Genomic DNA, 138,158 nt, shown 5'->3' with positions numbered 1-138,158 from the left:
CTTAGATAGATAGTTCTAGTTATAACTAGAACGTTTATATATAATTAGTAGGTTACTACTAAAATACGCTATAGCTTGTTATATTATATAGTAAGTATCTATACCTAGATAGCTACTAACTCTAACTCTAATATATTACTTTATATTATAACACTTTTAACTCTATAACTAACTTACTAATAAATATACTTATTCTATACGCTTATAATATAATTTCTTATAACTAAACTATTCTTCTTATACTTAGTAATTCTATAGACACTATCTACGTAATTATTATTATAAAGAATATATTCTAGATAGTATAGATACTTTCGCGCAAGGTATATAACTTACTAATAGATATAATATATAGACTAGTAAGTAATAGAGTTACGTACGCTATCTTATAACTAATACGTTAACTTATCTAAAATAGCTATATAGTAGTTAAGAATAAACTTAGTTTTTCTATTATTAACGCTGCTTTAATAGCATTTGTAAATCTAATAGAATATTTATAGCTAATAAGTAATAAGCTTCTATTCTTAGTTCTTAGCCTAGATATAGTCTATTACTAGAGTACTAAAGTACCTCTAGTTATAGTAAAGAATAATGTAGAAAACCTAACGTATTTAGAAGTAATTTTATAACTATAGAGCGCTTATAGACTAGCTAAAAGCTTTAAAATTAAAATATAATAAAAGCGTATTAATAAGCTATCTCTAGATAAAAGGCCTAAGTATATTAAGGTAGATTTAAATAGCGTAATAAGTAGTAAAGAAACTAGTTTAGATTATATAAAGAGAGATAATAGTAATAGAAAGAAGAATATTAATAAAGTAGATTAGAGTATAAAGCTATAATTAGAGAATAGTAACACTCTTATATTAGGTAAAGTAAAAGTTAGTACTAGTTAAGCGCGTAGTGTTAACATAGCTATAGATATTAATAAGATAAATAATATAGTATTAAATAGTAGAAGTGTAGTAGGTAAGATAAATAGAAAGAATAATAAAATAGATCTAAGAGATAAATATAAAGTTATAGAGGCGCTAGTCTAGCTTAGATATTAGTAAGCTACTATTAGTAGATAGTAGTGTAATAGATAGAGTAAGCTAAGACCTATTACAAATAGGCTCTTTAACTATAACTATTACTTATACTAGAAACTAAGCATTTATAAAATACTTACTAAATTTTATTATATAAAATAAGAATAGAAAATATAGGCTTAGTAGCTTAGCTCTAAGCCTCTTACTATTTATAATCTACTTAAGTAATTATAAGTAGGCTATAAAGGCCTTATATCTTATACCTAGATACTTATTCTATATATATATATATATATATACTATTACTTATAATACTAAATCTATAAAATTAAATATATAAAATCTAAATAGAAGATAATATTATTATAGGTTTATTACGCCTAGCTTCTAAGGTTAGTAGATAAACTATTATAGGCCTTACTACTAAAATGTAAAATAAAACCTATACTATATTATAGATCTTTATATATCTAAATAACGTCTACTTTAAGTAATTAAAAGTAAGATACTATTCTAGGCTATGCAAGCTATAGAATACTATAGTAAGAAAGTTAGTAATCTTTAAGATAATAACTAATAGTAATAACTACTATAGAATAGCTATAATAATATTAATAGAAACTTAGAGATATTAGGTAAATTATAGTAGTGTTAATAGTACTCTTATAAATACTAATATCTAGAGAATCTCTTATATACGTAAACGTATTCTAGCTATTATAGTAAATTAGTAAAGTTAAAGTATTTTTTAGAAAACTAGATAAACGTAGCTATATATATAGGTTAAGAATTCTTAGTACTTATACTATATAACCTTATATAGAAGATTCTAGTTTATAAGATTATACTTATATATATCTAGGTAGATAATATAATCTTATAGCTTTTACTACTTTATAGTTATTAAAGCTAGAGATAATTAATAATTAGAGATAATTAAGTATATTATAATTAATCTACTATAAAAGAAAGTTAGAATAAAATCTCTAGCTATATACCTAAGAGCTAAGCAATTACGTGTCTACAATTAAGTAATTACAACTACTCTCTAACTTTAATATACTCTCTAAGGTAGCAAGAGTATTAATCTACTCTACTAAAACTAATTCTATTAAATCTACTATAATTAGTATACTCTAGTAAAGTCTAGGCTTAAGAATCTAAAGCGTAGTAGTAGGTTACAGCCTAACTAAGCGTTTAATTATGCTTAATACTAATAGTAGTAAGCTCTTGCTTATTTAAATAAGGCCTAATAGCCTAAGAATTAACTCTATTAGTTTAGAAATTACCTTATAATAGCTTAGAATGCAGCTAATAGCTATAGAAATCTAGATATCTAACTAGTAAGAGACAATTCTAATAGCAAGATCTAGGCTTCTAATCTCTTTTAGGTAAAGTTTATAGCGTAATTAAGAGCTTAATAAGCTAAGCTAGCTACCTACGTAGATACGCGCTTAAGCTAGAATTAGAGACTTTATAATAATAAGTCCTCTAATTCTTCTCTTCTCTACTATAATTATCTACTTCTATATTATTAAGATACTTAAGCTAACTAGCTAATAAGCTACCTATCTAATTAACTCTTCTACTTAAGATTCTTAGCTCTTAAGTCTTAGCGCTCTTAAGCTTTGCGCTTAATTCTCTACTCTACTTAATATACTACTCTACTTACTTCTCTATTCTCTCTATTACTATAGTAAGTTCTTACTCTTATACCTAAATTAATAGCTAACTATTATAATTTAGTCTAATAATCTAACTTCTAACTCTAACTCTAGCTATAAGCGCTAGCGCTTTAGCTTCTAACACTACAGCGTTCTACGCTCTAATTATAATACCTCTAGTAGTAGTAATTATAATACGTAAGCTAGCACTTAGCGTAATAGCGCTTAGCGTAATAGCGCTCTACTTAATAGCGCTCTATAGTTAAGCGCTTAACCTCTCTACTGCGCTTAACTTAAAGACGCTACTACTTAAATTCTACCTCTTTCTTCTAGAATAATAGTAGCTAATAGCCTATTTTTTAGTAGCTTTATATAAAATACTTAGGCTTCTAATACTTAACTATCTTAGAGCTTTATAAATTCTAATAATTAACTAGGTTAGAGCTTTAAGGTAACTAGTAGTTTTAGTAATAATAACCTCTATAAGAATTGTAAGTAATTAAGGTTATACGCTAAGCGTACCTACTTAGGTTATAAGGCCTTTTAGTTTAATAACCTTAATAACTAGAATGTCTAAGAGACTATTAAGTCTATTTCTAAGAGTAGTATCTTTATTACTAATAATACTTTCTAAACTTAGAATTTAGGCCTTTAGTAATCTAACTATATTAAGAACTAAGGCGCTTAAGATTAAGAGAAGTAAGCGTCTCTAAGTAATAGTTATAGTTATAGTTACTCTTATAAGAAGTCTAAGAGTAAGGCTTCTACGCCTAAGACTCTTCTAGATTATCTATACCTAATATATACTAGTTATTAGCGTAAGTAAGTTAGAGTGTTACCTAACTATAACACTTCTTAACTTTTTAAGTATAAGTGTTATATTTATTAGCAGCTTCTTAATAATATTTAGAAGACTAATTATTTTAAGTAACTCTATTAAGTTACGTATTATTTGTTCTATAACTTTTATAACTACTATACTACTAATTAAGATCTACATAATTACTTTATAAGCTTAGTAGATTACTATAGTTCTAAAGTAAGTTTATAATTCTTTTCTCTTTAGTTTTTTTAATCTTTTACTAACTTAATAATAGCGCTAGAGCTCTAAGAACGCTATTAAGTATTGCAAGTAGCTCTACTAAGATCTCTATACTTATAAGAAGTAGAAGAAAGAAGCTAAGAGTAGTTCTAAGACTCTAGCTAAATTATTAAATAGAACTTTTAAGTTCTTAGGCAAGAAGAGCTTAAAGAGTACTCTACTTATAACTCTTTAAGACTCTAATTAATATAGTACTTATAGTAAGTTTATAATACTAAGTAAGAGAATAAGAGAAATTAATATAGGTAGTAGTTAGATACCTCTACCTATAATTTCTACTTAGAGTTATCTATCTATAGCCTTTAATCTAATACTATAATACTTAGGCTATTATTATTAGAGCTTATTCTAGTAGCTACTACTACTAACTTTCTAGCTATAGGCTTCTTAATTTAGAAATTAGCTACTACAGAATTAGCAGTAGAATTAGTATAGTTATTATTAGTTTTAGTAGCGCAACTACTAGTCTTAGCAGCGTAATTATTAGTTTTAGCTACGCAATAATTATTTTTATTATTATAATTCTTAGCTATATAGTTACTAGTCTAATAGCTCTATATCTAGTATTACAAGTAATAGATTCTATTACTATACTTAGCGTTAGCTAGCTAAGGCTAAGCACGTAGAGGCGCTACTACGTACTAAGTATAATTAGATATAGCTTAAGATTTATATATAGACTTAAGCTACTAAAACTACTTATCTATAAGCTTAGGTTAAGAACTTTAAGAATAGCTAGAATAGTAAGCTAGCCTTTAATAAGAGTAACTATAAGAGTTATAATTAGAGAGATTAGCGCTATAGTAGTTAGTAAGTAGATAGCTATATAGATTAGTCTAGTAGAAAAGTTTAGTAATTTATCTACTTTATGCTTGCGTTAATTGTTAATAATTACTTCTTTATAACTAGGCGCTAGTTAGAGTAACTAAGATCTAGCTTAGGTATAATTAATCTTTGTAGTAGTAGTCTAAATAAAGATCTCTCTACTCTATCTACTTCTTAAGAATTAAATATTATAAATCTTATAAGTTAAGCAGCTATTTAAACTTCTTAAACTATTATTAGATAAGTAATTTAGTTAATCTATCTACAGGCATAATTGTAGTCTCTAAATACTTAACCTTAAATAATTCTTTAGCATATTTCTGCTATAGCTATATATTCTAGATATTAATATACCTAAGCTAAGTGTTAATACGCTTATTCTTTCTAATAACTAGCCTAATTATCTACTAATTATTATACTAGATAGTCTAGAGTTTTCTAAGATTAAGCGCTAGCTTCTTAAGAAAGCGTTTAAGCGCTATAGCTTTCTTAGTAGTATACTTAAGAGTAATTAGCTTTACTTCTATAGTAGAGGTAGTAACTATACTCTATCTTATAGCTTTCTAGAAGATTACGCCTTTATATAATATAGTAATATATCTATAAGATAATTAGCAGGTCTCTAGGTTATTAGTAAAGAATACGTCTTTAGTAATTATTAGATTAGGCCTATTATAGTTACTATACTAGATTATATTAAAGTAAGTGTAGTAGAGATATATAATTACTTACTCTATAGCCTTCTTATACTTATTACTTAGGTTTATAAGAAAGTGTAAGAGCTTTAAGGTAGTATACGCTATATCTAGTTAGAGTATAATTACTATATAAAGTATAAAGCTAACTATTTTCTAGTATCTCTTAATTTTAGGCTTAGTTACTTCTCTAGTATTCTTAATTAGCTTCTTTAATAGTAGAGGCGTTAGAGAGAAAGATCTATCTCTAAGCTTAAACTTCTTAAGTATTTTATTTATATACGTATTATAAATAAGTGTAATTATCTTTAGATATTAGTCTCTAATTACATAAATACTAAGAAACTATTCTATATCTCTCTAATCTTAGATCTTGTATTTACTAGAGATCTTAGCCTATATAGCTATTACTTATTACTTTATATTCTTATAATAGAGTAATAAAATATTATTAACGTAGAAGAGAATAAGAATCTTACGTTCTTAATTAAAGAAGAAGTAGAGCTCTTTTTAAGAAGCTATTATACTAATAGCTCTTAGCGTTTCTAAGAACTTCTTATACTATAATAGTAGAAAGTCTTATAATCTATAGAGCGCGTAGTTAAGCTATACACATAATTCTAGCTTTCTAAAGCTATCTAGCATCTTATAAATTACTAGGTTCTTTACTATAATCTTTGCGTTAAGAAACACTTCTACTACATTAAACTATTTAATCTCTAGATTACTCTAGGTAGTAATTACTATTATAGCGCAGAAGAACTTTATAGTAAGTATTACTATATAAGTTATATTAATTAAGTTTTTCTTTTAGAGATTACTATAAACTATAATTTAAGCTTTGCATTTAAGAAGATAGCTATTCTAATTATACTTATAAGTCTATATCTATTTTAATAGAAGTAGCTAATCTTAGGCTTTTAATTTATAGATTTCTGTCTAGGTTCTCTTCTTACTTAGCTAATTAATCTCTCTCTTAGAGGCATCTTTAAAGAGCGTATGTATTAGATACTAGATTAGTTATTTCTATAATCTAGGCAGCTCTTAGAGATTATTATAGTATTAGTAAGTAGTCTTTAGCTTATACTTGCTAAGCGCAGTAGCTATAATAATAGAGTTTATAGTCTTATAGCTAGCTTAATTATTCTAGTCTTCTTAAAGACTAGAGAGGTAGGTCTTATAAAAGTTAATCTAGGCTTACTTATTAACTAAGCCTATAATTACTATATTTACGCTATCTACGCTATTACTCTCTAGTTAATTACTAGGCTAAGTAGGCTATTTACTCTTGCCTTTTAGGCGTTTTAATAGTTAATAGATATTTATAAAAAGAGAGCGCTTAGGCTCTTTGCCTACAACTTTTCTACTATAGTAAGTTCTAGAAAATTTAGCTACTAGCTAATTCTGTAGCTACGTTAATTATTAAAAGAAGGCTACTAATTTAGGTAGCTTACCTCTTAGTCTCTTTAGCGCTTACTCTAGTTAAGCTAGTTTTTTATCTATTTCTATAGAACTAGAGTCTATTATAATAAGCTTAATAGATAGAGTTAGATCTTCTAATCTATGTATAGAAGGCTCTCTACCTCTAGGCTCTAATAGGTTAGCTCTCTTAGGCGTGTATACTACTCTTTAACTATTAGAAACTCTATAATTACTTTAATTGCCTATCTCTAAAATCTTACACTTAGGCGTAGGTTTTAAGGTAGTAAGTCTAGTAGAAAGCTACTAATTATTAGAAATTTCTAATAAAACACTAGCCTTGTATTCTATTTCTATTAAATTAATAGAGCCTTAATTATATTTAATAGATAGGCTAATCTTATTACTTTAATTATAGCTTATATTACTTTTAAGATCTTGCTTAGTAGTTAACAGCTCTACTATGCTTACTATTTAATTAATAGAAAGAATATTAAACTTCTTTATAGAATTAATAAGCTTACTATTATTAAGTATTTTAATCTACTTAATTACTTAATCTCTAGTTAGCTTCTCTTTATACTTACCTTAATAGAACTTCTACTTATTAAAAGTAACGTTATAAGTTGTAATTATCTAATTAATTGCTAGTACTTATATATAATATATATTAGAAGCTTAATAGCTAATAAGATATTCTATATAGCTATAAGGCTTAACTTTAAAGTCTTAATAGTGCTTTCTAGCTACGTAATTACTATTAAGTAGATACACTTAATAGCTATAAGCATAGATTCTACTCTAATCTAGGCAAAGATTAGTAGCCTAGTGCCTAATCTTAGGTAGCTAATAATATTAGAAATACTTTCTAAACTATTTATATAATACCTAATCTAGAGATTAATAGCTATAAAGCTATAATAGACTTATTCTATAGAGTTAGGCTGCTACGTTTATAATTACTAGCTAGAGTCTAGCTAGAAGATTAGTGCTTATACGTATCTTAATTAACTTAGTAATAAGCTCTTAGCTAGCTCTCTCTACTAAGCTATTAGGCTTATAGGTATATAGTAGAGGCGTTATAATTATAATTCTCTTCTCTTTAGCTTATTTCTTATATCTTAAGTACTCTCTCTAAGGTAATATTATAGTATTATTATTTTAATAGATTTCTATAATCTTCTACTAATAGCAGCGCTTAACTATAGCTACAAAAATTGTAATAACTTCTATTATAGAGTCTAGCGTCTTATTCTTTAGATTATAATTATATAGCTTACCTAAATAATTCTTTTTAATAATTAGAGCTTATTTATTAAGTGTGTAGCTTATAGAGAAGTTAAATAGGTTCTATAATACTCTAAAGAAAGAACGTAGTAATAGCTTATAAGAATAATAAGAGATTCTTTAAGATGTATAAGTAGTAGCGTAATTATTGTATTTACTATAACGTATGTCTATAATCTCTATATTCTAGGCAGCTTTTATAAGAGCTTTAAGAGCTCTCTTACCTAGATAGCTAGATCTTTAGTACTAAAGATTAGCGTTGCTAGTGCGTAATTATAGAACTTATAAGTAAGTAATAGTATTTATAATAATAGAATTAGAAGAATAGATAGAAGAGTTATATTTAATAAATAAGAAGTTAAATCTATACTTAAGAGTTATAAGAATAATAGACGCCTTTAGCGTGCCTATTCTAATTATATAATTATAGCCTATATACTATATACTACTATTTCTAAGAAGCTTCTCTAAGATAATATTAGTATAGAAACTAGAGATAATTTTAACGCTAGTAAGTGTAAGATTAGCTTTTCTAGGTTCTTTAGAGGTGCTAAGAATAAGATAAAGTACGCGATTACTAATACTAATTACTAAAAGAATCTAGCTACTTGTCTTAACTATTTCTTTATTAGTCTTAATAAAGAAATTAGGCTTAATTAAAGCTTTATTATAGACTAAGTAGACTATAGCTCTACTATTAAGAATTATACTAGCTAAGAGCGCGTAAGGCTTAAAGCCTGTACTAAAGATAGAAGGTCTAAACTTAGTAATTAGCTTCTTTAGGCAAATAATTATTAAGACTATATTATCTAGATACTTAGAAGCTAGAGCGCTTATCTTCTAGCTAAATTACTTAACCTTTTTACGTAGGCTGCTTTACTTCTCTTTATAATAGCGCTTCTAGATCTTTTACTTATCTTAAGCTAAGAGTTCTATTAGTAAAATACCTAGTAGCTTAGATCTAGTAATTATAGTCTATAATTAGTAATATAAGATAGGCTTCTACTTATACTTTACGTTAGGTTTATAGAGGTAAAGCTTAGATAGTAAGCTTAACTACTTCTTACTTAACTTAGTAGAAGTAGAGAGTTAATCTATAATAGCGTTAAAGATTATATTAGCTTTTCTCTTTCTAGTAGTAATTAACATCTTCTAGAGAATAACGCTAAATACCTTACTAAGATTATTAAGGCTTAATGTATTCTTTCTAAGAGCTATAGTAAATAATTAATTATATTACTACTAGTAGGCCTACTTAAGGTTAAACTTCTTAATTATAGTAAGAAAGTTAGTAATTATAAGAAGTTCTTTAACCTTTAAGAGCTTAAAAATCTTTACTTTCTAATAGAGTATTAACTAGTTAGTAAACTACTTCTTAGTAGTACTTCTCTAGGTTTTCTTAAGATAAGTATAATACTTTACGTAAACTATGTATTACGTAGTTTAATTAGTAGAAGTAAGTATAGTCTTAAGAGTCTTTATAAGAGACTAGACTATTCTTCTATTATTACTTATAGTTATAAGTAATAAGTAATTTAGCGTAATAGTGTATATAATTTAGTTCTTAATATTATTAATCTTCTTACTCTTTCTTAACTACTACTTAGACTTATAGTTCTAGTAGGCTATAAGTGTAGTACTATTCTTAGTCTTGTAATTATAATCTTATAAGAGAGTATTATACTTATAAGTAGCTTTATTATACTTATTCTTTTAATTCTTAGTTAGCTCTATAGAGAGAGAAGCTAGAGCTATAAACTCTAGAACTAAAAGGTTAGAGAACTTAGGCTTCTAAGTATCTATGTATTTAATATCTAGAAAATTAGAATTAATCTCTTTCTAGATGCTCTTCTTATTATAGTATTACTTAAGAAGCGTAAACTAGGTGTTCTAGTTAGATTACTTCTTAAGAAGTACACCTATAGCTATAATAGCTATATTATAATTACTTATATTTATAGAGTTAGAGCGTAGAATTAATATAGTAATGTAGAGAAGTAGGCAGTAAGTAAGTAATTATGTAGAAAAGGTTTTAATTGTAGAACGTTTAGAGAGAGTAGAGTAGAAATAAGATTAACTAATCTGTCTTTTAGTAAGCTTTAATACGCAGTAGAAATTAGTTCTATAATTAAGTAGCTAGGCTTATAACTATTAAAGCTAGAGATAATTAATAATTAGAGATAATTAAGTATATTATAATTAATTTACTATAAAAGAAAGTTAGAATAAAATCTCTAGCTATATACTTAAGAGCTAAGTAATTACGTGTCTGTAATTAAGTAATTACAACTACTCTCTAACTTTAATAATAGTTAACTATTACTTTCTTTTACGTAAGTAACTTTAATATAGCTAAGAATAAACTCTATATATTTATACGTATACTACCTAGATAGTAAAGGTACCTAAGTAGTTAACCTTAGAACCTTTATACTAACTACTTATTCTACGCACTACTTCTATAAACCTTAGTATCTATTATTATACTTTCTACTTAAGGCTATATTAGGTGTATCTTATATAAGAAAAAGTAATACTTATAATATAAATACTTATAAAAATATCTATTCTAAGTATAGTAAGCTCTTATATTATCTTTAAGAAGCTGTTAGGTAGTGCACTAGATAAAGCTTTCTAACTTCTAGAAAATAGCTATACGCTATAGTATATAAAAGTTAGTATAATATAGAATAGCTCTATAAGTAGACTACTAATCTAGATATCTTATATAACGTAATATACTATCTAGATAGTTATCTTACTTCTTTAATAAAGTACTTTTTAAATCTAAGCTTTATACTACCTATAAAGATAGAGACTAAATTAATATAGCTATAACCTAAGAAGATATATATAGCTATAGTAAAGTTTCTTATAAATTAAAAGATTACTTTAGAATAGATAGTAGAGTAGACTAAGAATAATAAAAAGTTGTACGCTAAGGTTAAAGTCTAGTATACCTAGATACTATAAATAATTTCTTAGGTAGATAGATTACGTAAGTAGTATAAGTAAGCTAGTTTAAATATATTTATAGAACTACTAGGTTTATCTTATACGCTTTACCTTTATTCTTATAATATAATTAGCTTATATATTACTTATATAGATATCTAGCTATATAACTAAAGCTTATAGTTTTACACTAAATAAGATAGACGCTAGAGAAAAGTATATATAGAAAAAAGTTAAGATAACTAATTAGTTCTATACATTTAGACTCTAGCTAGATCTAATAAATAACTACGTTCGCGCTTTAGTATTAGTTAACGCTAGATATAGCTCTAAGGTATATTTCTAATTATCTCTAATATATAACACTAATAGTTATTACGCATATATAGTATTAATATAGAAAGAATAGTATACGTAGAAAGAGTTAGATAAGAGTAATATAACTACTTAACACCTCTAAGTCTTTACTATATATTCTAATACTAGTATAGTAGATATAGAGAAAATAGAAGCTTAAGTTCTAAGAATCTTAAGTAAAGCTAGAGAGATGTAGGCGTTTAAATGTAATAGTAATTATATTAATAATACTTAATTATTAATAGTAGAAATTTACTATCTAGAAGTAGAAGTGTAGTAGTTAAGAGCGTAGGTTATAGAATTAGAACAGCTAGTTAAAGTTAAAGTAACTAGAAAGAGAAAGTAAAGTAGTCTAGAATAAGCGTAAAGCTCTTTATATATCTATATAATAATAAGATATAAGTAAAGCTATTAATTTAGTACCTAGATACTATAAACTATACTTTTCTCTCTTAGATAAGTAGTAATTAAAATAGTATAAAAAAGAGTATATTAGATTAGTAGTGTACTATTATATATAATAGTCTCTCTAAATATTCTAAGATCTTTCTAAAGTTAGCTATTACTTTCTTTAAACTACCTATATCTCTATTCTACGCCTATAACTAATCTTCTAGTTATTACTCTAGCCTACTATTATATATTACCTATAATTCTTTTAAATTCTCTATACTTTCTTTACTAGATACTATTTAACTTAACCTAATCTATAGATAGTAGCTATCTACTTAGAGCTACGTAAGCTCTAAAAGTGTTTAACTTAATATTATTAAGTAGGTCTTATATAACTATTCTTATTATAGTAATACTAATAAGCTTTAGACTTAGTATAGATATCTCTTTCTATAGCTAATTATTAGAGGTAGATACTAACTACTACTATTTAGTAACCTTATACTAAGTATTTTAAAGATAAAAGAGTATATAGTTAGTTTTATATATATTATTATATAACGTGTTAAGAAGTATATTAAGTAAAGTGTAATACTTCTCTAGTATATAGTAAGCAAAAACTATAGAAATCTTACTTATAAGGTACTTAGTTTTAGAGTTACTACTAGAGTTAATAAATTCTAATATTACCTAGAGCTATAATCTATAACGTAGAGCTAAATCTATAGAAGAGTTCTAAGTAAAGTAGTTCTCTAGCTTATATATAAGCTTTTTAACATTAACTAAGAAGTTATAATAGATATTAGTAGAGTAATAGGTAAAGTAGTAGTAGTGTAATAATTAGAGTAGAAATAGCTAGTATAATATCTAGTTAATAGTTAGTATATTCTAGTAATCTATATTAGCTATATACACTTATCTAAGAAACTTTATCTAGAAGACTACCTATAAGAAGCTATAGAAGTAACTAAATATTAAGATTATAGTATATTACGTTAGACACTAGCGTTCTTATAGTTAGAATATCTACCTTTCTAAATAGAGCGTAACTATATTATATACTATCTTAGTATTATTATACTCTAGCTATAATTAATAACCTAAGTAGAGCTAATATCTATAGAATAGATAGCTAACGTAGATATCTAAGGTATTAGATATAATACAGGTCTTATATAACTTCTAGAGTTCTTAGATATATAGAATTTATATTAGATATAGTAAAAGGTTAAGCTATAGAAATAATAGAGATTAAGTAAGTAGAGTAAAGAAGAAAATAAGAAGAAAATTCTTAGAATACTTAGTATATTATAGCTAAAATAGAGAAGCAACGTTAAGGCTTAGAAGTAGTAAGATATATTAAGTACTAATATAGAATCTTATAGTTTTTTATAATTACTATATATCTTAGTATTAAATTATACTTATACTAAAGACGTGCGTAATACAAAGCACTAGAGTAATATAGCTAAATACTAAAATACATTATAAGCTAGTTTAGAACTTTTAATTAGCTTAAGAACGCACTATTAATATATTATTATAATAACACTACGTATATATCTCTCTAGCTTTATTTTCTATATTATATCTATATACTATATAAGAAAAAACTATAATATCTAAAGTTAGCTTACACTTAATAACATAGCTATACTATAGACTTACTAATACTTTATAAATAAGCTAACGTAAAAATCTATCTATAAAGTACTAAATCTAAGCTAGGTAATAACTAATAATAGCAATAAAGTTAGTTATAATAATAACTATAGCAAGTACATAGATTTCTTTACTTAGAAGAATTACTTATATACTAGCTTTATATTATATAAAACTAAAAGAAATAGCTAAGATAAAGTATAGATAATTACTAATATAGTAAAGTACTAGAGTAACTTTATAGACTTTATATAAAAGGTCTTTAGTATTCTTAAAGAATAAAGTAATACTACTAGTAGTAGAATCTCTAATCTAAGAAGCTATAGATTACTTAGTGTATTATATAAGTTACTATATTACATTAGTAATACTTAGAAGAAAGAAGATTATTAGAATACGCATAGAAAGTCTAAACTAGAAAATAATATTATATATTAGTATAGCCTTATACTCTTCTACAAACACTAACTTAACTATATAGAAAGCTATACTAATATAGTAATCTACTTAGTTTAAAAGCTCTATAAAGTAGATAATAGTATCTATAGGTCTATATCTTACTATAAGTAGATTAATAATATTATTTCTAAAAAAGAGGAGTAAAAAAGTAGTAATAATATAGTAGTAAGTAATTATTATAACTATAATAGGCTAGAAGAGATAGTTTAATAAAAGGTAATATAATAGTAGTAGAGTTTAATTTATAGTATCTAGTAAAAGTAAACCTAAGTAGTTTTTTACAATTCTTATAAAACCTAATTACTTATCTTTTATTACCTTTATCTAAATACTAGTAACTTAGTCTTACATAGCTATAAGTATTAGAGTATCTAGATAAGCTTAGGTATATATATCTAATAGATTTAACTATTTACCTATATTACTTAAAAGTAAATTAAGTCTCTTATAAGTTCTATTCTACTTCTATAGCTTAGACCTAAGAAAGCTTATAGCGTTATTAGTAGATATTTCTATAGTAATAAGTAATTATTATATAGTAGTAAGAGCTTTAGTTAAGCCTTAATTATCTTTTATTATAGAACTTAGTAGCTATTATATAATAATACTCTATAACGTTTCTATAAGTAGGTTACTTCTTTACTAATTATAGACCTTTACTACTATATAGAGGTTAGATCTAGCTACTTTAGTAGAAGTAAGGCTATAGTCTATTATACGCAAGATAGTAACGTATATATCTAATACTTAGAATAGACGTTAATAAATTAGATATATTATTAAGTATAGTAGAGTTTTATAGCCTTTAGCTAACTAGTTAAGCTAAGGCGTAAGGTTACTTAATTTCTATAAAAGAATAGCTATATATAGCTTTATATCTATAATATAAATAATAGCTTTATCTAGAGAAGTATATATAACTATAGTAAGAGGTACGTTATAGACGCTCTAAATATAGAATTTAGTAGCGCGTATATACTCTATTATAGTCTCTAGTTAGCTAAAGCTAATAGTTAGAGTACTTAGGCTAGATAGTATACTATAGTAATAAAAAATAAGTCTACAAACTATAGTAAATACTATTAACACTACCTAGAGTTTCTAGCTATAATAGAATAGCGTTGTAAATACCTATAGTTATAGTAGTCTATAGAGTATAGTAACCTACTTAGTAGAGAATAGAGAGGTTAGTAGCTCTTATAACGTAGCTATAGCTAGTTAATCTATCTAAAGCGTAGATAACTAGAGATATAGTTATTATTACTTAATTTTAGATAGTTATAGTCTAAATTAGTTCTTATACAGAATACTATTAATAAGCTTATAGCCTAGTAGTAGATAGTTTCTAGATACTTATAATATAGTGTAGAATTAGCGTAGCTTCTAGAGAGGCTTATACACTAACTTATTTAAATCTTTAACCTTATATAGTTTTCTTAATATCTTTTATTTTCTACTTACTACTATCTCTACTTTCTTTTAGGCAAATAGGTATTCTCTTTTATACCTTACTACCTAGATTAATTACTATACTACTACTATACTACTATAGAAACTATATAAACTAGCTTCTATAAAATATAACTAGTTAAGGTAGATATCTAAGAATTCTAATATAGATAAATAAAGACTTTACGCGCTAGCTTCTTATTTAAGCAATACTATATAATAATATATTATCTAGACGTAGAAGCTAATATAATAGAGCTCTACTACGCTAGATACTAATTTAATAGAATTTATTACTTATTAGAAAGAAAGGTTTAAAAGTAAGCTATAACTAAAAGCTCTAAGCTAAGAAGAAGTAAATAAAAAAGCTAAGCGTACTATAGAGAGTAGAGAGTAGGCTAATATCTATATATAGTAGTAAAATAACTACATATAACTACTTAGCTTTACTTTCTTTTCTCTTAATTAGACTATATATTAGTACGTATTCTTATCTTATCTAATACTTTACCTTCTTAGTTATCTTTTACACTATATTAGCTCTAAGTAAAAAGACTTATATTATTCTTATATTAATTATAACTATATTAGTAGCTATAATAGCTACTTATTCTAGTAAGGTTAAGCTAGCACTTAGGCGACCTTATTAGACTATATATAAGAATTTCTTATTTCTAGTAGATATAGTTATAGATATATTAGCTATAGGTTTTAGCTATAGTTCTACTTTTTATACCTAGTATAGCGTAAATATCTATTAGGTAACTATTACATAGACTATAGTAAGATATAAGAATATTCTAGACTTAGTGCTATATATTAAAGTAAGTATCTATACTCTAGATATTAATTAATCTATAATAGCTAAAATATATTAGTAATACCTTTATTAGGTAGCTCTACGCTACTTATTAACTAGAGCTCTAGTCTACGCCTATATAGCTATTAAATTAGTAGTCTAAGCTATAGAGGCTGCGCTTATTCTTATTCTAGCTTTAGCTATTACTACTCTCTATTCTTAGTAGTTTATTAGTTACTTCTATATCTATAATCTTAAGGCCTATAGTTATATAGCTAATATACGCTTCTTTCTAGTATACATCTCTATCTACGCACTACTACTTATTCTTATCTAGCTTATTCTTTACTCTATATATAAGCTTATTTATATAAATAGTTAGTTTAAATTATCTATAGACTTCTAGAAAATAAAAGTAGTAATCTAAGTAATAGATAGGTAGAAGGCTTATATAAGAGGTTCTACTAGTTTAGAGTTTATATAAGCTTTAAATAAGTTTATTATTATTTATTACTAATTTTCTATAAAATTAGACTACTTTATACACTAAACTCTTTATACTCTAATAAAAGGTTCTATTATATATACACGTACTTACTCTACTAGCTTACTAGTTCTACTTACTCTAATAGCCTCTCTAAGTCTAAGTTTATCTAGTCTTACTATAGTAGTAGTGTATCTCTTTCTACTTATAGTGTATTTATTATCTAAGCTATAAGAGGTCTATATTATTAAATAATAGAGTTAGTTAAATACTAGATACATAATATTAGACTATAATTAGGTATATTATTCTAAAAAGACTAGAGATAAATTACTTCTAAGCTATAATAGTAATTCTAAAGTATTTATAGCTAATACTAAGTTAGCCTAAGCTCTTTAGAGCTAGAACTTAATATTATTCTCTCTCTTAGAGTAAATTACTTTTAATCTACTTCTAAGGTTATTTAATAAGCTAGATAAGGCAACTATAGCCTATAATAGGCTATTTTAGCCTATAATAGTCTATTCTAAGCTAGCGTAGGCATATTATATTTATAGAAAGGTAGAAATCTATTATAAAAAGTAGTAGTTCTAGAAAATTACGTATAGACGCGCGCGTAAGGCTGCTGCTTATACTAGTAGAGCTAGCGTAGGCCTATACGCTTTAGGTATTTCTAGCTAGTTAGATTTTTCTTTTCTATTTTCTACTTTCTTATTACTTTATAATAGTAAGTATTAGCTCTTTTTACTTATTATTTCTAGAATTCTAAGAAGGTCTAAAGCAACTTATTATAGCTTATTTTAGAGTATAATAGAGTAGTTTAGTCTAAATTAGAGGTTTCTAGTATAAATTATACTAAATTACTACTAACTAGCCTCTAGTACTCTAACTAAGACTATTAACGCGCACTTTATACTAATTTACTCTCTTTCTACTTATATCTACTTCTTATACTTTATATTACTTTATTTTAAGCCTTAATAGCTTTTTTTACCTTAACTTAACTATAGTTAGTAATAATTAAATTACTATAAGCTACTTCTACGTATCTAGGCTTCTTAAGATTAGTTACGCGCTATATACTAGTTACTTATAGTTATAAAAGCTTAATAAGCCTTATATATTTAACTACTATAGCTATACTTTTTTAGTTCTTAAGACTAAGAAAGAGTATGCTATCTTTACTAGTATAATTAGAAAGGTTACTAGCGCACTATCTAGAGATACTATTACCTAAACTATTTTATATAGCTAGTATTAGGCTATAAATAAGTAGTACTTTGCTATAAGTACTTATTTTACTCTCTTCTAGCTACTATTACTCTTTATTAGCCTTTATAAAGCTAATATATAGTAAATAGCTTTAGAATAGATAGTTTTAGTTTATTTTAGTCTATTTTAGACTTTTTTACGCTAATACTAACTAATATAGCTTCTAGAGAATTTTATTAACTTAGAAGCTATATTTAAGATTATCTACTAATTATTATCTAACTAGAAGCTTATTAGTAAGAGGCTTATTATTTTATATTCTTAAGCTTCTAATAATATTTTAATAACTACTCTACTAGCTATAGAGAACTTTAAGCGTAGTAACTTACGCTACTTAAAGATAGACTTAGTAGAGAAGTGTAAGAGCGTTTATAATAATATTATTAAGTAAGTTTTAACCTATTTTAGTCTATTTTAGCCTAATCTAGTATTTTATAGACTTTTCTATTTTCTCTAGAGTTAGTAAAGCCTTTATAGAACTTAAAAGAGCTAGATTAGCTTATAATAGTTTATTTTAAACTCTTTTAACTAACTTTAGTAGTAACTACTTCTCTAATTAGAAGCACTTATAATTTTATTCTAGCGCACTCTATAGCTATACTACTACTAAATCTAGCGTATATTCTAATAATAAGACTAAAGCTAAGGCTATAGTTACTAGCTTTACTAATAGTACTTTCTGCGTATCTAAGAAGAGAGCTAATAAGGTTACTAGTGCGCTTAACGCTAAATTACTATTTAAGTAATTAGTAAGTTCTAAAATACTCTCTTCTAGGCTCTTATAGCTTTAATTAGCTTTTTATAAGTTACTAGTAGCTACTTTACTTCTATTTACTCTCTTTTAGCCTTTTATAGCCTATTTTAGCCTATACTAACTTCTTTTATAGTATTCTACTTTAAAGCTTACTAAGTAGGCTATTATTTCTATAGTTAAAAATCTATAAAACACTATTTAAGAACTTTAGATAGAGCTTACTTTCTAGCTAAAAAGTAATAAGGCTACTACTAAGAAGAGCTAGCTTAAGAAGTAGATTAAAGGTAAAAAAAATAAGATTAAGCGCTTTAGAGCTAGTATTCTCTAAGTTACTTTTAGATAACCTTTAATAGTCTCTTATAGTCTATTTTAGCCTATTCTAGAGTAGTATAGGCTCTTCTAGTATATTTAGGTAAAGTTTAATAAAGTTTACGTAAAATTAACTAGAGTTAAGAGGTATTAACTAAAACTAGCCTCTTTTAGCTCTATATAGGCTGTTACAGCTTAGTTTAGTCTAGATTAATATTTATAGATAGATCTATTCTTATAAATATAAAAAGATCTATATCTATAATTAAAGTTATTTATCTATATAAATTTACCTAAAGTATAATATTTAAATTCTTTAAAACTAATTATAAGATCTAAAAAACTATTAATTCTTACGCTAGAAAGTAAGTTAGAGTTAGATAGTTATAAGCTATTCTAGTCTAAGGCACTATTAAATACTCTAAAAAAACTCTATATAAAGAAAAAAAGTAAAGGTATACTCTAGTTTATACTAGAATAGCCTATTATAGCTTAATATAACTTATTTTCTTTCTTTATAAAGCTATTTATAGTATTACTTTATAAGCTATATCTTTAAAAACTTTCTACACTACTAAATACCTTTCTTATTCTAAAACTTCTATAGCGTATTAGCTAAGATATTTAGATCTAGTTTCTATAAGTTTTCTTTTTCTAGGTACCTAACTTATTTAATTAAGTACTTCTATTAGTTATTCTTATTATACTATCTTTTAATAATATATTTTACTTTATATATATTATTACTAAATTCTCTTAAAGTATTCTATTTAGGCGTCTTAAAGTATAAAATAGTACCTTTTAAGTTAAAAGACTCTAAAAGTAACGCATAGAATACTAGATAGATACTATTAAGTTCTAGAAGGCTAACCTAAAAGGCTAAGAGGCTAATCTAGTCTATAATCTTTCTAGGTCTAAGAAACTTCTAATCTAACTTTTTCTTTAGGTAAGTACTTCTAATATATTAGTTAAAGACTAGAACTTAGTCTTTTACTTTAAAGAGTATTAGCGCGTAGTGCTTATTAGCGTACTCTTTCTAGTAAGTATTTACTACTTTAATTTTTTTATAGCACTTCTACTATAGTTTAATTACTTATTTAGTAAGGCTAGCCTTTATAGAGCTTTCTCTCTTACTAAGAGCTAAATTAGACTAATCTACTCTATAAGAGTGTCTTTTATAGTAGACTTAGAAGAGAGTAATTCTAGTAGTAGAGTAGATACTATTATTATACGTAAACTCTCTAATAGATATCTAGCGCGCTTAATTATTCTATTCTAAAAAGTAATAGTAGTAAAAGTACTACTCTAAAGTCTAGTTCTATCTTTTAGTCTAGCTATTAGTCTAAGAATAAAAAGTAGAAGTAAGAACTCTTTTAGTATTTAGGTAGTAAAGAAAAGAATTCTAATGCTTAGAGTTTATTAAAGAGCCTTAATCTAAGATAATATACTTTAGTATACTATAAAGCTAGATAACTTTGCGTATCTAAGCCTATACTAAGTTAGTACTATTCTAATTAGCTTATACTAGTACGTAATAAACTATTTTAGTTAATCTATTTATAATAACTAGTATAGTGTTATACTTTATACTAGAAACTATACTAGGTAGTAGTTCTATAATAAAGTCTATTATTACTTTTTTCTAAGAGTAGTTAAATATTAAAAGAGGCTATAGTAGGCTATAAAGCTTATATCTTATAAAAGTAGACTTTCTATATATAAAGTAATTCTTATAGTATTACTCTATATTCTTACGTATACTCTTTTAAAAGTAGCGCCTTTATAGCTTTTCTAAAGTATATCTTACTCTAAAGTAGCCTACTAGAGAGTTATTATAATATTTTTAAAGAGCTTATAACTTCTCTTTAGTAGTTACTAGTGTTCTTACTATATAATAGCGCGTTTTAGCTTTATCTAGGCTAGACTAGTTAACTTTAGACTTAGACTTATCTAAAGTACCTAAAAAGGCGTAATCTATCTTATTATACTTCTCTAAAGTCTAAAGCTCTAGTATAGTATATCTACTAGCCTAGTTAAAGCTTTCTAAACTCTTAGTAAGGTCTTATTATTTCTTAGTGCGCTTAGTAAAGCACGTCTACACTATAGCTACTAAAAGAGAGGTTTTATTACTATTAGTTATAAAATCTCTTATAGGCTAGATAAAAGCTTTATTATACTTCTAGGTAGATTTCTAGGCTTCTACTATATAGTTAGAGTAGTAAAAAGGCCTATCTATAAAGTTAGTAGACTCTACCTTATAGTAGATATTAAAATTAAACCTAGATAGTATAATATAAGATCTAATCTATTAATAGTTAAGAGTTTTAGTTTTTATAAACTATTTTAAGTTTTAATAGTTAGTCTAGAAGTTAAAGTGTATACTCTTTAGATATTAGTACTAATACTTTAGGCTCTTAACTATTATAAGTAGCTTCTAGTTATACGTATTATAATTATACTCTACTATAATAAGCTTACGTAAAAAGAAGTTAACTAGATACTATTAGTACTTTCTAGCTCTATTTAGTATATATTAGCTTAATATACTTATAATTACGCTACCTAAGGCGTTTACCTTAGCTTTAGTCTTTTTATCTTACTTAAAGTAAGTTAAGATAGAAATACTTAGAAAAGAATCTTTTAGCTTCTAGAAAGTCTCTTTAGCTTTCTTATTAAGGTTAAGAACCTAACTCTTCTCTTTTTACTAGGCGCAGCTACTCTTAGCTACTTCTAGCTTCTTCTAAGTTAGTTTAGTTAATAGTAAAGTAAGTTAGAAGAATCTAGTAATAAACTACCTATAGTAGTTTATAAAGCTAATAAATATTTAAATTTTACGCACTATACGTAGTTTAGGCTATTCTTAGATTATTTTAATTCTATTCTTATTAATTTATATTCTCTTAGAGAAAACTACGTACTTAAGGTACTTAGTGTACTAGGTATACTACTTACACTTTAGAAGCTTTAAAAATAGCTTTATATTACGTAATCTATATAAGACTTCTTTAATATAGCTTTTATACTTCTCTTTAGTATTAGAGAAAATAAGAATATTATCTAAGTATATAATATAAGTTATATTAATTAATTTTATAAGAACTTAATAAATATAAGTCTAGAACTATATAGAAGCGTTTATAAAGCTAAAAGATATTATAGTATACTTAAAACTACTATATCTTATATAAAAAGTAGTTTTCTACTTATTACTCTTCTTAATATATACTCTATAGTAAGCCTCTTTTATATTAAGTTTAGTATAGAATTTAGCGCTAGCTAATCTTTCTAAAGACTTTATAATAAGTAGTAAAAAGTGCTAATTCTTAATAGTAACCTTATTAAGGCCTCTATAGTTAACGTATAAATATATACTACTATCTTTCTTTTTAGTAAAGAGTATAAGCGCCTCTACTAGAGACTTACTATACCTAATCTACTTTTATACTAAGTATTTATCTAAATACTTACGTAAGAGCTCTAACTCTATCTTAAAGAGATTATATAATAGCTAGTAAAGCGCTATAGTTCTAGATAGTAAATTAATAGCTAAGTTTTATAAACTATAGTTAGTAAGAACTCTTAAGTTATCTTCTAACCTAAGGTATATAAACTTAGCATATTATAGAGGTAAACTACTCTCTTTAGCCTCTTCTAGGCTAGACTAGAGTGTTAAAGTAATAAGATAGCTATATATATCTACTATAGAATTATATATAGTTTTCTTAAACTTCTTAGCTTCTTCTAGCGTAATCTTTTTATAAATAGTTTTTTTTTTAAACTTAGTACTCTAAAAAAGCAGCCTTTATATAGAGTAGCTAATCTTTAGATAATACGCGTTTATCTAAAGCAGACCTAAGTATACCTAATACTTATAGACTTCTATAATAATATATAGAATATTCTAAGTCTCTTATTTTCTATAAGAATCTACTATCTTTATAGTTACTATAGTAGTACTATAAATCTTTAATTCTTTACTATTTACTCTATCTACTAATAGCTTAGGTAGAAAGTAAACTAGTAAGCTTTACTCTATAGTAAGTAACGCTAAAATAAAGTTTAACTAAAAACTTTTATCTACTAGAGCCTTAATAGGCTCTAATTAGCTAAGTAATACTTTTACTATTAGTAGCTTTACTAGCTTAGAGTAAAGCGTATTATAAAGAAGTTCTAAGTTCTAGAATACTAGGTCTAGAGTAATATAGGTAGCTAAGAAGAACTCTAGCTTCTCTACCTACTACCTTTTTCTAATCTCTAACTAGATAAGCTCTTAGAGTTTCTTTTAGACTTTAGATAGTTTCTTTAGAAGTATCTAGTCTTATTATACCTCTAATAAGTTATATTAGAGTTTTTTAAACTATTTTAGTTTAATTTAGCTAGTTATAAGTTAGATTTTACTAAACTAGTCTTTTTAGCCTTTTTCTAGGTCTAAAAAGGCTCTAAAAAAGAGTTCTAAGTCTAATAGCTATAGAATTTATTCTTATAAGCTAGATACTTAGAAAGCGTAGTAATATACTTTATCTTACTTTAATAGTAGTAAGCTAAGATATTAAGCTTAAAAACTATATTATAGTTTTCTAGGTCTTAAAGTAAGAGTTCTTTCTAAATATTAGAAAGAAGAGTACTTATAAAGTTTATATAGTACTACTTTTTAGCGTAGTTATCTAGTTTACTTTAAAGTATATTAAGGTAGACTAAAAGAGAGTTAGAATTCTAATCTAGCTTCTATTTAGCCTATTTAAGTCTATTATAAGCTATAAAGCGTTATAATAACTTAGAACTAAGTGTATTAAGTATAACTATTTTAAGTTTCTTCTAAGTAAATATCTAAAACGCCTTAAGTCTTATATAGTTCTAGAAGTAGGCGTTTTAAGTAAAGTAAGTAGTTTTATCTAGAAATCTTATAGTAAAGTCTACTTTCTAGGTACTTATAAAGAAGATAGAGAGTACTTCTCTAAAAATAGCCTTATAATTACGTACTTAGTAGTTATACTATAAGTAGTTACGCGTAGTAAATATCTCTAAGTTCTTAAAGTGTAGAGCTTCTAAGTTTAACTAGAGCTTACCTTTTAAGGCTAAGACGTAGTAGATAACGTTCTCTTTAAGAGCTAAGTAGTTACTTATAAATACTTTATACTTTAATTCTCTAAGATAAACTATATCTTAATAAGTATACTTTAATTATTTCTACTTATATAACTTCTTAAGTTTGTAGGTTAAGGTAGCCTATTTATTTTTACTTTTAGTAGTAGTAGCCTATAAGAGCCTAGTTAGCTTTAAAATAGGCTCTAATAGCGCGTTACTATTTTTAATAATTAAGGCTAAGTTAGTAATACCTAAAGAGGCTCTTAATAGGTCTATAAGTTTCTTAGTAGGTAGTGTTACTACCTCTAGAAATATAAAAGCTAATTTCTTCTAGTTATTATCTATTACGCGTAAAAATAGTATAGCTTACTTACTACTATATTATATTATACTAGAGAAACCTACTTTAGAGCTTATTATGTCTAAACAGCGTATATAAGAGTATTATAAAGTAGAGTAATTTAAATATTAAATAATAGAGTTAGTTAAATACTAAATATATAATATTAGACTATAATTAAGTGTATTATTTTAAAAAGACTAGAGACAAATTACTTCTAAGCTATAATAGCAATTCTAAGGTATTTATAGCTAATACTAAGTTAGCCTAAGCTCTTTAGAGCTAGAATCTAATATATATTAGTATTTATATTATAGTTATAGTTATAAATAATCTATAAGTTATCTAAGAGCTCTTAGTAGAGAAATAAAACTACACTATTTCTATAACGCTTATACATCTAATTAACTTTTCTCTTCTATATACTCTATACTTTTACTCTATAAGTAACCTTAGATAGTACTAGATTAGATTCTAGTGTAATTCTATTAATAATATTAGTAATCTTCTTTACTATTTTAGTCTCTACGTAACTACTACTCTTAGAGTAAAGAATTTAGATAAAGTTAAACTAGAAGAAATAACTAAAGAGAGTAAATATATAGCTAGCTTTATACTAATTAACTCTCTATACTATCTAGTTATATTAAGTTATAAGAATATTACCTATCTATTTATAGAGAAACTCTAGAAAGTAATAAGTATAACTTCTTAAATTAAGAAATATTATAGTATTATTACTAAACTTACTAGTAATACTAGTTACTAAGATAGCTTACGCTAAGAGATTCTAAAGAGTAATAATACGTTTTTATTAACCTTTACTTTAAGTAATTATCTATTTCTTCTCTTTTTTATTACTATTATTAACTTTACTCTCTTCTAACTTATTCTATATATATCTCTTTCTACCTTTTTCTCTTATAGTATAAGTTTTCTTAAGTAAAGTGTATACTTATATAAGAGTCTATAAGTCTTCTATTTTAAAAAGTAGATTCTTAAGAGGCTAACGTCTAGTGTTAGCGTATAGCTTTTATTATAATAATAGGTTAAAGTATATCTATAGAAGCTTCTTAATAAAGACTTTTACCTAATCTATTAGTTATCTAAATTCTTCTAATAACTTAATTAGTAAGAGTAATACTACTATTAGCTTAGATAGATACTAAGAATAGTAGAGTATAGCTATAATAATATCTAGACTACTAGTTATTTAAAGTTATAAATTAAGGTATTAAGATAATATTATATTATAGCTAACTACTAGTAAGGTAATATAATAGATAAGTAAGAGTATAGTAAAGAAGGCTACTTACTTTAAAGTAGTAAAGACAAATGTAATAATATACTAAATATTATTAGATCTAACTAATAGTAAGACTTTATAAGTATAGCTACTTATATTTATAATATATTTACTTTAGATACTAGTAAGCCTAAGCTTAGATATTAAATCTAATAGTAGACTATTATAGTATCTTCTAGCTTAGGCAAATAGCGTCTAAAACATACTATTTATAGACTTATCTTATTTACTTATAACTATTTACTAATATCTACTACTTTCTAACTATAAGTTTTAGTATATAATAACTATAGTTATACCTATAATCTTTATACTCTACGTATATTACATAATAATAGCTAGATTATAAAAGATATCTCTTAGGCGTATCTTTAAGCTTTTACTTATACCTTTACTTTTAATAAAAGAAATAGATATCTTACTCTTAATTAGTGTCTACTATACTAGAATTCTAACTTTAGAGATAATATACTTACTAAATTAATATAGTAGGTTAGCTCTTAGTAGTTTATACTTACTAATAGTTACTATAGAGATCGCGAGGTTTATAGATATCTAATTCTACTTACTATAAATACTATTACTAATAATAATAGGCCTAGAATACTATTATTACGTTCTATATTAACTTTTAGATTAACTACGCTAGCGTCTTTTCTTACTACTTTTATTTAATTTCTTTTCTTCTAGCTATAGTTTAAGTTATAAGTCTTTCGCTAAGATAAAGTAGTACTCTAGAACTTAGCTCTCTCTCTTAATATAGATAGCTTACTTTACTAATATATAACTATTATTATTAAGAATATAGTATCTTTAGCTTATATAGATTCTATATTACTAGATTCTCTAATAAGTATTAGAGGTATATATTAAGATAAAGAGCTAGTTCTATATATATAAAGACAAATAGACCTAGTTATTAATATATATAATTTCTACCTCTATATTATAAATTTACCTTATATAATTACTAACGCAGCTTCTTTCTTAAATATTAAAGCTAATAAAATAACACTTTTAGACACTATTATATAAGATTATACTATAAATTAAGATTTATTAGCGTTAACCTTCTATATATAGAAGAAACTAGATCTACTTAGTGCTATAAGTAATTTAGCTAAGAGCTTTACTTATCTACGTTAATATATAGTAAAGTGTATTAACTTACATAACTCTAAACTCTTAATAAATAGTTTATAGAAACTTAGAGTGCGTAAAAATAGAATAACTATAGTAGCGCGTATAATATTTATAAAGAAAGAATTATTATTAGAACACTAATCTATTTATACTATATAAAGCGCGTAAATATATATAAGTATAACTATAGTATTAGATATATATATATTTAACTTTAATTATATACTTAATATTAATACTACTAATATATATATTAATATCTTATTTTAACTAGTGTATAATGCGTTTCTTAAGTACTCTAGAATATACTTAAGCATTACACTAGATAGTTATAGTAACTATAGTAAGTTCTATACAATAATAGATAAAGAATACTTAATTATTTCTAGTGTAGCTTATTCTATCTTTACTAGAGTCTAGTCTAAAATCTAAGTTATATTTACTAGAATTAAGCTATACTAAGAAAGTATTAAAAGCAAGAGGTTTTAAAGCCTAGAACTAAAAGAGAATAGATAATATATTTCTAGAGTCTAAAAGTGTATAATAACTTTTAGCGAAATCTTTTTAGAAGCTATATAATATATTACGTTAACTTTAGAAGTGCTTATACACCTTATTAAACGTTTTAAAAAAATACGTATCTAGAAGCTAACTTATAATAATAGACTATTATCTTATAGTTATATTATCTATATCTTTACTATAAAATATAATAGCTATATACTATCTAGCCTCTTTGTTAGTAACCTTACTAGTAATAAAAGAAAAGATAAGAATAAAAAAACTTCTAATATAGATATTAAAGCTAAAGAATAGACTATTAACAAGAGTTAGTTAGCTATTAATAGATTAATACTAGAGATTTAGAAAGGTTTACAACTATTATATAGAGAGTCTAAGGTAGACTAGTACTATTTCTTTAGAAATTTATAAGACTAACTACCTCTAGTATATAAGTATTCTTAAGCCTTTCTTTTTAGAATATAGTATAGTATTAGGTATCTAATTAGCTTATATATTAATAAGTTACGCTAGTATATATAGTCTATATCTAGAATAGAGTCTAAAAACGTTAGAAGCTAGAGATAAGATTTATAGAAAGAGAAGTAAGAAACTTATAGATCTAGTGTTTTCTAGAAATAAAGACTAACTATATATATAAAAAGTATAGAATCTATAGTAATATTACTAGTATTTATTAGTACTTAAGTTATTATAAACGTATCTAAAACGCTTATATTCTAGCTTTACACTAAAAGTTACACTTATCTCTATCTATAGTATCTTAAAACTTTTTATTATCTATCTTATTATACTCTATCTTATTACTATATATATTATTATTATCTATCTTATTACTATTTATCTTCTTATTTTTCTCTAGATTAAGTACTATAATCTAAGTTAAGTTATCTTCTACTTTATTATCTTCTACTTTATTATCTTCTACTTTATTATCTTCTACTTTATTATCTTCTACTTTATTATCTTTACTTTCTATAAAGAGAGCTAAAAGCTATCTAAGAGAGAAAGAGTAAAAACTCTTTCTAATAGCTAAGCTAGTAATATTAGATATATTTCTCTAGCCTTTACTAATATACTAAAAGCTAGCTATTATTATAGGTATATTAAAAACATCTATTATAAATCTATTAAGTCTAGATATAGAGTAAATAGTCTAGTAATCTAGTAGTAGTAAGTTATAGTAGAGCTAAGAATTTATAAAATATATATTAAGTTTATATATAAAACTAGCCTTAGTGTTTCTATATTAGAGCTTTTTAAATATCTTCTTTACCTTTTTTAAGATTATTCTCTTCTTTTTACTATATATCTTCTTAATCTAAGCTATATAAACGTAAGAATTAAGAACTATAGCTACTAAGTATATAGATTTTATCTTTATATTACTTTATATATTTAACACTAGTTAAAAGCTTATATAGATATCTTTCTTAGTTATTCTTTACTATCTAGAGTCTAAGCTAGTATTCTAAAGACTTTAGATAATTTTAGTATATCTTATAAGAGTAGGTAACACTACCTAAATAGATAATCTAACTATAGTATCTAAGCTTTCTACTTTTTAGTAAATATAGATAATAGCTTACGCTATTACCTAGAGCACTTTCTAGTTATTAACTAATAAGAAGTTAGACCTAATAACTCTCTTAATCTATAGAAGTAGTAGATTTTAAGAGCTATTTACTATATCTATAGCTCTTTACTCTTAACTAAGTATAAGTACTTCTAATTAAAGAAAGAATATATAAGCCTTAGGTAAGTTTATAACTAGCGTTAAGATATTATATATTTTAGTCTATCTAGTATAAGAATTAGCTAGATAATAACTTTAAAGTTAGAAGAAACTTACGTAGAATTATTATTCTAACTTATAATTATAGATAGATCTTTATATAATATAATCTTCTTAGAGTTTATAAACTCTAGAAATATACTAAGCTAAGATTTTAATCTTAATAGCTAATCTATACTACTACTATAGATAAATAGTATTAGTAGCTATACCTAGCTAAATAAACTAAGCCTCTTCTATAAGCTTATAAGTTCTATATAGTCTAAAACTTTAGTAAGATTAGATAGTCTATTATAATTAAAGCTATATAAGAGCTAATCTATAAAGTTATTAATAGTATAGCTAGAACAGCGTAGATAGTAATCTTTACTATCTAATAGATATAGTAGATACTTTATTATAATAGTAGATAAAGTAGTTTAGAAGAGAAGATAACTAATATACTAGTCTTTAAAGTTACTAAGAAAGTAGTTTAGAATAGCTAAGTTAACTACTTTAAAGACTTTTAATAGATACTTAGTAGTATTCTTAATAGATAGTATAGCGCAGCTACTATAAATAGAAGGCGTTCTACTAGTATAGTAGTTAAAGTCTATAAAATAATCTATAATAATTAATATATACACTATATATAGAAATAAACATTCTAGAATTATAAAGTATATAAGTAATAGAGTTTTATAGAATATATACTATCTAGCGTATTTACTAAGCGCTTTCTTAACTAAAGTAATAGAATTATTAGATTATTAGATAGATATAATATAAAAAGTAGAAAGAAAATTAGTTCTTCTTAAATGCGTATTTATATACTATATAGATAAAAAATAGTAAACTATAATTACTTATTAATTAGAATATACTAAGTTTTTATAGATTTTATAACTACTAAGTCTAAACTAGTTATCTTAAAGGTAGACACTATAATATAGTATAGAGACCTAAGAAGCGTAGTAACTAACTCTCTAATCTTCTATAGTATTATACTACTACTATATCTATATATATACTATCTTCTCTATTTAGATCTATACTACCTAGATTCTATATTAAGAATATACTATTTAGAAAATAGAAAAGTCTATATTTCTAGGCACTATGTATCTAAGCCTTTGTATACGCGTTTAAAGGCTTCTATATTCTTCTTAGATAGTTTTATCTCTTTTACTTTACGTACTTCTTCTATATTAAAAGTTCTTAAACTACTTATACTATTATACTAGAATCTCTAAGTATATAGCTTACGTAGTTCTAAGTTACTAACTTAATTAATACTAGTTCTTTACTAAGAGGTAAAGAACTTATTTCTCTATAGCTATACCTACTAGCTATATAGATTATATTTATAAAATAAGAATAAACGCGCCTTATTAGTATAGAAAGAGTAAATAAAACATAGTTATAGTAGATAGTTATAAGTAAGTTATAGATTACGCTAGGCCTAGCCTAGAGAGTAGAAATAATATTTAGGTAACTTATTAGCTATATATAGATAATATATAGTTAACTTATAGTAAGAATTAAGTATTATAGTAAGGCTAGCGTTAAGAGCGTTATAGATACTATAGTAGAGTAAATAGTTAGAGCTAAGTAGTAGTAATCTATTAGGTATAGAGTAAACTATTAGTATATATAGAAACTTATATCTAGTTAGACTTTTAAAAGCTTACTTACTATATTATAGAATCTTATTATTTACGCTCTTAGCTCTACTAGACGCTAAGATAGAAAAGAGTATACTAAGGCTATTTTCTTAGTAAAGCTAGTTATAATCTATATACTAGCACTTTATAAAGGCCTTATATATACCTCTTAGCACTCTCTAAGAGAGTATAGTATTATTAAACTACTTTTTATATTCTAGTAGAATTATATTAGATATATTACTATATAGCTAATTTATAGAGTATTTACTAAACTAGCCTTAAAGAATTAGTAGCTCTAGAGTTATTATATAACACTAGATACCTAATAGTATATAGACGCTAAAATATATAATACTATATACTAAGTAGTTTTAAAGCGTTTAAAGAAGTATATACACTACTTATAGAGGTCTCTACACTATACTATAAGGCAGCGTCTAAAAAGAAAGAAAAGAAAAAGTTAGTAGACTTTACTACTATACTTTATCTAGAGGTAAAGACTAAGCGTGTGTAGCTTAGATAGGTAAGTAGAATAGAAGTTAGTATTATAACTAAGATTAGAGGCGTAGTAACTTAGTAGTAGAGTTTATTAATGCTAGGTTATTATTTTAGTAGATAATATTATTAAACTTACCTTTACAAAACTTATAGTAGAGCTCTTTCTAGATTATATCTTTATATAGTATAGCTATTCTACGCAAGAAATTTAGTAGATACTTTAGATATTCTATTAAATAAGTAGAAATACAAATATAGATAAGATATAGTATAGATAAAATAGTTATATATAGTGTTATAAAGATATTACCTTTAAAGTCTATAAGTTAAGAGAGCTTTTCTATATTCTTTTAAAACTTACTTAAGAATATATAGATACTAGTTAAATAACTTTACTTATAAGTGCTATCTAGTGCTAGCTCTTACTATTATACTTATTTCTAGCCTATAGCTTATATATTATATATAGTATAGTATACCTACTATATAGATACCTAACACTAACCTATATATACCTATTAATAGTAATATCTTTCTTATTCTTATAAATTAAACGTTATAATTAAATAGTATTATAGTAATATATATAATAATCTATAAAGCGCTTACAGCCTCTATTAAGTGTAGAATATAGAATAACTAGCTTACTAAAGAGCTATCTAAGTTCTATCTTATACACTATAAAGCTATAAGCTAGACCTAAGCTATATAAACTTAGCTATACACTTAGATTAAAAACTAGAAACTATTTAAAAAAGTAACTATAAATAGTATAGTTTACGCGTGCGCTACTATTAATAAATCTATATTCTCTAAAACTAAATTTATAGCTTATCTATAAGAGCTTAGACTATACTATAGCCTATAAGATAATAAGAGGTATATTATATTATATAGAGTTACACTTATTATAGTTAATTATATTATAACTCTCTCTAGACGCGCTTCTAGTATAGTAGAGAAATATACGTAACTCTATAGTACTTTAGGTTATATACTATAGACTACTATACTTATATCTAATATAATAGATTCTATAGAATAGTTATAAGTCTATATAGATATAAATTCTATATCTTATCTTATATAGAATAAATTAATTACGTAATATAGCACTAAAAATTAGTAAAAGATAATAAGTCTTATTTTAAAAAAGCTAGCTAACTACTTTATATATACTCTTAAAGATTACTACTATATTTATTATATAGAATATTTGCTTAAGTAGAAATATAAGAACTTCTAACTATTTTAGTTAAGCTATTAATATAATATACCTGTATAATATACTAATATATTACTTCTTAGTTCTTAAGTTATTAACCTATTACTATAGAAAAGCTTTAAGTTTATTTCTAGCTATACTAGCAAGCTACTATAACGTAGTATTATTAGCTATAGTAAGAGTAGAGATAATAGTATTATTTCTAGTGTTTAATACCTTTACTAGTTTAGAGTAATATAGAATAAAGTACGTTTAGTCTCTCTTTAGAATAAATAAGTATATAGTTTAGAATAAAGCTTTAGTATTAAGATATTACGTGTATTATATATACTAAAATTAAGCTAAATATTATTATATAGCGCGTGTTACCTTCTACCTCTATAACTTACTTAACGTCTAGACTACACGTCTAAAACTTAATAAAGCTAACTATAATAGTATCTCTCTAGAAAATTACCTTACACTATAGATTTTATAACTTATTACTCTTAATATCTAAGATACGTATCTATTCTTATAGGCGTTAGGCGTATATATTATACTACTACTAATACTAGAAATATATAAATCTTCTACTATAGGTATTACTAAGAACTTCTATCTAGAAGATAAGAAGTAGAAGTATATAGTAGTTCTACTACAAACTTTAGAAAGCTTATATTAACTATAGTAATAGAATATACTTATTTTAAGCTATATTAATTAAGAAGCTATTCTATTTAAGACTAATCTTATAGAGATTTATAAAACTCTAAATATATATATTAGTTATAGATAACTACTACTCTAGAAAAAGAGTAGAGAGTAGCTAGACAGCTACTATAACTTATTAACCTAGTAATATTATCTTACTCTACACTCTTTCTAAGAATATAGAACACTAGAAGTATACCTATTAGAAGATATAGACTAAAAGAGTAGAATTATTACTATTAGTATCTTACGTCTTATAGCTAATAGACTTATAAAGACTAGAATAATTAAGACTACCTCTAGTCTATTATAGAAGAATATCTTCTAAGGTTACGTAAAAGAGAGGTAAAGGCTACGTAAGCTATATAATAGATTATTAGCTAAAGCTAATTACTAGCTAGTCTATAACAAATAGGCTACTATAAAAGTAGATAGTTATAAGCCTTTTACAAAAATAAATACTTATAAGCCTTATCTATACTTCTATATATAACTAGTAGATATCTTACTTTTTATTATTATAGCTATTATAGTAGCTATTACGCTATTACTAAGATATTATATAAAGTCTTAGTAGAATTAGATATAAGAATAATACTAAATTAATATATAAGTTAGTGTTTATTTACTAAGTTAATATAGTAAGTATATAAAGTACTTATTATATTACTAAGAATAATTATTATAATAGATAGAATATATTTATATTATATAAGCAAAAGCTACACTACCTATAGCTACTTATAAATACTTACTCTAACTCTATAGTATATACTAGTTACAACAGAGCATACCTCTATCTAGTTCTTTACTAGTCTTTATTATTATTATTAAGTAAATAGTAGAGTATATTACCTAATAGTGCATATTTCTTTACAATATACTTATAGATAGAATTATTAAATTATTACTTTCTATTTATAGAGATCTTAGTAATAGATTCTAGGCTAATAGATTATATATAGACGTAAAGATAGTAGAAGTCTATAGTAGCGTTTAGTACTATTTAAAATTTAAATTACTCTTATTATCTAAATATAAACTTAATAGTTCTATTATTAGTATAGTAGATTTCTACACTATAGCTAGATATATTCTTTAGGCACTATTTCTAGTTTATGTTAAGGTAAACGCAGACGTAGTAGTAATAAATATTACTTAAAGTAGAAAGGTAAAGATTATAGAAAACTAAGAAGCTAATAGAAAAATATTTATAACTAAGTATAGTAGTTAAGGTAATAATAGTAACGCGTTCTCTAGGTTATAAGAAAGAAGATAGTAGAGTATTTAATAGATATATAAGTAAGTATAAGGTATATAAGTTATAGAGAAGTGTAATAGCCTTTTAAGTATTATTAGATAGTAGAATATAAACTATAAAGAAGTCTTAAATATAAAATAGCGTAAGATCTATAAGTAGTAATTACTAAAGACTAAGAACGCTTTATACTACAAGTGTTAGATAAGCTTTAATAAGATATATCTTAGTTATACACTTCTACTTCTATAGTAGCCTTATTACTAGATAAAGAAGATAAAAATACTATTAGTAGAACTCTAAGTAATACTTCTACCTTAGAATATAATAGCTATAGTAGAGCCTACTAAACTTTATTTACTATACTTATAGGTGCTATATAAATAGCCTAATATACTTTAATAATAGTATTATATAGTACCTATAAGCTTCTATAACTATATTAGAAAAGTATTAATACTTTCTCTAAGCTATTACTTATCTATAGTTCTAGTATAGTGTTAAGCTATAGATACCTATTAACTCTTACTAATATCTATCTTAGTTTACACTTTATAATATCTTTAAGAGCTTAGTTCTATAGTAGATATATTTATCTTTTACTTTAGAGAATAATTACTAAGAGTATTAGAGTTCTAAAGATCTAGGCGTTCTTATATATAGCTACCTAAAAGTAATATATAGATATTATAATATCTAGTAGATTAGTAAGAAAGTTTAATAAAATATACTATGTTTAATAAGGTTAGGTAAAGTAGTTACAGCGTTCTTATTCGCTCTAGGTATTACGTATATATAGTATCTCTAGGTATAATACACTATAATAGTTATAAGTAGCTTATAATATAGGTAGAAAAGAGTATATACCTATATTTCTTCTTTAGCGGCTAATAGCTTACTAGCTTAACTTTCTACCTACTAGCGTAATTATAGTTTAGAAAGTAATAAAAGTAGTCTTAGCTATAGTCTACTATAAGTTTATTAAGAGCTATAATAAGTACTTTATTTTCTAGAAGCTTCTAGTTATTTATAGTATTAGTAGTTTTATTATATATTATTAGAGCAATATAGTTAGTGTAGGCTCTACCTAGTTAGTAGAAGAAATATAGAGAATCTAAAATATCTCTAAGAAGAAGAGGTAAATCTAATATTACTATTACGTTTCTAGAATAGTGTAAATAGATACGTAGGTGTGCTTTTACGTTAAGATAAAAGTTAGAAATAGATAGCTACTAACGCACTAACTATAATAGTAATCTCTAGGCTTCTTTTAGTATTTACCTACCTTTTCTATTATCTATAATCTATCTATTCTCTTTAGAATTTACTATTTTACAGCGCGCCTCTATTAAACTCTATCTAGATACTAACGTTTTACTCTACTCTTACTTAACTAGAACTAACTCTAAAGTAGTCTATATATAATAATACTTTCTCTTCTCTAAGTCTACTAGAAAAATTAAGCCTACTTTATAGTTAACTAAGAGAAAGTAATTACCTTCTAACTTATAAGGCTTTAGTAATCTACCTTACTAGACTATATTCTAAAGCGTAATAGTAACTAGTAGTTTCTTCTACTAAGGTATACTTTCTCTTAGCCTTAACTCTAATCTTTTAATATATTAGACTTACTATTAGATCTCTAAAGGCTATAATACTCTACTTCTAGATATAGAGTATAACTATAGAAGATATATATTATAGTTTAGAAACTTATAAAAGCTAATTCTCTTACTACTTAAGAATACGTAGATAAGTTTATTACTCTTCTATAAGATAATACTAATATTCTTCTTATAGTGCTTATAATACCTAAATTTAGAATAAGTATACTATATAATAATGTTCTTAGATAAAGAGTTCTTTAATATATTAACTATCTACGCCTATATAAAGCTTAATATACCTAGATAAATATTTTATATATAGAAGAGAGATTAGTTTTATAGAAGTTATACTACTATTAATTATATATACTTACTAAGAGATCTAAGCGCTAATATTAGTATATATAAAAGATAATATAAATAATAAAAGTATTATAGTATATTATATATTTATAAATATAAATCTACTCTTCTCTTTAACCTATATTATTACTAGAAACTAGACTTCTATATACTAAGCCTTACTACTCTTCTATATTTTTTAATAGCTATACCTACTTCTTTACCTTCTTCTAGAGCTAAACCTAGAGCTAATTAATATTATTATTATTCTCTAGTTACGTTATTACTTTATACAACTCTTTTACTATTAGATAGTAAAGTATTACTAATATATTTAGGTGTGTCTACAAACTTAAAATTAGAAAAATAGCTTAGCTAAAGAGTTTTTATAATATAGAGACTAGTATTAGCTCTAGCTTTATATTACTAGTATAGATAGATACTCTTTAGAGTAGTAGAAAGAAATAGCTATTATTAGGCGTTCTCTATATCTACTATATTTAACTATATATAGACTAATTCTATAAAGAATATAATCTTAGCTTAAGCTATCTAAGAAGACTAGACTTAAAAAACTATAATAGAGTTTATTCTAGAAATATTTCTAGTTCTATTATATAACTTAATACTTACTAAACCTACTAGAAGTAATTATATTACTAATATAAACTTACTCTAGTTATCTATACGCTTTAAGTAAGTGCTAGTATTATAGACTATATTTATAGTATTAATATAATAAAGACTATTAATAAGTTTTTACTATACTTTTAGACTACTATTATACCTAATTATTATCTTAGTCTACACTAATATTAAACCTAGTATTATCTTCTATACCTATTCTTAACGCTAGATACTATATTTATAGAACTTATAAAACGTAGTATATAATATCTACTAAAAGATATATTAGAGAAAAAAGAAAAAGTAAGTAGTATAATAATTATATATACTATAGGTATATAGTATCTCTAAAGAACTTTCTAAGCTATTTAATTTTATCTAAAGAAGAAAAGCTACGCTAAAAGAATAAGCTTAAACTTTAAAGTATTAAGTAATAGTAGCTTACTACTCTTACTACTAAGTAAAAGAGTCTACTACTATATAACTAAAGCACTATTAGAGGTTTTTCTTTTAGCATGCTAGGCTCTAACCTCTCTTACGTAATCTATCTTATACACTAGAACACTATTATAAAAAGACTTAGAGATATCTATTCTTTAGAGTAGCTTTTTTAGAATTTTAAAATACTTATTAATTATTATAAGACTAATATAACTACTATTACTCTATCTAGACTTCTTACTATATCTCTAAACAACTATACTAACTATAGTTAGTAATTTTATAAGTTTAACTTTCTTCTCTAATTTATCTACTAAAGTATATAGTTAAAGTTACTTAGCTCTAAGTTAAAGAGTACCTAGTTACTAGAGATAGCAAGGCTAAATCTACACTCTTTCTTACTTTTAAGATATAGTTACTATTAGAGAATAATTAGTAGACTAATACTATACTATTATAATAATTAAAAAGATACTTAGCATAGAAAAGCTATATCTAGCTAAGGTAAGTTATAATAGCTACTTAGAATTCTTAACTAATCTTAACTTTAGTTCTAGAATAATATAAATTCTATATACTAAGATTACTTTATATTTATTTAGCTTTAGTAGAAGTACTAGAGGTAGCGTGCCTAAATATCTACGTAACTACCTCTTATAGACGTATAAAACCTATAATCTTAAAAGTATTAAGTAGCCTAGTAAACTAATTTATCTAAGTAATCTCTAGAATCTATCTAGCTTTTAGTATAATACTAGTGCTAAGCTTCTTATTACTCTTAGATAAGTATTTTATTATTATTCTTTAAGTGTAGAGTAGTATATTCTAGAATAATAAACTATTAAAAAGATATATAAGTTAAGAAAACTCTTAGTAAAGCTTTATAAAAAGTTTTAAAAGCTATTAACTACTTCTAGAGAAAAACGTTATAGCCTAGAGACTAGTAGGTCTAAATTATAAGTATCTTAGAGATAGAGTTAAGAATATAATTATATCTACTCTAGTAGAATAGAAGTCTATTAAGAAGTAGTTAGGTCTCTAGGTAAGATAAATATTAGATTAAATATGCTCTTTATTATACTTAGGTAAGATCTAAGAAGCGTAGGCTAGTAATTAAATAGTAATAAATTTACATTAACTATAGATATAATAATATAGGTATTCTAACTAATATAATAATAGTAATATATAAGCGCTTAGGTATATAGTTAGTAGTTAGGTTTATAGCTACTTCTTTCTAATATATACTAATCTACTAAAAGTACCTTTTCTCTTCTTAGTCTTATTATTACTCTCTTTCTACTCTTCTATTTCTATAACTATTATTTTACCTTCTTCTAAACTTTTGCTTATATAACTATAAATATTTCTCTTTTCTATAATAATAATATTTTATAGCTTATATAGAGTTTTCTTTAGTTAAAGTAGTAGATAGTTAGACTACGTCTGTTCTCTATTAATAGATATAATAGTTTTATTTCTTTTATAATTATCTTATTACTAGACTTTATTAGTAATAGTATTAATAAGTAGACTAAGTATCTTATTCTATATAATCTATTAAATTGCAAGAAACGTATATCTAGAAAGATTACTCTTAGTAGACGTTACCTTCTAAGTATTATCTTTAGCTAGTAGAATACAGTCTTTTCTTCTAATAGTAATAGATACTTTATTAATAACTAGAGCTATAGTTAAACTTATTAGCTTTATAGTTTTAATAATAGTTAACTAGTATTACCTTAGCCTATAATTATTAGAAGGTAGTTTAAGTAGCGTCTAGTCTAGTAAATCTACTCTTTTATATAGTTTCTTATATTATACGTAAATATTAGCTCTTTAGAGCTAGTCTCTAGCTACCTATACTTACTTAAAACTATTCTTAGTACTAGGTCTTAACTCTAGAATAATGTCTTAGAACTATAAAAGATTCTTTCTCTCTATCTAGTAAAGGCTAAGTTTATTAAGAATAGCTTCTAAGAAAGGTTAGTATTCTAAGAACCTTAGAAGCGTTAGCTACTTCTAGCTATCTAAAGTAACTAGAAAGCTTTCTTATTTCTATAGAGAAGGTAGAATAGTAATAGAGAATATAGCTATAGATAGTAACTCTTAGACTTACTAGCTTTTATTAGAGCTTAGAGCTTACTAACTATAACTAAAAGAAAATATTTAAAATAAGGTATAGAGTAGAGTCTAGTTCTAAATCTATATAGAGATTAGTAAGTTAAAGTAATAGTAGAAAGAATATAGTACTATAGAAGTTTATTTACTAGTATAGTATCTATAGTAAAGACTTCTCTATCTTCTATTCTTCTACTAGTCTTTCTCTAGATCTTTTACAAACTTATATCTATAGAATAGATCTAGATATACCTCTAGTCTATTAGTGTTTCTAGTAGATAATAATAAATTAGTAAAGCTATTATTAGAGAGTTTAAGATTACTATTATACGTATATAATAAGTGTACTTAACTTATACTAAGAAGAGATTCTCTAGTAAAACTACAGAGTTTAGAGAGTATTAGTAATATAAGGTAAATAGAGTTACTAGAGTAAATTAAAGAACTAATAAATTCTTATAGACAGAAACACGTATTTATCTATTATTTATTAGAAAGTTAGAGTTTATAGTAGTAATTAATTAGAACTAACGTATTATCTATACGTTAGAGTATAATAGATAACTCTATATACCTAGATAAGTAGATAGTCTATTCTTTCTCTAGCTAGCTTAATATTACTTACTCTCTTTTATATTAATAATTAGAGCTATAATAAGCTCTTATTACAAGTAGCGTGTTAATATAGAGTTAGTTAAGAATATTAAAGGTTATCTTCTACTTATTATAGAATAGATAGTAGAGTTTCTTACTTTCTAAAAGCTATATAGTATTCTTATAACTAACCTTAGTAAAAATAGAGTTAATATAGAACTTATTAGAGGTTTGTATATATTTTTATATCTCTTTATTATAGAAAATACCTTTAAGTAGTTTACTAATAAACTTTATCTAGATTCTAACTATGCTACTATAGATAGTAGGTTTATTATTAATCTATAACATAATTTTCTATATAAAGACTTAATATTAGCGCTAAGGTAGACTAAGAAATAGTTAAAATACCTAAAGCTAGAGCTACTTTAGATATACTAATTTAATGCGAAGATAGATATTATTAATCTAAAGCTAGGTTAATAGGCTCTATTCTTTATAGTAATAGTCTCTAAATTTCTAAAATATCTCTATATTATTCTACTACACTACTAAGTTAATCTTAATATAGTAAACTACTAATGTATAAGAACTAAGATACCTTCGCTATATACTAATTAAGAGATTATATTTAATAATCTTTTAGCGCTCTTTACTATATACAAAGATTAGGTTTATAATACTTTTACTTTTATTTTTTATACCTTATAGAGTAAGGTAATTTATATTAACCTAACTAATAGAGTTAAATTCTATAGCTAGTATATATCTAACTCTAATATAATAACGTATAATCTTCTTAAAGTTTATTTAAAATTATAGAATTTATTAAGAGATACTATTAACTAGTTATTAGATTTCTTAGAAAACGTATCTAATATACGTATTACCTTTAATTCTATAGAGCTACTAGTGTATAATATATTTCTTATTAACTAGAAGAAAAACGTATTATATAATATAGAGTATAAGTATACTATATAAAGAAGTAATATAAAGTTTAATAAAGAATAGATTAATTCTAAGTTTAACTAGCACTTTCTCTTCTACTAATCTAAAGATAACTTAGTTATCTATACTTACTATAATAAAAATAATTTAGACTTAATAGTTATAGACTCTTATATAATTAATATAACTAAACCTAGTAGTAGTTTATAATTTAATAACGCTATAAGAGCAAATAGTTATATAGTAATATTAAGACTTTATACTAAATAAAATAGTATTACTAACTATAATTCTATAGTACTAAAGAGCTTTAGTAATAAGAGTTCTAGTAACTACACTACTAGCGTCTCTATAGTAGAAACTTAGACTAGTTTCTTATTTCGCAATAAAATTAATAAGTAATATTATAAACTAAGCTACTATAGCTATATTATTTTATATAATTATCTATATAGTAATATAATAATAGTTAAATATACCTAGCTTACTAAGAAAGTAAAAAGATATAAGACTAGTAGTATACTCTCTATATCTTTAGTAGGTAGTACGTAGACTAAAAAGTATATTATAATAAGATTTCTCTCTTATTATGCGCTAGTAGACTCTAAGTTAGCTAATAAAAAGTTAATATTATAACTATTTAAGCCTACTATAACTATAAACTAGAATTCTTCTACCTATATAGTCTAAGACTTTGTCTATATTATAATAACTAGACGTATTTCTATTTTAGGCAAAATTTCTAGCTTAGACACTACTATTCTTTTTCTATCTACTAAAATAAGTATTTTACTAGACTTAAGAAATTATAAAGAATATAATATAAGAGATCTACTAAGGTAATAGACCTACTCTTAGCTTTAAGTATTTAGTAGAGATCTTTAAAATAGTAATCTCTAGTTATTACTACTTAATTACTCTTTCTTAAAGAATAGTATAAAGCCTCTAAGTAGGCTCTATAACTTTAATAATAGTTTAGTGTATTAATACTTTTGTAATCTCTTTAAGTAGAGTAATTCTAGTATACTTATAACTATTTATAAGCTATTAGGTATTCTATAGTAGTAATAGAATTATAGAAACCTATAATTAATAAACAACTTCTCTCTTTATTCTATATACTAGTAAGTTATAACTTAAATATTTCTCTTTATCTTTTACTAGAGCGTGTCTAGCTATAATCTAGATATTTTACTAACTCTTACTAGACTACTATAGCGTATTTTAGCTAGCTAGAGTTGTTTATATAGGCTCTAAATAAGCGCTTTTATTATTAAATACTAGAAGAAATTCTAGAAGAAGTATAATAAGATCTAATTAATAAGAAAAAGCTAGAAATATATTCTTCTTAAACGTCTTACTATATATTACCTTATAAATAAATCTAACTTTAGAATTACGCTATAAGATCTAATTATATTATCTAGTCTTACTATAGGCTTTAAGCTTTATTACAATTACTATCTAAGTAAAGAAAGCTATAGATTTCTCTATTCTAATCTTATATACGTATTATCTAATAAAAACTATAGTTATAAAGAGTGCTATAAACGCTAAGTAATAGACGTAAAGTTTATTTCTTATATAATTATATACTTTCTATATAAACTTATATAAAAACTCTACGCATTTACTACGTTCTAAGCTTATATTCTATATTATAAGTATTAGAAATCTAAAGAGATATATAATAATAAAATAGAATTATATAATAGATATAAAAAGATATAAGCTCTCTATAAGAGAGAAGCTTATACTACTTACTATAAGAATAGAAATAAATAGTTTTACTCTTAGAACTATAACTAGGTATATTATAATAATAGCTATACTAACGTTGTTTTCTATTCTAGAAGTAAAGAAAAGTATAACGTATAGTAGGTAGTATAGAAAGCTATTATTAAAAAGAATACGCGTATTGCTATATACGTTAAATATTAGCATAATATAGAAGATTATCTATATACTAATAATTAAGTTTATTCTCTTTATTAGCTATAAATTAATTAGAGTAAAAAGGTAGCATATAAATAGCTAAAATATAATAAGTTTATTATATACTCTTAGAAGAAGTGCACACTTACTTATACTACCTAAGCATTTAACGTAGAAAACCTAGACAGACAAGTCTTTTCTTAACTAAGAAGAGGCAGGTATATAGTTTCTTAGTTCCTATATAATTAGTAGTATTTAAATTTAACTTTTACTTTCTTAACTATTTACACACTTTGTACCGCCACCTTATAGTCCATGGTCTCCGTGGGAGGTCTGATACGCCCCAAGTGATGGTTCACTCATACTACGTTTGTGTATAACGCGCTGATGTGGTACAGCTGAGTTGGGTGATGGGAAGCTTGTGATAAGTTCGCTGCACTGGGTGAGTTAGACGCTGGGCTCTTAACACCGTCAGCGCGCACATACCGTAGCTGTCCGCGGTAAGACCAAGTTTGAAGAGGCCCCCGCACTCATGAGATCAGCTCCGGTTGCGTAGTCATCCTTATGCGCCACCTCATATAATGTTGCTGGTATGTCGAGTTCGCGTGAGTTTCTTGGTGCCATGAGGACGCGGTCCCGATCGCGCGAGGGAGCCAATGGGGAGATAGCAACCGGGGATCCTCCCAGGGCAGTCACAATATGACCTTCGTCTATAGCAGGCGAGATAACACTGGCGCCATCGAGCTCTGGTGTGATTGGCGGGAAATATGAGGGGATAGGTGTAGCTGTTGGCCTGGGAGAACATGCTTCAGATTCCAGATCGCTCGTCCGGCCGTAAGCTTCCATTTGCGCAGTGATCTTCTTCAGCTTTCGAATGTCGCTCTTGTAACCTTTGATGTCGAGCTTGAAGAGAATGATTTCCCTAACGTAGAAGTCGATCTCCTGTCGCAAGCTCTCCATCTGCACATCCGGAGTATCGGCAAGAGCCTTTCCCTTCTGTTTAGATTGCTCCCTCCTCAAGCGCTCGTGGAGCCTATCCATCCACCTATCGATGTCTTCCCGTCTTGCAATGGAGGCAAGCTCCGGCCAGCTGTCTTCCCCTTCCCCAGCCATGTGAAGCTTCATTGCCGCATGCCGTCTGATTTCAGCCTGCAACAAGAGTTTGTGATGCTCCAGCTGCCTTTCCACTGTACAAATGACCCTGTCCTTCTCCTCAATTACGGATTCGCGATTCAGGATTGCGGCTCGAAGTCTTTCCATATGCGTGTCTGGGTGGTGTGTGCCTGAACGACTGGCAGTTGTCTTGTGCTCCTGTTCTAGCTCGCTGTGTGCCCGTCGTAGCTGTTCTCGCTCTTTCTCCAGTTTCGCAATGCGATGATCTTTCTCCCTGACCTGGTCTTGCAGACGCTCAATGTGCGCAACAAAAGAAGCTAGCGTTGCGTTCTCTTGCGAGTCAAGCTCTGAACTGATCGGCGAAGCACTCGAGAAGACCGTACTCATACTCATACGTCCATCGGAAGTTGGGTGGCTCGTGCTAGGTGGTCCTTTTGAGATGAGGTCGAAGGGTGATTTCCCATTCACTAAATTCGAAAGTTGCTCTTCCGCGTCCAGTCGCTCAGTGTTGGCGATCTCGAGACGGCTCTCGAGATGATCAATAGTGTTTTGCAGAGCCTGCGTGGATTTGGCAAGCTTGTCAGCGTGCGCTGCCTTGTCCTCGAACTCAGCACATCTCATCTCGGTCAGTCCTAGTGTTGAACGAAGCTCTCTCTCGCTTTTCTTCGATTCGTTCAACTTCGCCATCAATGATTCGATCTGCTGTTGGAGAGCGACATTGTTTTGTCTGTACTGATTGAGCTCTGGGAGCAGGTTCCGAGTTGTCGTTTCTGGCCGACGTGTGGCGCTGAGCTTCCGCTTCAAGCTCTCCTGACAGTCCAAATTAGCAGTGGGTTTCAGAAGGAGAGCAGGTGTATCATTACCATCTCTGGGCTGCTTTCTGATCGCCGGTGTGAACGCTGTTTGCTTTCAAATTCGATCGGACAGACAAAGTCGGGGTCTTTCGTAATCGGCGGGGTTTCGCGAATCGACGTGTGTGGCGGCTCAGCGCTATCCGAGACAAACGAAGTATTATTCCTCGACGCTAGACACGTTTAGCATGCTGAACTGATAGCTGGTGTCACGGGTGCACAGCTCGAAAAGCCATACTGGTTGATCCAACACGTTGGAAGAGAGCGTCTTCACAAAGCAGTGAAGTGTAGTGGTGGACTGGACAAGGATACTTGGAACGATACTCACCCTGGTGCAGGCCGTGCTTGCTGTTCTGCTCTTGAAGCAACCGAATGTGATCTTTCAGAGATGCAACCTCCGCAGAGTGTGCGTCCACGAGGCTTGCAACTTGTGCTTCGTGCGACGATCTCAAGGCGGCGAACTGAGATTGTAGGACTGAGTTTTTCTGATTCTGTGTGGCAATGATCGCTTTTAGCTCGTCGATCTGGTTGCTACGCGTCGATGAATTGGTTGCAGTAGACGCCTGGGTATAGTTAGTATTTGGATGCAATACATGCTGGGCAACTAAAACGGCCCGAATTGGCCATTACGAGGCAGAGAAAGAGGCATGGCGATGAGACTAGTGGTGACGGTTTGTGTGCAAGTGCCGCCCGCGCAACGTGAGAATGTGAAACCTGACACCACCACTATTCGCCTGCCAGGCCTCCGATCCGCGGATACAACAATACATTGCCAGCGAGCAGCCAGAAGCCATGGCCTGACGGCAGAGAAGTACATCTAACTCAGGCACACATCGTCGCATCAGAGTTGGAGATGGTACACAAAGAAGTTCTGAAACTGTTTCGTTATGCAGTCTTCTTGTTTGTCCAGTAAATACGCCTCTATCAAGAAACAAACAGCACTCACTTCATTTTGACTGTTGCGTCGGCGCTTTTCGGTATCCCGATCACGTACTTTCTTCTCTTGGACCTGCCGCATCTGACTAGAACCATGCCTGCCACTTCTGTTTGTCGAAACCTTTCCGTCCATGGCAGAGAGCGCAGTAATCAGGTCCGGTCTCGAACGTCTCCGCATTCCGGTTTTGTTCAAACACTTGTCATCCAATGCCGCTGGTAGACCGGCTTGGGCCATAACACGTGAATCAAGTGCATCGCCGATAGGAACGTTTCTCATGATGCTATACCGCGAGCTTAGTTCTGGAACGCTTCTCGTATGATTCAATGGTGACGGGACCAAATCCAATGCATTCAAGCATGTACTCCCGTGGCTCAAGCGCTTGTCAGGTGGGTGACTCTCCCTTCGAAAGAGCTGGATTGTGGGTTGGACGGACACTGGAGTCGTACAGGATGGAAACCCTTGATTCTCTAAGAGAAGAGAACCAGGGAGCTCAGCGGGTAGTTCTGCAATCGATGGTACCGAGGCGGACCGTGGGCGACTGGGCAGAGGCTTTTCTATGGAGGCAGATCTCGAGCATGCAATCGTACTGGGCACCGGAGAGCGCAACATGTCGCTAGACGCAGTCTGGAGGGTCGTGACAGTCTTGAACACGGCTGTATCGTACTGGGGTGTGATAGGACTGGATACATGTTGTCTGTCGTCCGATGGAAAGATGACGAGGTTAGTTGAACGTCGTTTTTCAACTTTCAGCGTAGTCTGGAAGAGATGATTAGCGAATGGTAAGGCACCACAAGACAGCTGCAGACACCGACTTCCAGACGGTCGCTGACATTGGTGTACGGGTCGTCTCGTTGTGCATAAGATGTCGTTGTCTTTGGCAGCGCACTGACATGGTTCTGTGCCTGTTATCGTACCTTTGCTTCAACGTCGGTGTTGGACTCGGGCTCAATCGACTCAATCGATAGCAACCCCCCAGTGCGATAGTAGGGCTCTGAACTAGACTGGCGTTTTGACCAGGAAAGGATTCGCTTGGACGGCATTGCGCGATCGTTGCGCACGCCGCACTCAGTGGCAGCAATACAGCGGAGGCATGAAGATAGGATGGAAACTACAGGCGCTCGGGCTACGATATGGTGCGAAGAGAGAGAGATAGGCGGAAAGGCAATCGCCAGAGAGTTTGCGGGCACTGGGACGATGGTTTGGCTACGTTTGCAAGGCGCCCATCTTGGCCGCCTTCATAACGCCCGCTGTCATGTTTCGGGGCTGCAAACCACGCCGTACCTGTCTGGATCCGGCTGAAGACGCTGCTGCAGGGGCCAAATGGGCCGACTGGGTGGGAGAGAAACACAAGCTCCTTGCATATCGTATACATAGGCGCCTTGGAGTGGATAGTGGCGCCGCCGTGTACATGCAGCGAATAGACGAGATGAAGATGAGGCGCGGTAGCGCGACGCCGTGACGAAGTTGCAGGAAGCTTGGGCCTCTGGGGAAGTCGCGACCGACAGCTTCAATCGCTAACCGGCTATTGCGTACTAGTCACATTCCTTTCTGCTTCTTTGCGCAGCCCACTACTAATTACGGTGTAATGGTCTAGCCGGCTACCACCGCAGTGCAGGCGACTTGGCATCGCCCCCAGGAAGCCCGTTGACGTTGGCTGTATCCACCAGCCACTAGAGAAAAAGTTGGGATCGTCATTGCGCCCCCAATCTCGACACCGCGACTGCGCCCCAGTGCTCAGCAATCGGGCCCGATATGGCGAGAGACCTGTCGCCCTACAGCGCGCGACGGCTGCTTACGCAACAGCTAGTCCAAGGCCAGACTGCCTCGCCCCCGGCAGTCGAGGGCAGGAACGGAAGCCCGAGCAGGTTGTCGAGACATGTATCCGAACGCGTTGGGAAGGAGCCTTCGATAGCATCTGGTCGCCGCTCGAGAAGTCGATCGAGAGAGAGGAAGCCCGAGGACGTACCGAACGCCCGTGAGCCAAAGGCCACGACAGTCGAGCCAAGCGCTGTCCGCAGGCGGGAACGGTCGCCGGAACCATACAGGAAGCCACGAGGCTCCTCCAGAGAGAAGAAGAGCGATGGATCAAGAGAGCGGAGGAAGGACCGATCCAGAGACAGGCGACGAGACCGGTCACGCGACAAGAGGCGAGAAAGATCGGGCGACAGAAAGAGAGATCGCTCGAGGGACAGAAGGCGCGATCGCTCCCACGACAAGGACGGAGACAGGAACAGAAAGCGCGATCGCTCTACGGACAGACACGGCCGGCGAGATCGCTCGCGGTCCAGAGAGCGACGCCGCCGCGACAAGTCCAAAGAGGGCAGACGTTCACGCTCGCCCATACCGTACCGTTCTCGCAAACCGCGCACCCGCTCGCCCTCTGCATCCACATCTCCACCGCCCAAACGTCACCGGCGCACACGCTCTCCATCGCCTTCGCGCTCACCGCCGCCCCACAAGCGGGCCAAACAACCGCTACCTTCACAAGAAGTCTCCTTCCGGGGGCTTGACGACTCGGCCCAACCACCCTCCAAGTATGGCGGCGCACCGCCTGACAAGGAGAAGCCCAACTTCAAGCCTACTGGCGCGCTAGCCAAAGCTGCCAACCGCGTAGAAGGCACCAAGATCTCCCTCAAGTACCACGAGCCGCCCGAGGCACGCAAACCGCCCGCTTCACAACCCTGGCGCATCTTCGTGTTCAAGGGCGACGATGTGCTAGAGACCATCGAACTCTGGAACAAGAGCTGCTGGCTACTGGGACGATCTCGGGAAGTCGCCGATTACGTTCTCGACCACCCTAGCTCAAGTGGACAGCACGCAGTCATCCAGTTTCGGTACATACAAAAGACGGTGGAAGACGAATTCGGTGTCAAGAGCCACAAGGGAAAAGTCAAGCCCTACATCATTGACCTGGAAAGCAGTAATGGCACAGAGCTTAACGGAGAGGATCTCGAGGCGAGTCGCTACTTTGAGCTGAGGGACAAGGACATACTCAAATTTGGAGGCAGTGAGAGGGAGTACGTCGTCATGCTGCCACCAGCAGAGTCTAAGTAGGAAGGAATGAACATAGCAGAAGCCACAGACGACCATTGCGCAGTTGCAATAACAATTGCGGGTGTCACATACAAATCTCTCGCTGTCATAGAAGCTGAGTCCAGATGTACATAATAGAGAAAGAAAAAACATGTCAAATCATACGTGGATGAACATCACCAAGGGGGTGGGTTGTGTCGCTATGTATCGAAGATGAAGCTAACATTGCCATTATGTCTCGAATATGCTCCAAACATCATCAGTGGCCTTGGGCAGAATGTATCTGAGGCATGTTGACGTTGAGGTACGCGATCCCCTTGATAAGTTTCGTGTTAAATCAAGGTACGCGCCGAGTAGGTGAATATGATGACCGTACTAAAGCTTCCTCGGGCTAGCTATCGTGCTCCGAACTCAGCATCCTCGGATCGCATTCTATTCTCCGTCGCACTTGTCTTGATGATGCAATGATGGGCGTCCGGACGTGGAGAGCGGCGCGTAATCAGGTACAGGGTCCAGTGTACGACAAGGATGCCGCCTCCCGACTTGGCAGGAACCGCCGTCATCAGCCTCCCCACAGTTCGTAATGCGCAGACATCGTCTTGCGCGTCCGTCTTCTTCCCTTCTTTATACCCCTTTTTACTTAATTCTTGTAATACACCATGGCGCTTTTGCGACGCTATGGGCTATACACCGTCCTCGCCGTGGGCTTCCTGTACATGCTTTGGTCCCTCAGCTTTCCATACGAGCAGCCTGGCGACGCGCCTGTAAACGCCGACAAAGGCCCGGAGAGCCAGCAAAGCCAACAACCAAAGAAAGAGCAAAAGTACAAGTCTTTCGATTGGACAAAGGTCCCCTTCAAAAACCGCATCGAGTCCCTCGTTCCACTACCAGCCGGCGAACCGAAAGCCTTACCACCCATACAATTCAACTTTGGACAAGAAGATGCTACGGCCAAGAACATACGCGAGACGAGGAAGGAAGAGGTTAAGAAACAATTCCTGAAATGCTGGAAGAGTTACAGAAGCCACGCATGGATGCACGACGAAGTCCGACCTATAAGCGGAGAGGCAGCGGATCACTTTGGAGGCTGGGCGGCCACCCTCATCGACGCGCTCGACACACTATACATAATGGGCTTTGAAGAGGAGTTCTCGTCCGCCATCAAGGATATCGAACAGATCGACTTTGGATACACCGATTTGGACCACATCAATGTGTTCGAGACGAACATACGGCATTTGGGTGGTCTTCTGGCAGCTTTCGAGCTTAGCGGGGACCAGAGGTTATTGAACAAGGCGAAGGAGGCGGGCGAGATGCTATACCATGCATTCGACACACCCAACCACCTACCAATCACGCGATGGCAGTTCCGTGCAGCGGGCGAGGGCAAACCACAGGTAGCGGACGAGCAGGTCCTCCTTGCGGAGATCGGAAGTCTGACCATGGAGTTCACACGCCTCTCGCAATTGACCGGGGACCCGAAATGGTACGACGCGGTCAACAGGGTAACCAGACTTCTCGAAGAACAGCAGGACAAGACCAAGCTACCGGGCATGTGGCCTCTCATTGTCAACGCTCGAACTGCGGACTTCACTGCTGACAGTGGGTTCACCCTGGGGAGTATGGCTGATTCAACGTACGAGTATATTGGCAAGCAATATGCGCTGCTCGGTGGTCAAGACGCCATCTATCGCAAGATGTACGAGAGAGCGATGGACACGGCATCCAAATATGCCTTGTTCAGGCCATCAACCCCAGAGAACTCCGATATGCTCATGTCAGGATTTGTCCGTGCCGAAGGTGCGACAACGGCGTTGGACCCAGAGATGCAACACTTGGCATGCTACACAGGTGGCATGTTTGCCCTCGGCGGAAAGCTATTCCAGAACGACGAACATGTCACGATCGGTCGGAAGTTGGCAGACACTTGTGTTTGGGCCTACAAGGCATCGCCCGCAGGTATCATGCCGGAAGTATCGCATCTCCTCATGTGCGACAATACGACAACCTGCGTATGGGACGAGAAAGCATGGCTCGATGGTATACTATCCCGGACATCTAATGCTGCGGACGAAAAGGATCCGTTGAAGAACATTGCGAACCTCCGCCTCCCCAGCGGCTTCATCAGTGTCGATGATAGAAGGTACATTCTCAGGCCGGAGGCTATCGAGAGTGTCTTCATCATGCACCGCATCACAGGGGAGCAGCAATGGCAAGCTGCTGCATGGGATATGTGGACGGCTATACAGCGCTCCACAGACACTGACATCGGTAACTCTGCATTGATAGACGTATCTGCCGACTCTCCACCGAGAGCGGACAGCATGGAGGTAAGTCGTCTCTTAGTTCCTTGTCAGAAGACATCGAGCGTGTACTAACACGCCTACAGAGCTTCTGGATGGCGGAAACGCTAAAGTACTTTTACCTGACGTTCAGCGAGCCAAACGTCATCAGCCTGGACGACTGGGTCTTCAACACCGAAGCCCATCCCTTCCGCATCCCGAAACCAAAGGCAGCGTAACACGCATAACGGCCACATTGTTCATACACACGGTCACATACAGCTTTTCTGGCGTGACTTGGGAAAAGATATACCCGTAATTTATACAATGATATTCGTAATTTCATGGAGACGACTGAGTTCTTGCTTGTTTCCTTTCTTTCTTATTCATACACCATCTCCTCATAGACACATGTCTAGTGTGTACCGTAGTTAGGTCCACCGATGCCCTTCTCACCGGGCTTGTTGGCGCTCGGGTCGACGCCGACGTTTGAGTTTCCGCTGTCTGAAGCTACGGGCGCTTCGCCGGGCGCGTGGCCTTCCTTCGCTGCGGGTGCGTTTGAGGCACCGAGACCTTTGCCTGTCATATTTGTTAGCATGACATCCCCGCAGAAGTTAAGGAGAGAATGTAAAACGTACTCTCAGCCTCCTGCTTGTTGAACTTGTCTGAAGCAGCATTGCTCTGGCCAGGTGTCTTGGAGTGAGGCATATTGGTTGTTTGGTGTGTGGTTGCGGGTAAACGTAGAATTTGTGTTATTCGCAATGAGTTGGAGTGAAGTGCAATGTAGATGGAGTTCCTATGCTAGAAGACACGCGACGTTTTCTTTGTTTTTGTCGCTCCCATCAGCCTAGTCGTGGCTGTGATGTCACTTTATTCATGATATCATCAGTATGGTGTTAGGATGCGAAAGGGTCCACTTTAGCGCTAGATGCAGGTACGCGATCGCGATGCGCTACTTATCATCGATACTGTTTCGGCGCCAGCATCGAGCTACCTCAAGTGCGGTATGGAGAAGCATAGGGCAAGCTGTATGTATCAAGTTTTCGATAATAAATGCTCATCGCTGGTTCACACGCTACCCAACCCCTTCCATAGCCAAAGGCCTTCCATAAATACAAAGTCTCATGCAAACCTTGAGAAACGTCCGAAAGGAAACGCTAAACGCCAATCCATGCACATCAAGACAAAATCTGTACCCCGTTCCTCTTCACTCTCAGTAGGTCAACATCTTCTGTCCGCCTTTGCCATCATGGCCCTCACCTGGCTTCGCAAAACTACACCACCGGTCCTTGATGGATACAACCTCGTACGTACCCTCCTCCTGGACTGGAATGCTCATACTCATCTCATGACTGATTTCCGTCTTGATCTCCAGCACTTTGCTCTTCCGTCCCTTGTTTGCATTCGTGCTCCGCGTGTAGGTAAACTCGAAAGGCGGTGTACCCCAGAACTGGAACTCTAGATCCGTACCGCCACCCTCATGAATGTCGATCTCGTGGACTTGACCTCCAGAGAGACGTACAGAGGGGATTGGATGAATGGTCTTGGTAAGGTCGAGCGCTGCAAGGCACTCAGAAGCAGAATCGCGTAGACCAGTGATAGTGAACGATCCTGGAAGCTCAGCGAGACGGCGGAAAGTAGTGCCCGGATTGGAGGCCTTGCGCTCTTGCTTCTCGAAGGTGTAGTATACTGTGAAGGGACTTTGGCCACTAAGAGCGAAGGACAGGCGCTCACCGACACAGAAGTCCTGTCGGTCTTCCAGGGGTGTGGCGGTAGGCGCATCATGAACGCTGATTTGCACACGGGGACCACCTGGCGGAGGCTTGAGGGTACATCCACGCGAGTCGCGAACTTTACGGATGGAAATTGACGAGTGACCGAGGTGCATCTTGCGGTGCTCAATCTTGAGATCATACTTGTTTGTGGGGATGCTCTTGTGGACGCTGATTTCCGGCTTAGGGGTACCTTGATGTTTGATCTCCACTTCCAGGTAGAATGGTGCAACGCCCTCCAGCGTGATGGGGATGACTTCTTCGCCCTCTGACTCTCGCGAACAGTAGCTGTATGTCTTTCCAGGTTTATCGAAACGAGCACCAGGACGTGAATGAACCTGTTGCTGAATCGTGATAGGCGAGAAGTGCTTCTTCGAGTGATCGTATCTGGCGTCTGCCAGTTTCAGGAAAGTGTACTCGTAAGTACCAGCCTTGGAGGTTTCGGATCGAATCGACGCAAGACCACCAACGGTGTGCAAGTCCTTTTCGCTGACAGAGGCTGTCTTTCCCTTCTTATCCTTGTATTCCTGTCGGTAAGAAATGTCGAAAGGAGCATTTCCTACGATGTCGTTAGCATTGGCAATGTGTGGGATACTCGGGATAACTTACCGGTTAAAGACACATCGAATGAATCCTCGTCACCCTCGCAGACGGCGTCCTTAATATATTTGCTGCCTTCCAGCACCGCGCTGCTTTCAGGAACACTGAGCGAGGGACGTGCGACCCAAGATACGTCGAATTGGTCAGCCTTTTCATCGATCAAGCCAGGGCAAACAGAGTCCTTAACGGAGATCAACTGATATGTTCCATCTGTCTTGACGTCAAGCCACGAGTTGGGGTTTTGGAAGCTATCCTTCTTGACCTCCTTGGTCTTCAAGTTTTCGTACTCTAGGAACCAAGGGCCGTTTCCAGTAAAGCGAAGAGGAAGTCCGACTTGTCGACTTTCCAAAGCCAAGACTGATTGTTTGCCTTCAATGTGCCCGAAGTACGCCTTGGGTCGTTCGTGACGAACATTGACTCTAGCTACGGGTTTGAGAACCTCTTTGCATTTAGATTTGTCGGTAACACTCGTCAGAGCTACGACGTACTCGCCACCGCTGCTGAGCTTGTCTGTTCGTATCACGTAGTGCGCGGTCTCGGTCTCGATGGTGCGCTTCGTACGCTTGCCATTGTGGACAATTTCGTATTCGAGCTTCCAGGGTGCCTCACCAGCAAAGCCCACGTCAAACTCAACCACATCGTCGATACAAGCTTGCTTAGGTCTACTGCTTTCAATGAAGTATGCTTGTGCGGATGGCTTGACGTCCTGTTGGAGTTTGATGTTGCTAAGGGGCCTCTCTTTGTAAACCGAGTCGCTGATGGTTTTGAATGAGTATTCGTAATGACCCGCATCTGTCGGCGTAAGATCGATCGTACTGCGGAGACTGGCAATCTGAAGTGGCGGCTGCCTGACCTCTCGGCCGTTGTCTTTCTTCTCGGAGTAGGTGACCACGAAAGGTGGACTTCCAACGAAATCAAGGCCAACGCGGAGACCGATGGGGTTGCCCGCGCATTTGTCTATGATGTCCTCGCTGTCTAGCGTGAGGTCCGGCTCGGGCGGATTGTGTAGTAGGCACGAAGTAGGTTCAAAAACCTCACCCTCGCAGAAGTCGGTCGACACAGACTTGATGGTGTAAAGACCGGCGACCTTGATAGTAGGTTGCTCACCCTTTCGCATGACCTGCTTTTGCAGTACAGCATCTGGACTGTGGTAGCCATCCGAAACGATATTCTCTTGGGGTGTGAAGAGATACTCAACGGTATGCGCAGAGTCAATAGCGTTTTTACCCGTAGACTGGTACTGGACGGGCAGACGAGCAGCTTCACCCTTGGGTACCCGAAGCGGGTTCTGTGGGCTACAGCCTCTGAGGAAAGCTGTAGGGCGCTCGTGGACCTCGAATAGTTGACGAATGCCTGCGACCTTGGGCCTTGGGCGCTCGTCATCGTCGACGTTCAGGTAGCTCACGAAGTTGCCCAGTCCATCCTGCACCTCCTCGATTTCGTACTCCCAAGAGCCACTAGTGGTGAGAGATTCGTTCAGAGGTACGAGAACCTTGTGCGGGCGTGCCCAGGAAATGTCTTCGCGTCCGCTCTTGACCAGTGCTTGTGATGTGTGTTTCGACAAGGGCGAGATGGCGTCATCTGGCTGCAGATTCTGGAATTGAGACCCGCCGCGGGGCTTCCCATTCACCGTGAGGCGGTACTTGACGTTCAGAGGCGGCGTTCCCTCGACCTCGAGTGCAACGTTGGATAGATCGCTACGGCAGCGATTGTTGCCAGTAGGCTTGACTCGAGCTTGCGGGCAGGTGGCCACGACGACGTTGGTGGACCGCGGTCGGACCAGAAGCTTCGACTGATCCGTAACCTTCTTGAGCAGGTATACACCTGGCTTCTTGATCGTGTAGGCCAGAGTCAATGGATCGTCAGGGTCGGATGACTTCTGCGTCTTCCTAGCCTTCTTCAACATAGACTTGAGCTCTCCCTTCTTAACAACGATGGTCTCGTTGACATTGGTATCGATGTCGATGCGCAGGATCTCCATCTCGTGGGGTTCGGTCTGGTTGATCATAATCGGGATTTCGAGTTGGGTGACGGACGAGTTCAGACAGAACGACTGCCTATCTGGGTTCAAGACTGCAGAACCCTCAGGCAAGATGTTGACAATCTGCTTTCCGAGAATAAGGGAGGCATTGTGTAGGATAGCACCAGGCTTGACGCTCCGTTCGCTGATGGCCAATTCGCTATCCCACAAGAAGCCCACCAGCCCCATAAGCCATGCCTGTACCGGTATGCCAATTCTGAACATGAGCATGACGTCGACGCCCGCATGCAGCACAAACAGCAGGAAGGCGGCGCCGTTGCCCCATTCCAGCCAAGGAATTTCCAGTAGCGGTATGCCGAACATGAACAGCACGTCGAAGAAGCACCATTTCAGGCACAGCACTAACGATTCGTCCTCCTCGACAGCCAGCGTATAGAAGTCGTATGTTCGGTATGCCCATAGGGCGACGTATAGGGCGAAGACATAGAAGCGTTGTTGGGCGGGATCGAGGATGTCGGCGGGTATTAGGGGCCCTGAGCTTGACTGCGCGGGGGCTTTGGGCAAGTCTGGCAAGGGCGATTTGATGTTGGGTCGCGGTGTTGTGCCATTCGGGCTCTGGAGGCCGGGGGATCGGTTCGTGTTCTGTGGTGTTGATGGGAAGCCGCCCACGCCTCGGCGAACCTGGGGTGTGCCGTTCATCGCACCCAGAAGTTAAGCGTCGGCTATGTCGTGATCATGGGTTGGGAGATGCGACGAAGATGCGTGTTCGGCCGGGGGGTGATCGGGCGTGTTGCGCTGGGCGGACTGTCGGTGGACGTGAAACTCAAACAAACATTTACCTAGAGTCTACGCGACGAGCGCGACAAGGATGCCGGCTGAGATGGATCCGGCCAATCAGAAGTGGATGACGCCGAGCTCGTCACGTGCTAGCGCCCCAACCTTGGAACCTCGACTACCTGCACGCTGCCACTTGCTTTCACGTTCACTTTATACCATTATCAGCTCGCTTCCTATTGTCTTGTCGAACCCCACAATAGAAAAGATAGTCGCGCTTCATTCACAGATCGCCTCCCACCATGCTCGTCTGCTTTCCTTTCCTCCAACCTCCAAACGTCCACATACACACTTGAACTCTTTCAACTCCAAACTACAACTCACTCTAAGCCTCTCTCAACCCAAATCAGCTAGTATGGAGGGTCAGACTGTCCACGATATCCGAGCTGGCTCGGATGTCAAAGCTGGAATCCAAGAGCAAACCCAACAACAAGCCATACCCAGCAAAGACCTGGCAAACCAAGTCGCCGATACAGTCTCTGCAATCGCAGTAGAAATCAATGGCGCCGCTACAGCTCAGTCTGTCAACGACACTCTATCTCCAAGCACAGGATCGAAAACGGCCTCACCCAACACCAAGAAGCGAGGTCCTCCTGAACCCACTACAGCGTCGGAGCCCAGCAGTAAAAAGGCAAAAGACTCGCCAGGCCCACCGTCGCCTCAGAACGGCGCCTCTACCGATCTGGTTTTCCCCAGTCCACCAGACATGCCTGCAACCAATTTCGACAAAGAGACCTGGCAAGGATTCTGCGAAATCGAAAGTGAACCCGCCTGTTTCTCCGTCATCCTCCGCGAGATGGGCGTCCGCGACGTGACGGTACGCGAAGTATTCAGTATGGATACAGATTTCCTTCTCGACAACTTCCCGCAGCCTGTCTACGGTTTTATCCTGCTTTTCCACTACCGCGAATTTGGCAACGACGGTCAGGCAGCCGAGTGTCCCAAGGACGTCTGGTTCGCCAACCAACTGCCCGCCCAGAACAGTTGTGCGACACTAGCCATGATCAATATCATGATGAACCAGAGCAACGAAGCTGATGTGCACATCGGCGAGCATTTGACCCAGTTCAAGGATTTCACGCAAGTCTTGTCGCCATACCAGCGCGGTGAGGCTTTTGCGAGCTTCGATTTTGTGAAGAAGATTCACAATTCGTTTGCCAAGAAGATGGACATTCTCGAGGGCGACAAACATCTCAGCTACAAAGTCAAACGTGCCCAGCGAATCAAGGCACAGCTGTTGACTGAGAAGACCAAGCCTACCAAGAAGGGATCCAAGTCGCGACGCGCTGCTTCGACCGACACCGTCGCCAGTCACGATAGTGCAGAGAGCGTCGAGGATAACGCGCATCACTACATCGCTTTCGTACCGGTTGGAAATGAGGTCTGGAAGTTGGACGGTCTGGACAGGCAGCCGACGTGCGTTGGCTCCTTCGATCCGCAGCGCGGCGAGACGTGGCTCGAGTCAGTCTCCACCACCATTTCTACGCTCATGGCTGCTGGCGACGACGATTACGGCGTTGTTGCTCTGACGCAGTCTCCATTGCTCTCACTGCGCAAGAACGCTGGTCTGACAATCAACACCCTCTCGCATGTCGACACACGCCTCGATGACATCTCAGCTTCTACGTCTCAGGACTGGAGAGATCTTGTTGACCCCAATGAACAGCCGCCTAGTCCCCGTATGTTAGGCCTCGAAGAGCTTCTTGCAGTCAACCCTATCTCCACTACTGTCAAAGCGACCATCGACAGCGAAGACATGACCCAGCTCCTGGCTCGCCGTAGCGATTTGCTTTCGCAAGCCAATCAACTGGCTGCGAACATCATGATGGAGATGCAGAACGAGGCAGAAGAGGATTCGAAGGCTGCACAGCGGCGATACGACTCTGGTCCGGTCATCAAGAAGTGGCTCGAGATGCTAGCCGAAAATGGCTTCCTGGAGGAGAACTTGGATCGCTTCATGCCAAGCAAGGGAAGAAAGTGAGGATGTGAGATTGTGATGATTGCTTTGTGGATCTACAGCAATCATCTTGGGAATGTTTCATATTTTTCGCTCGATTCTAGGTCGGAGGCCAACAGGCCCGGAATGAGTGGGGATATAACAGCATTTGATGCGACACTCAACTAGAGAACGCAACAAAACGTCATAGCTTTATCTATCTATACTTTTCCAACCCCACCTTGCTTTTAGCCCTGCAACTTCTAATCCTCGGGGTATTCGTCTCGCACATTGCTCACGAAACAACGTTGTTCATCGTCCCAGCGCTTGAAATGGCGACCAGCGAGTTTCAGCAACGCCTCGGAGGGGTATGTATCCTCATCCACAGGCTTGATGTTCTCAGCAGCAACGTAGCGAACGGATTTGTCGCAGACACTACTTTAATTAGCATAATATAGTAAAGGCGCTAAGAGATGAACTTACAGTACGTGATAGAAGGCCTGATTCCTACCTTTCGATAGGGAATCTACACGCATGTTCTGAATCCAGTCTTCGTTCGCGTCGCAGACAACGTCCCAGCCTGTGATGACACCTTCATAGCCATAACGCTTGTGTTGGAATAGCTGGCCAACTTTGAAAGCAACATTCTGCGTGCGCGCAGAGCGATTGGCAACAGGCTTCCGCATTGAATCAACTTGATGCATGCTTTGCACAAACTGAAGCAGGCGACGACCCTCAGGTTGGTTGTAGAACATGGGGATGACGTAGCGTGATAGCAACGTCACGTCCCATGGGTAGTGCATCTGAAAATGCTCGAGCAGGTACGGCAGATATTGGCGACGACGGATCTGGTTGTGTCCAGATGAGATATGATCGTCATTGGGCCCAAGGAGGAGCATGGCCCAGATGGTTGCGTAGAACGCGTTGTCCATGTCTGGGTATGAGTTCATCCATGACGCCTGGATGCTGCCCATTCCGGCTTCAGTTTCGCGGATCGTTTGTACCGAGTTCATAATGTTGCGCGCAGTGCGCATTACCATCTCTCGGGTGTTGGTGTCGCTCAGAAAGCCATGGTGTTCGTCCTTTGGGACACCCATGTCGCGTAGGATCCTCTGTAAATCGCCTTGCCGTACTTCGGACGAAGAGCGAAACGGATCCAGGTACATGTAATCCAGCTGCGCCGAACTCGTTGGCTTGTACTGGCCATCGAGGTTATAGTTCTTGGGCGCATAGACGAGAGTATAGACGTGGAAAAGGAACCCACAGGGTCGTGCATCAAGGCCGATCCGCTGTGCTACGGCGCAATAGATGGCGACTGAGATAAGTGGAAGAGACTCGTGCGTCGCCGAACGTATGACGAGACCAATGAAGGAATTCCGAAGTGCGCGATACGACGTGTCTGGTACACCGTTGAAGCCTTCGTCACGGAGGAAGGACGCCAAAGTCGAGGCCTGTGTTCGTGGACTCCAGCTGCGCAAGTCGGGATATGTTTCCAGTAGCCTGTTGGCTAGTGCAGTGATGTCTTCAGCTACCACGCCAATGTCTACATCTTCGCCCACTCTCGCAAACACATCGTATGCGCCCAGAGCTCTCTCTATCGATATGTCCTTGCCGTCATGCAGATCCGACCACACCTTGATGGCGACCTCGCGATGTATGCGCTCCAGTACGGCATTGGCGTAGTACCGCCTCGCTAGAACGTCGTGTGCATCGTCGGGGCATGCGCATTCCTTCAACAGCGTTTCCTTCGCATCGTACCCAAACTCGGCGATGTCGTTGATGCATCGTATGCGCCCTTGCTGGCGATTCACAATGCGGTTCAAGAGCTCTTTGGTGCGACGCTCGATTGTGTGCTTCGTCATGTAGAGGGCGCGCCAGTCGACATCGGACAACGGGGCTGCAAACTTGGCGATGATGTTGTGGCGAGCGTCCCATGTCTTGAATTGCGTCTTGCACAGGTGGCGCCATATTATAGGCGCATCGGTCGTGAGCTCCTTGATGAGTTTGTTCGTCTGCGAAACGGATGCGAGGGAGCGCGGGTCGAGATTGAGGAAGACGGCTTCGAGGATCTCGGTCGGCAAGTCAGTGAAGGAGGGGCGTGGCATGGTGGGCCCGGCGTTCAGGTGGTGTATGGGTGGGGTCGTTCGGCGCTTTCGGGAGGTGGCAGGGTCGTGGAGAGAAGTGCAAAGTGCATGGGTAAATGGAGGTTCCGTGTGGCGAGTGAAGGGCGTGCTTGAAGGTTCCGCCGCAGATGTCGTCAACATTGGAACATGGGCGGTCATGAGCGCATGGCTCGCTAAGATTGACTAGCCTCGGCAGCTAAATCGCGATAACGCACCTTCAGTCAACAGGCGTTCTCTCCATCGTATCGCGGGTCCAGATATACGATCCCGTCGTGACAAGGATGGGACTGAGCTAAATCTATGCCTTGTGTCTCGGCCCAGTTAGAGATGTCTCACTCATGGATGCGGGACCTTTTCTACTCATGCCATTCCAACAGGCTAAAGAGCTACACAGCACTCTTGATAGAGCGAGTCCCTGTCACGCTGCGCACTTGACCAGTCGCTGAGGAAAATTGATCGCGTTATGATAAACATGTTGGACGCTTTTGAGAATACCTCCAAAGATGACTACATTGCTATTGTTGGACTAAGCAGAAGGACGACGTGATAACTCGCCGTAGCAGAAACCCGTACCGCCCGGCTTTCTTTCCTTGATGCTGTCAGCGTATCTGCAAGTTAGGCCGTCATTGTCAGCACGAATTCCTTGGCGAAGCTCCGGCTTGCAGCGGAAATGAATGACGAGGCACTCGAAGCAACTCTGGACTCATCGTGGTCAATGCGGTAGACGCGACTCAAGCACAACAGTCAGTTATGTCCGTGAACAAGCAAGACCCTCATATGGTTTTTCCACGTTTGGTCCGGATAGCGCGCGACCGTTGCCGAAGCTCGCTGTCCGCGAGACCCGATCTGCAGCCACAGTTGATGTCACTGCCGCACCGCCGCATTCATTACCATGAACATGACGCCCTAAAACTGAACGGTCTGGCTCACCACTTTTTATCTTTCCTTTTGGCCTTGTAATCCTACACTCCTACATTCCTATCATATCCCGCCATGGCCGACCTCAGCAGAGTAGAGTCGATGCAGTATCCTGCGGGACATCTCTCCCATCTCACCGAGAACCAAGAAGCCCAGCTTCTCGAGTTCAAGAAAGTGTGCCAGGAAGCAGGCTATTACACACCTGCAGCCGGGCCGGTGCGAGCCAGTCATGACGACGAGACCATGCTGTACGCGCAAATCGCGAAGTTGTCGATTTTAGCGGGGCACTGACTGCTTACAGGCGCTATCTGCGCGCGCGTCGTTTTGTTCCCCAAGAGGCCTTTAAGCAATTCAAAGACACGGAAGACTGGCGGAAGGAGAACAAACTAAGCGAAATCTTCAACACCATCGAGGTCGAAGAGTATGAGCAAACGCGCCGCTTGGTAGAGAGTCCCGCATACATGTGCTGTCATCCTGTCTGACAGCCTCACGTAGTACCCGCAATGGCTCGGCCGACGCGACAAACGCGGCATTCCTCTCTTCCTTTTCGAGGTCGCACCGCTGAACTCGAAGAACATTTCCACGTACGAGAAACAACTCGCCAAGTCAAAGACGACTATCCCCAATGTCGCGACCAAGAACCTGCGCCTGTTCGCCCTGTATGAGTCGCTCACCAGATTCTACACACCTCTGTGTTCCATGGTGCCTCGCAGTCACCCGGAAACACCAATCTCGCAAAGCAACAACATCGTGGATATCAGTGGTGTTGGGCTGAAGCAGTTCTGGAATCTGAAGGGCCACATGCAAGATGCTTCGGTTCTGGCCACAGCACACTACCCTGAGACCCTGGATAGGATATTTGTATGTACACACGTCTTCTTGAGAGCCATGCGAGTAGAACTGACCGAATCGCAGATCGTCGGAGCACCTGGCTTCTTTCCCACCGTCTGGGGCTGGGTCAAGCGTTGGTTTGATCCAATCACCGTCTCGAAGATCTTCATCCTCTCCCCGCAGAACGTCTATTCCACACTCTCTCAATACATCGACCATGAAAACATCCCGAAGAAGTACGGTGGCGGTCTCGATTTCGAGTGGGGACAGCTGCCCAACCTTGAGCCAGCCATCGAGGCGCAAATGAAGTGGGAGAACCCAAATACCCAGGACGGCCGCAAGACGTTCCCTATTGGGCCGATAAAGTGGGAGGAAGGCCAGAATGGCGAAATGGAAGCCTGGGGCGTCGGCAGCGAAAGCGGAACACCGCGAAGGAAACTAATTTTCTCCATTCCTAAGCCTGTAGGATACAAGCAGGGAGATCTGATGCCGCCCACACCTGCGACTCAGATCGGCGACCCTCTCACAACCGTAGGCACAGCGACTCATCCCCCTGATACGAACGAGCCTGAAATCCACACCCCACCCTCAGACACCGAGTCACGCCCGTCCACGACCGCGGTACCAATTACTACGACCCTACCGATTCGCGCGGGCACATCAGAAGCACGGTACGAGCAACAGAACCAAACACACGCATCTGGACAGCTCGCAGACGGAACGCCCGAGGCAGCAGTCGTGGATCATGGGCATGGAGACAAGACAGTCACAATGGAGCCCAACACGGTGGGTCAAGCACCGAAAGAGGTACCGCTCCCCGATCGTGAAGAACCCGCCGCCCCGGGCTATTTGGACCAAGCTAAACAAGCCGCTGTATCAGCCTCCGCTGTAGTCACCTCGACTGCTACTTCTGCCGCTGAAGCCGTTGCCGGTGTAGTTGGTGGCAACAAGGGGGAAGAAAACAAGGTTGAAGAGCCTGAGAGGACAAAGAGTCCTCAGGAACAAGAGATGGATCGCCAGATCGATGCGACAAGTGCCAAGGACGTTGAAGCTTTTCTGAGGGCGCAAACGGCTAGTGGGGGACATAAAGCCAGTTGAACTCGTTTGAAGCCCTTGGATATGTTGTACGTGTAGTAGAGATTGTATAGATGACGAACTATTGATACCATACTCTTGACCATGCGTTGAGCTTGGACTGTTCTTGAAGAAACCTAATAGATGCGCAAGGCAAGTCTGCTGCTTTCAGACGCACTCAAGAACGAGAAGTCATTGGTGGGTGCACATTTGGAAAGAAAATGCGTTGGTAAGTTAGTCGCGTGGGCGTTATCATTCAGGTCTCTTATGGAAGTATCTATCCATCTCAAAAGGTGATGAGCACAGCATCGATTTTCATTTTCTTGATCCATTCCCATGACCTCATAAGTACCCCATTCATAGAAAGAAGTGCCAACACACACGTACTGTAGCTCACTGATTCATCATCCTGGAACTGGGTTGTACGAAGGGTGATGCCGAACTCGCATATATTCGCCACCATTGTTACGCGATCAGACACGTACTTGCAATCTCGCGTGTTCATGCCCCTGACTGTTTCCATAATCACGTAGTCTCTGTCCCTGATCTTTTCCGTGGGACTCAACCCTCTTTCCTTAACGACAGGTACACCGGGGGCACGCGCATCGCGGTCATGAGAAAGGAAATTGTTGGTTAACAAGTGAGAAAGTTCGAAACTGCGCAAACGCAAACGCCTCCAGCACCATGTATGAATACTCCGAGGAACAGTACTTGGCATGAAGATACTTGTTCGCTCTGGTCCAATAGTAATTCCATCAGATGCCGGATCTGGCGGTACAGGGATCAGATAGCACGAGACCTTGGAACACCGCTGCTCTTGATATGTCCAGGCACGTGTAAAGTACGTATCTTCCGTTAAGTTCTCAAAGATCGCCTCTATTACGGAATTAATGGGGCCTCCTTTTTGGTCCTCTATTTGGAGAATGCTTTCTAGATTATTGTTCTTGTGTGACATGGATATCAATGAGGCATTCATGGTATCGGTAAGACTCAAGCAAGTATGCATTGAAGGTTCTTCTTGATCTCCTTGGTGGGAAGTCTTCTCCAGCGTGTCTTTTGCGTCGGCTTCAATGCAGCGCTGCAAGAAGGTCGCATGGCTTGGGCTCATACTCTTCGATAGGACGATAGCGGTGCATTTGGACCGCTCATAAATTTTATGCATGTGCGCGATATGTTCATCGCGATCTATCGCATCGTCTTGGTCGATACACTCTTGGTCTATCCAGAGGCGGCCAGTCTTGGTTCCCTGGATGTCGTATTGCAATGCCCGGTGAAGAACAGATGGAGGGCAACGTGGCGGACGGGCTTCCGTGTCGCTGATCCAGATCATGAACTTCGGCGTATTGAAGTGGGCGGCAAGACCCTCAGGTTGTGCCCAAGTGTATGACACAGCAACATATTCCCAATCCGGATCATATTCCGCTCTCTGGGTAAGACGTAGATGGACCTAAGATCAGGTGCACGCAGTCAGCGTTTACCTCACTTGCAGTTTGTATGGCGAGACCACTGACTGTGTTTCCCGGAGACTCAGAAGGCGGCCTGTCGCGCAGAGTGAGAAATCGAAGAGGAATCTGCGTATCAGAGATGGTTTCCTTGTATTTCGTCTCGAGCTCTGTCAAGGCTGTTTGGAGAGCTTCGATGCTAGGGTATAATTCGCCAAATGTCTTGTCAGAATCAAGCTTCATTTGAATGGCTAGAGGACTGGGGAAGTGGAGGGAAGTGAAGATCACTCTGATAGCCATGAACTCGACGATGTGGCTGGCATCCTGGAGACTAGGCATAGCCCCCCAAGGCTGAGCTGAACATGGACGTATAGAGGCAAGCTTGACGGGCAGCGACACCATCACCTGCAGCCTCCCACATCCCGCAAGGCTGTCCACAGAGAAGTTGTTCGTTCGGCATGCGGCATTGTTCATCACAGGCAGTAGCCATGACTTCTTCGCGCAACTTCAAGGATCAGGGCGAATTGACCGGAGCCTCCATAACAATGTTGAAAGGCAAGGTATGGGAGTTGAAGAAGATGCTCGCGCTTGGTGAGCCTGAAGCGCCCCACCAAGCTGCGCACAGATGCTACACCACCAGGCAAGAGCGAGCGTCGCCACAGCACGCTCGACAAAGGCAAGCCCAACGAAGGCTCCGGCCATGCAACCGTCTTATCTCTTAACAAACGCGCAAATATTACGTCGGCTGACACAGATCATCGACTCACCTCATCGACGTAGGTTCTCGCCACACTGACAGTGCTCCAACCCTTAGCTCCGACTTCTCATGCGAGCCATTTCCCCAAATACAGCATGCGACCCATCAGCCTCGTACCACCTACTCAGACGATGTCGCAAACACCGCGCCGGCTAATCGAACGCAAGAACACGCATCTCCGCTGTCAGCCCGTTAGCCTCGTGCTACATAGCGAACACCTGGGTCCCTATTAGAGCCGAGGAGAACAGAAGGCGGCAATGGGTTCTAGATCGTTGCGCAAGCGGACGCTTGACGCGCCACATAGGATTCACAGCTTTTGGTTTGATTCAAATTCGCAGACTGCTGGAAGCACGCATATAGCTGGAGATCTCAGGTGGTGAAGCCGCTGCCATAACGTGCACTCTGCATTGAGTCTCGCGTGCGCTTTCCAGCGATCACAATGTGGAACGCGGATTGAAACCCAGTGACAAAGGTTCAGGTATGCTATTCCACTAAACATATAACTCCACAGCATTGAGTGCGAAATAGCAAGTCTATGCATTGCAGTAACATCTATTGACATCGGCAGTTCCATACATTGAGTATTCCCTTCTTACACATCGTTCTGACCAGATAATTAGACTGTAGAGGTCTCGTGCTTAGTAGTGAGGTTCTCGAGAGGAATCTCGATATGCTTGTCAGCGAGGTTCATGTCGCCGGCGAAGGTGCTGTGGGGCTTCCAGTTACGGGAGGTGCGAGGGGTGCTCTCCTCCAACATCTTGTCGACTTGCTCAAGCGTAAGACCCTTAGTTTCCGGAACAAAGAAGTAGGCGAAAAGGACTGTTTATGGATTAGCAAAAGGCTCCATGTGGCTGCAAGGAAAACGGAAAACTTACATGAAACGCAGCAGAGCGAGCCCCACAGGAAGAAGACATTTGATCCCATACGAGCGGAATCATCGCGGTCAGCAACAAGGTAAGGCGTGATGATGCCGATAATGCAGTTCCAGAACCAGTTGCTAGCCGTGGACAGACCGACGCCACGAGATCGAATAGTCAAAGGAAAGATTTCGCCGATCACAATCCAGGCGCACGGTCCCCATGTGGTAGCGAAGACGGAGATGTTCAGGCAAATGAATGCGATCATGGCTCTGGTAGCATTCGGGTTGGCAGGATGGTCAGCAGTGTTTCTACCAGCGGTGGCTCCGATAGCTCCGACGATGAACTGCATGATGACCATGCCAGCAGCTCCAAAAACCAGGAGAGGGCGTCTGCCAATCTTCTCGACCATGACGAACGAGGCCGGGGTGGACAGCACGTTGACAAGAGTTGTGACGAGAGAGATGAGGAAAGGGTTGCTGATGGAGCCGAGTTGCTGGAAGAAGACTGGGCCGAAGTAAAAGATGAAGTTGATACCAGTCAGCTGCTGCATAGCCTGCATGAAGATGCCAATCGTAGTGCGACGGGCGTTGGACGAGGGCTGAGAGAGCTTTCCCTTGAAGCAAGCCATCCATGAACCGAGATAGCTACCCTGGGGAACAACGGACATTTCGTATTCGTGATTAGCAAGAATCTCAGCTAGTTCATCCTGGATATATTCGGAGTCAAGAGGTTGGCCACGGACACGGCCAAGTGCGGCGGCAGCCTTATCGAGCTTGCCCTTCTTGACCCAGTAACGAGGGGACTCAGGGAGGAGAGCGAGACCGATGGCGAGAATGATAGCCCACAGGAACTGTACAGCGATTGGAATTCGATAGGAGCCAGTATCGCGTCTGTTCTGAGTGGCATATACAACGCAGTTGGCGAGTAAGATACCGATGGTAATGCAGAACTGGTAGCCTATCAAAGTCAGGGTGTATACATGCAGGTCATGTGGATAGTACTTACCAGCGACTACAGCACCGCGGACCTTCTTGGGTGCGATCTCAGACATATAGAGAATGACAATGGATGAGATGAAACCCACACCGAAACCGGCGATAAGTCGACCAGCAACCATGACACCAAGCCCGGTAGAGGCTGTCTCAAGGATACCTCCGACAATGAAGATACCACATCCCATGATGATTGTGAAACGACGTCCGATAAAGTCAGCAATATCACCGGCCATGATGGCACCGAAGAAGGTACTGTGTTCTGTTAGCATTCACTGATAACACTATTGGTCTTTTCTCACATACCCGGCAGAGAGAATGGATGTGACGAGTGATTGCTGCCATGGGACTACCACGAATGTAGAGTTGCGATAGTCTTTGATGGTCTGGCTGGTGGAGTCAAGGCCCGGATATACGACGTCGGGGTATTCAGCTCCAGTGTATTGCTTTATGAAGTAGTCCATGTTGAGGACTCCACCCATCCAACCAGTGTCATATCCAAAGAATATTCCTCCGAACGCAGCGAATGCGACGATCAGATAGGCTCGAACGGTGACAGGAGCCTCGACCCGATTGAGGTCATGCGTCCCTGTGAGGGTAACACCACCTCCTGGCATTGTCGCTGTTTACTCTGAGATTACTTGAACAAGAGGTAGTTATGATGAAAGGCGCTTTGCGCAGCGTTGAGGAAGCAGAAGCTGGGAGGTCTGCGGGGCGCAATCGACAGTGGAATACCCCAGCTTTTAACATCGCATCCTGAACAGCGGTGATGCTGCAGTGCGGTGCGTGTGTGGCTTTCTATGGTAGCATTGCAATTTCTTACACTAGGCCTGACCAGGTGACTACTCCGCACTTGACACTTCTGGAAGGATTGGTCCCATTCTTCATGGGCCGTTTGTGTCTGCGAACGGCTAGTAGAATGTGTATGTCCGCATGTACTGTTGGCATGCGACCGTGTGACCTGTCATCGATCAACCCACGCTATTGCAGAGTTTCCGTAAAGACAGCTGCGCTTAAGCTCTGGACAACTATCGATCCGATGTAGACGACCGGATATGTCGCTAGTTCAGGCAGTACAACAGTTGACCCGGATATAGATCGCCTGGTAGAGGCGCCAAAACCTGGGGGCCAAGCTCACTCAAGCTCGCTGTGAAGCCCGTCTTGGCGGTCAAGCCCTGCATATTCATCCCAGTAGACGTTGGCTATCACTTACATGGGGAAGAAACAGGCTGCGAAATGCATGTGAATGGGCACTAGTGGACGCCTCCTCGGCCAAGAGCTCTCATCGTTCCATCGATCTGGGGTAATGTTTGGTGCCCAATACACTCTGTTGATCTCCACAAACAGTACGAGTAATATGCGACTGTGCACATCGAATCAACTTGTCCTTGTGATGGCTGTGGTTTGTTGGCGGAGTCCTTGCGCGTCGACACCTGATCGTCTCTTTCTTCTTTGTCCAACAGACCACGATCTACAGTATCTCGCTTACTCGACTTCGGGCATGTTAATGTCCATCACAGACGTTTTGGTAAGTATATGGGCGTAGCAGACGTGTCCGCTTCAACGGTCACCCCTTGTGATGGGTCGAGAACCTCCTCTAGCATATGCATGCGCATGTTGATTCGTTCGCGTAGACGAAGGAATGGTAACGATTGGAAGATCACCAATGAACAGGACGGGCCCGAAAGTTGGTGTGCCTCGTACATATCGCATGCCTGTCTTGCCGCCCATAGGTCAGCTTTCGGAACATCAAAGGCAACTGAAGGATCACGCTCACTCCCCAAGTGTGTTTATCCAGGAAATTGGGATAATCAACGATACTGGTGGCGCGTCTCGCTTTGTTGTCACCTTACCTTTTTTGCGAGCCACAGCCGTGCGGCGGATCTGGAGAACCCTGTCGCAGGTAAGCAGCCACAGACTGTAGAGACCGGAGAGGAGATGAGCGAATAAGCAAAGAACGGCTGGTATCCCTCAGGCATGCTACCGGATACCTTCCTAAATAACATCGCAGTGGCACCCCGCTCTCGAAGGCGTTCACGGATCCCGTGAAGCGATGCTACCTAGGTACTTTGCGACGCCTCCTGGTATCACGCAACAACGGATGTCACCAATCGTCCCGCTAGCCACTAGCATCATCAAACGCTTTACATCTAGTCCGTGATCAGAGACGACTTGAAAGTTGGGCGATTCGGATTGGAGACTGGTGGACAACGGTCCAACGAGAACCAACGGCGGAAGGGCTTCTCGAAAACGGCGCGCTGTCCCGGACAGGTGGTGTGCATGGACTATGCGCATGTCGAGTTGCGAAGGACGGCGTGCATGCAGGCTATGCGCGTGGATGTGCTTCTCATAGAAATGTAGCCGGAAGCAGGCATCCTTGAACCGCTTTTCTGTCTCCGCGGGTCCTTCAGTCAAAGGTCGAGCAGCTCCTGTGCGCAACTATTCCTAGCGCCGACTAGCGTAGTGGGCCTGATTCTGCGGGGCGTACTTTGATCCTACTCTATCACGTCTATGTACGAAGCGAACAAGCATTAGAAGACTCACTGTACGCGACAGCATTCTTTCAAATGATCAAAGTAGTAATTTACATTGCGCTGATTTTATTCTTTCCAGCAACCCTGAAATGCCCTAAGTCTGCTCTACCAGCGACGGACTTGGCGCGCATGTCTCTCAATTCGACAGAACTAAAGAGCTCCCAGCGACTGAGATCGGTAATCCAATGTTCTAATTCTCCTCAATATCTTCGTGGTACGTAGCAATACCCTTCTTCGCCGGTATGTTACCCAGATTCTCGACGCGGGCCTTCTGAATCGATTCGCCTAGGTCTTTCGCGAAGTCTTTGTGGAACTTTGGGAATTGGTCGAAAATGCATGTAATTGAAACAGCAGTCCACAGGTCAGTGACGAAACGTCTGGCGGGACTGTTTGAAGGTGTACCTTCATAGATCGCTTTGGTCGTATTTGCGCTTGGGACAAACCACTTACCTCGAGGGCCTTTCAAGCGGGTGGCAGCCAGTGATGCTGAAAGCATGGCATTCTTAGTTGCGACATCTTGGAACTTCTCTGCAAGGATAAACACGCTGAAGATAGCATGATGTTTCTCTTGAAGGTACTTCTTGAGGTCTCCGTCTTCAAGCTTTTTCAACTCTTCTGCGGTCTTGCTTGCGACCGGGAACTCACCAGTGTAGACATAGCTGATATAGAGGGCGAAGATGTCGGGTTCGTCTTCGGGTAGGTTGATGATCCGTGTCGTTGCCTCTGTCCATCTGCCGTTCATAGCGCGCCGGAAGAATTCTGAACGTGAGGTGAGGAAAGACTCATGTGCAATGAAGTCCTCAACGTTTGGAGCCTTTCCCACGCGGATAGTAATTGCCGAGGTTGACTTGAAGCTATATGTACTGTTAGTTTCGCAATTGCTTGCAGCATGAACTCGCGTTGTCGTCTTACCTCCCGGTGCTTGGCCTGTTGGCTTGACTTGCTTGGGGGGTGGCCATGATAATGCGGACCGCCTCGGGTGTTGTTTGGTAGCTTGCAGTGGCAGAGTTGAAGGTTCTGCTGGATAGATCTAGCTGCGAATATTACTGGTGGTCCATGCGCAATAGCGACCAGTGGGGAAGGTGAGGGTGAGAGTAAGTCAAAACCTCAGTACCAACTGACGATACCCCGCTATCCCAGCGTTAGCAAGTACATACTAGTGATATGGAATAGAAGGATTTCGTTGTGTTGCTAATAGAGGTTGTCTTTACATATCCCGCTGATGGCGAAAAGCGGTAGTGAACTGCCTAGATGTCGCAGTAAAAGACGAGCTCATGAGCGGTCGGCGATGTCATTAACACGGTGGTGAGCTGTCATACCGAGTGCTTTCCGTCGTGTACCTACCTAGGTAGGTACCTGGGTAGTTACCAAAAAGGCCCGCTTCTTATAATGTGGCGTGAAGGGCATCGAGGAACATATTTTGGACTTCCAGATCCTTGCATATGTAAGTGAAGAGGCAGGGTCTGTAGAGGTGATCCTACTCCGCATTGTTGTGGCACACGCCCAGGGTCTTAGGCTCACTGAAAATATGACCCGTGAAGACCAGCTTGATACAGAGAAGAGGTGTAGAGCTGCGCTTCCTCGGTGAGGTATAGTGGCAGTGATGTTGTCAGGTAGGTAGCTAGGATATCATGCGTGTCCACTTGAGAGCTGGCCTAGCGAATGTCGCGAAGGTGTCCGAAGTAGCTCGTCTTCTTTTTTGAGATGCTCATAGTAATATCACCGGGACCTTCGGAAGACATATGAGACACGACCGGAGCTCTTTTGGAGCGGTGTAGGAAGTCGCAGGTCGGCGTTCATGTAGATTCTGCCCGTTAGCCGGCACCCGGGAGGGATGAGAACATCGGGCAGAGCCGGTTATCTTATCAGAGACCCACATACCCCTCACATGACTCGCAGCATTCACGCGTCAGATCAAAACAACGCGTCACATTCACCAAGTTCAGAGACGCGTAACGTTTGAAGTATGTGTTGATTTCAATTGCTTGAGACGATAGCATCACGTCGTTAGCTAGCCTCCCATAACGCCAGATTGCGACGCTGAAGAGAACAATGACAGTAGAGTAGACATCCATCCGCAGTGACAGACACGCGCCAGAACGCCCGGCCAACATGATATATCCCAGGTAAGAAAATCAGGGACGAACACCGTAGGCCTGCCTCGCCATATCCGCCGGTGGCCGAACCACGCCCACCTGTAAAACCCATAGACTAGTAGTGTGACAAAGGGAATACGTGAAGAAGATGTCGTCTAGCGTACGCTCCGAAGCTAACGCACGGTAAAATAAAAAAGGTCAACAAGAACAAAGAAGCTTAAGCTGAAACAGCTCATGCCTTGGCCTTTGGTGTTGCCTTCTTGGGCGTCGCCTTCTTCTTGGGTGTGGTGGCCTTCTTCGCTGCGGCGGTCTTCTTTGCTGCTGGTGCCTTCTTGGTTGCCTTGGTTGCGGCGGCGGGAGCCTTGGTCTTGGTGACGCGGCCAGACTTGGTCTTTCCGAGCACGCGCGATACCTCCTCCTCGACGGCGGGGGCTGCGGTGGGGGCTGTCTTGCGGGGTTTGCTGGCGTTGGCCTTGGGCTTAGCGGCAGGGGCAGCCTTGGTAGCAGCGGCGGTGGCAGTGGCCTTCTTCGGGCGGCCGACAGCCTTCTTGGGAGCAGCAGCCTTGGTGGTGGTGGCCTTGGCCTTCTGTAGAGGAAGTCAGACATGTAGGCTCATGACAGCAGGCAGTTACTTACAGTGGTCGTGGCCTTCTTGGTGGCGGGGGCCTTCTTCTCAGTAGTCTTCTTCTCAGTGACCTTCTTCTCGGCCTTGGGCTCAGACTTCTTGGTAGCGGTGGCAGCAGCAGGCTTGGCCTCCTTCTTCGCAAGCTTTACTGGTCCAGACGTGCCTGCATGACGCGTCAGTAAGGCTCAGATGACTCATGATACATGCGTGTAGGATACACAGCAGCGACATGTGGAAGATGTGTTGTCGCGCAGACTTGGTGGAAAGACACTCACCCTTGGGACGCGCAAAGTCACCCTTCTCCTCGCCGGAAGTAATAGCACGGTTGACGTGACTCCTGAAGGCAGCATCGCTAAGGTTGCCGACCTTGTTGTTGGCTTGGATGTACTTCTGGATAGCTTGACGGCTGTTGGCGCAAAGTCAGCGTGAGTTCTTAGGTACGCGCGCTTTCAGACGAAAGCATGCCGCGACACATGAGCGACGGCATGTGGGGGTTATTAATTTGACTGACCTTGATCCATTTCGTTCCTTGAGCTGTAGCATGCATAGAGCGCGTCAGTAATCATGTTCACTTGAGGGAGTAATGTCATGGAGCGTTATTGTGATTCGCGCTGAAGTTGGCGTTGCGAGCTGTCGCAAGCTGTCGCAAACTCATGTGCAAGGCAACACGCCTGGGATGAACTCACGTTGATGATAGCATCCTTAACCATGTCTAAAAGAGTCAGCATTGACCGGCGACAAAGACGCGACTATCGGGCAACCGACGCGACCGCGTTGGGCTGAGATATCACAGTACATACCGATGTAGGAGCCATGGGCAGGTGCGGCAGCGGCGGCCTTGGCCTTGGAAGGGGTGGTGTTCTTCTTGGGAGGCATTGTTGCTAGTGGTTTGGATGGGAAGATAGACGCGTTACTGATGCTTCGAACGAGAGGGCGAACGTGAAAATCGATGGAAGAATGGTCGTAGTGGGAAGTCTGGAAGTCGCTGAGTTGGGGCAAGCACGCGGCGGGTGGGGTATGCGCCGTTCTTATACTTTTCAGGGATCAGAATCGGCGCCCCCAGATCACCAACTCGAAGGCGCTAATCTTCCAGGCCTGATCAAGATGCGCTTCAGTTTGATCTCATGTTGCAATACTGCCGCCTACGCTGACTAGGCGCCGTGCGGCTGCCGTCCGTTCGATTTGTTGGGGGTCTTTCCTGTCTCCCTGCTGGAAGCGCAGCCCTTCACCCCATCTCCTCCCCTTCGAGTCGCTCTTTTCCTCTTGGTGACGCTTGACCATGGCCAACGCATGCCAGGAGCCTTACCGCAGGCACCTGTGGCCTCGAGCTTCAGTCCTGCCAACAGTCCTTGCTTGTTGTTTCGTCTGGGTCATCTCTGTCAATCCACGATAGCTGTAGCTTGCGCCTTGAAGGACTCGATTTTGCGCAAGCTTCCGCTCCAGTCCTCGAAGCCTAATGCCGAGACGCGTTGCTACATGCTTCCTTTTTCCCTTTTCTCTATGCCAGTCTTGTACTCGATGGAACACTCTATGCTTTATTTTGGCTTGATGGGCCCTCGGCACTCGAGTCTAGTCTTGATGGTTGTGGTTTTGGCGATACATGCGTCGCGTCATCTACCTTCCATGGTGTTTCGCTCTGCGCGCCGACACCTCGAACACGACCCGCCTCCACGCGTACAAATTGGCAAAGCAAAGATATCCTCCTTGTCTTTGGATATTGCGCAACGCGTACATGGATTTTCTGAGCATTCCCTCGAGCGTGTCGGCCAGCATGGTGTTGAATTGATGACGTGTTGCAGTGTGTCGGGCGGGGTGATCACGCGTACAATTCTATCGCTACAATCCTCTTCCGCACAATCTCTCTTGTTACAGCATAATTGATAGCCTTGAGAACCCAAAGCGCATACCTACAGGCCCTCTCTTTGAGTAACAGAACCATCGAACCTATATAGAACGCGTTGTGACTGGCATGCGAACGCGGCGTTGTTGCGCCGCTCTTGGCCAGATGGTGTGTGACAGTCCAACACTGATTGCCAGCAGCCAACATACGGAAAGCCGACATTGGCCACTCGTGGGAAATGTCCTAGAGCAGACGTGAACTGATGTTTATTATACGCTCATATCCATATATATGGTCTTCCGATTATCCTACAGTGCGCGGATGTCTTACCTGGGCACGCTCCATGATCCTGCCAGTAGAGAAGCTACCTACTATAACATCTACGACTAGGGCCGGTTCTTGTGCTTCTACAGATTCTTCTCTCATAATAACAGATACAGCTCTCATTCATATTGCAATGTAGTTATTGGGGAGTTTGAGTTTGTGTGACCGTCAGGTTTTTGAACGTTGCAATTTTGTGTTCGGGTTGTGGGATATTGCAGCACTAAAACCGCCCATGATAGAAATTCAAAAAATGATCACGCCATCACTTACGCCATGGTAGCCGGAAGATACCCAGAAAACTAAATCACCACATCGACAGAGTACATTGCCTTTTCACAGGTTGCAGGAGGCTACATAAGTAGTTCTGAATATACCAAAAGAGTGGACTTGTGCACACCTTCTTTGGAGATGCCAGCATTATACCTACAACCCCAGCGCAGTCAAACTACACTGACAAGCCTTACACGAAGAAAACGGCAATATGAGAAGGGACATTGGAAGGATAGAGCTTAGTACGCAGAATCATGTACATCACACGACATTCAATACCTAGGTATGTCGGAGCCATCGAGAGGCTAACATTAACCACCATTCCGGGTAGTGATGCATTACCATGTCGGAACACAAGGCTTATAGTCAATTCACGAGAAACACAGTGAAATAGAAGGAGCGTACACAGCAACATCGCGAGGAAGTTCGAGCCGTATTGAAGCGAGCCGTCTGCTTCGATGTTACTTTCGTTACTGTCGGGAAGAGCGAAACGAACAGCCGTTTGCCGCGTACAGCGAGGCCGTGAAGACATAATATAGGGACGTAAGAAGGAGATTCGTCGAGCACAAAAGTCGCGGACGTAAAAGGGTGGTGTGGGACGCGCTCGATATCGTATCATTTGGGCTGGTTCGTTTCGGAATCCGCGGGCAGATGGGTTGACGTCTTTGACGCGGAAAGTGATGTGGCAATAGTCTAGATGCGCATCTTGCTAAATGAACATGAAGGTCAGTAATTGCCTCATCACTCCGGATTTGTGGGGTACGACCTGTGCTCTTGTTTGAGAACGATGCTCACCTTTGTGCCATGTGCCATCTCAGTATTAGGTACGCTTGTGAGTCTGATGTGCAGCTCTCGCCAACCTCGAATCGATTTTTGAGCGGACACTGTGATACGGTCTCATTACTTTGAGTACATTGGAAAGGTATTTTCCGAAGACGCGTGGACTCTTGTGTTCAGCTTGATGCACAAATCGCCGTCAGTACCGAGGACTGCTTCGTCGCGAACCCCTTTTCGCTACACCGCCATGCAACGATGCAACCCGAGCAGAACACGAGCAACGACGATTGTCGCCCATCCCAATGTTGTTTCGACCGTGAAGGTCGGTCAAGGAGCGTTCGGTCATGCGATCTATTCTTGTGTCTCGCCTGTCGGCCGGCCAATAGGATCACCTCGGGCTGTTAGCCCGGGTTCAAAATTGGCAGCAGCTAGCCAGCCTCCGTTAATTCATTGCTGGCATCGGCCCGTCGACGTGTCCACCGCTGCGTCACTCACCACACATTCCATTCGACGTTTTGCGCACACGCCACGTTTGCTTGCCGGCATTTCGGAGAATAGGCCTCGCACGACCCTGAGTAGCAGAGACCATCGTGGCGCATGCACTATGCGAGACCAAAATATGGAGCATACGGAAGATTCTATGGGCCAGTGCTTGTGTTCGGATCGAATGTGACCTCATGTTGCTGTATTGTTGGGGTTACTCTCGTACGGCCGCGAGGAGACTATGTACGAGGTCGCTGTGTATATAAGAGCTGGAGTTCTTGCTCTATAGATCATTATCCAACACAAACACATTCAAACATCAAGACTACATCCACCAACCAGCTCACCATCTTCACCCTACACTACTTCCACACCCAACTACAATCAAGATGAAGTTCACCACCGCTGCCATTGCTGCCACCGCCGCCAGCCTCGTCACTGCTCTCCCCACCGACTCCAAGATCAAGGACGGCGATGTCTTCACAATCCAAACCATCCGCTCAGGCAGCGACTTCCAGTACAGCACCTTCCAGGCTGTCCAGAACTCCCTCGTGATCAACGCAGGCCAACAGAACGCTTCCTGCGGTCCAGAACCCCACAACTACGCTTCATTCCAGCTCAGCAACGGCAGCCTCTATCTCTACACTGCCAACCCTCCTCAGCAATTCTTCGTTGACAGGTCTGGCATGGGTCAGGGTGTCATCCAATACACCACCGGTGCTCAACCCATGGTGAAGAACGGAGAAAGGACTACCTTCGCCATCAACGACGACGGAAACCTTGTCTTCCGTGACCAGACTGGCGAGGACATCGAGTTCCAGGCTTGCCAGCCTTCTCTCGGTGGCGGCTACTCCGTCTGGTTGGGCGGTGTTACCCGTCCTGCTGGAGCCGACGAGTGCTACGGCTTCATCGCAAGGGCGATCAAGGAAGAGAACCCCACCAAGTGCCTCTACACCCAGTACCCATAAGGGAACCGCAACGGACACCTTGGCTTCGTCGATCGCGGATCGTAAAGGCTATCTACACTGCAAATATTTGAGCAACATTCTTTTCTTGTAAATACAACACTTAAATAGACAATATCATTCCAACCCAAACAACCCAGATCTTGATGAAAGTGATAATGTCTGCAGTATACATGTTGACCTGCCGCTTCCTGTGGTATGGTGTTGTGGCAGTTTTCCTACAAACCCATCACACAGCTGGATGAGAGAAATGAATCGGTATTGAGGGATAGAGATCCAGCTCATGAACGAAGACTGCGTCATGCTGGGAACTCATCGCCACATTGGACGAACAGAAACCATCGAAGAAGAAAGAGAGAAGATGACGCCCATATCAAAAGCAAAACGAATATGGTGTGGACTTGGATGGGAAAGTGGTGAGGTTCGGACTACGCCGAGCGATCTCCTGCAGGCTAGCGCGCAATGCTGATAAGCCGCAGGGTCCGCTCGTCCCTGGGCTAACGCAATCGTCGTCTTATCGCCAGGCACGCGTTACACGTGCACCCGTCACATTCGCCCTGAGACGCCATCTGACTGGTTCCCGAGCAGCAGATCACCATCATGCCCCAACCGCGGCCCTGCGTGACCTCGCCCGGCGTGATGGCTGATACTGCGCCTTGAGTGGCTATGTCCTCTGTCCCTTTCATCCCCCATAAACACCCATCCCCAGCGCCGTCGTCGGGGTGGCCATAGTACACCTACGCACTACCCTACCTCGCCCCGAACCTGTTACACCAGTCGAATCGTCGAGAAGACATCTCGGGCTCTCCGGTGACGCACCTACGGAAAGCAACCCGGCGGCGACAGACTAGACTAGAGAACCGACCTTCCGCATCGAGCAACAGTGTATTCGCTGCTTGCGAATCAGCGACAGCAACGTGAAGGCGTGTAATCTGAGCTGCCGTTACGGGAGGGATCGATCCGCGAAAGCTTGTGTAGTCTTGTTGCACAGCGCCAAATTATCTCCTCCGTCCTTGCAGTAGTACGAGGCAAGCGGGAACATGCCGGCCATGCTAGACTCGCTGGTGGGAGCCGCGAGGGAGAAGGTACATAACGCCGCGGCTTCCACTGCAGAGATGTTGGCAGCAGAATCAACAGCCATGCCTTCTCTCAAGACCCTCAGCAAGATCGCCCTTGGTGGTGCGCAAGTCATCCTCGGCCATGGAGGACGCGTCATGGGCGACTTTACCCAAAGCTGCCCCAATGCTCAATTGAGCTGCCACAACACCACCGCCGTGGAGAACCTGTGCTGCTTCAATGCGCCGGGCGGACAGATTCTACAGACGCAGTTCTGGGATGCGTCGCCAGCCACTGGACCAGAGGATAGTTGGACCATCCACGGTCTATGGTAACATTGCCCTTCACCTGCAGCTACCTACTCATGCTAATCATACTGTCCAGGCCCGACCGATGCGACGGCACCTATGACGCCAACTGCGACTCCTCGCGCGCCTACTCCAACATCACCGCCATCCTCAACTCCTTCGGCGCAACCGACCTCCTTTCCTACATGTCAACATACTGGAAAGACTACAAGGGCGACGATGAGTCCTTCTGGTACCACGAGTGGGCCAAGCACGGCACCTGCATCTCCACGCTCGAGCCCGAGTGCTACGACGATCACAAGGCCACAGAGGAGGTAGTTGACTTCTTCCAAAAGACTGTCGACCTTTTCAAGACGCTCCCAAGTTACGAGTGGTTGAGCGCAGCGGGCATCACACCCAGCACAAGCAAGACATACACTTTTGCTGCCATCCAAAGCGCGATCCAGGCCAAGCGCCCGGGTGTCGAAGTCACGCTGGGCTGCAAGTCTGGCGCGCTCAATGAAATCTGGTACCACTACGATGTTCGTGGTAGCGTGCAGACTGGCGAGTTTGTTGCTTCAGACCCCGATGGCACAAAATCGACATGCCCCCAGACGGGCATCAAGTACCTTCCCAAGAACGGTGGATCCTCACCCCCGTCTACCACCACGACTGCCGGTGGACCCGCACCCACCTCTGCACCTGGAACGCCTTTCAGCGGTAAGGGCTACCTCAACGTTGTCGTCAACGGCGCGAAGAAGGGATGTATCATTTCCAAGGGCACCTGGTACACAACCGGCACCTGCGCGACTTTCACTGCAGCTGAGGCAGACAACGGCTTCACTTTGTCGAGCTCCAAGGGCAAGTGCGGCATCGTTGGTGGAGCGCTAGCTTGCGACGGCTCTGCCAGCGTGACCGGATTCACAAACGCGGACGGTAACTTGGCTGCTGGCGGCAACGCGCAATGGAGTGCTGACAAGGTTGCGTCGGGCAGTACACAGCAGACTGTGTACGCTGGCGGAGATCACTCCGCTACCTTTTCCATTACCTGGCAGTCGGCGTAAATGCGACAGGCCTCAGCATAGACTTCTTAGCATTCAATCCATGACATCATCACCTGTGAATATTGTGGCAGCCAAGCTTCATGAAATTGTGATTGGAATCGTCTCTTTCGACTCTGGCTGCTTTGAGTGAAGAATGTTGTCTTCGATCAACGGCACAGCTGCTGCGCGGATTCTAGAAGTTCACATTTGTGTAGGGCTTCATGCCCAAAATAAATGGTCATTACACAATCCGCAGGGCGCAATAGTCTTGAAAGTTCAAGTCATTTGTTTTACATTTGATGATCGAGACATGCTGGTTAAGCAGCGTATCCCATCAAGAGTACAGGGCACGCTAAGAGCATTTCATCGCGTGGAGTCCTCATCTCCAGGTATCTAGTTTTTGTCGCCCTAATCATGTCATTCCTCGTAAATCAGATGGTGTGAGCTGTTGAATATGCCAGTCCAAATTTGCCTTTTTGTTGAAACACCGTAACCCGCTTGGCCAAAGAAACGCCTGTGTACGCCGCCTACTCTGCAAGAAAATTGTGTGTAGACTTAGATGGGAAGAGGGAAGGTAACAGCCCAGGCCGCGATCTCCTTCTTAAGGTCGTTGATCTCCTGTACCTCGCCACTGGCAACCCTGCTCTTGAAGTCCTTGAGCTTGTTGTTCTCCTTGGGGAGCTCACTCTGGATCTTCTTGCAGAGCTTGATGCACTGGTCGATGTAGTTGGCGATCTTCTTGAAGTCCTCCTCGCCCAGGCCACGCGATGTCATGGCTGGGGCTCCAATACGGATACCCATGGGTGTGAGAGCTGACTTGTCACCAGGAGTGGTGTTCTTGTTGCAAGCAATGTTGACTTGCTCGAGGACAGCCTCAACACGGGCACCGTCAAGGGCGAAAGGCTTCAGGTCGAGAAGGACCATGTGGTTGTCGGTACCGTCAGTGACAAGCTTGTAGTCCATGCCCTTGAAGGCAACCTCAAGTGCCTTGGCGTTCTTGATGACTTGCTGCTGGTAAAGCTTGAAGTCCTCAGTCTGCGCTTGCTTGAGCGCAACCGCGAGCGCGGTGATGGTGTGGTTGTGGGGGCCACCCTGGTGACCAGGGAAGACGGAGAAGTTGATGGGTCCCTCGAGGTCGTAGAGTGTCTCCTTGCCGGTCTTGGGGTCAGTCTTGCGAACGCCCTTGCGGAAGAAGATCATAGCACCACGGGGTCCACGAAGGGACTTGTGGGTAGTGGTAGTGACAATGTCGCAGTATTGGAAGGGCGACTTGTTGACACCAGCAGCGACCAGACCGGAGATATGAGCCATGTCCATCAGTAGGTAGCAGCCGACCTTGTCAGCGATCTCGCGCATGCGGGCGTAGTCGATCTCACGGCAGTAAGCGGAGGTACCGGCGACGAGTACCTTGGGGCGGTACATCAGTGCGTTTTGCTCGAGCTGGTCGTAGTCGATGAGGCCGGTGTCGAGGTTTACGCGGTAGGGGAAAGTCTCGAAGTATGTGGAAACAGCAGAGATCCTACTTATGGTCAGCATGTCATCCCAATACATATCACTCGATCTGTACGCACTTCCTCTGCGGTGTTTGGTAGCCGTGGCTCAAATGTCCACCGTGTGGCAGGTCAAGACCCATCAGCCTGTCGTGTGGCCTCATGATGGCCTGGTAGGCCTGGAGGTTTGCCGGGCTACCACTCAAGCACTGTACGTTGACACCCCACTTCTCTGAGTCGAGGCCGAAAGTCTCAAGGGCGCGCTTCTGGCAGAGCAACTCGATTGAGTCGATGTGCTCGTTGCCACCGTAGTAGCGGGCACCAGGGTAACCCTCGGAGTACTTGTTGGACATGGGCGAGCCGAGCGCATCGAAGACAGCGCGGGAAGTGACATTCTCGGAGGCGATGAGGAGGATGGATTCGCGCTGACGCTGGATTTCCTTCTCCTGCGGTGTTTGTTAGTACAAGTATAAAGTAAGCAGGTAATGGCATAGTCATACCATGATCTGGGCGACCTCTTGGTCGGTGTCCACCAGGGACTTTTCCATGAGCTGTGCCGCGTTAGCATTGCGCATCTTCTCTTTGACGCGGGGCAACATACGTCCTGGTGGGACTTGGGGAGTGCGTAGCTAGACATGACAGGCGATCGAATGAGGATATGGTTTGAGGAGAGGGGGGTTGAAAGAAAAAGATCGGAAGATAGCAGTAAGACAGACTACAGCGCCTTTAAGCAGTCAGAGCACTAAATGTCCCTCTCATGCCAACCCCACCAATTTTTCTGGACGCGACAAAATGCCCTAGGCTCGCTTAGGTATGGCGCCATCGATAATTGCACTCTGCGGCCGGTCGTCGGAGGGACTCGGGCAGGCTTTGCGAGAGTGTGCAGTCAGACCTGTTCTTACAAGTTGTGTAGATGTAGCTCATGAGTGCGCATTTCATGGCAAGACGAGCCCTTTCCCGTTTCGGGTCAAAAAGGCAGGTCGACTGGCGGCTCCGCTACTGCATTTCCCCGCGTTATGCGAGAATACCCCGGATGTCAATCGGGAGATATGAGCCATCGCGGAATTCCATCGCCCAACGGCCATGGTTCCACTGCCACTGGACGAAAGGAGGCATTTCACTTAACCTCTCTGGCTGTCACCCGTCGGGAAAGCATCACGCAAGTTGGGGTAGAAATTCTTGACTTGACGTATCCAATTCTCATTCTTTCATTTACTACATAAATACAGCCCATCCAAGCGTTGCTTTCAGTCGAGTCATTCCTCCTTCGTCTAAACATCGTTGGTGAAAACCAACACTCGCTCATGGATCAAATTGATCTGATGCAAACAGAATCTCCAAACGCCGGGTATGCCAGAAGAATTGTGAGCAGCAAGCTGCCACCGCGTCGCCCAAAATAAAAGGGTATGTAACTGAGCTGAAGAAGTGAAGGCCGAGTAAGCTCGGCGCCAAATTACACAATCGCGCCAACAAAATGCTCATCCTTTCGTAATTATGTTTTGAATGTATTCACAGCCGGTTCGGTCCTCTTAGTCGTTGTCGGTGAGACGGTCGAGAACAATGATGCTGAGAATCATAACGAGCAACCCGATGGTTACTATTATGAGCAGTACGAAGCCGAACCAACCAAGGACCATGGCCGATGTACCGACACCAGACTTGACGCTGCCGTTACCCAGATCTTGGACGATGGTTGCTGCTGCGACGGATGCTGTGTGTTGCCACAAGACTGACACCAGGACGAAGATTGATGAGATGAAGATGAGCGCAAGGGCGACTTGGGAGACGGGTCGCGACGGGAAGGGCTTGACGTCGACGTCAGATCCGGTTCGCTCGTCTCGCTCCTCGTGCCATCCGGGGAAGGTAGCGAGGAGGATGAAGGTGAAGAAGGCGAGGATGATGGCGACAATGAGCAGGTATGGGAAGACAACCGCGTCCTTGAACGTGGCGGCAACCCAGACAAGGTTGAGGGGGTCCTGGTCGACTGAAACGTTGTCGACGAGCGCCGTGGCGTTGTTGGAGCAAATGAAGCCACCGCCGTCTCTGTTGATGCAGATGCCGAAGTAGCCGACGCGCACACCGAGCTGTGCGTTGCCGACGATGTTGGCAATGGCGGCTGTGACACCGGGGTCGACTTGTTCAGGTGCGTAGGTGGGTGTGAACTTTTCGTACCACATGGAGATGAGGAAGATGCCGGGGATGAGCGGTGATGTGGATGAGCATCCTGCGAGTAGCAATGCTGCGAGAATGTTAGCTGTGCCCGTCTGATGTGGTTTCGTCCCAACTTACATAGCAATATTATCGCAATTGCAATGAGAATCATGAGAACATGGTGAAAGCCGAGAAACGGTATTAGCCCTGGGGATTGTTAGTCGTGATCGTTCTCCTGGAAGCTGCGGTGTACTTACGTTGCATGCTAACCGCGAACCGTAAGTTCGCCATTGTGAATGTGTCTCTCCTTCAACTGCCTCTTGTGGGCCTGTGTTCTCCCTGCGCCCCCAGAGGGCCGGGTGAGATGAGCGGGGAAGTGCACTCAGACTGCGGCTGGTGGTGGTCTCTCTCCTGTGAGGGTACGAGAGGGGAAGCGATGGCGTCTTGTCCCAAGTGTACTGCGTCGAATGCGGGATGCGGGTCGATGTTGGTACGCTCGGCTGGATGGCTCTACAGCGGCGGTGGATGCACTGCGACGACGATGGTCAGATGTCTCCTGTGTGGAAGAATATTCAAAGTGTGGGTGGTAGCGTGGAATGTGACTTCTCTCTTTGCCTGCAGCGACGGATAGTTTTGCTGTTGCGAAAATGGTGATGGCTGGTCTGAAGTGGCTGGAGGTGGTTGGCTTAGTCCATCAACAAAGCGGGTTGTCGAGGGGACCGAACACGAGCATCCTGCCCCGGCCGCCCCCAACCGCCAATCGCACGCCGCGCTACCGCTGATCCGAGCGCGTTCCTGCGTTAGAGCCTCCTGGTAATGTCCCCGTCCAGCCTCTGCATTTCCTGCGACGACGTGGCGCCTTGCGTACGGCACCGCCTAGAGCCCTGCCGCGACCGCTCTTTCGCGAGCGCCATCGCTGTCACCGCAGAACGCATCGTAGCGCGATGCACTCGAAGATACCCGCTTCGACAGCGCATACCGCCATGTACCGTATATAGCAGTCGGTGTGCCGCCGACAGTGCACGGCCGGAGATTCAACAATAAAAAGCATCACGCACCTCTATGTATCTGAGCATCCTACCATGCCACTTGGTCAACATGTCGTTCTGCGCACTCCTGTATGTTGAGTCCAGGCACATGAGAAGGCGGTCGTCGATACCATCACGTGACGCTTTCTGGGAATATGTAGGCATGGAGTCAACGCGACAGCTTCAAGGCGACCTCAACTCAGGGCTGAATGCTTCCATGGCTCGGCATCGGGCCCTGAAGTATTATCCGGTGGCCCTGCAGCGACGTCTCCCAAACATGCACACGGCGGAAGCTTGCGCTGCACCCTGTTTACATGGCGGCAGACCACCTCCTTCATAGTCCCTAGACCTGCCCGTCGAGATCGCTGATCAAGTTATAGTGATTGCGCATGCAGAATCTCAACGTACGTCAGTGATCAGCAAAGTCATTTCGTGATCATGACAACGCGAGGCTAGGTGCTGAATAGAGGCAAGCATGGGGCTCCGTTGACCTGGCGATCGGACTTGAAGCTTGATTGTTACACCCTGTGCCCTTGGAAAGACGGGATGATGTCACCGCTACTACACGTGGGGTCGCGCGTCCGGCGCAGGGACGCAGGGACCTGTAGTGCCCTGCCCCACCACCCACCAGGCATCAAACTTCACCCAGCGGTTCACGACACGCATGCTCGACTACACACGACTAATCTTGATGCTCACTTGATCAATAATCGCAACGTGGCAAGCGCGCTCAAGGCGCAGTATAACGACCGCAAACATCAGTTGGCTAGCTCTTGTCAACACGGGTCAGCCACCGTGGAAAGCTTGCTTTCATCGTTGATCCATCCTTCCATCCCTGCTCATTCGCCTCTTATAGTGATATGCAAACAAGCGAACAAGGACGGCCTATCACGAAAGTAGATGAAATCTAGACCTACTCGGATTGCCAACTGAATGACGTCCTCGACGTGCTGGGCATACGCCGTGGTTTGTGGCTGCGCTGTTTCATTCTGGGCACATGTCAGTCAGCACTCATGCTGAGACTGCGAACGGCAGTCACGAACCATGACGTAGCTGCTTGAGGTCCGGGGAGCATATAAGCAGTGCTCACCCTGCACTTAAGATAGACCTCATCAACATCCACACCTGCAACTTCAATCAACTCGAATCATCAACCACCTACATCACACTACCCCAAACTAAACCAAACTACCACCTTCAAGATGACCGACGCATTCCGCAAAGACACCCACACCAAGCTTGGTGAGAAGATGGTACGCCACCTTCACCTTCCATTCTCCACCACCTTCACTAACACTCCCCTCAGCAACCCCAATCTTCCAAGTCCACCGGCACCAAGATCAAGGAGTCTCTCACTGGCACCGGCGACAAGGTTGCCCGCGAGCTCCAGCCCGACTCCTCCAAGACCAACACCCAGTCCACCATGGACAAGGTCGGCCGCAGCAAGGACAACAACGTTCACGGCTCCACCGGTGGTAGCATCGTCGACAAGGCCAAGAACACACTTGGAATGGGTCACCACACCACCGGAACCCACACCACCCACACCCACGGCAGCGGCTTGTAAGCGTTGTGCTTGCCGTTGATGGTGGAGGAAGGAATTAGATACCCAACTAAGGCATTATGAGATACCTTGCCTGCGGGCTAACGAATTAATATCCTATTACATTACGACTTGATGCCTGTGTCTATGTTTGAACATATCGCGTACGCTTGATCTTGGTGACCTCCTGGTGTTATGAAATTGTCACTGTCTATCAGCGCAGCGTAGCCACTGTGCAGCTCCTAGAAATCGAACGTGGTATAAGAACTAGCATGATTGAAATAATCAATGGCGTCAAGCCAAAATGTTTGCGTGATACTAGACCAACTCTCGTACAGCATATGGCTAATCTATAATTTACATAACTTCGTAATAGTTGCGGAAGCTGCGAATGTACGTGCGCAATTGCTCGCTACAGGTATGAACATGGAACTCGCGATCAAGTAGGCATCGCCATCACGCCATTCCACCCGCCTGATGCGCCTGCCCCTCCGCCTCTGCCACCACGCCCAGAAGGCCTTCCTGCCGTTGCGCCTCCCGATGCTCTACTGCTGCTGCCCTTCGATGCCCGCTTCTTGACACCAGCAGAACCCTTACCAAAGCTAGCCCTCTTGCGAAAAGAGCCCTTCTTGTATCCGGACCCAGAGGCTTTCGATCTACCTCTTGCTGCTGGTGCCTTCGTTGCTTTGGATGTAGAAGGGGCTGCGCCGCCACCGAGCTGCGTGTATTTACTGTTGAACTCCGCCACGGCTTGGTTCGGGAATTGGCTGAAGTGATGACTCGTGTGAACTGCATCATCGTCGTCCTCGTCCTCGTCGCCAAACTCACCATAGAAGGATTCTTCTTCAGATTCTTCTGCAATGGGTACCTCCTCTTCGTCCTCACTACACAGGTCCACGACGAGCCGATGGTTTTGGTCGACAACTTCTTCTTCGTCATCATCGTCAATCTCGTGAATGACTCTGGATTGCTGGGGTCGGCGATTGCGAAGCTGTGGATTCCGAGGTACTGGTGTGTCGTCCCCGTAGAAGTTTCTTGTGTTGTCTACCAAGGCCAAAAATTGCCTTCCATATAGATCCACCATTTCCGGCCTGATACCCGGGATAGTCTTCATCTCATCCAGATCCATAGGTAGATCAAGACCCATTTCACGTAATACTGTGTCTGTGAAGATGGCCTCACGATGGTTTTTCTTGTCTTCTATGCCCTTCCTCAACTGCTTGGCTCCGTTCATGAAGTCTCGCAGAACATCGGACTGGAATTCGCTGAGTCCTTCGGTGCGTTGATCTGTAGTAATTGGAGCTCCGACACCCTTTGCTTTCGTGCTTCTTGATGGCTTGGCGACACGTATTGGCGCAAAATCGTCATCAACCACGAAATCGTCCGCCTCGTACCCGCGAGCGGTCTTACTGCGGGCGGGGTGTCGTGGAGCTTCGAATGCATCGTCATCGTCGTCGTCCTCTTCATTATAGGCAAACGATCGGATCTTCTGCTTCGGTGCGCGTACGGGGGAAGGAACATTGGTAGACGGAATCTGAGTTTGGGTTTTCTTTGCCTTCTTGACAGCGGGTGCTTTCGCGCGCGCTTTCTGTGGCGAAGAACGAACTTGAAGCTTGAGCTGCTTTCGTTTGCTCTCGTAGTCGTTGCGTGCCGAAGCAGGCTACAATCATCAGTATGTAGAATACAGTCAGGGCAGTAAATACATACGTGTAAGTAGTTCGTCGCGAAGCCAACTTTGTTCACCTTGCTTCTTTCCTTGAAGGCCCCAGCGTCGAGCAGGTGTTGGAAGATGCGTTCGTTGTCACCGCGTTCCAAGTCCTTGCCGTAGCCCCATCCATACTCTTCTAATCCAGAGCGTTTGATCTTCGCACTGCCCGCGCCACGGAAAGCGTCCACGCACTGGTGCATCGTCACGTTGTCCTCGTGTACCTGGCTCACAAGTTTGATGGCCATGGCAGCGTAGTCCGTAAGGTCTTTAGTAACAAACGTCGCATCTGAGCGACAGTTGTCGCACGTCGAGTTGCACTTAGAGGCATCGAATGCTTCACTAAAGTATCCGAGTACTTGAGCGCGGCGACAGTCTGCTTTGTTTTCGCAGTACTGGATGACAGTTCTCAGCATATCGCTCAGTCGCTGTTTCTGCTCCCAGCTACCTTCGCCTTCCTCGATCATCTTGCGCAATATTCTCGAGTCGGCATATTGATAGTACAGGTAGCACTCTGAACGTTTGCCATCACGGCCAGCTCGACCGGTCTCTTGGTAGTAGCCTTCTAAACTCTTGGGCAGCGAGTGGTGGATCACATATCGTACATCAGGCTTGTCGATTCCCATACCAAAGGCGATGGTAGCCACTATGACATGATATTCGTTCTTCTGCCATTTGCGTTGGACTTCGGATCGGTCTGCGGATTCCATTCCTGCGTGGTAGTGATACGCACGGATGCCCACATCGGATAGCTTCTGGGCCACTTGCTCACAGCTCTTTCGTGACAAGCAGTATATGATGCCGGATTTCCCAACATATCTCTCTTTGATTAGATCAGCGATGCTGTCGATGACACCTTTGGCTTTTGGCACAACCTCGTAAGACAAGTTGGGGCGGTTGAAACTCTGGGAGAATTGACGGCAACCCTGGATACCGAGGTTTGCTACTACGTCAGTGCGGACAAGCTGGGTCGCAGTCGCGGTCAGTGCAATAACGGGTACTCCTGGAAACTGACGAACGACGTCTCCAAGTGCCTTGTAATCTGGCCGGAAGTCGTGGCCCCACTGACTGACACAATGCGCTTCATCGATGACGATGCGGGCAAGATTGCCCCCAGAATGCAATTGCTGGAAAGCACTGATCATTCTCTGGTTCTTGCTGAGCATCTCGGGTGTTAGATAGAGGATCTGTATGAACTGTTGGGGATCCCGCTGACGTAGCCCATCCATGATCATGTTCTTTTGTGCTGCGGTCGATTCTCCGTTGATCAGAAAGGCCTGCATCCCAAAGCGCTGTTTGCAGGCCTCCACTTGATCCTCCATCAAACTCAAGAGCGGAGATACTACGATGGTGACTCCTCTTGTCTTGCCTGAGGTAATTACTGACGGAAGTTGGTAACAAAGAGATTTGCCACCTCCCGTAGGCATGAGCACAAAACAGTGTTCGCCAGACAGCGTCGTGTTTATAGCTTCCAACTGTCCTGGACGGAATCCTCGCAGACCGAAGCGGCGAATGAGGGCGGTCCTTAGATCTTGTGACCAAGGGAAGTTCATACCAGGATGATTCTTAGCAGGCATATCCAGCTGCTGCTTCTTCGGTGAAGCTTGCTGGGCTGGTTTAGGCTTGGCTTTATTGGTAGAAGTTTCGCGGAACACCTCACGAGATTGTGTAGTGACGTGATTCCCAGCCCGCTCGCCCTTCCAATCAAAACCACCTGGTGCCTGATTCTCAATGTTGGTGATCTCGTGAAGGAAGTCATCATCGTCGTCCGGTCCAAATGCCTCACCAAAATCATCGTCGTCATTGATCTCAATGGGTTGGTGAAGTTCGCCCATGTTGTTGCTGAACAGGGTTTCGTTCTCTTCAAAGTCAAGCTCGCCAAACTCATCTGGTGTGTGTTGCGGAGCTACTGGCCTTGATCGCTTTGGAGAACGTCGGCGCTCTGGCGTCTCAGGCACTCTATGGGATCGCTCTTTTGACTTCGCTTTTGGCTTTCCTGCCATGCCATCATTCCCACGGGCACGGGAGCCTAGATTTGGGGGCGGTAGTGGGGACGCAGCTACTTGCTCTTCTGCGAAACGGATATGCCGAGTAGGCGTCCACAGTTCCTGAGCGGGAGCCTCGGGTGGCCTACCGTATTGTGTCTGGGGGATGCGATGTGATCCTGCATCCCTTGATGCTTTTGGGTGTGGGCGGACCGGGCTCGCTTGGGTTGATTGTATGACCACGTTACGGCTGATTTTCGTTTCAGTCTTCACAAGAGGTGTTGACTGCTGCTTGATGGCTGCCGCATCCAGTAGGTAAAACATCTGGATGAGAACATCCTCGTTCATCTTGAAAAGTCTGCTGAGGGTTTCACCGTCCGCTGCATCAAATTGACCGATGTTCAAGTCATCCTCTAGCTTTTGTTTGACTCTCTGCCGCTGCCCGATTAGTTCCTCGTGTTTGGATTTCAAGGTTATCAATTGCTCGACTGCCTCTTTTCGTGAACGAGCGCGTTCCATCCTTTCTTGTTCGCTTGGATCAGGCTTGCCAAACTCGGAAAGATGTGCTACAAACGCAGCCCTAGCATTATCCCATGCCGAGCTTGCAGCGTTGAGGTGTTTCTGCAATCTTTGGCCTTCAGTGCCCAGGAAGGTATCCATGGATTCTCTGATAGCATCTCTCCTTTCCTTTGGAAGTTCGGAAGAGCTTGGTACGCGTTTTGTGGATGCAGGCACTGGTGTGGGTGTAGGCCTTGCAGCCTTCTTTGGAGACTGAGACTTCGCTGGAGTGGGCATAGAGTCCTGTTCCGGCTGATATGGGCTTGGGCTTCTTACGGTCTTCGAAGGCGATCGTATGGGAAGCTGCGTTTGACTGGCACCTCTGGTGAACTCGGTCATCGGTGTTTTCTCGCGCATTTTCTTCCCTGCTGGGGTGGGTGATTTCGTCCGAGATTGGGTATCGATATCCATCTCATCCAGTGCACCAAATTCGTCATCCTCCGAGTCCAAGACCGCATGCCCAACCCTCTTAGTACCAGGTGTGTCCAAACGTCGATCATTTCTAGCCATGGCCCCGGTCTTAGCGAGATCGTTCTTCCGGGGCGAAGGACTACGCGTTTGCTTCCCCATTTTGCGAGCTGGCGCATTCTCCGAGGGTGCGCGGCTCAGTGACTTGCGTTTGCGGGGTTGTGAGGCTATCGCATTCTCTGCATTCGCCATTTGTCTCTCCTCCTCTTCTAATTGCAACATAGCTTCCATGTCGTCGTCTTCTGCTGTCGCGGTGTGCTTTGACTGTTTGCCTACACCGTCTACGATGGTTGAGTATGGTGGAGGAGGGCTGTCGGGGGCCATGACCATATCGTCGATATCGGGGAAGTCATCGTCGTCGACGGGCTCTGGACTGAGCGCATGAGCCTTGCGAACAGGTCTGGGAGACTTGGTGCGACGGAGGTCTGCCTCGTACTCGTCGCTCTTTCGTTTCCGACCCTTAGAGGTGCGCGCTGGAACTGGAGAGGAGCGACCCGCGTCGTCACCAGTGAGATCGATTGAGTCGACATCGACTGGCTCGCGGTACTTCGTTCTCGCGGTAGCATGTTGGGAGGCAGGCGTGCCAGTAGTCCCAGTGATACTCCTCACATTCGCTGATAGATCTTGTATATTGTTCTTGAAACTTCCAACATCACTCGGTTCCTTTCGTTCCCTGCCTGCTGATTTGGAAGAGGATACATGTTCAGGCAACCCCGCTAAGATGAGTCTAGGCTTTCCACTCGCTGGAGTGTGCCTCAATCTTGCCATATCCAAGGTCGCGTCTTCCGTGCCTGGCGGGTTGTGTATATCAATAGTCCGTGTTCGAGCGAGAGCGCGGGGTGGAGCGGGACGTTCGGCCGGTAGTGCTGGTGGGGGTGGTGGCGCGGAGGCAGCTTCAGGCTCATCGTATCCTGCGTGGTCGTCCAAGAAGGAAGAATGCTGTTGAGAAATCGTAGCTGAACTCGTCGGAACTGCGTCGGGATCGTATGCAACGAGCGAAGCCGCGGGCGGAATGAAAGGCTTCTCTGCGATCAACCACTTGAGATGTTTGCTAAGATTGTTCTGAGGCATGAGAGCGTCGCATCGTCGGTGTAAGTCCGCATGAATATTTTACGCGTCGGTCCGTGTAGGCATCGCGGTTTTGCAGGCGTAATGGTGGCGATGTCACCGATAGCATCGTTGAGCGTGTTGTGCTAACTCCGGAACGCGCCGCGCTAGCACCAAGTCACGTGCTGGGTGGATGCCGAAGAACGTCGAGTGGACCTGCCGCTTTGGAGTCAAACGTGCCGCTTACTTCACGAACCCGCTCAAGACAGCCAATCGCGAAAGTGGCCCGCTCGATGGATCAGAATATGGCGCAGGTTGCGAAGGCACATGTCGCTTCCGGCTATCCTAGGCAATCATCGCGAAATCTAGACTCTTCTTAGAGTCAGACGCGTCCCGTCACTCGTACAAGCACTTCTCGCGCCAACATTTATATGCTGCACTTCTTCACGTTCCAACATCCACGTCGGGAACGAGCTGTGACTGTTCCCAGTTCTACTTCTATACGCATCAATTTAATCCATCATGGAGGTCCCAGCTCACGAGCTGTTCCAAAGACTGTCGACGTCGATCTCAAAGCTACACTCAGGCCCACCGCCTGAGAATGTCCTTCCCTCAACGAATACGTTGAGTGCTGCTCGCTCTATGCTTCACTCCCACCTCCAGAGCCAGGGCGTGGGTCTCGAAGAAAGCATACGGCACATACAAGAGGACCTCGCCCCAGCCTTCAACAGTAGTTCCCGCTCTCCTAACTACTACGGCTTTGTAACCGGTGGTGCGACACCTGTAGCACTTCTTGCCGACAACCTGGTCACAGCCTATGACCAAAACGTGCAAGTTCACCTACCAAATGAGACCATCGCCACAGACGTGGAGGATCGAGCTCTTTCTCTGTTGTGCGAGTTGCTCAATTTCGCACCAGAGCAATGGCCACACCGCATATTTACCACAGGTGCGACGGCAGCCAATATCCTGGGGCTGGCGTGTGGACGAGAGTATGTGATTGCTGAAGCCTCAGCACATCGTACAGACGTCGAGATTAGCGTTGGCGAACTTGGTATCACGGAAGCTATGCGGAAAGCTGGTATCGACGAGATCCAAATCTTGACCACGGTACCGCACTCATCGCTGAGCAAGGCGGCAAGCATACTAGGTCTGGGGCGGACGAGCGTCAAGTGTCTAGGAGAGCCAGATGCGCCGCACAAATTCGACATGCAGCTACTCAAGAAGTCTCTTGAGCGACCTGGTGCCGCATCGATCGTGGCTATCTCTGCATCCGAAGTCAACACAGGAGTCTTTGCGACTTCTGGGTTAGAAGAAATGCAGGAGATGCGAAAGCTGTGCGACATGTATGGAGCATGGATACATGTGGATGGTGCGTTTGGGCTCTTCGGCCGCATATTGACCTCACCCGCGTACTCCTCTATCACCCAGGCTTGTGAAGGTCTTGAGCTTGCGGATTCGATCACAGGTGACGCGCACAAGCTGCTCAACGTGCCATACGACTGTGGCTTCTTCTTCTCTCGACACCGCAACATCGCTGAACGCGTATTCCAGAATCCCAACGCAGCATACCTCGCTTCCGGGAACGACGCGAACGCCATCATGTCACCGCTGAACATCGGACTCGAGAACTCACGACGATTCCGAGCGCTGCCGGTTTACGCCAACCTTGTTGCGTATGGCAAAGACGGCTATCGTGCGATGTTGGAACGACAGATTGAACTCTCGCGAGGAATCGCAAGATATATTCTGGAGACTGATGGATATGAGCTCCTCCCTCAGCACGATACCCCTCAGGAAGAAGTCGTAAACAGCATATACATTATCGTACTGTTCCGTGCAACAGATGAAGCACTGAACAAGCAACTGGTCAACAAGATCAAGGCAACGAGGAAAATATATGTGTCAGGTACAGCATGGGACGGGAAGCCAGCTTGTAGATTTGCAGTTTCTAACTGGATGACGGACGCCGAGAGGGATTTGCCCATCATCAAACAGGTGTTGCAAGCCATATTGTCCGACAAAGAGAGTGTACAGTCGTAATAGCGAACTGGATTTACAAGAATGAAACGAGTATGAGCGTACTACATGTCCTCCATCTTGTACACTTCGTACACTGGCTCCTCGTATGGGTGTGCTCTGCTTCCATCAGCGATCTTGATCATCACTGGAGATGGATACTCACTTTTTCAGCGCTTCCACGGCCTTGACAGTTATGTCGCGCCCCATGCACATGGCCTCGACTCTGTACTCGTCAACTTCCTGTAGTTCACCAGCCTTGCCAATCTAAGAGCCGTTGTCAGCCTTCACTGTTCACCACACTGTGGCTCTATGTATGCCTAAGAAACCTACGTGAGGATCGGCAGCGTTGCCCGGTCTAAATTGTCCCGTTCCTCTGCTTGTGAAGCAAACTTCCGTGTAGCCCCCTTGGCCTGGATAACGCCCTGCACCGGCACTCAAGACAGCGGTCTTGCAGGCGCTGAGGGCAGAGGGAGGGACGAAGAATACAATCTTGAACTTTTGCAGACTTGATGCCATGATTACGCAGGTAGGAAGCGATGAGTATGACAGTTATACAAAAGAGATTGGAGTACCCGCAGCCTTTTGGTATCTTTCGTTATATGACTGCAGCTGAGATCCACGATTATGTGGATGTAGCCAATCGCAACGGTGCCTGGGGCGGGGCTACCTTCACGGCAGCTGCACAGCACCGCATATGGTAACCATGAGCAGTTTGGTATGTGTGAGGCAGACTCTACCAGCAAAACGCGAGGCCTAATAATGGGAAGTCTGTCTAAGATCAGAATCAAAGGCGGTCAAGTTTGGTGCAGTCTGACGGTTGAAGGAAAGGTGGCGGCACGTTAGCCCCGCGCCCCGCTACAGGCAGACCGCACGTGTCAGGGTGTTTGTTTACCTGTGCGCACAACACTAGGAAAGTGTCAAGTTGCACAAGGATACTCCGCGCGATTCGCGCCCAACCACGATCAGCCCACAGCCATAGCAATCATGGCTTCCATGTCCCCGAGGAAATCTACGCGCGCCGCTGCGACGCGCCGAAAAGCACCCGTTGTCGACGACTCGGACCATGAGGAGAACAGGACCCCTACGCCCGAAGTCAAGCAGGAGGAGGAGGAAGAATTCACACCGGCGCCCGCGCCACTCAAGACGGGACGGGGACGGGGGAGGCCTCGGAAGGCTGCAGCCCAGAATGAAGAAGCGACACCCAAGCCCGCAGCGAGGCGGCGGACACGCGCCACAGAGTCGGTCGAACCCACGCAGACGCTCACACCCGCGACAGAGAGGACCACCGGGGCGGCTTCACCCTCCAAGGCGGTGCCCAAGAAGCGCGGCAGGAAGCCACGTGCTTCTGTCGCTGCACCTCCGGCTGAGGATACCTCGCACTTGCTCACGCCTGAGCCTTCAATATCGCCCGAGCCCGAGGTTGAGCAGGCGTCCGAAGCCACCGTTACACCAAGCTCGCCGCTCGCCGATAGTACAAACGACACGGCAGACGATGCCACGAATGACATGGTAGACGACCCTACGAGTGACGCTGCAAGCGATGTTACCATGACCGACCGAACGCCGGAGCCCGCACCCGCACCTGTGCCAGAACCCGCACCCGAGCCTGTCGCGGAGGTTACCCAGATAGAAGCGAAAGACGAGTCGCCCGTACCGGAACCGAAGGTCGAGGTTGAGCCTTTATCAGAGCCTCAGCCCCCAGCCAAGGTCATGGAGGATCTCGGCACACAACAAACTATGCTTGAGCCTATAGATATTGTGGTCAAGAGGCGAGCGGCAGGTATCCCCGCGTTGCATGAGCCTGTGGCGCCCAAACAGCGAACGGTAATCACCTGGCTCGTCCTCAACAACTTCAAGAGTTACGCAGGCCGACAGGCGGTTGGGCCCTTCCACGCCTCCTTCTCCTCCGTGGTGGGACCGAACGGCTCCGGGAAGTCAAACGTCATCGACTCGCTTCTCTTCGTCTTCGGTTTCCGTGCAAGTAAGATGCGACAGAGCAAGCTTTCTGCCCTCATTCACAATTCGGCGGCGTTCCCGGACCTGGATTACTGCGAGGTCGAAGTCCACTTCCAAGAAGTCAAGGACCTCCCAAACGGCGGCCACGAAGTCATCCCGGACTCAGACCTCGTCGTCTCTCGAAGAGCGTTCAAGAACAATTCGAGCAAATACTACATCAACAGGAAGGAGTCTACATTCACGATTGTCACGACCCTGCTTAAAGACCGCGGCGTGGATCTCGACCATAAGCGTTTCTTGATCCTGCAGGGTGAGGTTGAATCGATCGCGCAGATGAAGCCAAAAGCACAGGGCGAACATGACGATGGTCTGCTAGAGTATCTCGAAGATATCATCGGCACGTCCAAATACAAGACACCCATTGCAGAGTCAGAGGTCGAAGTGGAGACCCTGAATGAAGTCTGTCGTGAGAAGAGCAGCCGTGTACAGCACGTCGAGAAGGAGAAGAGCAGTCTGGAAGAGAAGAAGAACAAGGCGCTCGCCTACATTCGTGACGAGAACGAGCTGGCCTCGAAGCAGTCCACCCTCTACCAAATATATGTGTCCGAGTTCGACGATCACATTCAAGTCACCCAGGAATCTGTCGGACAGCTCCAGTCGCAGCTTGATGAGGAGTTGCAGAAGCACCAGGGTAACGAGGAAGAGATCAAGGGGCTTGAGCGACAATACAAGACTGGCGCGAAAGAGTGTGAGCAGCTCGAAAAGAAGAACCAGGAGTACCAGAAAGAGGTGGCCCGCGTTGACAAGGAGACGGTCAAGTTCGAGGAGAAAAAGAAGTTCCTGGCTAATAAACAGAAGAAGCTGGAGAAGACCAAGGAGACAAGTGGCTATGGTCGATCGGAAGCAGACAGCCTCGCCAAGCAGTACGCTGCGGACGTCGAGCGCTACAACGAAGAGATTGCTGAACTCGAGCAAAGCATGGAGGTCGAAGCGAAGGAGCTCGAGACGATTCGCAAGAGCTTGGCTGGTAAAACACAGGGTCTCTCCGACGAGATCGCTGCAAAGCAAAAATCTTTGGAACCTTGGAGTGCGAAGATCAACGAGAAACAGTCCGCTATTGCAGTTGCCCAGAGCGAGCTCGACATCATGCGTGAGCGTGAGAATGCAGGTGCCAAGGGTATTGCCGAAGTCGAAGCAAAGATCGAGAGCTTGGAGGAAGCCAAACAGGCGAAGGTTGCGGAACTTGATGAGTGCAAAGCCGAGAGGAAGCGTGTCGAGAAGAACGTACAAAAGACACAGGCTAAACTTGAGGAGATAACTCAACAAGAACCGGCGCTGAGGTCGAAGCTATCTGGCGCACGAGCCAAGGCAGATGAGGCCCGGGCAAGTCTCTCTTCCGCTCAGACTCAAGGCAACGTTTTGACGGGTCTGATGCGTCTGAAAGAATCAGGACGTATCGATGGATTCCATGGTCGACTCGGAAACCTAGGCACCATCGATCAGAAGTACGACGTTGCTATCTCTACGGCCTGTCCGCAACTAGACAACATGGTTGTAGACACAGTAGAGTCTGGTCAGCAGTGCATTGAGTACCTACGGAAGAACAACCTCGGTCGCGCCAACTTCATTCTCCTGGATCGCCTCGCCAAGCGTGACATGTCGCCAGTGCAAACACCCGAGAACGTGCCACGTCTTTTCGACCTTGTCAAGCCTAAGCACGAAAAGCTCAAGCCTGCATTCTTCCAGGTTATGACAAACACGCTGGTCGCCGAAGACCTTGACCAAGCTGAGCGTATCGCATATGGCGCGAAGAGATGGCGAGTCGTCACCCTAGACGGCAAGCTTATCGACACTGCGGGTACCATGAGTGGTGGTGGAAGCAGAGTAGTCAAGGGAAAGATGTCTTCCAAGCTCGCGTCTGACGTCTCGAAAGACCAGGTCACAAAGCTCGAGCATGACCGCGATACGCTTGAACAGACCTTTGCTGAGTTCCAACAAGAGCTGCGGGAGCTCGAGACTGCGCTGAGAGACCTCAATCAGCAGATACCCGAACTAGACACCAAGTCACAGAAGCTTGCGCTGGAACTTGAGAGTTTTGATCGCAATATTGCGGATTCTCAGCGCCGCATCAAAGAGCTAGGTAGTGAACAGACATCCACGAAGACCGACAAGGGACGCATCGCATCGCTGGAGAAGAACATCGCCACGATGGAGAAGGAGGTCTCTAAACTTCGTGCAGAGACTGAGGATATTGAAGCGGAGATCAAGGCTCTTCAGGACAAAATCATGGAGATCGGAGGAGTCAAGCTACGAGGTCAGAAGGCCAAAGTCGATGGTCTCAAGGGACAGATCGATACATTGACCGAGCAAGTGTCCAATGCACAGGTCGCGAAATCAAAGGAAGAGAAGCAGTGCGTCAAGCACGAGAAGGCACATAACGATGCCATCAAAGAGCTCGAAAAGCTTGCTCTTGATGCCGAGAAGGTTGAAGATGATATGGCTTCACAACAACGCGACGTTTCCGGGATCCGACAGCAGGCCGAAGAAGCGCAAGAACAGCTCGAGGCCAGGAAAGAAGAACTTCAATTGGTCAAGAAGGAGCTCGATGAGAAGCTGGGCGAGCTCAACGAGACGCGTGCGGTCGAGATTGAGATGCGCAATAAGCTTGAAGAAAGCCAAAAGACTCTGAACGAGTACCAGAAGAAGCAAGCATACTTCCATGACAAGCTAAGCAAGCTCGCATACCAAAATGTCACCGACTTGGGCGAGGAACAAGAAAACGGAGGTGAAGGTCTCCCGTCTTACAGCAAAGACGAGCTTCAAGACATGGACAAGGCTACTCTCAAGGACCAAATCGCCCACTTGGAGAAGAAGAATGAGTCCACGCAAGTCGACCTAGCGGTCCTCGCCGAGTACCGCAAACGTGTCGAGGAGCATGCTGCGCGCTCCACAGACCTCGCTTCTGCTGTCAGCGCCCGTGACGCTGCAAAGCACAAGTGCGAAGAGCTTCGACGTCTTCGCAAAGAAGGTTTCAAGGCTGGTTTCGACATCATCACTGCGCGTCTCAAAGAGATGTACCAGATGATTACCATGGGTGGCAACGCCGAGCTCGAATATGAAGATACACTCGACGCCTTTTCCGAGGGCATCCGGTTCTCAGTAATGCCTCCGAAAAAGTCATGGAAGAACATCAGCAACCTTTCCGGTGGTGAGAAGACATTGAGCTCTCTAGCTTTGGTGTTTGCTTTGCATCACTACAAGCCTACACCGTTGTACGTCATGGACGAAATCGACGCGGCGCTAGACTTCCGCAACGTGAGCATCGTGGCGAGTTACATCAAGGAGAGGACGAAGAACGCACAGTTCATTGTTATCTCACTTAGAAACAACATGTTTGAACTTGCATCGCGGCTGGTCGGCGTGTACAAGGTCAATCACATGGTAAGCTCATCTCAAGTGCACACTCAATGGCTTCAGCATCGTTTACTGACTTATTTTAGACGAAAAGTGTTACGATTGAGAACAAAGACTATATCATTAAACAGGCTTAATGATTGGTGGGCAACGAAGACTCTTGCGATTGGTGTTTGGTGTTGGGAGTAAACTCGCGGGCACGTATTCGGTATGAAGCGGAATGGGTTGGGCTAGCTGCGATGATACCATACTGAGATACATGCGGCCTGGTACTGAACGAATGCAATGTTGAATGTCATTATCATTATATCTATAAAACCTCGCTTTGAGCACTGATATACCTAACTGAGCGTCCAAGGTTGCGCGAATCTACAGTTGCACGGAGCTAGATCAAACTAGCTTTGCTCGCTCTCCTCCCTTAGGCTCTTTAAGTGGCAGCAGTGTAGTCAATTTCACTTCCCGTCCCTTTCATCAGGCATAGCGGCTGCCTGCGCACACAACAAAACTTCTCGACCGAGGCGTTGCTACGGTTTCCAACTCCCACGCAATCGCCCCTCGCCACCTCGGACCTCCACCTCATATACCGCTTACACTTGTCTTAGCTTTGACCATTGCTAACAACCTACTCGAGTACGTCAACACGGGTTACACCAACTTTCGGCCTACACCACATACCCACCTCCTGCCTCTGCCCCTACCTATACCTATACCCGCAACCACTGCACGTTCTCCACCAACACAATAATACACTCCTACTTCACCAGCACCTCACAACTTGAGCGCGCGACTACGTCAGCCGCTCACAACACCATGGCCCACGTCACTGACTCCGTTCCCACCCAGTTGAAAGGCCACACAACTCGAGATGTTAGCAGCGCAGAAGAGGCAGCGGTAACTCCTATATCCGAAGCGAAAAAGACCTCTGAGAGCCCTCGAGTCGAAAAGAGCAATGGCCAAACTACGCCTAAGCGAACTCTTCGCAGTACCAAGTCTACCCAGACCACTCAGAGCAAAGACACAACAGTCAAATCTGTCGAAATGACGGCTGTATCAGAAGAATCAGACTTATCTGCATCGGCGACAAGCAGCGATGAAGGGGTTGCTGCAAGGTCAGCGTCCGGGACTGAGGAGAACTCTCGCGTAGACCGCAAGGCCAAACCATTCGTCACCTCTTCGAAAGACCCTCGCGCCGTTGCTCAGGAACATTCGTCACATGGCAAGAAGCGCGCGGCAGAAGACAAGAAAGGCGGTCGAGCGAAGCGTCAAGTACGATCATCCCAGGAGCTGGGTCTGACCTATAACAGCATCAAGGCAATCAACATGCCGCCGCGTGATCTCGTGGCCGGCCAAGACCCTCCAGCTCCCACACCCGGTGCATCTCCCTATGGTGACACAGAAGATCACCAGAACAGTATGATTATCTACTTGCTAGATGACTTGGAGCACACATACTCGCAGGCGACTATCTTGTACAACAAGGCATTCCCAAACGATACAGTGACGGATGAAGCTGTACGTCGCCGCCATATTCGGTCTCTCGAGCGCTTACAGAAGCGCTACGGTGCAAGGCCTGCTACGCAGATTGGCGTAGTCGGCAGGAACATCTCGAGACGTGGAAGGCCGCGTGCGCCCCGTCTAAGTGGTATTCAGCCCGAGAAGGACTTGGTTGCTCCCTCCGAGGAGCAGACCGAAGGCGAAGGCGAAGGCGAAGTCTCGGCCCTCGAAGAGACTTCGGCGGATACATCGATTGCTTCTTCGAAGGGTGGCTCGGTCAAAGCCATGAAGCAGGCTCAGCGCGAGAAGCGGAACTACAAGAGCCACGAGTTTGACAAGGCCTGCATTGTTGTTTGGCACGATGCTGAAGGCATGTCGTTCAAGGACATCCGCAACAAGCTCGAGGAGCGTGGATGGTCCCTTGGCGTGCCCACGGTCAAGAAGGAGTATGCGAAAGCTCGTGCTCGCATCTGGGGCACGTCACCAGAACCTGCCGCCGACGATACTGAAGAAGGCCATGGAGAAGTGATCGAAGATGAAGAAGACGGAGACGTGAACATGGAGGAGGAGTCAGTTGAGCAGGAGGAGATGTGAGTTGGAGACGACGGGGTGGCAGGCGTCACCGTGCGGCGACCCGATAGTACAGGTTGGAGGCGACAAGGACTGGACATATGATTGTAAACGTAGCAGTGCGGCCACCTGATACATTATAATGTTCTATTGAGAATCCCCACATCCGTGCACATTGCGTGAAGTGAATCTTGAACGCGGCGATGCTTGACTGTTCTCTTTGACTAGTTTTAGCTCAGCGCACGGGCCACTCCGCCGCGGCCTTGAACCGCGACTGGATTCCATCACTTGTACACGACACAGAGCCATTTGGCTGTATCGACACCCGCGCCCCCGAACGACCGAGAAGCCCCCCGAAGACGCACGCGAACAACCGACGCAACCACCCGGCCTGTCTCTGTGGCGCCTCGCAGTATTTCGAGCGCGGTGATAGCGTGAATGACGGCGCGCGCACCCCTCAACCGCCCTTCTGCCTCGCGGCGCGCTTTCACTTTTTGCGCCTGAGTCACACGCCTATATTAATACCTCAACTCCCCTCCAACTCCCTGAACACGTCCAGCGACGCTTAGCTCCCATAATACCACACGCGACCATGGCCGACGAACACCCACCCCAGAATGTCGGCGGCGACTCCACCGCGGACAACGATGAGGAGGACTTCCGCAAGATCATGCAACAGATGTCGCGGGGCGCTGCCGAAGGCGAGGAGGATCTCTTGGGCGGTATTGCGGACCGGCCGCTAGATATTGGCGAGAAGGCCGACGACGCAGTCGACTACGAAGACATTAGCGATGACGACTTGCCGGACGAGGAGTTCGCGTCGGGCGAGGGCGCCGATAGCACCCAGAACTTCAGCGGGACTACTCTACAGGATTCTGGCGGCGCGGGTGACAACGAAGACGTCGACATGGACGACCTCTTCGGCGACAACCACGACGATAACGATGATCTCTTCGGCGACGATCCCAGCCACTCCGACCCGGTGCAAGAGTCCGCGCGACACGAAGACGACCCTCTCACCTCCATCGAAGACCTTGTCCAGGAAGGCTTCAGTAGTGTCGCAGAGGATAAGCCACAGTCTGCCACCCGCAACATCGCCACCAGTGTCGCACAGCAAGAGGTGGAAGAGGAAGACCCCGAGGTGCGAGAGCAGCTGGCTCTGTTCGCACAGTCTTCGCGCAAGAAGGATGAGCCGGCGGCTGCACCCGTAAAGACATCGCGAGAGGAGTTCGAGAAGATCTGGCCCAACTTTGAGGCGGACAAGCCGCCACGCTTCTTCAGTCTGGTACCTCGAAAGCGCGCTTTCTATATCCCCAAAGTTCCGCAAAAGACACCGAGACCATTCCAAACCAACAAGCTTACCTTGGACCTTGCGACGGACCAAGAAAAAAGCTTCCGGTTGCATCCTACGACCACCACTGCCAAGTCAGGCCGGCAGCAAGAAGAGGAGCAGGGTGGTCTCATTCACATTACCAATACCGCCGACGAAGATGGCGATAGCGAAGATCAGTTAGAGTTGGACAACCTCGACACCATCGACGACCGTGAGATGATCGGCAATGTATCCTGGAGCGACCTACGGATTGCCTGTGAGGATTGGGACGTGCCAGATGGTGCAAGCGATGTGACCATGTCCGACGGGAACCAAGCACCAACGCCGCCTGATAGCATGGGGGGCATTGACTTCGAGCAGTTATCGCCGAACAAGAAGCGGAAGCTTGGAAGCCGTGAGCAGCCCATCCAATTCTCCGTATACGATCACATGGACCTACCCACCTGGGACGATCCCGAGCTTGAGACGGCGCGACTGTCCAAGAAGATTCTTCTCGACATGAACGACCCCCATCTCCTACTGGATGTGCAGCAGCCCAGTGCAGAGCCACCGAAACCTCGGACATTGGGTGTAGGCCTCAAGCGCGACAGCCGCGGAAGTCTTGCAAACCCCATGTTCAAGCGCTACAACATCTCCAACGATGAGGCCTACGACGCGCTCAAGGAAAGCAGCCAACAGAAGGTCCGTAGTACGATTGGCCACATGAACGTTGAGCACAGCTTGCCCGCACTGAAGCTGCAATATCCTTTCTACAAGGTTGCGCTGTCCGACCGCGAACTCCGGTCTTTCCACCGTCCTACTGTCACGTTCAAGCCCGGTGAGCGAGCTAGTATCTCAGTCCTCAAATCTGTCAAAAGGAAGCACAAGAAAAACCTCAAGCCATCCGAAGCTTTCGCGTCAGCAGAAGACCTCAACATTGGCGATAATTCTGACCTCCTCCTTGCCGAGTACTCGGAGGAATACCCTACCACGTTGTCCAACTTCGGTATGGGTGTCAAGATTCTCAACTACTACCGTCGGAAGGACATGGAAGATACTGCGCGACCAAAACCGGAAGATGGTATTGGTGAGACCTCGGTGTTGCTACCGCAAGACAAGAGCCCATTCTCGCTGTTCGGTCAGGTTGAGCCCGGCCAGCAAGTGTTGACGCTTCACAACGCCATGTACCGAGCTCCCGTGTTCAAACATAAGCCCGAACAGACCGATTTCCTTGTGAGCAGAAGCTTCACTGGTGTTAATGGCCCCAAGTACTACATGCGAAACATTCCAAATCTCATGGTCGTCGGTCAGCAGTTTCCTTCTGTGGAAGTGCCCGGTACACATGCCCGCAAGGTTACTGAAGCCTCGAAGAAGCGATTGAAGATGCTCGCGTTCCGCTTGTATCGAAAGGGACAGCAGAAGAATGCGCGTCAACCTTGGGTCAGCAACGAGATGATCAAGCAGCATTTGCCTGGTACCGAGATTGCGCAGAATCGCTCTCGAATGCGAGAAATCATGAAGTACCAGAAGGACATTGGAACTTGGGAGCCGGTGCCTGGAGAGACTGTTCCCGAAGAGCCGATTCTACGCACTTGGATCAAGCCAGAAGATGTTTGTCTGATCGACTCGATGCATGCTGGTGATAAACAGCTGCAGGACGCCGGCATCAAGTCGAACGAGATCCGTGACGACGATGAAGAGGCTGACAACGAGAACGCTGATGTCAAACTCGCGCCATGGAACACAACAAAGAACTTCCTCAACGCTTGCGCTGGCAAGGCCATGTTGGAGCTTCATGGTGACGGTGATCCTACCGGTCAAGGTCTGGGTTTCAGTTTCATCAAGGTTTCGATGAAGGGTGGTTTCAGAGATGTTGGTGAGAGTGCAGCTGATCGTCTCGATAACAAGAAGATGAAGGAGCTTGGTGGCCACAGCTACAATGTCCAGCGTCAACAGGTCATGTACGAGAACGCCATTAAGCGCATCTGGAACAAGCAGAAGGAGAGTCTATCTGCTCAGAACCCGCCCTCCGACACCGAAGACGATGTGGACTCTGCTGTAAACCACAACAACACAGGTCGCCAGCGTTCCGAAGTCGGCACCCCGGCCGTACGTCCTGATGATGAGACCATGTCACAAATGTCTCGCAATAGCAATGCGGACAACAGCGGCAAGAAGCTCAAGATCACTCGCACTATCAAGAACAAGTACGATGAGTACGAGGATGTCACAGAGGTCATCACCGACCCCGCCGTTATCCAGCTCTACATCAAGCACAAGCGACAGCAGCGTCTTCTCAACATGCGCATCGAGGACATCAAACCAACTGGCGATCCTGAAGTGGACAGGGCCCAACAGTTGAAGTTGAAGGCAGAGTTAGCACGTCTAGCTCGCAACATTGAACGCCGTGAAGGTCGTGAAAAGGCAAAGGGTATGCACAAGTCGCAGACCGGAGAAGGTGGTGCGACTGGTGGACCAGGCAAAGGCGGAGCAACACCTCGCAAGTGCGCTAACTGCGGCGAGGTGGGTCATATCAAGACCAACAAGAAGTGCGTAGACAATCTTCCCTTTCTTCAACGAATTTACTGACAGATTTTCCACCAGGCTCTGCCCGCTCCTCAACGGCCAACGGAAGCAGAACGACACATTCAGGGACGCAAGTGCTGCATCTCCCGCCACCGTCGTTCCTGCTACTCCATCCTTCGCCGGCTCACCGTCCTAGAACGACAACGTCACTAGCGGCACAGTGACTGGCTCTCCATCCACTGTTCATAATCCCGGGGCACCCCATTAGTAGAGGACATGATCGAGATGCAACAGCTGCTACGTATCATAACTGGTTTTTCAAGTTTGTACAAGGACATTCGTCCTGCACGGACTATCTGACTATTAACGCATCATGTGTGGTGGTATGAGCATGGGGATTTCGAGTCTTTTTCTCTTTCAATGCATAGCATGGCGTTGGGCGGACCAGGTCAAAACGGTACTCGGAACCTGGGCTTACTTCGGTAGCTCTCATGGCGTTTATTCTTTTGTGAGCACAGGTCTTATGTGCTCCGCTCGTTGACACTCGAGCAAAGTAATCTGTATAACATGTTCCCTGCAGAGGGGCGAAATGAGAGTAATCATTCATGAATTGTGCTTGTCCATGTTGGTGATCATGTCACTGTTTGTCGATAGATGATCATGCCAGGTTGGTCGACTTGATCTGGTCATCCACATGTCCTCTATTTCAGTAGAGTAGAGGACCTCACGTACGTTGCGAAGGAATACATGATAATGCATCCACAGTCTCATACATTGACTATACAAGAAGATAAGAAAGAGTTGATACAGACGGCAAGAAAAAATCGCACAAAATCCATGTGAACTCTCTCGCAATGCTACGTTCACTTGAAGCAAAAATGCTTTCCCATGCAAGGTTGGTCTCCAAACACCTCCGCCAATATACACATTCCTATATTCGCCTAAAACCCCACCTTCCATATCCTACACCACCCCATTATTCATCCAGATAACCGATTTTGCAGAATTGGTTCAGACTCCGCACATCCAACTGAGCGGTAAGCAATGCGCCGAGCATGGTCTCTTTCCGAGGTAAGATGTCTGCCTTGACTTTCCACGAGCTACCGTTGAAGTTGAAAATCTCCATGTCGTCGTCTTCATCTTCGTCATAGTCGTCCTCATCATCGTGTTCCATGTGCCCGTTTGTTTGCTGTACGCCCTTGACCAGCGGTTCACCACCCTTTGACTTGTCACCTAGGCGTTTCAGGGTTGATAGCGCGCGATGGACGATGAGCTGGAAACCTTCCCGGTCATGGTCCATGGGCCGTTGGCCGCGGTGATTTGGCGGTTGTGGGGGGTGCGGTATGGCCGCATCGGTAGCGGATAGCGACATGGCGAACTTGAGTAAGCTATGCGCCCAGCCGTCTTCCGACTCGAGCCATGAGCGACAGATACCAGTCTCGGGCCCTGGAGCTAGGCTGGCGAGTATATCTGCCGCCAACATGCCCTGCATCAGGTATGCTTTCCGTGACTCTGCAACACGCGCTTCGAACATGCGCACCTCCTTGGGGCGTGGCTCTTTCATCTGGTACATTTTGTTTTCAATGTAGTTGCGGTCCGGCACAACGGAGATGGCGAGGGCGAAGGAACGCGTTAGGAGGTCGTACGCAGGGATAGATGTTGCCTCGTTGATGAATATTTGCTTGTAGTAGGTCCGGTTGGGATCATCGCGAGCGAGGAGTTTGGCAAGACTATCAACGGCAGAAGGGAGATAGCGGTGGATTTGCGGGTTGAAGGGTGTGAATTTGACAGGCTCAGCGGGTCGCGGAACTGGAGCAAAAGCGCAGAGGAAGTGCAACACGGCGTATGCGTCTTCACGATTTGGCAACACAACCTTCGCGCTTGTGTTAGAGAAGAAGGTGACTACATCCTTCATGAAGTCGAAGGTGTTGATGTGTGATCGTAGCAACAGTACGCGGGTTCCGACAAGCCGTATGAAGTTTGCGAGAAACTTGATTACTGGAGCGCTGACCAAAGAGTCGTGGTTGACTTCGAGGAAAGAAAGGTTTCGGAAGATGGTGGTGATTGCCAGCAGCCGGTCTGCAGTACGGTCGAGCATGTACTCCTTCGTACCAGCCTGTGGGAGTTCTTGTAGTGCCGAGGCTTCCTCGCGACAGTGATGTAGGACGTCCTCGTATGGGGTGAGATCGATGATATCAGTGACTTCGGGATTGTCGTTGCCTAGTATCTCCAGCTGATCTTCGGCGTACTCCACCAGCACTTCTGTCAAGTCGTCGCAGTGCGACAAATTGAACTGGACGGTGTTGTCATACGTTATCCGCGTCAAGGTATCCAGACCCAAGCGCACCTCCGCATGTAGTCCCGACTTGATACTCATGATGATGGCACGAACGTCGATCACACCCATCTCCGGTAATAACGGAACATTTGGTTTGTAGTTTGTGATTGTGTCGATCATGTTCTTGAAGTTGTCGGAGTCGAAGTCGAGACCTCCCCATGTATCTTGCGTTCGGTAGGCGGGCTGATAGACCCTCGTGCCATCATCTTGCTCGATGACTGGTTTGCGTTTCTCGGGCTCCTCAACGGCGGCCGCGGCTGAATCTGCGGCGGCGTTCTCTTCTTGCTTCATTGGTGACGACTGCGATTGGCCAGGCTCTTGTCCCTGAGTAGGTGTCCCTTCCAGCTGTCTGCTGAGGCTTTTCCGCGCGTTTCCGTCCGGCTGTGGTGTGGTGCCGTTGACGCTTGGTAGCGCTGCATTGCTCTGTAAAGGCGTCGACTGGTGTGGATGTGGGGAAGGGTCGAGTTGCTGATGCGGCTGTTGGGCAGGCGGAAGCGACTGCCGTTGCTGCTGTTGCTGCTTCATCGCCTCCTGTGATCTCTGTAGTTGCTGCAGATATTCCTGGTGTCCTGCAGCATTGACTTGTTGTCCCGGCATAGTCGGTCTTGTTGGCGACATCTGCTGACCCACAGAACCCATCTGGTTCATCTGGCCCATTTGACCCATTTGATTCATCTGTCCCATTTGGCCCATCTGTCCCTGCGGAGGCATACCCTTCTGTTGCATTTGCTGTTGTCTTTGCAGATATGCGGTCTCGTAAAGGCTTAGGTTCTGTTCGTATATCTGGCGCAGTTCGTTGGGGGCGTTTGGGAACTGTTGTGGATGTATGTTCATCATTTGCGCGATTCTGGGCCAACCGTTTTGTTGCGTCACAAATCGATGGCCCTTGAAGCGCATGACGGCCGCGTAAAGGTTCTGGAGATTTGTCGGCCGACCGGCGCAGAGTGGTTGGTGGTTGAAGGGTCTATTATGCTGGGCCATCAGCGCCTGAACGTTCTTAATGAACTGGTTGTACTGTGACTGTTGGTTCTGTGCTTGCCCTTGAGCCTGCATCATGTTCTGCTGCATTCCCGGATGCTGCATTGGGTTTTGCATTGGATTCTGCATTGCGCCTGGCATCTGCGCGCCTGGCTGCTGCCCTTGTCGCGCAGCCATGTTGCTCGCGGCAAGATTACCCAACTGCTGCTGCTGTTGCAGGCGCATTGCGTATTGCCTTTGCGCCTCTTGCTGTCGACTCTGGAGATTTTGTGATAGTTGCACCGACTGTACGGGGAACTGGTTTCCGGAATTAGCATTGAAGGCTTGATTCATCGGTGAAGCCTGGAAGTTCATGGGCGACATCTGCGGCGCGTGGGGATTTTGCGCTGGTGAGGCCGTGTTCATGCGCTGGCCTCCCATCTGGCCGGGCGCGAAGTGCTGGCTCTGCATGGTGGGCGAGGGCGTGTTAGTGAAGCCTTGCTGGTGCTGGAAGCCGAATTGGGCTTGCTGTGAAGGTGTCTGAGAGCGCGATAAAGATAGAGCGGCGCCGGACGAGTCTCGTTTCTGGGGCACCGAGGGCATAGGATTGAACGGGCGCGCGCCATTCATCTGGGGTGTTGCGATTGCGCTCGGGTCGATGAAGCTCGACGGATCGTACATGCCGTTCTGGGGGGATTGGAAGTCCATGATGGTGCGCTACTGCCGCGAGCAGTCAAGAGCGGCGGCGGGCAGGGAGGGGACAGGCGCGTGAAGGCAAGGACGAGGAAGAGAGCGATAGGCGCACGTGAGTGTCTGGGTTGGATATGGCTAGTGGTCCGTCAGCAGGCATGTTGATGTTTAGATGGACGCGCCTCTAGCAGCAGCCCTCCGACGAGACGCAGGCGCAGGACAGGGACGCGGCAGGCGGAGGCAGGATGAGATAATACACACCGGGCGCGACAATAGACCGACGCTAAAAGGATCTTCTCATCAGGGCAGGACGGATAACGAGTGGCTTTGAATGCGGTCGATAACTTGACGCACCGCAGACGCGCTTTGCGGACTATGCGTTGCTGAGAGCGGAGGAAGGAACAGTTTTCTTGGCGGAATCCCAGCCTCTACTTACTCTAGCCTGGTCGGGAGCATCACGAGACCTAGCAGTGTCCGCGACTCCAAAACAGAGCGCACGTCGCCCGCAGAGCAGAAGCAGCCGCAGAGTCTCCAAAACATACACGCAGGCCACAGTCGCATCCGGAGCCGTAGACGCGTTCGCGCGTTGCGACAGACCAGTGGAGTGCCTGCGTTGCCGGCAACTCACAAGCCTAGCCTAACTCAATTTGATTTGATTTCTCCGGGTCTTTGGCCGTCGTGACACGGAAACACACGTCTCTCCACTTATTACATCACTTTGTTCCTGCAGGAAATGGCGCTGTTATCGCACACAGCTGGGCGTCGAGAGTGGGCACACCCAGACCGCTTGACTCTGCGTCGAGAGCCCAGCCAACCGTTGAACCGCCCCAAGCTACTCCCAGAGTCAGCGCACCAGTGTCCTCGTCCGATACTTGACGCAATCCGGCCTCTCTGCTCTGCCCTTGAATACGATGCAAATTCGCAACAATCCTATACCCGTTGGTGATCGGCGCGTCACACGCCAGCAATCTACCATGGCGACTGGGGGTATACATGTCAGATTCGGCGCTTGTGCCATCGTACACACGCATCGAGGCCCATACTCTATGCTGTTGTCTTCATACTCTATAATTTTCACAAAGCATTCCTCGATCAATACATGTCAGGTAATTAGTCCCCGGTCGTTGTCGTGAACCGGCGCGGGATTTAAACACTTCAAGGGGGCCAGGTAAAACTAGACTTTAGAGCTGATCCGTACTCCACATCTGCTTCCAGCCAGAAGGAAAGGTCACACCGCGAGTTGAATAACGTCCCTCATACAGGCCCATTGCATAGCTGTCTCGAGCCATGAGCAAGGGTCTTCGACTATCCCTTTAGTATACCATAGAAGCCTGGTTGCAGTGGGTATTGACGCGCAATACCGATGTGTTACAATCATACTGTCCTAGTGTATAGGTCTGCCTGCGTGTAACAAGAGCGTCGTGAATTTACTTTTTCACGTGTCGCAACAGATGGCGTCTGAGCTAGCTGGCTGGAGCCCTGGAGTGATCGTCGAGCTCACGTGACGTCGGCGGCACCGCCTCGCATTGCCCGATCGCGCCTTCCATGAGCTTCATCAACATTGCGACACACAAGCACCGCCTTCACCAACATCCCGCCACAAACAATCACCACTGACGAATACTGTCTCTCGCTGCTGATATCCCCCACCGACTTACAACTACACAAAGTCCATCCAGCTACTATCATCATGGCTGATACCGCCATGGAGAACCCGGCCAACACCGTCCCGCCGCACAAGAAGCAGCTCCCGTCGTCGATACCCAACTTTGATACCCTGGAGGGCTTCTCCACCGAGGGCAGCGATGACTACTCGACCTTCAAGAAGCTGCAACGGCAATTAGAGTTCGTAGCGCTCAGGCACATGGAACCGCAGGTGGCTAACAGTCGCAGGTACATCCATCTACAGGAAGAGTACATCAAAGATGAGCAACGGAGTCTGAAGCGAGAGTTGGTGAGGGCACAGGAGGAGATCAAGCGCATTCAGAGTGTACCGCTGGTGATAGGGCAGTTCATGGAGGCCATCGACCAGAAGTAAGCTTCAACACAGGCACAGCGCTTGCGTCATGACACTAACACGCGCAGCACCGGCATCGTACAATCGTCCACCGGCTCCAACTATGTCGTCCGCATCCTCTCCACTCTCGATCGCGAACTCCTCAAGCCATCGTCATCCGTCGCGCTGCACCGCCACTCAAATGCCCTCGTCGACATCCTGCCACCAGAGGCCGACTCCTCGATTGCCATGCTTGGTCAAGACGAGAAGCCAGACATCACGTACGCCGATGTTGGAGGTCTAGATATGCAGAAGCAGGAGATTCGGGAAGCTGTTGAACTGCCGCTCACACACTTCGACCTCTACAAGCAGATCGGTATCGACCCACCGCGCGGTGTACTGCTATACGGACCTCCGGGTACAGGAAAGACCATGTTGGTGAAGGCTGTAGCAAACAGCACGACCGCGTCCTTCATCCGTGTTGTCGGTTCGGAGTTCGTACAGAAGTACCTGGGTGAAGGCCCACGTATGGTTCGTGACGTGTTCAGAATGGCGCGCGAGAACTCGCCATCCATCATTTTTATCGATGAGATTGATGCTATTGCTACAAAACGTTTCGATGCGCAGACAGGTGCCGACCGAGAAGTTCAGCGTATCCTGCTCGAGCTGCTCAACCAGATGGACGGTTTCGACCAGACGTCCAACGTGAAGGTCATCATGGCGACGAACCGCGCGGATACCCTCGACCCTGCGCTGCTCCGACCCGGTCGTCTCGACAGGAAGATCGAGTTCCCTTCGCTACGCGACCGCCGTGAGCGCCGTCTTATCTTCTCCACCATCGCTAGCAAGATGAGCTTGTCGCCTGAGGTAGACCTTGACAGCTTGATCGTCCGAAACGACCCCCTCTCCGGTGCCATCATCGCAGCTATCATGCAGGAAGCGGGTCTGAGGGCCGTACGCAAGAACAGGTACAACATTATCCAGAGCGATTTGGAGGAGGCATACACCAGCCAGGTCAAGGGTGCGGCAGAGGCCGACAAGTTCGATTTCTACAAGTAAGCGCATCGCTACTTGTAAGGGACTTGAGAAGGGACATGCACCATTGTACTACTAGATAGACTAGGCCCTGGGGTCTCGTATCCTATGAGGCTATATACCGTGGTCGCTTGGGTAATGCATGAAACAACATGAATATCACCTTGACTACGCCTCGATTGCTGTTGTGTGATCTAGACGTTGCGTTTCATCTAGACCAGGGCTTGTGCACTACTAAGCTACATTCTTCACGTTCAGGTAAAAGGAAGTGGAAGAGAATATTCCTATGTTTACCACATCGGGCGAAAACGCCCCATGTTTGCATACTCAGTCCTTTTCTCACTGCGTCTGCCGGATTACACATGTCTTAAAGCATGGCTGTATTATTCTAATTCGGCAAGATATGTCAAGATAGTCATTGATTGTACTACTGCGGTAACAATATATACAAACATCACGCAAATATTATTATTGGTGAGTGATTATAGTTCAAGAAGTATCTGACGTACCAACGTAGACAAGAGACTATGCAGTACATCACAGGGCAGTCCTTGTACACGGGAAAAACTCTATGGATTTCATGAGATTTTGCACTGACTTTGATATTGTATCCAGTATACTACACATTGACATCCATCTTGTGTCGCCATCTATAAGCCATTTTAGTTACATACCATCAAGATCAATGGAGACAAGGTTACTTAATTATATGCATTTATAACTTCTTTCGTCTATCTACCAGATATGCCACCAAACGCTCCTTTCTGTCAGCATACCCGCTTCTCCTTCCCTTTCCCACGCCGTCTCTTCTTGGTATCACCGGCAACTCGCAACCAAAATCCACCAACAACTATTATTGCTGCGTCTTCCTCCTCCATCCACCCGACTAAGAACTATCCTACAAAGACACGCAGCAGCGGCAACCGACTCCACGCACTAGCACCTCAAGCTCGGCAAAGACAGAGGCAAAGGACAACAATTGCACCGCAGGCCATCCGTTCCATTCCGTGATCCAACAATAAGGGAGAAGAGCTACATATCTCCCAGAAAGGAAAGAGAAAAGAAAAAGAGAAAAAATGTGACAAAGGAAAAGCAGGAGCGACTCGACGCCCTATAGTAACGGGCGGCGGCTCATGGTATCATGCATTCGCGACGCAAGGGAGCGACAAAGGAAAGGTCCGGTGGATTGCCAGACGGTATGCAAAAGGCGTTGTATGAGAAGTTATGGTGAAATGACGAGTTCGGTACAGATTCGTTAACCAGTTTAGCCGACCCTGATAGTGGTCTCTAATGGCGTGCGCGGTAGATCTTTGTCCAAAGAGGCTCTGGGTATACCTCCCCTCTTGTCCTCCTTTGGTGGTGTGGGTGGTCCAGAGTGCCTGTTGGGCATGTATTCGGCGTCCTTTGCCGGTGTAGGCGGGCGCCCATCGCTACTCGCGGTGCCAGAGTCCTTCGGCGGTGTAGGCGGCGGCCTTCCCTGTGCATGATCCCTTTCCCTGGATGTAGACCTGGCTCTGGCTTCAAGTCGTGGAGGGCCGAGGTAGGGCGCTCCTGTGGGTGGTGGTAATGATGACTTCTCGCTACTCGTATTGGCAGCATGGCGATCTGAGGCACTCCGGTTGCTGTGCCCGCCAACACTTGAAGATTCACCGGCCTCTTCCACCACAGGCAGAGTGGTCCCAATCTCTCCTCTTTCCGCCGACGGACTACGTACTGCCCTCAAATGTAGATTGGGTACGTTTTCTTCACCATGACCTTGTCGCCGCGAGCGGTCGGCTTGATGCTCGGCCTTCTCCAGGACACGGTCGGTCGACGATCGCTGCGCAGCAGTCGCATTGACACCGTCAAGCGAGAGTTCGTTGAGATCGTTTGTAGCCTCTTCCATCTTCTCACGCTCGGCCGCTTCTCTAGTCTTGGTGACACCGCTGATAAACTTGATGAATCGATCGCCGTATCGCTCGGGAGGTATAGCAGATATTTGAGACTCGGTATTAGCAATGCCTTTAATAAAGTGCTCCATACGTTTGATGAAAGAGTACTGGAGCATAATTAGTATTTGGCGAGCCCTATGCGCTGTACGCTGCAAACTTACGTGTGTCAGACAGTCGATAATGCCGAGGTAGTATATCTCTTCTCCGGGGGTTTCGTCCTCGTGAGTGGCTCGGAAGCCACCATCGTCAGAATAGAAGTAGAAGTTCCGGTTAGGATCTTCCAACTCGTTCGGCATCTTGCTAGACGTCTGACCCATGGGTACTGGTTTCTGTGTCTTGACCATCTGCCTCAGTTCCCTTGCTTTCCGAGCACTCTCCAACTTCGAAGGCGTGCGCATAAGCTGATTCGGTTGGGGCTCTGGTGCTTCCTCTCCACCTGGTGAAAAGACCTTGAGTGTCTTGTCTCGCAGGTTCTCCTCGTTACCCTTTTCCAGGTCGTGGATACCAATGAGGAGCGAATAGTCCATTATGTGTAAGCGCTGCAGCAACTTGACGTCTCTTTGCATCTGCTCGATGAACATCTTCTTCTTGGACGGCCCTAACTCAAGATGCTGGTTTCTGCGTAACCAATTGAGGTCCTTCAGTGTCGCGCGGGGGTTGGTTGCCAAGTTCTCTTCCTTAAAGTCTCGCCCAATGGTAGAACCCTTGAGGTCGAATGTGCTGTGGATGTCTCGATGCGGGGGAAACAGGTTGTTCATGACGACGAAGTGGATTTTGCGTCCATAGGGTATCTTTACGCGATGCAGGCCGTAAAACTGGGAAAGAAGAGTGTTTGGGTTCTCTTGCACGTGGTTGTAGTAGTCCTTGAGAATCTTGCGGAGGAACTTATGTTCGGCGTGGTGGATGGTTTTGATGATGTACTTGTAGTCGCGGGAGAAATAGAAGAAGCTGCCACTCTTGCCGGGAGAGCCGAGCTCGGAAAGGATGTATTTGCTGGTCAGCGACACGAGATAATCGGCAGGGTCGAGCTTGAAGGTAGTGCGGAGATGGCGGAAGACCCATGGTGCATAGTCCTTGAACTTGAAGTCGTATTTGGCGGAAGGAGTAAGCTCGTTACCAGTTCTGTCAAAGTGTCAGTATTGTGCGAATAAGCAAAGAACAGAGGTCTGCCAGACGAAGTGGAGATGAACTCTAGCAGGTGCTTGATGTTGCAAGGAAAGCCGGCCGGCACGTACATGTCAAACGAGAACTTGTGCTTCGCGTCAAAGTCGGCATCAGTGAGATCTCGGTCCATCTTGGCGTTGGTTCGCGAGACGGTGAAGCGGATACCCGTCAACATGTTGTAGGCTGTCACCCAGTTGACGTGGTTCTGGTCGACCTTGGTGCCTACCACGACGCGGTCTTCGTCTTCGTCCTCCTTGCGCTTCCGCTTGCTTGCTCGCTTCTGGCGGATGTGCTCAGCCCAGCGCGCGGCCTCATCGTCCTGGGGCACCTCGTCGAGATGCATGTCGGAGTTGACGGAGCGTGTGGTCCGACGCACAAGCGACATGGAGCCTCTCCGTTTGTGCGGTGTGGAAGGCGAGAAGCGTCCACTAGCGCTGATGACGTCGTCGGTGTTGTTCTGGGGTTCGCGGGCGCGCGATGTTTGCAGCTTGGGGACCTCGAGGGTATGACGTTGCTGCAGACGATGAGGTTGTTGAGAGGGGCCGGGGTTGTTGTGGTTGAAGGCAGGCGGGGAGGAGACGCGATGCGCTTGGCTCGGTACCTGCAGACTGGACGTGCCCTCGTCGGGTTGGGGCTGCGGCGACGGCGACGTGGGAGGATGGGAGACGGAGCCGACGTGCGGAACATAGAAGTCCCTGCTTGCTTCTTTGGTGCCGTCTTGAGCATCGATCTGGCCGAGCTCGACGTGCGTGGTGCTGCCACAGAGGCGGTCCTTGGTCTTGCTGCTGTGTATCGAGGCGAAGTAGCCGTCGTCTCTGCTCGGGCGCTCGCTCGACTGCCTCTGCGTGTCGAGCGACTTGGTGTTGGAGCTGTCGGCGTCCATGTAGTCTCCTCTGCTCCGGGCATGACGTGCGTCGTCCTGGGACAGGCGCTTGTCGATGCTCGCGGGCCTGGCCGGGCGGCCGTTTGCCATGGGCTGCATTCCATTGGCCATCTTCCCGTTCATCGCGGCAGCGGTGCCATTGGGGGGCGAGCGGTCCGAGGGCGAGCGCGCGGGGGGAGGCGGTGATGTTTGAGCATGTGCAAAGGAAGAGCGGTCGGTTGCTTCGGCGCCATACGAGGGCATCATCTGCGACTCATGGATGGTTACGCTCATCAAAGAGGCAGCCTTTCCCGAGCGCTGCGGAGGAGGGGTCGGCGGAGCGTGAGAAGCCAGTGTGTGTGTGCGACGTGTGGCTGGTGAAGGTCGGGTTGGGCGTCGTCCGGGGGATTGCGTAGTGCAGCGCCGGCAGAGACTAGGTACCAGAGCGGAGCAGAGCAGAGCAGAGCGGCGCTGAGGGGAGGCAGCGGCGGGGCGGCAGGCGCTGGAGCAATGGGGGTCGTGATAAGAAAAACGGTGGGCGCAAGAATGGGCGTGGGTGTGTCGGCGGCCAGGAGTCGAGTCGAGCTGTGATGCTCAATAGTTGGCCCTTCGCTCAGCCCTTTGCTCGCCGGGCGCGATCCGACTTCCGTCTTGCGCTAGCCTTGGCAGGTGGACAGTGCCTTATTGCGCGCTGCGAAGCCACCAGCAACATGACCACGGGCCCGGCTCCTGCTGCATCACGGCAGTTTCAATGCAGTCGGACATGCTGGGCCCCATTCACCACTGCATTGCGCTGCTTTTGACGCCCCAAAGGCCCCATCGCTGCGATACTTGGACATGTTGTCTGCGTTGCGCGCGCCCGTAGAGGGAGATTGCGCGTCTGGATTAAGAACAGGCGGCATGCATCCCTCAGCCACACCAATAGTCCCAGCAGCTCGGGTGCGGCGTCATGCTGTGGCTCGCAATCACCCTATTCTTAACCATGGCGTGCCAAACTGAAGGTTATTTTCTACACCAAGCTGCACCTTGCTATTGCTATTGCTATGCAGTCCCCATCCATGCAGCCCACGTTGTCGCCCCGAGCACCGGACAACAGAGGAGGCGAGCCGGCCTTGCCCTGCGCCGCACGTCTGTCTTCGGCTCTATTTAGCTCCAGCTCCACTCCCAATCTCCTGGCTAACCCAGCCCTGTTTTCGTCCGCCCATCACAGAATGCGCAACACCTGGGCGACCAAGTAAGGGTCCAGTGCTCCATCAAATACATGTCCTCCCCGCAATGTCCAGGCGTAGACACATCTGACCAGTCTGGAACATCCTCACACTCGACAGTGCATCTCTGTTGAGCAGTGCGCACTCGGGGCCAACATTGAAGATCCGCGCTCTCCACGCTAGCCATCTTTGGCTTCCCTTTATGTGCCCTGCACGCCAACATATATACCCATGCTTGAGCATGCGACTCCAGTAATGGCGAGTTCAAAGTCCTTGTCGCACCTGAGACGACATGGAGACTGCCAAATCTCAAAACACCCTTATCGCGCAGTCGGTGTATGGCTGGGAGGACTTGGTAAATAGGCAGTAACCGCGCTGTCTTCATCCCACAGCAATCCGATGCTTGTCGCCGGCCCTCAGCGAACAGACTTCGGTATTTGGCAGCGTCTTCCTGATGACACCCTCTTCCACCATCTTCTTCACTTCGTCAACCGCGTGCTGTGCAATCTGAGTCAACTTGACGGCCCAGCCCCGATTGTCCTTGTCTGCATCATGGGCAGATATCCAGGCTTTGGCATACAGACTCTTGGCGATCTCTGTGCCACCGGGACTGCCAGCTGATATGTTACCTCCAAGCCACCAAGGGTTCTCAACGCAGTCAAAAGAATGTAGAAGCGCTGTGAGGGGAAGCGCGGATTCCGATACAAGGTAGGAGCTTGCGTAGGGACGAATCACGTCGTACGAAACACCGTGAGGTGAGTAAATGACAGACAAGGTCTTCTCTCGATCGTTGTTTGGTGACGGCACCAACGTACGGGGCGATGAGGCGATTGTCATTGGCGATCCTGGAGAGGGGGGCGGACTCATAGGCAGGTTGATGTAGTGCATTGGGCTTAGCGACGAGAGTACTGTGCAAGGAGGCCGATATGTTATCCCGATCGCGTGATGTACCTTGGAAAGGTCCCGCTTGGCTGGAATCCAAGTCACCGTCACCTCACCACATGTCCCTCGGGGAGACGGCGGCGGTAATACTATACGGTGTATGGACTGGCCATCTCCCTCGACGTACTTCGGCAGAGCGTGCACAAGGCTGGGACGAAAGTGTTTCCATGAGCGAATCTTCTTGGCCGCAGACGGTATGGCTAAAATAGTTGCTTCGCAGTCTGGTGGGAGTTGGCGCAAGGTAGCTTCATGGCAGTGGTCTGGCTTGTCTTGGGATATAAGCACGAGGTCGGGTTCGCGGTCAAGGTCTCTCAGGCTCGCGACGGATGGTTTCGCTCTCTGTACAGAATGCGAGAAGACGGAGTTTAGGATGATGGAGGGCCCTGAAAGCCAGGCTGGTCAGGAAACATTAGCACCCATCTACAAGTCGGCCTCCAGCGGTATCAAGCGCGATCTTCAGAGACTTACGGTCAACCAGAACCGTGAACGATCCTGGGAACAATCCCGGCGACGATAGTGGGGCAGCGGGTGGGTCAAAGGTAAGGAGAAAAGAAGTGTCTCCATTCAGCGACTCGACGGAGAGAGCCATACTAGCGAAGAACAAGTGCAAGACAATGTCGGCCACGCGCACGACGGGGTAACGGCAACGTAAGACATGAAGAAAGGGAGGCGAGGCGACAGGCTACGCGCTGCCGTGTCAGTCTGTGATGCCCATGTCAATGATGATTGCGGGCTTGCGCCATCGCCTTGGAACGCTCAGCAGAAGCAATTGTGCTGGAAGGTTGACGCGAGAGGGTAGTCGCAGACGAGCGTGGACGAGAAACAGCAGGTGCAGACGAGGTGCATGTGACGAGTTTAGAAAGCCATAGGTAGCAACACGCTGCTCCTGTCACTCAACAATTTCCACCCCGGCGCGTCAAAAGCTCGTCTTCTCGTGCGTCTTCTTCACTCTCCGTCCCTCTCCTCTCTGAAGTTTCCCACTACCCTTCCACCTCACCCCAAGTCTGTTGCCGAAATGTGGTAGATGCAGCTCCCTGCAACCAAGTGCAGCCTTCCTGGACCTGCCGCCGGCCGAAACTGGCTTTAGCTCGGCATCTGAGGAGCAAAAATCTTCATGGCGCCGCAGCCGATGTCCTGGTGAAGAGTCCGAGCAGTAGATCGCATTGGTCAAAATTCTTTGCATGCACGGGACTTGAGCTGGGAGGAGGCTTCTGCGCCGTCTAGCTGATTATGAGTCGTCTTGCTCCCAGCCATCTCTGATTGGAGCGCGCAAATCCCCATTCAAGCGGTAGGTCATTGGGCAGCACGAAGCTCTCCAAGCTATCAGCTTCTTCGCCTCAGCTCCAGGGCAGCCGTCTAATTGCTCCTCCGCTCGAGCTTGTCGTGGCGATACAGTTCTACCCTCACGACAGCGGTGCAGTACCATTGCTTCTTCTTCCACATGGTCAATCGTGATTCCTGAACACAGCCTCTACTTGATCACTTTCTCTCCAAGCCCCGCCGCCGTTCGCAGCTGCCCCGCATCCAGTTACGTCTATCCGCAGTAGCAGCAACTTCAGCTCAGAGCTTCTTCCACCCGCCGTAGTCACCACACCCGCTCCTGCCGTCACTGTAGCCTCCCCCCTCAGCTGCGCAAGCTCGGACTGAGCTTCCCCGTCCCAGCGCCTCGCTTTCCACGTGCCATTGCTTCGTCGCGAAGCTCCTGCCATTGATGCTCGCAGCCATGCCTCCGTCGCGCGCAGCACCGCTGACGAGCTCCTTCTCCGTCAGCGACGAGAACAATGTCGTAGTATGCCCGCTGCGAAACCACGACAGCTCGGCCTGTCGCAAGCGCTGCACCGGGGTAAGTCTCTCCCGCTGTTGCTTCACGTTACAGCAAGCTCCAAAGCTCCAGAGCTCTGGGGTGCAGACTAACACATGCGTAGGAGAAGCGTTTCCGGTCCATGCAGGAGCACATCCGCCGCGCCCATCCTGAGCACTACATCTCCAAGTTGCCGGCGACTGAGGTAGGCTTGTCCACGGCCAGCGCTGGCCGAATACGCTGCTGACTGTTTCCGCTTGCAGGAGAGCTTCATGCTTATGGTCAACACACCACCGCAAGAAAGACCCCCACCTCCACCTGCGACGACCTCAGCACCGCCCCAGCAGACGTACGACTATGGCGGAAGCGAACACAACTCCTTCTTCGAGACCGACTTCGGGACGAATCATCTTCGCACATCGGACGAAATGCGCCGGCCGTCACTCTTACCCGCCGCGACTGCTGCGGCTGCCCTGGCCTCGTTACACAACCATCGTGCCGAGTACGACTGGGACTCAGATCCGGTATGGACCCGCGTTGCACCTTCCCCACACAAGATCAGGCTAACAACTGCTGTGAACAGGACGCAGCATCCGATCCCGATTCGAAGAACTACAGGCCTCGCGCACGATTCGCTCCGACCACCATAGAACAACACATCAATGCCGAAGAACCTTACTACACTTCTACTTCCATACAGCAAGAGCTGCTCCCCTCCTCCCTCGCACGATCGCCTCCCGGGCGCTCCTCCACTCTCCCTCCTGGCGCTCACTCTCTCAAACCGAACAGACCCCGCAAGTCATCTGTAGGACAGAATGCTCGTAAGGGCAAACACGAGCGGCAGAAGTCCAAGGACTATTCGCGCAGGCTGAGCTACGACAGGAAAGCATACTCGGCTGAGCCGGCAACCGCTGCGGCCATTATGGGTAAACGGTGGGAAGACTTGATTGATGCTGCTGCTTCAGCCACAGAAGAGGATAGCCGAGATCTCACGCCGGTTGGTGTTACACTCTGCTATGCTATTCTATCTAACATGAACAGGTGCCACAGTCGCCAAACCAATCCCCTCACATGATGAACAACAGAACCTCTTTACCTCCCTTCAACTTTGCTTCACAACTTCAGTCATACACGGCATCACCTTTGAATAACGCTCTGACGCCTCCACCTCCGGATATGTCGGACCTTCAGCCTTTCCCTTCCGTCGAGTCTTCCATTGAATCAGCCATGTCCGGCCAAAACTTCCACATGCATTCCCAAGGTCTCTCCGATTCATCTCCTAGCTCTCTTTTCCCTGTCCAGATCTACTGCGCAGCATGCCGGAAACTGTCGATATTGCGCGACAGCTATGCGTGCTCAGAATGCATTTGCGGTCTGTGTCAAGAGTGCGTAGATGTACTTGTCAGTGAGCACAACCGCGGTCGTGCGCCGACGTGTCCGCGGTGCAGCACTATTGGAGCCAAGTTCAAACCCTTCCAGCTGGATATAAGATGAAGCAAGGTTCACTATGGCGTTTTGGGTATTACATCATAATCTGGCGTTTGTTTTTGCGTACCCCATACTTTCCCTTGGCCTCGTGCCTGGTTCCGCTTGCTGCCAATCATTGCTAGCTCCACGAGCCACATGGGCGTTCACATGGTCTGTTTTGGGTGGCTTGTTCGGAAAAGACTGCTCGAAAAGCAAGTCGGAGTTTTGATTTGGATGTTACGAGGGACTCGACCGGGCCTCCTTCCCTCACAAAGAGATCGCAGAGATAGACTCGCCTGCGAATGCAATACTCGGGTGTACTTACACCCTCATCGTTTCACTACTCTATGTTTCCACGACCATAGTCCGCTGTTGCACTAGCAGACTTGCGCAGAGCCTATTGCGCAATTGTTTCCACGTCCATGTTGACGTAGTGCTCAGTCAGCGTCAACAGGGCTTGCTCAGGGATTTACGTGGGCCCGATTTGGAACCACTTCGGCAGTGTAATAATGCGGTGAAGGAACCATGGTTCATGTTCGCCCGGGTGGATGTCGTACGTCAGGTGTCAGCCGCTCGAAAGGGTGGAGACTCCCGTCATTGCCGGACGCAACACTACTCGGAACGACTGCTTCCCACATGATTCAAGCTCTGAGCGGTCTAGAAGTCCAGAATCCTGGATTACGAAGAACACGAGGGTGGAGATTACGAGCCACCTCAACGTTTGAAAGCGGGAGGTGTTCCATCTGGCGCAGAACGGTATATGTCTATTTTGGCCATTGTCGCTGCAGGGACAAGAGCGATGTGGATAACTGTGTGTGAATGAAAGCGTCGGCCTCGGGAAGCAACGGACGTGGCGCCGTCGTCGCGATGCAAAGGGGTGCCGCGGAGCGGAGCAATGGCCGACTTGTAAGGACGGCCGGGAATGTTTTGTTCTGTATTCCTGCGCTGAGCGCCTTCGATATTCCCCATCATCGATTCTCTCGTTAGACCCGATGTGCGGCGATCCAAAGGGTTGGTGCAAGGAGGGCAGAAGGTTGGCCGGGTGCTGGACTCGTGACGCTCTTTTGGGAGATTGAGTGTGCAGTCATGCGGACGACTGCCTCGACAATGTTTCCTGCTGTCAACTCAACGCCTTTACTGCCAACGTGCTCCAATCACAGCAACCCCAAAGCTTAAAGCCGGCAAAGCACATATGGCGGTGTAGTGCGTCTTCGCCAGCGGAAAAAAGGCCAAGCCCTTCTCCTTTTACCCCGCCGTGCAGCCAATCGCTCTACTTGACCGCATCGACACAGCGTATCCTGCGACGGTGAGTCTAAAACGCCAACTGCTTCCGGCGACGCATCGGCGCTGGGCATACACCTAGGCAACGTGTGCGATCAGCGTTGAACGGGAAAAGCTTGGTCTCAACAATCAAGGAAATTATGGAAGAAAAGTAGTCCATGCCTCTTTGCCATGATCGCGCAGAACAAATGCGATCGCCCTGCGCTGCGGGTATGACCTTGCAGCCATGTGATCTCCTTGCAAGCTCAGGAACGAGGTTAATGTGGGATCGGCGATGGCTAGCGCAGGGTCTGGCCTTGCATCGTCAACCCGAGTACCCACATTAATCGACAAAGTCCATAGCATGCCGGTCTAGACGCACACTCGTTTTGTGGTTTGCATGGAACCCGCGGTTTGAAACTACTGCGCCTGTTTATTGACAGTTGGGTTGCTGCGGCTGTGGGAGCGGCGCGGATTGGGTATAGCCCTGCGTGGCGCCCGGCCCCTGACGTGGTATGCTGGGGTGCTGTAGGCTGCTTTGGGATGACTGTTATGCGTCGGGTAGAGGTGTGTGTGTGGTGGGGGAAAGGGTATTTAGTGGTCGCGTGCCTCGCGTTGTTGGTGCTCCTCTCGTTGGGATATTACCGTTTGTCGACACATACCTTTTGCTTCTTTTTTGCCTATCGCATTGCAAATAACACCAGTTACTTGTTCAATTCGATACATGCAAATACTCGGGTCCGCATACTACTACCATCTACCAACCACCTGACACCAAACCCCAATCAACGACAATCGCAACCGAAACACTACGACCAATACTTACAGCAACCGCCCAACATGCCCATCTTCCGTACATTGACGACCAAAATCAAAACCTCGCTCTCTCCATCTTCCTCTCCGGAAACATCACCAGATGGATCGCCCACCTCACCGCAAGTGTCTTCCTTCGAGAGGATCAGCGGGCGCAAAGAAGGCGGTGTGAGTGGAGCGGTCAAGCGACCCGAAGTACAGACCAGAGTCGACTCCTACATGACTCAAGGAAGCAATGCCAGCAACGAGAGTGTAGAGGAGAAGAAGCAGCGCAGGCTGAGTCGGTTCAGGGAAGAGCTAGACTTCGAGGCTGAGGATTGAGTAAAGAGACGTGTGTTCTCAAAGGTATGTTGTCATTCATTGTTCCTAAGATGACATTTGCTAACTTCAAGCCAAGTTTATGCTTCTGAGTCTGCTGCACTATCTGCATTGCCGTCACCTTGCACTGGAGTGCCTGTCCTGCTCGCACTCCCACTCTTCGGCGGGCCTCTAGGCGGACCACCAACCTTGGGAGGCGGTGGTACACCAGAGCCTTTCTTGGGCGCATAGTCTTGCTCCAGACTCTTTTGCTCTCCCTCCTTGAAGTAGTCGTCCAAGCCACCGCCCCCACCACTTGCAGGGCTAGCGACATGATGCGCTCTGCCCTTCCTCTTTGGCGGCGGCGCCGTGCCCTGAGGTGGTGGTGACTTTGCCGGTAGCGCCATGTTGGCTGGCACGAACAACTCTGTCGGTGCACCCTGCGTTGGCGCAGTGGGGAAATCAACAGAGCCAGTCAAAGGACGTTTCTCATCAAACGACGTGGCCCCGCTAGCATCGCCTGTGGAGAAGAAGGTCTCGCCAGGCGCTGGCGGCGGCTCGTCCAAGCCCGCTGGAATTCGATGCAAAGCCCCAAAACCCAGCACACACCCTAAGGCTCCCTCACCACCCCAATTGCGCGTCGGCGTGATGGTAACGGGACGAGTCACGTTGTATTCGTGGTTATACACGTACAGCCGCAATGGCCTGTTTAGGAAGTCTTCCACGAGTTCACCTAAGCCAGACTCGCCGCGCACAAGCCCTTCGGGGCTGCCGATGACGTAGTCACCATAGGGTAGCAACCCTGCGGCATCAGCGGGGGAATTGGGAGCCACGTCTAGGATATGCCAGACATCCTCCGCGATGGCCAATGGAGACCACTGCAAGGAGATCCCTAGAGTCGGCTGATCGGCTGGGATTTGCAGATAAACTTCTCGGATCTTTTGGCCCTACATGGTGTCAGACGTGTATAGATAGTTCAATTGAGTGAAGTTAATTGTGACGTTTGTTCTCCCGACCTTCTGTGGTTGTACTTCCTTGCAAATGTATAATGTGAAATTGGACAATGACTCATGGCATCTCGAATGTATCGTGGTATGAGAAGGGGTACTTAGAACCTACCTTTGCGCTGAATACACCTAGGCTAATGGTCGCACCAGCACTGTTCCGTACCTCTGTCGCAAAGAGACTTGGGTCTGGATTATCCTGTTCACAGAGTTAGTACAAAGTCAAGGTGGTCTTCTTGTTTCCAGTCCATCCAATCTTGCCTAGGAGCTGACCCCCGCTTCGCCATCGTCTATCTTCTCCCGCTCTTGCATCCCTTTGCTGATATCTTTCAACCGAATGGAAAATACGTACAATGGTTCTTCCATTGATTCCAATAATAAAATCGAACCACGGCTCCAGAGGAACATCTAGATTAGCGTTCCTCAGCACCTGGAAGCCGTATGCGCCATTCGTAGCGGACTGCTGCTCTTCGTTGAGGGGCGCGGCGTCTAGTCGCGATATGAAGCGGTTCAACGCTCCGAACATGGACATGATGAGAGGTGGTGATTCTGATGGTTCCTTCAAAACGTTGTCGTATGGTGATGACGACAGAGAAGTTGTGTTGGTCGAGGTGTCGTTGTTGGTGACTTGGAGGTTTTGGAAGGTGGCCATAGCTCGGGATCTGCGGCGCGCTAGCTGGGGCAGGTGCAGTGAGGATGGCAATGTGTGGTTAAAGTTGAATCGGAGGTAGTTGTAGTTCAGGATGCAAAATTCGGAACATTATCATCTGTAGTGACCAAATTACATGTACCGCCACGTATAGCACTCACTGTCTGAGTAGGCAGTCGCGTCGGTCGGAACTATTCCTAATCAGGTAAGGCGTATCAGGATTGCTCTCACTCTTCCACAGTATCTGCTCGGTCACCTCATCATCCACACATCTTCTGAAGTCAAGACCCATTACCTGTGGCTTCTCAAATCAGGCTACTCTCACAACTTAGTGCATCGCGCTTGCTGGGGATATGAGTGAGACGGCGGGTGAGAAAGGCGTAGACCAATGGTCGCGTGTCGAACAGTTCCCCGAACATTTGAAGAAGTACAGCCCATTTCTTCCACTCTCAGAGATTCTTGAATTCTAACAATATCAGATATTGGCACCAGCGGTTCAAGATATGGGAAAAGTATGACCAAGGCATATGGATGACAGAAGACGCCTGGTTCGGCGTGACACCAGAACCCATCGCGAACAAGATCGCAGCCCACATATCTGAGTCAGCGCCCAAAGACAAAACCGTCATCGTCGACGCATTTGCTGGTGTTGGTGGTAATGCCATAGCACTAGCGCGCTCGGGACGCTGGGAACGCGTGTTTGCTATTGAGAAAGATGCCAAAACGTTGAAGTGTGCAAAGCACAATGCCGAAATATATGGTGTGAGCAATAAGATCTTTTGGCTCAACGCAGATTGCTTTGATGCCATGAGCAGGTTCTCGGGTCAAAGCAATGTCGTTGTGTTCGCTAGTCCGCCATGGGGAGGTTTGTCTCTTTTTCACACCATCATTCGAAATAAGCTGATGTGTATAGGAACTGAGTATGGTGCGGAAGACGTCTTCGACCTCAGCAAGATGGAGCCGTATAACCTCGAAAAGCTTTACAAGAGCTTTACAAGCATCAGCAAAGAGGTTGTTCTGTATCTACCGAGAACGTCGGATCTTAATCAGATTGCGAGATACGGACAAGATGGGAAAAAGCTGGAAGTTGCGCACTACACTATGATGGGTGCTAGCAAAGTAAGACACATAGAATCTTGATGCTAATCTCTAAACTGACTTTGCGCAGGCACTCTGCGTGTATTTTGGTAACTTCAATTTCGATATGGAGCAGGACTCATAATGAAGTAGCGGAAACGGAACGCGGCCACCAAAATTGACGCGTGTTCGATCTTAGTCCATCTCCGGTATTACCTTCTCCAAGAAAGCACACAAGTCCCGCAGCTCAGCTCCGGCCATGACATGCCCCATGCCCTCATATTCTTTAACCGTCACCCTGTCCTTCTCGATGCCTAGTCCATACAATGCCTCATAACACATACGATGCAACCGCTTCGGCACCAGTCTATCCCCTGTTCCTCTTGCGAGGAATATCTGTTCATTGCTACTAACCTCCTTTGGCAACCCAGCTTGTTCCCTCAACCTGGGTATTTCATCTGGCAGAGGAAGATATCCAGATAATCCGACCAACCCTCCCAGCTTCCCGGCATATTTTGATACCAATCCAGTCAAAAGTGCCATAGCATGGCCCTGTGAAAACCCTCCCAAGACAATCCTTTCCGTTGGAACGCCTTGACTGACCAGATCATCAATCAGTGTTGTGATGTAGGATACGGTAGCCGTCATTCCCTCTTCATCTTCGTCGTCTTCGAGCTCAGGTCGAGATGGTGGATAAGGAGAGAGGCGTGTGGGTAGATACCAGGCTGTAGTAGCTAGGTCATGGTTCTCTAAAGCATTGGGTATAGTCCAAGACATGTGTGGCAATTTGTTCGCGGATTGGAATTGGCGAGCAACGCTTTCCAGTCCTTCTGCTTCGTCACCCAGACCGTGGATGAAGATGAAGGCCGCGGACTTAGAAACTTCGCTTGGTGGGGTTGTGGGTGGGAGCACAATTGGCGGTTTCCTTTCAGGCGCCATGCTTGGTTGTATGGGCGATGTGCAGTTACCTAGGTAGCTGGTGTTGTTCTGGCAAGTGGTCACAAGCTCGATCTACGGCTTTTCAGGACCATACATATTGAAAATCTGCCGAGGATGCAATAGCGTTTTGAAGATCACGGCTAACATCCGACAAGATGATGACAAGATCGGAAGTGATCCAAATAGTGTACGTACCCCGCATCGATCATGCAGGTACGCGGCATCTGGACTTTGCGACGCGTCGGCATGTGATCCATGATTTCTACACCTCCGGACTCTCCGCAACATCAACTCCTCCACTCCACACTCAACCATGCCACACGTCGAAGTACTTCCGAACTCTACGGCGACCGTCGCGCCTGGATGGACGTATGTCGTCGACACAGGCTACGACCCCTCAAAAGTCGCCATCAACCCCAAGAACAAGAAGCGCGCCGCCGCAGCAACACCAGGCGGTCAACGGGCGGAAAACGAGCTCTCTGCCCGACAACAGACAGCCATAGCTCGACGGATAGCCGAACTAGAACGCGACAACGACCCCAAGCAGCTCATCACGATCCCCGGGAAGCCGAGCGTGCCAAAGACACAAAATGCAAGGAGGATCATACAATACCAGCGGCAGATCAAGCATTGGCTCGACGATGAAGAGGCGCAATTAGGACAAACGACAACTACGTCCAGGGGAAGCGTTTCTCAGCCCACGGGGGGAAGGGGAGCAGCGCAAGCCTTGCGAAGGCAAAGCACGTTTGCTTCTGTGCCTGCGACGCCAGTAGAAGCAACGCCAGGGCCTCCAACAGTTGCGCAGACTCCGTCGCGTCTCGAGGACGCAAATGCAGACGACGCGCTGCTCTCGATCGACGATTCCATACCCGCGCCGTTGAACCCCACCGAGCTCGAGGCTCTACTTGCCGCTCCACCACTTTCCTACGCTGCAAGCCACGCCGCGCCTCCTCCCGCTGGCGGTCCACCACAGAGACAGTTTTGCGACAATTGCGGATACTGGGGACAAATCAAGTGTCGCAAATGTGGAGCGCGAGTGTGTGGGTTGGAGTGCAAAGACGCGCACGAAGCAACGAGGTGCTTGAAGTGGGCATGAGGACAGAGAATGACTGAACATAGCATTGCGATGGCGTTGGTATGCTTTACGATACCCAGATAGTGTAATCTATCTATGGAGCAACATCTTGCTCAATACACGAATCCCTCTCCTACAAGCCTCTCGCTCAGTTTCCACAGCCTCTCTGGGTCTTCCGGGTTCGTCGCCGTTGGCTGCACCTCTTGCGGCGCTACGTTGGCGTTGTCGAGATACGCGCCGTTGTAGTCGTCCAATCTTGTATCGAAGGCGGCGACAACATGGGTAGCCGCACACTCATCGAGCGACTTCAGGTCAAACTCACGAGCCCAGCCGATCTGTTTGTCCTTGGCCACTGTATGCTTGTCAGAACAACGATCGTGTCAACTCTCAACAATGACGACATACCGACACTCTTCATGTCTTCATCGTCGAATTTTTCAGCAAGAGACGTTCCAAGCGTCACTCCCGGATGCAGACTATACGCTTTCAACCCCTTCGAGCCCAGCTTTTTTGCCAACGCATAAGAGAACAGTATGTTCGCCGTCTTACTCTGACCATATGCTTCCCACTGATCATAGACTTTGCCATCTTGGAAGTTCGGATCGTCGAATCGCACACCACTGAAGCGATGACCGTCACTAGATATGTTGACGATCCGGGGTGCCTTGGCAGCAAGGAGCTTGGGCATGATGAGGTTGGTGAAGAGGAAATGACCGACGTGGTTGCATCCGAATTGGTTCTCGATGCCATCTGCTGTTGTACGGTAGGGGCCTTTCATTATGCCTGCTGAGTTTACGACAACATCGATGTGGGATTCTGGATATGCGAGAACTTCATTCGCGGCTTCGCGGACTTGCTTTTGTGATGCCAGATCGAGGGTTAAGATGCGCACTTCCACGCTGGCGCTTGCTGGATTGGATTTGATCTTATCGGCTGTGGCTTGGACCTTTGATGGCGAGCGACCAGCGAGGATCAGAAGAGTGGGTTTGTGCTTTGCGATCTCCTCGACAAACGTTGCTCCCAGACCGCCTTGCGTTACGCCAGTCGTCAAGACGATCTTGCCAGCTATGTTGGATGCGTTGTCTGCTGCGATGGTTGAGGCAAGCGCGTTCTGGCGATTGTAGGGCAGTGGTGAAGACATGACAGTACGCAGTCTGGACGAAAGCTAGAGAGGCTCCTTGTAACTGTAGGCAAGCGGGATTTATTAGAATTAATCAGATTTTGATGAACCACGGAAACAACCCCCTCTAAATGCGTTGTTGATCAGGAAGCCGCCTAGATAATGTTATGCCGGTTGACTTAGGCTTAACTCCGTCCGCTGTAAGTCCGCGTCTCCATTGAGAACTGTTCACCGATGAATAATAGAGAGACTTATTACATTTACTAGTTGCAAACCGGCATATCGATATGTAGCTTCAGCGGAATATTTGGCACAGTACAATGTGACGTCACAGATTGTAGACACCGAGAATACATGCTGCATGCTCTGCTATGCGAGTTTTGATATCGAGAGCAATACAGTTGATGTGATGATCTAGGGTAGTGCTGTTTGTTGTGTTGTTGAAACTGAGAAACTGACGACGTGTTGGTCGTAAAGTGTGTCTACTACAACAAGAAGATTAGAATCTGGGTAGCATGAAGCCACTGAGACTACATATCATGTCACTAGTCGGAGGTCTTACATACGTTGCATACGAAGAAGATCTCACAGAAAGAAACCATGGCAAGTGTAGAGTGCTTATCATAATCTGGTGATGTACACGGTAATGTATATTGTAGAAGCGATCTAGGGTATAACAACCAGCGCATGCGTTCATGCTCCTCTTTCCTTTCTCCTCCTCTTCCTTTTCCCCGGCATGATGTAGCCGCGACTATGCAGCGCCTGACGCTTTTGCCTTTTCCTGGGCTTCGAGCTTTCTCCGTGCTGCCAGAATCATCTCCTCTCGCCGTCTTTGCAAATTCGCTTGCCTCTCACTCTTGTCTGCACTCCATGATTTCGCCTTCGGCTGCTCCTCCTGTGCCGGCTGCGAGACTTGGCTAAGCTTCGAGGACAGATTGTATCGTGTTATCAGATCGGGATGTGCGGGTCTCGCTGGGGCTGGGGATGCTCGCGCCGGTGTAGCTGCGACTCGCGGTGCCGGTGTTGGTATTTGGAAAGACGCTGGTGCCTGTGCATGTGTTAGCATATGTCGACGGCATGACAGGATTCAAATCGAGAGACTTACCGTGTCTAACCCTCGCCCGCTCAGGGCCCGCTCCGTTGTCGCCGCAACGTTTCCGCCATTCCTCTGCAGATCCCATGCGATGTCGCGTCTGCTCAACTGCGGCAGCATCTCAGCGACTTGGTCTATTTGCGCAGGGCTCACGCGGAGTGCAGCGCGATTCGCCGCAGCTCGCGTGCCTGGGGCCGCCGCCGTCGGCTTTCTCAAGTACCATCGTACAGCAAGGAACGTGACGACGATGAAAACGATGACTTGGGGAATGTTGATGCTCTGTTCCGCCATGACTCTATCTGCGGTATGAGTCGGAGGCTCGTGAGTCGATGCGCTGTAATTGTGTATGTACCGAGGTGCGGCGTAAAGTGCGTTGGTAGCAGCCGAGACTCGCAAACGGGTACCAAAGTTGTAGTTATCTGAGCAAACGTGATTTCAGATCACCGATTGCTTTAAGATGTCAAACGAGAGCGCGATAGCGGTATGAGCGAGTTTACGGACAGTGTATTGAACAGTGTTCTGTCAAGTTCAAGTGAGGTCGCCATGTTTCGGACGAGCCTCGGCGAATAGCGAATCACCGAAAGGCCAAGGACCCGCGCTGACCCCTTGATGTCTTTCACTCTCGCGACCCACAAGTTCGCGCCTTCTCCACACTCCACCCTAATCCTTCGTTTTCACCCATGTCAGTCCCAGCCGTCTAGGCATACACTCATTTCCGACGACAATCGCTTCAATATGTTATGACGTTTACATGCTTTGAGATACCCCCAATAGTCTATTCACGTTACACACACGCTACGCGCTTTTGATATATAGTTATGAATGCTCCAGTAATATCACGGAAGCCGCTTCCAGAAGCAGCCCAGGCGCACTTGAAGGCCTCGCCCATTGACACTACTACAATCGGGTCGAAATTGGAAGCACCTTTACCTTCAGATCAACGAACGAAAGATGCCATTAGGGTCACCGCTCCACGTGAGGTGCTCTCACCTGGCGATAAGTCAATTCACAATGGAAGGCGGTATGGCCTCACATGTGGTATCTTTGCTGGTATAAAAACAAGCCCTTTTGCTTCGACACTCTCTCGTCACTACAACAACTTCCTACCAGCACACAAGAGATACTTCAACAACCACATCAACCGTCGTACACTACTCATCATGATCGGGATCACTTTTGTCTCCCTTCTGGCTCTCATCATCGGTCTCGCAGCAGGCTTGGTTATCCCCTCCAAGTGAGTCTTTGTGCTTTGCCTTCTTCCAATAGCCTCAGCTAACAACACCCATAGCAACAATGCCGTGTCTCCAGCCATCGGCCCCCTAGCTCAAGGCCAAATGACGTTCTACAACCCTGGTTTGGGCGCTTGCGGTCATACTCACGGTGACAACGACGCTGTCATGGCTGTTTCTCACGGACGCTGTAAGTATTGATCTTCGTCAACTCATCTACGAGACACACACTTACACCGTGTTTTAATCAGGGGACGAGGTCAAAACTCCCAACCCCAACGACAACCCACTTTGTGGTAAACAGATTCGAGCTCACCGTGTGGACGAGCGCACTGGCAAGGACGCCAGCGTCCTTGTCACCATTGTCGACAAGTGTAAGTACTCCGGATGGCACACTCCGTCTCACGCCACTTCATATTGCTGTTGCTAATGTTTTGCCAGGCATGGGATGTGCTTACGACGACATCGATGTCAGCCCTTCCGCGTTCGACAAGTTGGCTGATAAAGCCAAGGGAAGGGTCAACGTAGAGTGGTCCTGGGCCTGAGCATTGTCACTTGGTTCGCGTCACACAGTCATGACTCAGGGTTGAGTCGACTGTGACACATTACGGCATCTTCTATTACTCACACACTGGTGTGGCATATATATGCTTTCCAATTCTACTGATGATATACTCTTCTTCTACCTTTTGCTTGATACGTGAGCCTGTTTACGTTGACAGTAACTTTCTATCTTTCGACAATCTACATCTTCCTTGACAGCGCAGTGGCATATGCCATACTGTGCGTAAGTATCCATGCCTCTCGCCAGAAAAAGCAGCGAGTCTTCTTCCAGAACTCTGACAGGGGAGCGGAGCCTCAACATAGGCCGCCCTATTTTCAACGAGGGGATTTCCGAATCGACATTCATTGCGCGTACCGAAACACCAGAAAGCGCACACCAGCCAACTAGCTCTGGAAGAGACCTGAGAAGACCCATATCTTCTGACTGTCACCCCTCACGGAACTCCTCGCGGTGCGACGATCCATACATACCAGATACTTTTGAGGGCGAAACCCTGGCGGGGAACCCTGAGAAACCACTCCCCGAAGTCCCTGTCAGTCCTCTCCAGATACATCTACCATTCCAAAGTTCGAAATTTGACCAAAGCCGGGAGACGGACGACGACCTACCACAGTACGACCACTCAATGGGCCCCAGAGGTACAACCTACGCAAGACGATACAGTACTAGAAGCTCATTTTACCCCGAAACCGAGGACAAGGGTTATGAAGGAGGGGTAGGGCACCTTGAGGCGGGCATGAGAATCTTCAATAATATTACTTCGAACCACTACCCCGCTTCATCACAGCCAGTTGCGAAGGAGACGGAGAGTGAAGCTTTTCAAAGGGACTTGGTCGATGTACCTGTCGACTCCTCAACGCCAGAAGAATTTGGAGGATCAAGCGACGTGCCCGAAAAACCTGCCAATGGAGCAATGTCAAAGCGGAAACTCCAGCTTTGTTGGGCAACATTTATCCTGGCAGCTCTTGTCGTAGTTATCGGTGTAATAATAGGATCGCTCAGTTACGTAAAGCATGGCAGCGGGGATAACCAAGACAAAGCGACGATGGAAAGCGAGACGTTCAGTGCTTCGTCAACGCCGCTTCTGACGGAGTCACCAGCCTCTGAGAGAGTCACAAATGCCGCTATACCGTCAGAACCCGTTCCGACGAGTGTCGTGGTTGTTACGTCTTCCATCGAAACGAGCGAGACTCCATCCTCAACGCCTACGCCTACGCCTACGCCTACGCCTACGTCTACGACTACGTCTACGCTTACGCCAACGTCCACTCTCGAGTCCAGCTCAGTACAATCATCGAGTTCCCTCAGCAGCCCGTCCTCACAATCTTCTAACTTCATGCAAAGTACAGCTGTACTAGAAGATCTTGTTGGGAGGAGCGGCTATCTAGACCAACGTGCTGATGGTTCTCTCCGCTACGATTCGCTTCTGGACTTAGACCAAGGTGGGTACCTTGGTCGAAGAGAGGACCTAGAGGACTGTGAAGATGTTACTATAACAATTACTACCACGTTGACGACGACGATCACGAGTACTATTCGAACGTCTAGGATGGTAGCTTCGAGTGCTGGCAGCGATTCAGCTTCGCTGCAGCCGTCGGAGCCCGAACCTGCAGAGACCGGTCCGAAATGCATAACAAATACCATCTTTCATACTGGTGGTCTGCCCGATTCTACAGCTTCCTCGTATGATACCGATATACCCAGCACGGAAGTCTCTTCTGTTGCCGCCGACTCAACGGCTAGTCCAGATACGACACCTTTACCTACCGAAACCTCAGCTACTCTATCTGCAGGTGAAGAGACTGGAGTCATTTTGACATCTTCCGTTGCGCAAGCGGGACGACTAGCAGCACCGAATCTAGGGGAAAGTCTACGATATCTCCGGCGCTTTTTGCCACTGTTTACTGGGGATGTCGAGCAAAATCGGCATTTGCTTCCTTCTCTGACGATCATACCGACTGCGACAACGAAGAATAATGCCGCGGATAACAGCTACAGTGTGAAGGTTCTGAGTATGACCAGCAGCAATGCCGCGGTGCGTCGAGAAGTCCAGCATTGGAATTTCATGGGCAAACCGAATCCCGCAGTACCTTCGAGGATCCTTGAACGCCGTGAAGTGCCCGCCCAACCACCTTCTCCGCCAGGTTTAGAGGTACTGAAAACGTACTGGAAAGCCTCTTGGGAGCTGCGACTACTATTCATGCAATTGTGCTACTCCCTCAAAACAGAAGCACCCCCGACATCTGAGGATCTCAAGATGGGCGAAACGCTTAATACGACCATATGCGATAGCTTCGAGCAGGATTTCCCAGCAATAAGCGAAGGGGCAAAATGCGACTACAAGGACTATTTCCATAGGATACTGGACAAGACTACGGCAATGTGTGCCTTGGCCAAGGAAGGCGAGAAGTATGTTCAAAGTGTGAACTTGCTTTGCAACGTCAAAAACAGCATGGAAGGGAGTATTGAACAATGCGACGGCGATGACGAAGAAATGCCTAGTCAAGGCGGTGGAGGCGGAAGTAGTTTGTTGCCAGCAACCAGCAGACCGCCAATAGTAGATTCGACTGCTGAGTCGCCGACTGACATTGGCATGACTGGATCCGAATCGTCGTCCATCTTGCTCCAGGCCAATGCTGTCACGAACGTAGATTCGATCTCGGGCTTCGCAACTCCTTCAAACATACCAATTAGTAACGCCCCTCTAACGCTGTCCCCAAGTACAGGGACTGGCATCCTTGGCACCACAACAATCATGAGCGCAACGCAAACCCCGCTGTCATCCAACACGATGCCTCAATCTCAGCCGAATTCTTGCCCAGCTGACATTCCAACAATCTCTTACCCTTTCAAAGCAGCTTGGAGCACCCCAATCATAACCTCCTTCCCAGACCCACCGACTATATCCACCTGGGGTCCTGTTTCTGCACGCCTAACAGGTCATAGTCTTGGTCTCTCGGTACCAATCCCATGTGGTTACACATCGAGCTTCGTAGACGATTCCACCGTTCCCAATATCGTGGTACCAAAGACATCGCAGATAGGCGAGATCTCATTCTACAACGGAGACGATGCATACAAAAAGCCGCCAACGTGCCAGAATGGGATGATAATGCATGGTGAGGCCATAGCGGCTATTGGTTGGCAACTGTATGACTGGGGCAGAGGAGGGAGCCTAGAGCAAAAGGAGAATGCGTTGTGTGGAAGAAAGATTATTGCTTCGTGTGCAGGGAATGGGGAGGTTGGATTTGACAGGAAAGAAGTCGAACTTTGGGTTAGAGATCGGTGTGCGGCCTGTAGGCCGATGGACCTGGATGTCCTGGACGACGTGTTCAAATTTTGTGCTCATAAGGATGTTGGAAGAGCGGCTGTTACTTGGAGGTGGGCTGAAGACGGTGAAAGCGTGAGCCCAACAGCTGGCTGATGGTAATTGTCGGTTCTGTGTATCGTGGTGTTTGGTATCATTCTGTAGCTCATTATATGGTCCCATTGACTTGTAATTCGCTATGCAGTACTCCAGTGTCTTGAGATGAGGTCCGCTGGCAGAACACCGCCGTTCTTCTTCATTGCATATACCTTCAATGGCCCGCCTTTCTCATCGTAGACTAGCACGGCTGCGCGCTCCTTCGTACCTGCGACGACCTCCTTTATTTCTGCCAGCAAACTCACCATCTTGCGCAGCCTGTCTTGATTGGCTTCCTCCCATCGGGGGTACTCCTTTTCAGCATGACTGATACTCACCGAGTGCACCGTACCCTTGTCATGGTTGCCGTTCATAAAGTAGGGCGTACGGCCGAACCAAAGCTGCGGTAGTGCTTCTGTAAGACGTGCGGCCTTCTTGGCTTTGATCTCCGCGAGCTTGGACGGGTCGATGAATGTTCCCTTTTCAACGACTACGGTAGGCTTATCGGCGGGAGTCTTTCGAGGTTTAGTTTGAGTTGGTGGCAGGCCTGCAATATTAAGTTGTGCCATAGCAGCGCTCACGGTGCTAACGGGCTCATCCCTAGGCTGTTTAGACTTCGAGTCCAGGACGACACCCGGGTCATCGTAATACGCATCGACTTCAAAACGGACAACGCAGTTCAAAGGGCCGATATGGTACCGAATGACCCTGTGATGACTGCTAGAGTTCCCCATTCCATGATCAGGCATCGTGAAGGTCTTCTCGAAGTTATGTCCGTAGCCCGCGTTCGGTGCACCATGGATCATTTGTTGAGCGTTCCGTTCTTTACGGCTAATAACGAGCGTATTGCCGACCATGTGTAAGCCCATGCAGAAAATGTCCAGTTTCCTCCCAGCCGAAAAATCGAGTAGCTTGCGAAGACTGTTGCGGTTGGCGATGATGTCGACTTGATCTAGCACGACGTCGGGTCCCATCACAGCAAGGGCAGCAAAGGCTGGCTAGAAAGGATACTTGGGTACGCGAGATGCGTTCTGATCGACGAAGTGTCTCCCGGAGTCCTGAGCAAGAGTGGTCGGCAGTGGTGGAGGATTCCATCTCGGGGGTGCACCAGGAACATGGATGGATCCATCATACTGCCAGTTGTAGCTACACAAAGTCTCGAAGCCACGCGCAGACGAGACCTTAGTGGTGTCTGGCTCCAGTGTTGCTGCTTCTATCGTGCGTACGGGCAACCCGGTGGTCTCCCGGAACATCCATGACGTTTTCCAAGAAGGCGCCTGGTGTAGAAGCTGTGCCCGGGGTTGTCCTGCTTTCGCAGATTGAGGCCTCAATCCCTTTGATGGGACTGCGTCTCCTTGAGCTAATATCGAAAGCTTCCCTTTAACGGGTACCTTCACTGTTGCAACTTCTGCTGACGCCAAAGAAGTTGTTACGGGCGGAGATGCTTTCGCTCCATTTCGCCTAGCACGCTCTCTATGTGTGGAGTCAGACTTGAGTGGAAATTGGGGCAAGATGGGCCTACTCACAGTTTTGCAGGACGCGCATTTCGTGCTTTCGGCCGTATAGCATCGTCTTCTTTGGTTACTGCAGTCCCGGCCGTTGTAGGGGGATCGCCGTCATCAAATGCCTCATGGGCTTGTAGCGCATTCGATGCTACTGAACTCTCGAATTCCACTGTTGCTGAATCCTGATTCTTGTGCTGGCTGCGCTTCTGTTAGTTGTCTGTACACTCGTACAGACCAGTGTCAGCGCAATACTTACCGCCTTCTACCACGTTGGCGTTTCTTGATCGGAGCGACCTTTTGACCTGACTTCTGCTCCCCAGTGGCTACTGGGATTCCACCGCCGTCAAGAGCACCTGGTCCCGTAGCGGGAGGCTGAGCCACGGATTGCGACATGTTTAGTGGAGTTGTTGGCTTGTTAAGAGTTCATATGCCAGCGTGACAGAAGTAGCATGCGTCGAGTAGCAACCGTAAGGCAGAACCCGTGTAGCGGGGTAGCTGTTGCGCGCATCAGGATATGCTTGTACAGCCTAAGTTTGAGACTGCCAAGTCTGTGCGCCGTCAGAGTCTGCTGGATTGGCTGAGTGAAGGTGAAGAGAAGTGCGCAGCCTTGGATGCCTATGCATTGGAGAAAGCATCATCGATAATACGCAGGATGAAGCGTGTCCGATATGCCTATCATCCGACCAGTCGACCCTTTACATATGGCAGAGATGTTACTGGAGGCGATGAAGCTGGTGTCGAACAATCTGGGGGGGGGGGGGGGGGGTTTGTGGGGGGGGGGGGGG

The 138,158-nt window shown here is 44.3% G+C and overlaps 34 protein-coding genes across 34 annotated transcripts; 17 read left to right on the top strand and 17 right to left on the bottom strand.

The window, feature by feature from the left end:
• Nucleotides 1-43,519: 43,519 nt before the first annotated feature.
• Nucleotides 43,520-46,989, bottom strand: J4E92_008482 (uncharacterized protein; the record flags this gene model as incomplete). Its single annotated transcript, XM_051499834.1, has 4 exons — nt 43,520-44,971; nt 45,091-45,185; nt 45,341-45,575; nt 46,864-46,989. 4 exons carry the CDS (start codon nt 46,987-46,989, stop codon nt 43,520-43,522), a joined length of 1,908 nt encoding a protein of 635 aa, XP_051349847.1.
• A 712-nt stretch (nt 46,990-47,701) lies between these two features.
• J4E92_008481 (uncharacterized protein) lies at nt 47,702-49,003 on the top strand (the record flags this gene model as incomplete). Its single annotated transcript, XM_051499833.1, has 1 exon — nt 47,702-49,003. One exon carries the CDS (start codon nt 47,702-47,704, stop codon nt 49,001-49,003), a length of 1,302 nt encoding a protein of 433 aa, XP_051349846.1.
• Nucleotides 49,004-49,641: 638 nt separating this feature from the next.
• On the top strand, nt 49,642-51,503 carry J4E92_008480 (uncharacterized protein; the record flags this gene model as incomplete). Its single annotated transcript, XM_051499832.1, has 2 exons — nt 49,642-51,312; nt 51,372-51,503. The coding sequence occupies 2 exons, from the start codon at nt 49,642-49,644 to the stop codon at nt 51,501-51,503; spliced, it is 1,803 nt and encodes a 600-aa protein (XP_051349845.1).
• Nucleotides 51,504-51,679: 176 nt separating this feature from the next.
• Nucleotides 51,680-51,972, bottom strand: J4E92_008479 (uncharacterized protein; the record flags this gene model as incomplete). The annotated part of the gene is made up of 2 exons (XM_051499831.1): nt 51,680-51,843; nt 51,903-51,972. 2 exons carry the CDS (start codon nt 51,970-51,972, stop codon nt 51,680-51,682), a joined length of 234 nt encoding a protein of 77 aa, XP_051349844.1.
• A 505-nt stretch (nt 51,973-52,477) lies between these two features.
• Nucleotides 52,478-56,316, bottom strand: J4E92_008478 (uncharacterized protein; the record flags this gene model as incomplete). The annotated part of the gene is made up of 2 exons (XM_051499830.1): nt 52,478-53,595; nt 53,646-56,316. The coding sequence occupies 2 exons, from the start codon at nt 56,314-56,316 to the stop codon at nt 52,478-52,480; spliced, it is 3,789 nt and encodes a 1,262-aa protein (XP_051349843.1).
• A 490-nt stretch (nt 56,317-56,806) lies between these two features.
• On the top strand, nt 56,807-58,432 carry J4E92_008477 (uncharacterized protein; the record flags this gene model as incomplete). The annotated part of the gene is made up of 1 exon (XM_051499829.1): nt 56,807-58,432. The coding sequence occupies one exon, from the start codon at nt 56,807-56,809 to the stop codon at nt 58,430-58,432; it is 1,626 nt and encodes a 541-aa protein (XP_051349842.1).
• Nucleotides 58,433-58,650: 218 nt separating this feature from the next.
• On the bottom strand, nt 58,651-60,492 carry J4E92_008476 (uncharacterized protein; the record flags this gene model as incomplete). The annotated part of the gene is made up of 2 exons (XM_051499828.1): nt 58,651-58,822; nt 58,871-60,492. The coding sequence occupies 2 exons, from the start codon at nt 60,490-60,492 to the stop codon at nt 58,651-58,653; spliced, it is 1,794 nt and encodes a 597-aa protein (XP_051349841.1).
• A 1,011-nt stretch (nt 60,493-61,503) lies between these two features.
• On the top strand, nt 61,504-63,357 carry J4E92_008475 (uncharacterized protein; the record flags this gene model as incomplete). The annotated part of the gene is made up of 4 exons (XM_051499827.1): nt 61,504-61,676; nt 61,730-61,871; nt 61,924-62,289; nt 62,344-63,357. 4 exons carry the CDS (start codon nt 61,504-61,506, stop codon nt 63,355-63,357), a joined length of 1,695 nt encoding a protein of 564 aa, XP_051349840.1.
• Nucleotides 63,358-66,148: 2,791 nt separating this feature from the next.
• On the bottom strand, nt 66,149-68,001 carry J4E92_008474 (uncharacterized protein; the record flags this gene model as incomplete). The annotated part of the gene is made up of 4 exons (XM_051499826.1): nt 66,149-66,351; nt 66,408-67,349; nt 67,398-67,639; nt 67,691-68,001. The coding sequence occupies 4 exons, from the start codon at nt 67,999-68,001 to the stop codon at nt 66,149-66,151; spliced, it is 1,698 nt and encodes a 565-aa protein (XP_051349839.1).
• Nucleotides 68,002-70,108: 2,107 nt separating this feature from the next.
• J4E92_008473 (uncharacterized protein) lies at nt 70,109-70,877 on the bottom strand (the record flags this gene model as incomplete). Its single annotated transcript, XM_051499825.1, has 2 exons — nt 70,109-70,772; nt 70,831-70,877. The coding sequence occupies 2 exons, from the start codon at nt 70,875-70,877 to the stop codon at nt 70,109-70,111; spliced, it is 711 nt and encodes a 236-aa protein (XP_051349838.1).
• A 1,369-nt stretch (nt 70,878-72,246) lies between these two features.
• On the bottom strand, nt 72,247-73,515 carry J4E92_008472 (uncharacterized protein; the record flags this gene model as incomplete). Its single annotated transcript, XM_051499824.1, has 6 exons — nt 72,247-72,600; nt 72,651-72,802; nt 72,915-73,045; nt 73,151-73,173; nt 73,326-73,351; nt 73,440-73,515. 6 exons carry the CDS (start codon nt 73,513-73,515, stop codon nt 72,247-72,249), a joined length of 762 nt encoding a protein of 253 aa, XP_051349837.1.
• Nucleotides 73,516-76,722: 3,207 nt separating this feature from the next.
• Nucleotides 76,723-77,301, top strand: J4E92_008471 (uncharacterized protein; the record flags this gene model as incomplete). Its single annotated transcript, XM_051499823.1, has 1 exon — nt 76,723-77,301. The coding sequence occupies one exon, from the start codon at nt 76,723-76,725 to the stop codon at nt 77,299-77,301; it is 579 nt and encodes a 192-aa protein (XP_051349836.1).
• A 1,112-nt stretch (nt 77,302-78,413) lies between these two features.
• Nucleotides 78,414-79,705, top strand: J4E92_008470 (uncharacterized protein; the record flags this gene model as incomplete). The annotated part of the gene is made up of 2 exons (XM_051499822.1): nt 78,414-78,685; nt 78,739-79,705. 2 exons carry the CDS (start codon nt 78,414-78,416, stop codon nt 79,703-79,705), a joined length of 1,239 nt encoding a protein of 412 aa, XP_051349835.1.
• A 534-nt stretch (nt 79,706-80,239) lies between these two features.
• Nucleotides 80,240-81,811, bottom strand: J4E92_008469 (uncharacterized protein; the record flags this gene model as incomplete). Its single annotated transcript, XM_051499821.1, has 4 exons — nt 80,240-81,203; nt 81,256-81,620; nt 81,675-81,725; nt 81,776-81,811. 4 exons carry the CDS (start codon nt 81,809-81,811, stop codon nt 80,240-80,242), a joined length of 1,416 nt encoding a protein of 471 aa, XP_051349834.1.
• Nucleotides 81,812-82,703: 892 nt separating this feature from the next.
• J4E92_008468 (uncharacterized protein) lies at nt 82,704-83,616 on the bottom strand (the record flags this gene model as incomplete). Its single annotated transcript, XM_051499820.1, has 3 exons — nt 82,704-83,413; nt 83,464-83,532; nt 83,583-83,616. 3 exons carry the CDS (start codon nt 83,614-83,616, stop codon nt 82,704-82,706), a joined length of 813 nt encoding a protein of 270 aa, XP_051349833.1.
• Nucleotides 83,617-85,555: 1,939 nt separating this feature from the next.
• On the top strand, nt 85,556-85,920 carry J4E92_008467 (uncharacterized protein; the record flags this gene model as incomplete). Its single annotated transcript, XM_051499819.1, has 2 exons — nt 85,556-85,606; nt 85,660-85,920. The coding sequence occupies 2 exons, from the start codon at nt 85,556-85,558 to the stop codon at nt 85,918-85,920; spliced, it is 312 nt and encodes a 103-aa protein (XP_051349832.1).
• Nucleotides 85,921-92,181: 6,261 nt separating this feature from the next.
• On the top strand, nt 92,182-93,702 carry J4E92_008466 (uncharacterized protein; the record flags this gene model as incomplete). The annotated part of the gene is made up of 1 exon (XM_051499818.1): nt 92,182-93,702. The coding sequence occupies one exon, from the start codon at nt 92,182-92,184 to the stop codon at nt 93,700-93,702; it is 1,521 nt and encodes a 506-aa protein (XP_051349831.1).
• Nucleotides 93,703-94,665: 963 nt separating this feature from the next.
• On the top strand, nt 94,666-99,188 carry J4E92_008465 (uncharacterized protein; the record flags this gene model as incomplete). The annotated part of the gene is made up of 2 exons (XM_051499817.1): nt 94,666-99,078; nt 99,138-99,188. 2 exons carry the CDS (start codon nt 94,666-94,668, stop codon nt 99,186-99,188), a joined length of 4,464 nt encoding a protein of 1,487 aa, XP_051349830.1.
• A 673-nt stretch (nt 99,189-99,861) lies between these two features.
• Nucleotides 99,862-101,139, top strand: J4E92_008464 (uncharacterized protein; the record flags this gene model as incomplete). Its single annotated transcript, XM_051499816.1, has 1 exon — nt 99,862-101,139. The coding sequence occupies one exon, from the start codon at nt 99,862-99,864 to the stop codon at nt 101,137-101,139; it is 1,278 nt and encodes a 425-aa protein (XP_051349829.1).
• A 568-nt stretch (nt 101,140-101,707) lies between these two features.
• Nucleotides 101,708-105,149, top strand: J4E92_008463 (uncharacterized protein; the record flags this gene model as incomplete). The annotated part of the gene is made up of 2 exons (XM_051499815.1): nt 101,708-104,976; nt 105,032-105,149. The coding sequence occupies 2 exons, from the start codon at nt 101,708-101,710 to the stop codon at nt 105,147-105,149; spliced, it is 3,387 nt and encodes a 1,128-aa protein (XP_051349828.1).
• A 780-nt stretch (nt 105,150-105,929) lies between these two features.
• J4E92_008462 (uncharacterized protein) lies at nt 105,930-108,956 on the bottom strand (the record flags this gene model as incomplete). The annotated part of the gene is made up of 1 exon (XM_051499814.1): nt 105,930-108,956. One exon carries the CDS (start codon nt 108,954-108,956, stop codon nt 105,930-105,932), a length of 3,027 nt encoding a protein of 1,008 aa, XP_051349827.1.
• A 1,672-nt stretch (nt 108,957-110,628) lies between these two features.
• On the top strand, nt 110,629-111,993 carry J4E92_008461 (uncharacterized protein; the record flags this gene model as incomplete). Its single annotated transcript, XM_051499813.1, has 3 exons — nt 110,629-110,783; nt 110,832-110,972; nt 111,024-111,993. 3 exons carry the CDS (start codon nt 110,629-110,631, stop codon nt 111,991-111,993), a joined length of 1,266 nt encoding a protein of 421 aa, XP_051349826.1.
• A 1,240-nt stretch (nt 111,994-113,233) lies between these two features.
• J4E92_008460 (uncharacterized protein) lies at nt 113,234-116,193 on the bottom strand (the record flags this gene model as incomplete). The annotated part of the gene is made up of 3 exons (XM_051499812.1): nt 113,234-114,007; nt 114,062-115,022; nt 115,076-116,193. 3 exons carry the CDS (start codon nt 116,191-116,193, stop codon nt 113,234-113,236), a joined length of 2,853 nt encoding a protein of 950 aa, XP_051349825.1.
• Nucleotides 116,194-117,515: 1,322 nt separating this feature from the next.
• J4E92_008459 (uncharacterized protein) lies at nt 117,516-118,022 on the bottom strand (the record flags this gene model as incomplete). Its single annotated transcript, XM_051499811.1, has 1 exon — nt 117,516-118,022. The coding sequence occupies one exon, from the start codon at nt 118,020-118,022 to the stop codon at nt 117,516-117,518; it is 507 nt and encodes a 168-aa protein (XP_051349824.1).
• Nucleotides 118,023-119,787: 1,765 nt separating this feature from the next.
• J4E92_008458 (uncharacterized protein) lies at nt 119,788-121,371 on the top strand (the record flags this gene model as incomplete). The annotated part of the gene is made up of 5 exons (XM_051499810.1): nt 119,788-119,919; nt 120,002-120,082; nt 120,141-120,401; nt 120,461-120,874; nt 120,919-121,371. The coding sequence occupies 5 exons, from the start codon at nt 119,788-119,790 to the stop codon at nt 121,369-121,371; spliced, it is 1,341 nt and encodes a 446-aa protein (XP_051349823.1).
• A 2,073-nt stretch (nt 121,372-123,444) lies between these two features.
• On the top strand, nt 123,445-123,738 carry J4E92_008457 (uncharacterized protein; the record flags this gene model as incomplete). Its single annotated transcript, XM_051499809.1, has 1 exon — nt 123,445-123,738. The coding sequence occupies one exon, from the start codon at nt 123,445-123,447 to the stop codon at nt 123,736-123,738; it is 294 nt and encodes a 97-aa protein (XP_051349822.1).
• Nucleotides 123,739-123,815: 77 nt separating this feature from the next.
• Nucleotides 123,816-125,250, bottom strand: J4E92_008456 (uncharacterized protein; the record flags this gene model as incomplete). The annotated part of the gene is made up of 3 exons (XM_051499808.1): nt 123,816-124,661; nt 124,834-124,917; nt 125,071-125,250. 3 exons carry the CDS (start codon nt 125,248-125,250, stop codon nt 123,816-123,818), a joined length of 1,110 nt encoding a protein of 369 aa, XP_051349821.1.
• A 470-nt stretch (nt 125,251-125,720) lies between these two features.
• Nucleotides 125,721-126,589, top strand: J4E92_008455 (uncharacterized protein; the record flags this gene model as incomplete). Its single annotated transcript, XM_051499807.1, has 4 exons — nt 125,721-125,794; nt 125,847-126,232; nt 126,281-126,486; nt 126,536-126,589. 4 exons carry the CDS (start codon nt 125,721-125,723, stop codon nt 126,587-126,589), a joined length of 720 nt encoding a protein of 239 aa, XP_051349820.1.
• Nucleotides 126,590-126,639: 50 nt separating this feature from the next.
• On the bottom strand, nt 126,640-127,383 carry J4E92_008454 (uncharacterized protein; the record flags this gene model as incomplete). The annotated part of the gene is made up of 1 exon (XM_051499806.1): nt 126,640-127,383. The coding sequence occupies one exon, from the start codon at nt 127,381-127,383 to the stop codon at nt 126,640-126,642; it is 744 nt and encodes a 247-aa protein (XP_051349819.1).
• Nucleotides 127,384-127,696: 313 nt separating this feature from the next.
• J4E92_008453 (uncharacterized protein) lies at nt 127,697-128,479 on the top strand (the record flags this gene model as incomplete). Its single annotated transcript, XM_051499805.1, has 1 exon — nt 127,697-128,479. The coding sequence occupies one exon, from the start codon at nt 127,697-127,699 to the stop codon at nt 128,477-128,479; it is 783 nt and encodes a 260-aa protein (XP_051349818.1).
• Nucleotides 128,480-128,571: 92 nt separating this feature from the next.
• On the bottom strand, nt 128,572-129,599 carry J4E92_008452 (uncharacterized protein; the record flags this gene model as incomplete). Its single annotated transcript, XM_051499804.1, has 2 exons — nt 128,572-128,810; nt 128,864-129,599. 2 exons carry the CDS (start codon nt 129,597-129,599, stop codon nt 128,572-128,574), a joined length of 975 nt encoding a protein of 324 aa, XP_051349817.1.
• A 730-nt stretch (nt 129,600-130,329) lies between these two features.
• Nucleotides 130,330-130,962, bottom strand: J4E92_008451 (uncharacterized protein; the record flags this gene model as incomplete). The annotated part of the gene is made up of 2 exons (XM_051499803.1): nt 130,330-130,626; nt 130,684-130,962. The coding sequence occupies 2 exons, from the start codon at nt 130,960-130,962 to the stop codon at nt 130,330-130,332; spliced, it is 576 nt and encodes a 191-aa protein (XP_051349816.1).
• Nucleotides 130,963-131,831: 869 nt separating this feature from the next.
• On the top strand, nt 131,832-132,445 carry J4E92_008450 (uncharacterized protein; the record flags this gene model as incomplete). The annotated part of the gene is made up of 4 exons (XM_051499802.1): nt 131,832-131,905; nt 131,960-132,090; nt 132,152-132,274; nt 132,342-132,445. The coding sequence occupies 4 exons, from the start codon at nt 131,832-131,834 to the stop codon at nt 132,443-132,445; spliced, it is 432 nt and encodes a 143-aa protein (XP_051349815.1).
• Nucleotides 132,446-135,969: 3,524 nt separating this feature from the next.
• Nucleotides 135,970-137,766, bottom strand: J4E92_008449 (uncharacterized protein; the record flags this gene model as incomplete). The annotated part of the gene is made up of 4 exons (XM_051499801.1): nt 135,970-136,866; nt 137,260-137,341; nt 137,395-137,571; nt 137,630-137,766. 4 exons carry the CDS (start codon nt 137,764-137,766, stop codon nt 135,970-135,972), a joined length of 1,293 nt encoding a protein of 430 aa, XP_051349814.1.
• Nucleotides 137,767-138,158: the final 392 nt, after the last annotated feature.

This window comes from Alternaria infectoria (genome assembly GCF_024043175.1).
Source record: "Alternaria infectoria strain BMP 0036 chromosome Unknown scaffold_17, whole genome shotgun sequence".
NCBI lineage: Eukaryota > Fungi > Ascomycota > Dothideomycetes > Pleosporales > Pleosporaceae > Alternaria > Alternaria infectoria.
This window is presented reverse-complemented; position numbering and strand designations above follow the sequence as displayed.